Genomic DNA, 144,179 nt, shown 5'->3' on the forward strand with positions numbered 1-144,179 from the left:
CAACAAATTAAGCCAAGTTCACACTTCAGTTATTTCCATCAGTTATTGTGAGCCCAAACCAGGTCAAAAACACAGAACAGGAGGAAATCTGTCCATTATACCTTATTTCTGAGTAGGCTTCACTACTGGTTTTGACTGGGGATGAGCGAATCGAATTCGGATGAAACATCCAAAGTCGATTCGCATAAAACTTGGTTCTAATACTGTACGGAGCAGGAGCAGGAGCTTCGTACAGTATTAGAATGTATTGAGCCGAAGTTATTGCTTCGCAAAGTCTCGCGGGACTTCACACAATAACTTCATAAATAAATTTTTACTGTAAAGGAAACAGTTCCCGAACTCGGGTTCGGTTCCGGCAGCAGATCGTTGCGTCTAATAGTGATCTTCCACTGGAAAGCACTATACAATATGGAGGCGAGCGATAACATAGCGAGGAGATGCATCTATTCTACTTTCACACTCGCGTTTGTGATACGTCATGGATCAGCACAAACGCATCCGTTCTGATAATACAAGCAAGCAGCATTTTGGTGTCCGCCTCCAAAGCGGAATGGAGGCGGATCGGAGGCAAACTGATGCATTCTGAGCGGATCCTTATCCATTCAGAATGCATTAGGGCCCTGAACGGATCTCACAAACAGAAACCAAAACGCCAGTGTGAGTGCTCTATCGGCCTGTGTAATACAGACTTTAAAGGGAGTCTGTAACCTAATCGGAGCCTTTTAGACCGCTCAGATCAGGTAATAGACTCCTGTGCCCTCATTACAATGGTACCTTTATTTGTGCCGACCCTCGCCGAGATCTTCCAAAAAAGACTTTTAAAACGTATGCTAATGAGGTTCGGCAAGTGCCCAGGGGCGGCGTTACTGCAGCAAGTGCCCAGGCCCCTCGGCAATCTATCCAGAAAACCACACCTCTTTAGCCCTTCTGGCCCGCCCTCCTTTGCTATTATGACCCCATCCTCTCACTCACAAATCTCGCGCCTGCTAGAGTAAAGACCCTGCCGCAACGACCCTCCCCTTCTTTGGCTTCACTGCAGTCCTCTACAGCGGCTGGTTACCGGCGCATAAGCAGTCCAACTCCCTGTTCCTCTGCCCATAATGGGCACAGCAGTACGCAGGTGCAGGACAAGTGTGGAGCGGCGCAGGAGCGAGATTTGTGAGGGAGAGGAGGATAATAATAGGAAAGGAAGGCGGGCCAGAGGGGTGAAATAGATGTAGTTTTCTGGACACATTGCCGAGGGGCCTGGGCACTTGCTGCAGTAACGCCGCCCCTGGGCACTTGCCGAACCTCATTAGCATAAGTTTTAAAATAATTTTTTGGGGACGATTTCAGCGAGGGACACACAAATAAAGGTACCATTGTAATGAGGGCACAGGAGTCTATAACTTGATCTGAGCGGTCTAAAAGGCTCCGATTAGGTGACAGATTCCCTTTAAAGGGTTTCTACCACTTCGGTTTCACATATTTAGCTGTCAGACACTAGCGATCCGCTAGTGTCTGCTCTGCCCAACCATCCTAATATAATTGCTTTTGGGGCAGCCGTTTTGCTAAAAAAAAGAACTTTTATTAATATGCTAATGAGCCTCTAGGTGCTATGGGGGCGTCAGTAGCACCTAGAGGCTCCGTCTACCTTCAGAAACTGCCGCCGCCCAGCGCGTCCCTCTAGCCCGCCCATCTCCTCCTGAATGCGATCCTCCTTGTGAGCGCCTGTATTCGGCGCATGCGCAGTGAATGTCTGACAGCTTCCCTGCTCAGACATCTCCACTGCGCCTGTTCCTCGGAGCACTATGGCGTCATCGCGCAGTGGAGATGTCTGAGCAAGGAAGTGGTCAGACATTCACTGCGCATGCGCAGAATACATACGCTCACAAGGAGGATCGCATTCAGGAGGAGATGGGCGGGCTGGAGGGACGCGCTGGGCGGCGGCAGTTTCTGAAGGTAGACGGAGCCTCTAGGTGCTACTGACGCCCCCATAGCACCTAGAGGCTCATTAGCATATTAATAAAAGTTCTTTTTTTAGCAAAACGGCTGCCCCAAAAGCAATTATATTAGGATGGTTGGGCAGAGCAGACACTAGCGGATCGCTAGTGTCTGACAGCTAAATATGTGCAGCGAAGTGGTAGAAACCCTTTAACATAAAGCCAGAAGACCATCAATGATCTAGACCAGACTTTCAATTGCTTTTTTATCTTCTTTATACTGGTCCTCCGCTTTCCACGGTTATATGTCTATCTACCTAGGCACAACTGTCCTCCATGCACTGGTATGGAAGCTTTCAGACTATATTACTCATTCAGACTGAAAATCCAGTAACATGTTACTCATTATTTCTGTCTCATTGGGCTGCAATTCTTAACAAATCTCAGTCGGAGCTCCACCTTGACATGCATCTCACCTCTTTTGTATTGTGAAATAAGAATCCTATGTATCCTCCTAGTCCTTCCCTTTGTCTGTTTCACATGGGGACACTCTGAGTTGTAACATGGATGGCCTCTCGATTTAGTAGACCTCAGCCTGAGGCTAGCCTAGTTGATAGGTGGATTCACCACACATGACAAATTTTCTTTCATCAGCAAAAAAATGAACTAAGTCAATAAGGAAAATGAACATTTTAGGTGAGAACTGTAGATGAGTAATGAGCTGAGTGGGTGAAGTTGGCTTAGGGTGAATAATATTGCTGAGATGCTGATGTAGTGTCTTGGTATAGGACATACTACTCTACAGAAATGTGCAGAAGGATCCGGAAATAAGCAGAGGCTTCCTTCTTCTGAAGCCCCATAGCAGCTACAGATGCTACATCAATGGTACATTTATCCTCGGCTTCTGTCTGATCAGGGATTTTTTTTCCATAGCGTACGGCGCCAACATATTCCATAGTGCTGTACACAGACTGCAATTCTATCAGTGCCTGCTGCTTTATATGTTGTTATACACACATATACTGGTGCTAATTTAATTTAAATTAAATGGACCTAACATTATGTAACCTGAGAAAGCACAAGAACATACAATACAGTGAACCTGGTGGGATTTAACCCCAGGCCAACCACTGAGCCACAATATGCTCCTGGAAGATCAGGCACGTCTCCTGCACAAACAGTCAGATAAACGTCATCTTTGAATCTGATAACTTGGAGAAGAGGAAATGACCACTCATCATCATCTCATATACCATTGTACAGTCGTGGCCAAAAGTTTTGAGAATTACATAAATATTGGAAATTGGAAAAGTTGCTGCTTAAGTTTTTATAATAGCATTTTGCATATACTCCAGAATGTTATGAAGAGTGATCAGATGAATTGCATAGTCCTTCTTTGCCATGAAAATTAACTTAATCCCCCCAAAAACTTTCCACTGCATTTCATTGCTGTCATTAAAGGACCTGCTGAGATCATTTCAGTAATCGTCTTGTTAACTCAGGTGAGAATGTTGACGAGCACAAGGCTGGAGATCATTATGTCAGGCTGATTGGGTTAAAATGGCAGACTTGACCTGTTAAAAGGAGGGTGATGCTTGAAATCATTGTTCTTCCATTGTTAACCATGGTGGCCTGCAAAGAAACGCGTGCAGCCATCATTGCGTTGCATAAAAATGGCTTCACAGGCAAGGATAAACTGTGTTTATGTACTGTGATGTGTTCAATTGTGGTAATGATTTGATGCATCCTATATTGTGCTGCTGTTCAACTGCTCTTGTCCCAGGGGTTGTGGAGGGGGGAGGGGGGGGGGGGGGACAGTGTTCTGTCTTTGTTGTTCATATGAAAAATCTTTAATAAAAAGAATCTGATTTAAAAAAGATTGCACCTCAATCAACAATTTATAGGATCATCAAGAACTTCAAGGAAAGAAGTTCAATTCTTGTTAAGAAGGCTTTAGGGCTTCACTTTGTGAAAACTAATATTTGTGTCATTCTCAAAACTTTTGGCCACGACTGTATAGTGTAGAAATGTTATCATGGTACTGGCCAAAAATGATGGGGGCATGAACATGTAGTGATCAGGTTTGAGATGACCCCTAATGGTACGCTGGGTCCCATGCACACCATCAAGGTTTTATCACGCATTACTTTTCACTGGAGGGGCTGGTAAGACGTGGTGCACCCTAATGAGAAATAAGTCCTATAGTCAGGATTTGCAGTTGCAGTGCCCTGGAACAAGGGTACTTTGGAGTCTGGATGTTTGTGGACATTTGCACCTATTGTTGCTGTGCAAAGCCATCAACTCCCTACTAAATAGCACTTTAAAGTGTTATCTTGCACAATGATTTATGCCATTGGTTACACTTAGGGGAAGTTCACATCTCCCAAGAACAGAAAAAAAAAACAGGACCCTGAAAAAAAAAAAAGGAACCAGTGCATCAGTTATTCACAGAATCCATTTTGTAAAAAAAAAACTGATCATGTTGCAGATTTGGCATTCGTTTGATTCATTTCCATCTGAGATCCGATTTTTTAGACCCAAAAAAAATCCTGCATGCAGTACTTTTTTTCCCATCTAAGAAAAGGATCTCTGAAATTACTCAAATGGATGCCAAATGTGCAACAGGATCAGCTTTTTTTTACAGGATCCTGTATTATTATTTTTTTCTTCTAAAGGATCAGAAGAACGGAAAATGAAACAGATACGTATGTGAACTCTCCCTTAGGCCTCATGCACACAGCCATTGTGCTGCCGTTCCGTGCATTGGGGACCGCAATTTGCAGGCTGGAAAGTCCCAAAGTCTCTTAGTATTAGCTGCCTGTGCATTAACCCATTCCACAGCAGGTCCGCAATATGCGGGCATATTGTTTGAGGGCCACAATACGGCCACGTTGTTTAACTGAATGTTATATGTTTTCTGTGATATATACTTTCATTTGTACTGTTACTGCACAGTATTTGCAACGCTCGTGGAATGGGTTAATGCACAGGCAGCTAATATGAAAAATGAAGAAAAAAGCCCAGCTTCCAAAAAAAATTACGTTCTTTATTCCAATACACATGAAAACATTAAAAATCCAACATAGCATCCATGCTTGCTATGTTGGATTTTTTATGTTTTCGTGTGTATTGGAATAAAGAACGTCATCTTTTTTGGAAGCTGGACTTTTTTCAAGTTCCCTATATCGCTCTTGGTTCCCAACGCAGTCCGTGCTTCCACTATAAGTGATATCAGGTGAGCGCAGCCTTGGACTTTTGCACAAGCAGCTAATACTAAGAGACTTTGGGACTTTCCAGCCTGTGAACTGAGAAGATAATTCCTGACAAGTAGATCAGAGAGGAGGATGAGGCAGCTCTTTACCTCAGTGCTGTGAAGTAACTTGTCCTCCTGTGTGATTAGGACAGGTTTTTGGTGCACTAATAGGACAACGGCCATTTTGTTTCTCCTAATGATTGCTCCCCAGACAAAAAGAGCCATTATAACTAATGAAAGATATTTGGGAATATATTTATAATAAAGTAATATTTAAGTATTTTCATTTTCTTAATTCCCGGAGAACCCCTTTAACATCTCAGTGAACAGGCTGGCAATTCTTAAAGTTTCTTAGAGTGAGCTGGCTGTGCATTGACCCTTTCCACAATACAGTGCAATAACAGTGCAACTGAACAGGATATATGATATAAAATGCAAGTGCAAGCAAAAGCATAAATCACAATGAAAGTTAACCCTTCAAAGTGCCGTAGTGAGTTGATGGCTTTGTGAAGCAGCAATAGGGGAAAATGTTCACAAAACTCCAAAATACCCTTTCTCCAGGGCACTACAACCAGTTTTTGAGGGCAGGCCTAATGTATAGCTATTTTCCGGTTAAATTCTACACTGCCCCATATCTTCTTTCTGCTTAGAGTAAGTTGCTAAGAATATATCAAGTATAGAGTAGACTCCATGGACGTTGTTGGGACTGTTCTAACTTTTTTGTTTGATTGTGCACTTGTGTGAACAGTGTTTATGTGTTCTCTTTTGCCCTTGCAGGTCTGGAGTAAAGGATCCGCATCTGCTGCTTAAATAATGTCTTACACTGTTTCCTTTAACCCCTTGGTGAACTGCTCCATACATGTATGTTGGAATTCGGCACTTTAAAGATGATGCCTGCTCGCGTGTGCAGCGGCGTCATAGCCGCCGGTTTCTGCTCTTTATGCATACATTTAAACCCTCAGATTCCATGGTCAAATGTGACCACGGCATTTGAGCGGTCCCGCTGGCATGGGGGAAGCTGTTATTTTGCCGAGATAGCCCGGAGCCTCATGCAGGCTCTGATAGCGATCACTGGAATATTCCAATGTAGGCCAGCAGATGGCAGCACTGTATTGGAATACAGTGAATTCCTGTTCTGTGATGGATATATACTCACAGAACACAATTGGCAAGCTAATGATTGCCAGTTATAGTCACCTATTCCCCAAAATAAACAATAAAAAGAACATTATAGGCATTGCCGCGTCCAAAATGACTGTAACAATATTTATCCCATAAGGCGAATGGTGTAACGAAAAAAATAAATCAAAATGGACAATTCAGCATTTTTTGTCAATTAACCTCCCCAAAAATATAATAAAAGGTGATCAAAAAGTCACACACATTTCAAAATGGTACAGATTGTCCCGCAAAAAATGAGCCCTCATATAGGTCCGTACACATAACTACAAAAAAGTTATAGGAGTCAAAATATGGCGATAAAAAGAAAAAAAAATTCCAAGGTTTTTATGTATTTTTCAGTATTAAAACGTAAGAAAAATTATACAAGTGTGATATCATTATAATCATACTGACCTGGAGAATGAAGGTAACAGGTAAATTTTACCAGATACGGGACGCCATAAAAAACTCCCCACAAAGATGTTGCAGAATTGCGTTTTTTTCCAATTCCACCCCATTTGGATTTTTTCCAGTTTACCACTACATCATATGCAATATTAAATAGTGCTGTTAGAAAGTACAACTTGTCCCACAAGAAACAAGCCCTCATAAGGAAATGAATGTGAATGGAAAAATAAAAAAGTTATGGCTCTGGAAAGGTAGGGAGTAAAAAACAAAAATGGAAAATCGCATGGTCCTCTAAGGGTTAATGGTGATAGCCCTGTATGTGTCTTCTTATGTGTAAAGTGTGCCGTAATTTGTGACTTTACTACCTTTTCTTTAAAAGGCGTGTGCAGGACATGGGAAGGAGGAGCAATTTGTGGATGAGACCTAGGGGACCTAACAGATTTAGGCTACTTTCACACCTGCGTTTAGGTGCGGATCCGTCTGGTATCTGCACAGACGGATCCGCACCTATAATGCAAACGCTTGTATCCGTTCAGAACGGATCCGTTTGCATTATCATTATATTTTTTTGTTCATGATAATGCAAACGGATCCGTTTTGACTTACATTGAAAGTCAATGGGAGGCGGATCCGTTTTCAATTGCACCATATTGTGTCAGTAAAAACGGAACCATCCCTATTGACTAACATTGTACATTGTACATTGCTCAGTTTCGTCAGACAGACATCAAAAAGCTGCGAGCAGCGTTTTGGTGTCCGCCTCCAGAGCGGAATGGAGGCTGAACGGAGCCAAACTGATGCATTCTGAACAGACCCTTATCCATTCAGAATGCATTGGGGCTAAACTGATCCGTTTTGGGCCGCTTGTGAGGGCCTTGAAACGGATCTCACAGGCGGACCCAGAAACGGCAGTGTGAAAGTAGTCTTACCGATATGTCTGCCAGAAAACTGGTGTACATGACACCAGAAATTTACGTCAGCTCCTTCATTTTCTGACCTGCGCCAAGATTAGGCATACAAAACTAGATTGTAAGAGAACATTACAATATACTACACTACAGAATATGCTGCTGCTACAGACGTGGACAAAATTGTTGGTACCCTTTGGTCAATGAAAGAAAAAGTCACAATGGTCACAGAAATAACTTTAATCTGACAAAAGTAATAATAAATTAAAATTCTATAAATGTTAACCAATGAAAGTCAGACATTGTTTTTCAACCATGCTTCAACAGAATTATGTAAAAAAATAAACTCATGAAACAGGCATGGACAAAAATGATGGTACCCCTAACTTAATATTTTGTTGCGCAACCTTTTGAGGCAATCACTGCAATCAAACGCTTCCTGTAACTGTCAATGAGACATCTGCACCTCTCAGCAGGTATTTTGGCCCACTCCTCATGAGCAAACTGCTCCAGTTGTGTCCGGTTTGAAGGGTGCCTTTTCCAGACTGCATGTTTCAGCTCCTTCCAAAGATGCTCAATAGGATTGAGGTCAGGGCTCATAGAAGGCCACTTTAGAATAGTCCAATTTTTTCCTCTTAGCCATTCTTGGGTGTTTTTAGCGGTGTGTTTTGGGTCATTGTCCTGTTGCAAGACCCATGACCTGCGACTGAGACCAAGCTTTCTGACACTGGCTAGTACATTTCTCTCTAGAATTCCTTGATAGTCTTGAGATTTCATTGTACCCTGCACAGATTCAAGACACCCTGTGCCAGACGCAGCAAAGCAGCCCCAGAACATAACAGAGCCTCCTCCATGTTTCACAGTAGGGACAGTGTTCTTTTCTTGATATGCTTCATTTTTTCGTCTGTGAACATACAGCTGATGTGCCTTGGCAAAAACTTCGATTTTTGTCTCATCTGTCCACAGGACATTCTCCCAGAAGCTTTGTGGCTTGTCAACATGTAGTTTGGCATATTCCAGTCTTGCTTTTTTATGATTCGTTTTCAACAATGGTGTCCTCCTTGGTCGTCTCCCATGTAGTCCACTTTGGCTCAAACAACGACGGATGGTGCGATCTGACACTGATGTTCCTTGAGCATGAAGTTCACCTTGAATCTCTTTAGAAGTCTTTCTAGGCTCTTTTGTTACCATTCGGATTATCCGTCTCTTAGATTTGTCATCAATTTTCCTCCTGCGGCCACGTCCAGGGAGGTTGGCTACAGTCCCATGGATCTTAAACTTATGAATAATATGTGCAACTGTACTCACAGGAACATCTAGTTGCTTGGAGATGGTCTTATAGCCTTTACCTTTAACATGCTTGTCTATAATTTTCTTTCTGATCTCTTGAGACAGCTCTTTCCTTTGCTTCCTCTGGTCCATGTCGAGTGTGGTACACACCATATCACCAAACAACACAGTGATTACCTGGAGCCATATATATAGGCCCAATGGCTGATTACAAGGTTGTAGACACCTGTGATGCTAATTAGTGGACACACCTTGAATTAACATGTCCCTTTGGTCACATTATGTTCTGTGTTTTCTAGGGGTACCATCATTTTTGTCCATGCCTGTTTCATGAGTTTATTTTTTTACATAATTCTGTTGAAGCATGGTTGAAAAACAATGTCTGACTTTCATTGGTTAACATTTATAGAATTTTAATTTATTATTACTTTTGTCAGATTAAAGTTATTTCTGTGACCATTGTGACTTTTTCTTTCATTGACCAAAGGGTACCAACAATTTTGTCCACGTCTGTATATGTCTAGCGTACTGGAACACGTGTACTTTGGACCATACACATGCCCCTATTTTTACTGTGCAAAGCCATCAAGCCATCCGGCTCTATGCCGGAAGAATCCTGATCAGGATTATCCTAATGCATTCTGAATGGAGTGAAATCCGTTCAGGATGCATCAGGATGTCTTCAGTTCCGGAACAGAACGTTTTTTGGCCGGAGAAAATACCGCACCATGCTGCACTTTTTGCTCCGGCCAAAAATCCTGAAGACTTGCCACAAGGCCGGATCCGGAATGAATGCCCATTGAAAGGCATTGATCCGGATCCGGCCTTAAGCTAAACGTCGTTTCGGCGCATTGCCGGATACGACGTTTAGCTTTTTCTCAATGGTTACCATGGCTGTCGGGACGCTAAAGTCCTGGCAGCCATGGTAAAGTGTAGTGGGGGGAGCAGCATACTTACCGTCCATGCGGCTCCCGGGGCGCTCCAGAGTGACGTCAGGGCGCCCCACGCACATGGATGACGTGATCGCATGGCATGTCATCCATGCGCATGGGGCGCTCTGACGTCACTCTGGAGCGCCCCGGGAGCCGTGCGGACTGTAAGTATACCGCTCCCCCGCTCCCCGCTCCTACTATGGCAACCAGGACTTTAATAGCGTCCTGGGTGCCATAGTAAATCTGAAAGCATTTTGAAGACGGATCCGTCTTCAAATGCTTTCAATACACTTGCGTTTTGCGGCTTGTAATTCCGGCAAGTGGAGTACACGCCGGATCCGGACAACGCAAGTGTGAAATAGGCCTTAGCTAAATCTATAGCAAACTGAAATGGTAACAATGTTTGTGTTAGGCCTCTTTCACACGACAGTATGTCCATTTCAGTGTTTTGCGGTCCGTTTTTCACGGATCCGTTGTTCCGTTTTTTGCTTCCGTTGTGGTTCCGTTTCCGTTCCGTTGTTCCGTTCCGTTTTTCCGTATGGCAAATACAGTATACAGTAATTTCATATAAAAAATTGGGCTGGGCATAACATTTTCAATAGATGGTTCCGCAAAAAACGGAACGGATACGGAAGACATACGGATGCATTTCCGTATGCATTCCGTTTTTTGCGGACCCATAGACTTTAATGGAGCCACGGAACGTGATTTGCGGCCAAATATAGGACATGTTCTATCTTTAAACGGAACGGAAAAACGGAAATACGGAAACGGAATGCACACGGAGTACATTCCGTTTTTTTTGCGGAACCATTGAAATGAATGGTTCCGTATACGGACCGTATACGGACCGCAAAAAACGGCCCGCAAAACGGAAAAAAAAAACGGTCGTGTGAAAGAGGCCTTAGGCTGTGTTTCTCTATTCCACCCCTCCCTCTAGAAGGTTCTAGTTCAGCTAGAAACTGTATATAAGGAGAGAGTCAGAGCCCCTAGTGTTCTGCAGATAGGGACACGTGTTTAGTAAAAGAGCTCTACCCGCCTGCAAATAGGGACCAAGGGTCACCAGTGCTTTGACCAGAGGGCCAGCCAGACAACTGAGCCACAGACCCTGGGCCAGGGTACCAGCCTTCTGAAAAAGACAGCTAGCCCAAGACCAAATAATATTGCTGCACCATGACCATACCCATTTAGGTGCTGGTCATTAATAACCACATTTAGGCCCCAATTCAGTGACTCTTTCATTTTTTTTCTGACTTCTCCTGACCACAACTTATTCCTGCATACTTTGACACACAGAACATACATATTTAGTGCCATCTCAATTTATAATGCCCCCATAGTACCATCTCTACATATAATGCTCCTCTTAGTGCTATCTCTAAATATAATGGTAACCCTCCCATAGAGCCCCCAACAGTAACAACAACAAACAAAGAAAAACATGACTTGCATCACTCCTGCCTTCTGTGATGCTGGCCACAGACATCTTCTGCCCTGCAGTCCTGGTTGCCTGCATCCTGGCACAGGTGGTCCTGATGACATCATCATGACCTTCTCGCACCACCTGTGACCCGGTGTAAGAGGTCAAGATGATCTCATTGTGACCCCACTGCACCGTTCCACTGCCTCTGGCCTAGTGCCCTTCAACCTCTGAGGCTGAAAATCAGGGACAGGAAACATCAGTGACTGTACCTCACCATCCACTCGAGCACCCTTTGCAATTTGGTGCCCTGGGCTACCTCTGCTCTACCCAGCAACCCCAACACCCCCACTACAACAATGTGACCACATACGTTAGTACAGCTTTGTTTTTGCCTGTTATTTTATCCATTATATTAAAATGGTGTACAAAAAGGCAATTTAATATCTAATTAGCTGCCTCCACAAAGAGAGAGAAATCCAGTCAATACTGAACATGTAACAGCAGGAAAGGAGAGTCATGCCCACTACAAGTACTCAATGGAGAACAATGGTAAAGTTCTACCATAGTCTGGATACAGTTTCTGGTAAGTTTCTGTGTGCTCCCTATATTTTCACTGTACTGTCTACTGTCTGTTTGGAGATGTAATCTCATCTGGGAGAGCTATATGCTTTCCCATGCTGTTAGTCATAATGCCTAGAGGTAGAGAAGCTCTGTGATTTATGAAGCACATATACATACTATAGGAACATTTCAGTGTAGTACAATGTGTTCTAGGTGGCAGGGAAGGAAGGTGATACTAAGACCCAAAGGAACCTTAGAAAAGGACTATAGCGATAGGAAATCTACTAGTACCCATCAGACACTACATTACACTGCTCCTCATAACCCACTCAGATTTGTTTACAGCTTTTTCTTTTTTTTTTTTAGAAGAACAGTGCCACTTTTGTCCATGTACGGCATACATATTAGGACATCGTCAGACATCATCCACAACTCCATCCTCCGTCAGGCAAAACTCCATCAGCCCTCAGACATCAGACAAAACTCCGTCCTCCATCACCCAAAACTCCATCAGACATCAGACAAAACTCCATCCTCCGTCAGGCAAAACTCCATCAGACCTCAGACATCAGACAAAACTCCGTCCTCCGTCACCCAAAACTCCATCAGACCTCAGACATCAGACAAAACTCCGTCCTCCATCAGGCAAAACTCCATCAGACCTCAGACATCAGACAAAACTCCGTCCTCCGTCAGGCAAAACTCCATCAGACCTCAGACATCAGACAAAACTCCGTCCTCCGTCACCCAAAACTCCATCAGACCTCAGACATCAGACAAAACTCCGTCCTCCATCAGGCAAAACTCCATCAGACATCAGACAAAACTCCGTCCTCCGTCACCCAAAACTCCATCAGACCTCAGACATCAGACAAAACTCCGTCCTCCATCAGGCAAAACTCCATCAGACCTCAGACATCAGAGAAAACTCCGTCCTCCGTCAGGCAAAACTCCATCAGACCTCAGACATCAGACAAAACTCCGTCCTCCGTCAGGCAAAACTCCATCAGACCTCAGACATCAGCCAAAACTCCGTCCTCCATCAGGCAAAACTCCATCAGACCTCAGACATCAGACAAAACTCCGTCCTCCATCAGGCATCAGCCAAAACTCCGTCCTCCCTAACTCAAAATACGCCCTACTACACACACTCTTCACCTGACGGAGCTGCTAGCTGCTGGAGAGGCAAAGGACCTGTGATGACGTCATGACCATGTGACGAGTCACGTGTGTGAGAGGGGTCAGATGTGCACAGCAGCTGGTAGAGTGTACAGAACAGTAGCCATCAAATAGAGCTCTGTACTAGAGATGTGTGTGTAACCTGCATGTAGCAGAGCTGTGTACTGTGTTTTAGAGTTGTATGTGTAACCTGCAGGTAGCAGATCTGTATGTGTAACCTGCAGGTAGCAGAGCTGTGTACTGTGTTAGAGATGTATGTGTAACCTGCAGGTAGCAGAGCTGTGTACTGTGTTACAGAGATGTATGTGTAACCTGCATGTAGCAGAGCTGTGTACTGTGTTACAGAGATGTATGTGTAACCTGCAGGTAGCAGATCTGTATGTGTAACCTGCAGGTAGCAGAGCTGTGTACTGTGTTAGAGATGTATGTGTAACCTGCAGGTAGCAGAGCTGTGTACTGTGTTACAGAGATGTATGTGTAACCTGCATGTAGCAGAGCTGTGTACTGTGTTACAGAGATGTATGTGTAACCTGCATGTAGCAGAGCTGTGTACTGTGTTACAGAGATGTATGTGTAACCTGCAGGTAGCAGATCTGTATGTGTAACCTGCAGGTAGCAGAGCTGTGTACTGTGTTACAGAGATGTATGTGTAACCTGCAGGTAGCAGATCCGTATGTGTAACCTGCATGTAGCAGAGCTGTGTACTGTGTTACAAAGATGTATGTGTAACCTGCAGGTAGCAGATCTGTATGTGTAACCTGCAGGTAGCAGAGCTGTGTACTGTGTAGCAGATCTGTATGTGTAACCTGCAGGTAGCAGAGCTGTGTACTGTGTAGTAGATCTGTATGTGTAACCTGCATGTAGCAGAGCTGTGTACTGTGTTACAGAGATGTATGTGTAACCTGCAGGTAGCAGATCTGTATGTGTAACCTGCATGTAGCAGAGCTGTGTACTGTGTTACAGAGATGTATGTGTAACCTGCAGGTAGCAGATCTGTATGTGTAACCTGCAGGTAGCAGAGCTGTGTACTGTGTTACAGAGATGTATGTGTAACCTGCAGGTAGCAGAGCTGTGTACTGTGTAGCAGATCTGTATGTGTAACCTGCAGGTAGCAGAGCTGTGTACTGTGTAGCAGATCTGTATGTGTAACCTGCAGGTAGCAGAGCTGTGTACTGTGTAGTAGATCTGTATGTGTAACCTGCATGTAGCAGAGCTGTGTACTGTGTTACAGAGATGTATGTGTAACCTGCAGGTAGCAGATCTGTATGTGTAACCTGCATGTAGCAGAGCTGTGTACTGTGTTACAGAGATGTATGTGTAACCTGCAGGTAGCAGATCTGTATGTGTAACCTGCAGGTAGCAGAGCTGTGTACTGTGTTACAGAGATGTATGTGTAACCTGCAGGTAGCAGAGCTGTGTACTGTGTTACAGAGATGTATGTGTAACCTGCATGTAGCAGAGCTGTGTACTGTGTTACAGAGATGTATGTGTAACCTGCAGGTAGCAGAGCTGTGTACTGTGTAGCAGAACTGTATGTGTAACCTGCAGGTAGCAGAGCTGTGTACTGTTTAGCAGATCTGTATGTGTAACCTGCAGGTAGCAGAGCGGTGTACTGTGTAGTAGATCTGTATGTGTAACCTGCATGTAGCAGAGCTGTGTACTGTGTTACAGAGATGTATGTGTAACCTGCAGGTAGCAGAGCTGTGTACTGTGTAGCAGATCTGTATGTGTAACCTGCATGTAGCAGAGCTGTGTACTGTGTAGCAGAGCTGTATGTGTAACCTGCATGTAGCACAGCTGTGTACTGTGTGCCAGTGCTGTATGTGTAACCTGCATGTAGCAGTGCTGTGTACTGTGTAGCAGAGCTGTATGTGTAACCTGCATGTAGCAGAGCTGTGTACTGTGTAGCAGAGCTGTATGTGTAACCTGCATGTAGCAGTGCTGTGTACTGTGTAGCAGAGCTGTATTTGTAACCTGAATGTAGCAGAGCTGTGTACTGTGTAGCAGAGCTGTATGTGTAATCTGCATGTATCAGAGCTGTGTGCTGTGTAGCGGAGCTGTATGTGTAACCTGCATGTAGCAGGCTGTGTACTGTGTTACAGGGATGTATGTGCAACCTGCATGTAGCAGTGCTGTGTACTGTGTTACAGAGATGTGTGTGTAACCGCATGTAGCAGAGCTTTTTACTGTGTAACAGAGATGTGTGTGTAACCTGGGAACTATAAAAAAGTGTAAAATAAAACATAAAAATTCAGATCACCCCCCTTTTCCCAAAATGAAAATAAAAGAACTAAAAAAATACACATCATGGGTGTCGCAATGTGTAAAAACACCCATTGTATAAAAATATATTCCCCATACGGCAAACGGCAAAACAGAAGAAAAAAAAGAGTCCAAATGTCCGATTCGCCGTTTTTGGTCACTTCATTTGCTACAAAAATGTAAATAAAAAGTAATCAAAAAGTCTTAAACACCCCAGAATGGTATCAGTGAAAAGTTCAGATTGCCCCGCAAAAAATGAGCCCCCATCCAGCTCCGTACACATAATTACAAAAAAGTTATAGAGCTCAAAATATGACGACAAAAAAAAAAGTCACTCCGAGTTACTCAGAATTGGTAGCCCTAATTAATAAATACATGCAACATGAATGCATATATGCCGCTTCACACAGATCACAAGTGTTAGGCCTCTTGGACATGAACGTTGTTGGTCCATTCCGTGCATTGGGGACAGCAATTTGCAGTCCCCAATGCACGGGCAACGTGCGTGCAGCGGCCGGGACAGATCCAGACCCATTCAACTTGAATGGGTCCGTGAATATGTTCTACTTTTTTGCTGTGCGGAGGCACGGCCAGAAACACCACGGAACCAGCACTCTGTAGTGCTTCTGTGGGGATCCGATCTGTGTTTCTGTTCCGTTCAAGTGAATGGGTCGACATCACGGATGCGGGATGCACACGGCTGGTGCCCTGTGTATTGCGGAACCGCCGTATGTGGTCCACAATTCGACCACAGGCACACAGCGACCATGTGCAAGAGGCCTTACAAAGATGGGATTTAAGGTGCACATCCTCTTGTGCTTCCCATATTCCACAGATTTATATCACACAGCTACTTACAGTTGTGCTGATAAGTTTACATACCCTTGCAGAATTTATGATTTCTTAAAGGGGTATTCTCATCTTCCCTTTTTCATACTTACCTTCCTTGAGCGTGATGTTCACTTCCTGTATTCTTCTCCCGCGCAATGTCCTGAACGCGCACAGCGCCGCGCATGTGCCATGGTGACTTATTCCTGGCCTGTATAGTACAGAGTCGGCGTGCGCATTCGCAGCTCTGTACTATACTGGCCAGGAAGAAGTCATCATGGCGCATGTGCAGGACATTGCGCGGCCCAGCCGGGAGAGAATTTTCCGTCTTCTGCGCAAGCGTGGCCCGGCTGGATTCGACAGGAGAGGTGGCCGTGACCAGGGGAGACCAAAGACAACATCAGGTAAGAGGGGACTTATTTTCTAAAAAAGGATGGGAATTGGGTAATAAAATGTATTTAGAAAAATTATCACTGTCAAATCATTACCAGATTTACCAGTGATCATTAAGATGAGAATACCCCTTTAACCATTGTTTAGAGAATATGATTGATAACACGGACACTTCTCTCTCGCTCGTGGTTAGTTGTCGGCTGAAGCCATTTATGTCAAACAACGGTGTTTACTCTTTATAAATCATAATCACAACACAAACTCCCCAAACTCCCCAAATGACCCTGATCAGAAGTTTACACGCCCCAGTTTTTAATAACATGTATTGCCCCCTTTAACATCAATGACAGCTTGAAGTCTTTTGTGGTAGTTGTGGATGAGGCTCTTTATTTTCTCAGATGGTAAAACTGCCCATTCTTCCTGTTGAAAAAAAAAAGCAATTCCACCACAGTTTTACGTGATTTTTATTTACGACATTCGATGTGCGATAAAACTGACTGATTACTTTTATTCTACAGGTCAGATGGAATCCGGCAATACCTTATATGTATAGTTTTTCTTGCGTTTTAATAGTGATAAAAAAAAATATATATATCCGATTTTTTTTGTCGCCATATTTTGAGCCCCATAACCTTTTTGTAATTATGTGTACAGAGCTGGATGGGGGCTCATTTTTTGCGGGGCAATCTAAACTTTTTACTGATAGCATTCTGGAGTGTTTAAGACTTTTTGATCACTTTTTATTTACATTTTTGTAGCAAATGAAGTGACCAAAAACGGCGAACCGGACATTTGGACTCTTTTTTTTTTTCTGTTTTGCTGTTTGCCGTATAGGGAATATATTTTTTATACAATGGGCGTTTTTACACATTGCGACACCCATGATGTGTCTTTTATTTTAATTTTGGGAAAAGGGGGGTGATCTGAATATTTATGGGGTTTTTTTACACTTTTTTATAGTTCCCAGGTTACACACACATCTCTGTAACACAGTACACAGCTCTGCTACATGCGGTTAGACAAACTGCTCTATATACACAGTACACAGCTCTGCTACATGCAGGTTGCACATACATCCCTGTAGCACAGTACACAGCTCTGCTACATGCAGGTTACACATACAGCACCGCTACACAGCACACAGCTCTGCTACATGCAGATTACACATACAGCTCTGCTACACAGTACACAGCTCTGCTACATTCAGGTTACACATACAGCTCTGCTACACAGTACACAGCACTGCTACATGCAGGTTACACACACATCTCTGTAACACAGTACACAGCTCTGCTACATGCGGTTAGACAAACTGCTCTATATACACAGTACACAGCTCTGCTACATGCAGGTTGCACATACATCCCTGTAACACAGTACACAGCCTGCTACATGCAGGTTACACATACATCTCTGTAACACAGTACACAGCTCTGCTACATGCAGGTTACACATACATCTCTGTAACACAGTACACAGCTCTGCTACATGCAGGTTACACATACATCTCTAACACAGTACACAGCTCTGCTACATGCAGGTTACACACACATCTCTAGTACAGAGCTCTATTTGATGGCTACTGTTCTGTACACTCTACCAGCTGCTGTGCACATCTGACCCCTCCCACACACGTGACTCGTCACATGGTCATGACGTCATCACAGGTCCTTTGCCTCTCCAGCAGCTAGCAGCTCCGTCAGGTGAAGAGTGTGTGTAGTAGGGCGTATTTTGAGTTAGGGAGGACGGAGTTTTGTCTGATGTCTGAGGTCTGACGGAGTTTTAGCTGATGTCTGAGGTCTGATGGAGTTTTGCCTGACGGAGGACGGAGTTTTGTCTGATGTCTGAGGTCTGATGGAGTTTTGCCTGACGGAGGACGGAGTTTTGTCTGATGTCTGAGGTCTGATGGAGTTTTGCCTGACGGAGGACGGAGTTTTGTCTGATGTCTGAGGTCTGATGGAGTTTTGGGTGACGGAGGACAGAGTTTTGTCTGATGTCTGAGGTCTGATGGAGTTTTGGGTGATGGAGGACAGAGTTTTGTCTGATGTCTGAGGTCTGATGGAGTTTTGGGGGACGGAGGACGGAATTTTGTCTGATGTCTGAGGTCTGATGGAGTTTTGCCTGACGGAGGACGGAGTTTTGTCTGATGTCTGATGGAGTTTTGCCTGACGGAGGACGGAGTTTTGTCTGATGTCTGAGGTCTGATGGAGTTTTGCCTGACGGAGGACGGAGTTTTGTCTGATGTCTGAGGTCTGATGGAGTTTTGGGTGACGGAGGACGGAGTTTTGTCTGATGTCTGAGGTCTGATGGAGTTTTGCCTGATGGAGGACGGAGTTTTGTCTGATGTCTGAGGGAGTTTTGGGTGACGGAGGACGGAGTTTTGTCTGATGTCTGAGGTCTGATGGAGTTTTGCCTGATGGAGGACGGAGTTTTGTCTGATGTCTGAGGTCTGATGGAGTTTTGGGTGACGGAGGACGGAGTTTTGTCTGATGTCTGAGGGCTGATGGAGTTTTGTCTGACGGAGGACGGAGTTTTGTCTGATGTCTGAGGTCTGATGGAGTTTTGCCTGATGGAGGACGGAGTTTTGTCTGATGTCTGAGGTCTGATGGAGTTTTGGGTGACGGAGGACGGAGTTTTGTCTGATGTCTGAGGGCTGATGGAGTTTTGTCTGACGGAGGACGGAGTTTTGTCTGATGTCTGATGGAGCTTTGCCTGACGGAGGACGGAGTTTTGTCTGATGTCTGAGGGCTGATGGAGTTTTGCCTGACGGAGGATGGAGTTGTGGATGATGTCTGACGATGTCCTAATATGTATGCCGTAGTCCATGGGTTGTTGCTGGTATTACAGGTCAGCTCTATTCACTTAGATGGGGCTAAGTTGCAATACCAGACCATGGACAAGAGGACACTTGGGTACATTTTAAGACAATCCTTTTAAAAGGTTAAAGAGGTTCAAGCAGCAGAATTTCATGCATCTTTGCAGTAGATCATCAAGTCGGGAAGGGTCATGTAGGTTAATCATGTGGAACACTATGGCTGCAGTGATCAGACACACATGGTAAGCAGTGATCAGACCCCAAAATGAATTCAGACCTCAGACCACATCTCAGGCTAGAACTAAACTCACCCCAGACCAGACTCCAAAAACAAATTTGACCAGTCACCCTGCATAAATCAGACTCCAGTCTAAACTCCTACATACAGTTACATACAGTATATCAGACCTCAGATCAGACCCCTTAAAAAATTCTGACTCCAGACTAGAACTCCTAACTAAATCTAACCTCAGATCAGACCTTATAGATAAATCAAATATTGGTTGGTGGACTAGTAGCCGTGTGCGTCCTACTATCCTATATTTTCATAAATCAAATCAAACTTCAAATCAAACTCCTAAAAATCAGACCCCAGACCAGATAACAGCATAATATACTTACCGTCTCTAGCTTCTTTGTCCTCCAGGTGCAACCACAACCCTACTAGTCCTGATGCTGCCCTGCTTCAGGAGTTGGATGCGGCAAACCACAATACTTTCTGGGACTTTTTGGTATCAGGACCTTGTGTGGTGGCAACAGCACCTGGAGGAGAAAGGACACATATGGACACCAGCAACAATTGTACACATTGGATTTATTAATTAATTTGCATGATGTCTATTAAAAGGAGAATCTCTATAGGCACCTGAGGGGGTTCATAAGCACTGGTTTAGTTCACAGATGTTTGCCTAGGCTGGTTACAATTTTAGCAAAATTTCAGCTGTGAGAAGTAGTAGATCTGTACTGGTTCTATGTATAAACAAAAATTGTCCCGTAAAGGTAAGGACCACGTGGTCGGTCAGGTTTTCTGCATGCAGTTTTGGAAGCCAAAATCTGGAGTGGATCATAAAAGGAGAGAGCATATACAGGACAGAAATGATACTCCTCTGTTTTGAATTCCAAAACTGCGTCTGCAAACCTGACCATGTGGACTTATCCTTAGAGATCTTGAAAATGTTGAAGAATTAAAACTCAAAGTAATATTAGAAAGCTGTAGAACTTTTCGTTGTACAACACATTACATTTTGCCTCGCCATGAGCAGTGATACTCCATTATGTATTGTGTTTGTGTCTGCCCCATTTGCTAGTACTTGTTATTGTGTGTCGGTGTGCATATCATGATGTCATAATCAATACTGATTCTGTGGTCTTTTAACGACCACGCCAAACCAAACACTGTAAAGGCTTCAGTGCAGTGCAGACAGTAGTTATCTGTGGCGTAGAGTCATTGTGTCGACAGGATAATGTGCTGCTGGCATTTCAGGCGTCCGCCCTCTGACATCAGGTTTGCCTGGTTCTCAAAGCATAATAAACGTGTTTATGTTTCACTCGCTATCCTCTTTCCTGCCGTCAGTCAGCTTCCTACAAGCCAATCACCTCCACCCACTTTACAATACATGGCCGTGATCCAGTGTATACCATAAGAAACACACCTGTAAGTTATAAAGTGACATTTCCTAAATTACCTGGATATTTAAAGGCACAGTCATTTATATGGATGAGTATTTGGATACCCCCTACTAAAAGGGGCCTGTTATAATAAGCTGAACATAAGGTGACCCACTGCTAAGAGTCTCAGACAGCAGCTGGGGTACCCAAGCAGCAAACTTACCTGCAGCACCTCCACAGGCAAAATAAAGCATTACATGATTTCCATTGATACCAGTGGGCTGTCTGTGTAATGTCCAGATGTGCTGGGTCCTGCAGACTAAAAAACAACTGTAGCCAACTCTTCTCTGGTCAATAGATGTGCACTGAATTGTGGACCCCACATATTAGCTCAGAATTCCCTGGGTTTTTAAACCAGACACTTTTGATTGTATCAAGGAGAAAAATACAATACATAGAATTGTTTACCAGCTCTTTGTCCAGGGCCTGATTGTTTATAGGCATAATGCCAATAGAGTGCCTACACTTTCAGCCAGGACCACTACAAATAGGAGACCGTTTATCATGAATGGGCACTCAGACTCACCTCTGGTCTTATTGCAGAGTAATGCCATGTTTGAGGTGGTCAAAATTGTACACGATATCACATTAGCTCTAAATGTTCAATCATAGGATCCTCCATAAAATTTTTGGGAAGCACTCCAGGGGAATATTGACCATTTTGGGCAAATGGGTAACATCCGAATGCTTTGCAGTCTCGGAGTTGCCTGTCACCCCACCTTGACAATAGGAGCCAACAGTGAACCCCCATCAGGGGTTGTAAGCTGAAAAGATTACTTTTGCTTACATGAATGTCAGTGTGATTCAGTGTTAGTGTACAGTAACTCATCATTATATACACTATAAGACTCTTACAGCTGTGGTGCAGTGGTAAATTATCGCCCTCTGGAGCAACTCAAAGGAACTGCAAAACACCATAAGCATTTTTGTATCCGTCGTCTTCCGTTTTGAAGAAGTGACACCACCTAAAATACAGATGGATCATAAAAGGAGAAAGCGTATACAGGACAGAAATGATACTCCTCTGTTTTGAATTCCAAAACTGCATCTGGAAACCTGACCGTGTGGACTTATCTTTTAGAGATCTTGAAAATGTTGAAGAATTAAAACTCAAAGTAACTAGAAAGCTGTAGAACTTTTTGTTGTGCAACACATTACATTTTGCCTCGCCATGAGCAGTGATACTCCATTATGTATTGTGATCAGACTGTGTTTGTGTCTGACCCATTTGCTAGTACTTTTTGTGTGTCGGTGTGCATATCATGATGTCATAATCAATACTGATTCTGTGGTTCTGTGGTCTTTTAACGACCACGCCAAAGCAAACACTGAAAAGACATCACTTAAAATCCAGAATTCCTTAATAATTTTATTAGATTATCCCTGATGAACAAGTGAAGCCAAATTATTTTCACATTACAGCTGTTTTTTTTCCATATAGAGTATAGCCACCATGTTATATTAGTTCATATTCGTGACAACACTCTGCTATTTTGCAGCAAACAAATTCCTGAAGTAGATGTCAACCTTTTAAAAAAATATTAGTTACAAATATATTGCAATATATGCAATCGCACTCTGCAACCAGCACTCTTCCCTGCCTCTATGCTGGATGTTGAATGAGGCATTGGTGTACACTTTGGCCAAAGCATAATAAGCCACTCACCACGTCAAGGTCGCCTCTATGACTGGTCCCTAACACTAGTTCCTACCTGTTATGGGCAATGACAATGTGCACCTGCATAAAGGGTTGTGCTGACTGAACCCCCCACATTTTTTTCTTTGTAGTATATATTGGAGGCGCGGCGATCTCCAAGCAGTCATGCACACCTGACCAGTTAGTCTGCCCTGGAGGCTGGTTTTAAAGTCAGTATAAAACTGAGTCTGCTTATATAGCGCCTACCAGTAGCCATTTGTCTCCAGAAGTATATAGTGGGCTCAGCATGCATGTTTGTACTTGCATCCCTGGATCCGATGGAAGCTGTTATGGCACCGGACGGGGTTAAAAGCAGAGTGTGCTTGGCGTGCATGCTGTACCTGCGCTCCCTGGACTTTATGTGGCTGTCATGGCCCATAAAAGGTAGGAACTAGTGTTAGGGACCACTCATAGAGGCGACCTTGACGTGGTGAGTGGCTTATTACGCTTTGGCCAAAATGTACACCAATGCCTCATTCAACATCCAGCATAAAGGCAGGGTAGAGTGCTGGTTTGCAGAGTGCCATTGCATTTGTGTTTTTACGTTTGTATGTGTATTTCGCCATAGCAATGTGCACCTGCATACAGGGTTGTGCTGACTGAACCCCCCAGATTTTTTTTATATTGCAATTTATATTCATTTCTAGTTACTGTTTCCCCTATTTTTCTATTATGAAAAAATTAATAAATTGTACATGGAAATCATTAATAAGCTGCTGTTGGCAGATCTTAGGTTCCTATGTATCCCTAATTAGTAGTTGCTGTGAATGAGCTGTCCGTTTAATTGCCTCATTAATACTCCTTTAATAAATTAATATTCACATTAAAGTTAAGTCTTTACTAAAAGTCTAACACTTTTTGAATGAGCCTATAAAGACTTTATCCAAGATTTTCATGAATATTGGAACAATAGTTCATGAGGGTTGGTCATGGTCATTAGCAATCATATAACCTCGAGCCCATCTCGAGCACACCAATCTCCTCCTGCCCCCTGACTTTAATTATTCCTCCCCCCATTGGACATAATGAAGGAGATGCTAATGTATTGAGAGTTCCAGACAAGATGGGAACACTGACACGTTTTTAGGGCCTTGTCATCAACAATCGCACTTTGAAACAAACCACAATACTTACTACAGATTGGCGTGGTATTAGAAGGCAGGAAGTGCTCAACCCCATATGCAGTGGTGCATCTATACAGGGGGGGTAGATCCTGCACTTGTGGCCCGTTGCTAATGGCAATCCCCAGCAAAAATGCATACAATGGAGGATGCCTGCAGCGGACCACAAGTACCACAATGGACATCCTACACAGGATAGCAAATGTGTGGATGTAATAAACAGTAACAATAATATAACAAAAACAGGTGCACTCTGTGGACTTACTAACCCTCTTACTGGTGAAAAATTGAGAGATTAGCCAAAATATCCTACTGTGGAGGACATGTCTGAGCCCGAGAACCACGCCAAGGTTTCTCAAGTAGCTCAGGACCTAATGCTAAACCTACCTGGGCCGTATGGGCAATACCAGGAGCCAGTGGGCAAATTACAGGAGCGCAAGGTCTGACTTACAGTCTATCTCCCAGTAACCTCCAGCATGTGACCATGCATACAATGGGAGGAGGGAGATCGCTCTGAGCCCCACCCAAGACTGGCTGATATAGCCCGGGCCTCACATGTGCACCAGAATGCTGCCTGTGGATGGAAATAAAGGCACATTCAGACTAAGAGTTTATACACCTCCAGAAAATTCTATATACAAACTACAGATTGGCGTGGTAATGAAAAGCAGGAAGTGCTTAACCCCATATGCAGTGACGCATCTATACCGGGGGGGGGGGGGGGGCAGATCCTGCACTTGTGGCCCGCTGCTAATGGCAATCCCCATATTATATTATATTATTTAAACCACAATACTTGGCTCAGCCTAGTGTAATAATACCTTTTATTTGGCAATCCGATGTTGATTCTGAATTTCTGATGAATGACAGAAGACCTATACCTTCCTTTTTTTCCTCCCTAGTCCACCTTGGCTCTTGCCAGGAAGGATCCCTCCACCCCCCAGTCTTTAGCAGTTACCTAGCTCTGTATGTGGATTTAAAGGGGTTGTCCGGGATCAAAATTATAAAAAAATAAAATAAAAAAAAGTTAAATCACTATTAATAGCTGTTTGAAGTTCCCCCCTGACCTTCAGCAGGGCTCCTACAGTCCCCCACTGATTGTTTACCTCTATGTTTATGTGTGCGGTAACTTCCTGCTGCAATGCCTTGTGGGTCCCAGCGCAGCATCGCGTTGTTGCAAGTTTCTGTCTGCTCCTCCGTGCATCCCCCCCCCCAATTCATATTGCGCTCCTGCCGCCCCATTTGCCTGCCTTTTACACTGGAGGCGTTTACTATGCTAAGTAGCATAGTGCTCTGCCTCCTTCATTGCTAAGGATGCGCCCTGCCCGGTGACATCACCGGACCAGAGAGGTGTGGCTTAGCGCAGTGTGTTGCCGCCTAGTTACCGCCCCTCCATGCACTCTGAATAATCACTGAAGCTGACGGTGACGTCACCAGGCTCCTTGCGAAGCGGAAGAAGAGGCTTCGCTCTGCAGAAAAGGACCCGGTACGCCACTGACTGTGAGAAAAACTGCACTTCCGGCTGAACATTTGTGAATTGAAAAAGGTGGATCAGAAATGTCTGGTAAGGGAAGGACAGGCATGAATGTAATATTTAGGGGACCATTGTACACATACACCAATGTCCCCAATCCCGACAACACCTAAGATAAAGCTCTTGTTAAGGAGGCTCCTTTTTATGTCATATTGTCTTTTTATATGTCCTTATATCCTCATGGTCTCCATTGAAGCACAAGTGTTATGCATCTGCCAATGATCTCCTAGTGTATATTACGCCCCTACTGTCTCCCCTCACAATCACTAGACAATCTCTGAACTCTATACCATGAATGTCTTATGCTTACTGTCTCTTTTTTACTAAAGACTAAAGTCGTCGGGTATTCTCCTGGTGGAGTGATGAATGTATTTTCTGCACTGTGAAGATGAATTAGGGAAAACTTCAGTATTATATATATTTTTTTTTTGTTAAATGTTTCAAAATCAATAATTAAAATATATCGGAAAAATATTAATTATCACTTACCCTACACATATAACAAAAAAAGAAACGGCAGTTATGCTTTAAACTTACTAATTATCACTACAATAGCTGAGAGATTAGCAAATCAAGACGATAATTGGTAAATGTGAATGTGCCTTTTATAGGGGCGTATTCAGGCTTAGTGCTTAGGGCAGCATTACCAATAAATACTGCCCTGCTTACCTGGTCCATGGCGTATGCACAGACACCCCATAGCTCTGCCCATAATGCTTGGACATTGCCTCTCTTCTGTACACTAGTGTTTACAGGGATCTCATGCATAGTTGTTTGTGCTCTCAAGGTGTTTCTTGGTGGTATTGTTTTCTCTTTGTGTATATCAACATAAAATCCTTTGAATGATTACAGAAAATTAACGCTTGAGACTACCAGTTGATGCTATTATACATAAGAGAATAACAGTGCCCCCTTGTGGTTGCTTTGCATTAACCCGTGACAATTTCTTTACTCACAGGTGCTTTCCCATCTTATAAATTGATGACATATTGCTAAGATATTCCACTACTTTATGATAATCGGACCCCCATTGGTCTTGAGAATAATTTATTTTTGTGTCCCCTCTGTGGTTTTCTTGTGGAGCAGAAAACTACTCCACTGTGCATGGAACATCACAATTTCAGCCCTGTGGCCCCTTTATTCTTGGGATCAGTAGGGTACCCAGGGGATAGTCCCCCACCGATATGCATTCACTTTTAGACAGGTATAGATTTTCCCACAAAAAAACAAATTTTGTGGATAGGTGATAGATGTTAGATTGGAGGGGGGTCTTCTCTTCTTAAAGCTCCTCAGACACTGGTACTGCTCCTCTACTGGACACTCTCTATAGAGGAAAGCGTTTCCTGTCGGGTCCAGACTGAACAATCAGATTACATCTTGCGCCAAACAGCATACTGGAAGACTCAGGTAAGACATTAATCAAACTTTGGAGGGGGCCTCACGATAGTTAAAAGTAGAGTGTAACATTATTATACACGGTCAATCACAAGGCTCCAACTTCACTTCTGCTCAAGTTCATGGCCATAGTACTCTTACCTGCAACTAGTCTGTAAAAGACCTAAAATATTTCTGTGGACGTGACATTCATAGGTGAATTCCAGTCAAAACCTGAAATAATGTGTGACTGTGGCATAAATAGAATAAAATATAGGGGGCCCCAAAGCCCAAATAAAACTGGACCCTGTTATGCATACTTAACTGCCAATGTTGTAGATGGTAAATTTGGTGCATGTAAGCCCCGCTCCAGGAATGCCACAAACCCACCAGTAAATGTCCACATATGATAGGAGCTTTGCTCGTGTTCTTAATTACAATGTGTGCCACTGCCGGGACCCCAGAGATCAGTCATTACATGGAATTCCTCTGCAGCGTCACGACAGGGAAAATGAGGCATTAATTAAAGCCCATTACAATGTAAGTCTGTCCATGTAATGCATACCCTTTGAAGTCACAGAGGCTTTGTAGGTGTCTTCCACTCTGGTTAGTTGATTAAGTTCATGAGGTAAGGACCCCCCATTAATTAATTCACAATGTCCTAGTGTACCTCCCAACTTTTAAAAAGCCCAAGAAGGTACAACAGCAAATTTTTTACACTAAGCCAACCCCTATTTTCACGCAATACCTATTTATGCCCAACGAATCCAGCCCAGTCCCCAGACAATAGTTATGCCCCCTTAGTACCCCCCCACAGTTGTTATTCTCCCTCACATTGCCACACACAGTAGTAATTCCACCTTAGTGCCCCCCACACAGTAGTTGTGCCCCGCTAATACTAGTTATGCCTTAATGCACTCTGACAGTAACACAGCCCTGTACCCCCACAGTTATATCCCCTTAGGGTCACCGCACACTACAATGCCCCTTTAGTGCCCCCTCCACAGTAGGTATGTCCCGTTAGTGCACCCACACATACAATAATATTGTTCCCTTAGTTTGTTGATAAAATAAAGTAATACTCACCTAGCCCGTTTCCTCGATGAATGGTGAACATCGTGCTTTCCTCAGTAACAGGCGCAATGCAGTGATGTCATCCTGCTGATCTGAGCAGTAGAGAGAGCACAGGCCAGTGAATGGTGCAGCAGGGAGCTGGCAGCTCCCTGCTTTACCATTGCATTCAACTGTATCTGAGTCCTCAGGCTGCAGATACAGTTGAAATCGGGACATGCCACAGCCCTAGTAGGGCATTTAAAAATGGGTTTTCTACACCAGATAGCCCCTCCATTTACACTCTCACAGTGAAACCATCTACATCATCCAGTCTACTGTTCAAGTTACAGTAAGTATCATCAGCAGTAGCTGTAATAAACCAATGCCATGTTCAAATAGGCTTTGCTCACCTGAACCCAATCCTGTATATGTTTTTTATGTCAATGCCAACGTTGTGCTTAATTTAGATTTTTTTTTAAATATCCAAATTGGCTATTCCATGCACCGAGAACATTCCCGCTGCCCTTGTTGCAGAAAAGATCCCCTCCTTCAGCATCCTGGCCACTTCCTCTGAGGTTTGAGGGACAGGTCCAGGCATTAGCTATGTCATCTTGGTTGGCTGGCTCCAACTTTTTGAGCAAGCACCATGAGAGTAGATATCTGCGTAGTAGAGCCCAGTGTCTCTGCCACGATAAAAAAAACTAGACTACTGCACATGTGCCGATGTCTAATGCTTGTGAAAGAAGATAGGGGCAATTTGCATATTTTAATATGGTTAAAGTTCAGCACAACAGAGGCATGGAAATGTAAAGTATATACAGGGTTAGATTCGGGTGAGCAAAGCCTATTTGAGCATGGCCTTGATTTATTACATCTGATCATGACAGGCTCCCTTTAGGATGGAAGGTTCTTGGCAGAATACCATGATGTCTACCAATATTCCAAGCAGCAAGGAGCATGGACAATCCTTACAAATAACACAGTCAGAGAGCACTGACAGTAGTACTTTATTGTAAGTACAGACATTACAGCAGCATTCAGAATTCTCCACTACAAGTTGTACAATATGTTCCCAGAGACTGCCTTATAATAGTCTCTCCTAAATTCTCAACAGTTACAGGTAGTAGAAAGGTTCCAGAATGACATCACTAAGTTGACAGTTCATAGCCATTATGGATAAAGGAAGAACCTGGCATGGATATTTGGCCTGCCAAACATATATTTGCAGTGCCCACTGTGGTGAGAGAGGGTACGACAGTATACAAGAACATCAAAAACACACAGGCAAGATATTGTGCTCTTTCTATAGGTGTACACGTCCAGTCTACTTGACTGTCCACATGTACTAGATATAACATGCTTCAACTTGGAAGTTTCACAGTGGAATGAAGGCACCACACAGTACATACCTAGATATGAGGATCTCCTGCAGTACATCACACACATACACACTCACTACTACTACTCTCATCCTCTAACCAAACCAAAGTGCAGTTTTTGCCTGGAGACAGAACCTTCTCCGAATTCCTCAACCATCACACAACTGGAATTTTGTTCTGCTTGGTTTTCCTCTGGCCAGCTATCTCCACAGTAAAACTACTGAGCACCACTATAATGGACATAAGCAAATCTATCAGAGTAGTAGGCATTCAAGAAGCTATGGGGCTTAGCTGCAGAGGGGAGCCAAAACCTGCTAAATGAGCCTCAGAGATGATGGATAGTTAGTGAATGGAGGAAGAGGTAGCTGAAAATGGAATACAGCAGATTGTACAGAACAATGACCATGATCATCACAACCTTTTCATTTTATGATGGCAGTCCTAATAGGGTTTTAAGACTCCATTCCAAACTTTACTCTGATGTCCAATGGCTAAATGGTACACTATAATCATGGGACACCCAAAACAACACAAGATTCCCCATGCGGCTCAATAATCATGCTCTGGAGGTAACTGGGTATGGAGATCCGGTAGGACAGGGCAACCAGTAGGGATATGTTCCCACCTGCGGACAAAACCACAGCAGAAATAATTAGCAGAGTGGTAAATTAGATTTTTATAGCCACATTCATACTTGTTTTTGGTTACAACTGAATCCAACCAAAGGGAATGGGAATTTAATGTCTTTTCCTGAGGTGTCCCCAGTGCCAGACAGATATGAACACAATCTAAACCTAGTACAGTGACTGGAAGTGGGTGTCCATTAGCTCTTCTCAATGTTTCCAGTTCACATGACGCTGATCACATTTCCTGTTCAATTTCCCCCGAGTGCCACTTGATGATAGCTCTAGGGATGGGGTTATATAGACTGTCCTATAATATCTACATAATGTTTCCCTGCAGAAAGTGTAGGCCCCTTATGGAAAGTTCACACCAGTCACCTCTGTGGCACTAAAATGAGTGAGCAAGTCTCCATAAAGTAATGCATAATAAATTATCCAGTGCAATAATTACAATGTCTCAAACTATTTAAAAATTGTGGTAGACGTTTGTTACTCACATTCATTGGAAGTGGCTGTATTCATGCCATGTTCATAAGAAACGGAATTTCTACAAAGTAGATGTTGTTGCCCAACATTTGGAAAATGTCCAGTTCTTGTGAGCCAAATCAGATGATTCATTTTTTTATCCTCTTGCTTACAATTCACAACCCTTTTATCACATGCCCCTTTAGGCCATGTTTAGAGGGGATCAAAGTCACTCAGATCTTAGTTAAAAGCAGAAGCTACAGGCACCATAACTACTGGTGCTGGGCACTGGTGGTAATTAATGGATACCAAGGGCCCCAATTACTAATGTTCTGTAAGTTACAGGTTAGGTTAACTTGCTTTCTATATTCTCTCAATCTCAGCTTGAAACATACGGCACATACTTTCATTTTATCATACAATCTTATAAAATAAAATATACACATAAAAATATAACTATACCATAAATAGTTCACTAAATACATTGAAACTTCACCTTGGGTTATGTGTAGAAAAAAGATTGTGCATCTCTATAATATATCTTCAGTACAACTTTTTCTGATTTGACAATATTTTACTCTGTGCAATATAGAAAAAGCTATTGCTATGTGGAAACCATCATCATGCAGGCTAGCGGCTGTTTACAGGCTGTGTCTGATGCTTTTTAATAAATGGGCATCTAAATAGTTTTATTTATGTATAAATACTAATTGTTTGCATTGGATATTTGTGTGTATTAAAGTGCAGGATATTGTAATAGGGATGATGGATCTCCCAACTGCAAATTGCTGATTGTTTCCAGCAATCAACAGAATATTAAACTGGTGCAGAGTAAAAAGTAAGTGTAACCAGAATAAAAAGGTAAACATAGCGCCCAGAGTATACATAGAGACATTGATAACCAGCACCACACTGATGCGTTGCAGCACTGGGGACCTGGGTTCGAATCAGACTAAGGACAACATCTTCATAGAATCTGTATGTCCTCTGTGTGTGTGCAAGGGTTAGCTCTGGGTTCTTTAGTTTCCTCCCAAAGAATACTGATAAGGAATTTAGTGAATCTATAAAGTGCCATGGAATATGTTGGTGCTATATAAACAAGACGCTGGAGCTTCTTATTAACCTATTCATGTTCACTAAAGCTCAGCCAATCAGATACTGGCTTTGTGTTCACTAATAATTGAACTGTGCTTCATATTAGTAATTTATTCCAATGTACAATCCACACAAAAGCTTTCTGCCCCCATACTAGGTCCATACAGTACCCAAGTAACTGTGCCACAAGAATATCACTACCATTTAAGGGAGAAAGTTTAGAGCAGGCTTCTTGGAACTATAATATGTGGAACTGCCCCTTTGAGTCCTCAAGAAAAGAAGTTTAATGATATATTTATTTCCGCTGCCACTAGGGGGAGCTCAGTGGATATGGATTTATCAGAGTCCAAAAAGAGATGTATACCTATCTATGCAGTGAGCTCCCCCTACAGGTGGCTACAGGCAAACAGAATTTTATTTTGAAACAATGCATACATACTGTATAAGGAAGCTGGAGATTTGGAGCTCTGTATTAGAAAAACAGAATTCTGCCCCTACAAAGAATGTAGGTATTTAGATTAAACAGAATCACCGGTCAATCATGGGTCAATCTTCATGCCCTAAACCACCTCCATTAACCTATGCACCATCCCAAACCACTGGGAGTATTATGTACTATACCAGAGTTAACAACCTTCCATAAGTTATTGAACCAACTGTATAATGGGGGGTTTTACATTAGAACAATGGGCACCCATGTGTATAGAAACCGCCCTTTAAATAACATTTTTGCCCCTGATATAGGATTTTGACCCTGATGAAATGAAACAGGGCTTTTTTCCTGTATTACCGCCCTAGTACTCAAATGAGCAGGATGAGTTGAGCTGCTCCCTGCACCCCTGCCTTCTGGTTGGGGGAGTTGTTGGCACCCACTTGCATTGTGTACAGTATAATCAGTACTTTTCAATAATTACAACTAGGATTTTTTTGTGTAAACTCCACTGAATCAGTTTTTCTATAATTGCTTAAAATGGTAAAGAGAGCAACAGAAATGTGTTGCAGACAAGATCATATCCCCTGCCGAGCATGCGGGTCACGTGATTAATTCCAATCACTCTCTACAATAACTAGTATGTTAATAGGAGCCTCAGAGATCCCCTCCTTTATTATTCGCTATAAATGGCTGATTATTGTGTTTGTGGCTAGGAAACCACTGATTGCATCTGCATGTATAGAGATGAATAATAATCCTATTCACATAATTATCCACACAATGGGAGGATCACGGCACACACACAGCAATATCTCTGCATGGTACAATAATGTGCCGCTGCTGCTTACTGCGCTATCAGGACAAAGAAGCAAAATCTTTTCCCCAAATCACAGTCTTCCCATAGAAATATGCTACAATTTCCACTCATTCATCAGATAACACCAAGGATATTCTGAATGGAGTCCTAGGCTGTAACAGAGCACTAAGCTTTCCTATTTCGTTATGGTGAGGGGGAGGACGTAGAGGTCACATCCAGATCCTGGAGCCTGAGGGGGCCTAAGGGTTCCTCTGTCAAATAAGAAGATACCAGTATTATAAACGGCATATGGTAGATGGGGCCCTACTACAGATTTCATATTTGGGCTCTGGAGCATCAAGCTATACCTCAACTATTCAGAATTTGTTATAAAGAATCTGCTGGCTCATGTACATCCATGCTTTGTGAGTGGGTTGTCATTTAAGAGCTGTGTGGTATGTTCTGGCCAATCATATGTCTCCCCTGCTGCTCTTCCTCCCCTCTCACAGCAAACAGTCTCATACAAACACAACAACCCCCCTCCTCTCAGTTTTCTATTTACTGGTTTACAATAGACTGATTTGGAAACTGAGGATGTTCTTAAACATCCTCAGGTAAGCAGGGAAGCACAATTATGGGCTGCTTGGTACTGTATATTGAAGAGTTTTGTGTATTCAAGTGCAACATCTGATTTATACAATTAAACATTTTAACGAGACCTATCACCAAGATCAAGCTGCCATAAGCCCAGAAAACATAGCTGTGACATCACTCAATGCTATCCCTCATCTGCAAGAGTTCCCCAAAGGGCAATTGCCCCCCTTCCTCCCTTGCAAGCAATCCTAGCAGTCACCAATCCTAGCAGCGCTATGCACAACATCACCATTGCAGCCCAGCGTAGGGGACCAAGTGACAGTGTTTTTTTGTCCCTGCAGTAATCACATTAAAATATACAGAAAACCCTTTTAACTGTATTTTGAAGGGATTCTCTGAGACAGGAAACACCTTATAATATGGTCAGGTACGCTGAAGTGATAACAGAAAGACTGTCCTCTTACTGGCGTTCTGGTTCCTATGCCAAATTCCCTTCTTCTGTGCTTCCAGTTCCCCTTAGGCACGGAGTATGATGTGCCATCCACACATGTCACCACTGCAGGCCAATTAATTACCTCAGCAGTGCCAGTGGTCAAGAGCTGTGTCTGACAACATCACCGCTAAAGTTATTGATTGGCCAGGAGTGTTGGCTTGTGTATAGATGGTGTGTCACGCTTCGAGTCTAGTGGAGGCCAGAAGTGGTGGAGAACGGAGCTTGGTGCTTGAACCGGACCACTGGTTAAAGAGTCTTTTTTTCAATCCTTCCACCCTGCCTGGCAATATCAAAAGGGGTTCCCAGTATCCGATAACTGGGAGAGAAGTGGCTATGGTAACCATGGATCAAATATTGTTCATAATGTGAGCCCCAGTTCAATTTTCTGACCAATCATTGGTCAGATGGCCGATTACATACACAGATCTTTTGCCATACACACCAACTACTGGTCTGATTGGACAGAAATTGGTCAGATAATCTGTTGGTGTAATACAGCCCTTACTCTTAGATGATAATGCTCCCTGTCTCCATCAATAACCATATGTTTACCACAGGGTTGCAATGGCAATATTGATTAGTCTTCAGATACAGGCTTGCCTTTACTCATTAGAAAAAAACACAAAAATACAAAGGTCCTTAAAACATGGTAGCTATCATCTGAACTGTCCGTTCTGTTTTCTCCCCAGGCTCCTCACAACATCCTCTGCACACCATCACGTGCCTTTGGGACTCTCTCATACAAACACAACTGGAATAAATACTGTACACGGGTGAGAGATGAGTTGTGTCAGTAAATACATAGTGGAGGTTCCATAGCTCTGGAATGCTCTGGAATGTATATAAGAATGGACGATTACCCTCGAGACTCAAGAGACCTGAAAGAAAAGAAGAGATGTTGGTCAGCAAGAACAAAAAACATCTTACTATGACAGAAAGAGCTATTAGTACACACAAACACCCTACTAGACGCGACTAAAAGCTTAAAGTGGCACTATATTTTGGGAATAATTTTGATTTGTCATAGCGACAAATGAAAAGTTTTGATCGGTGAGGGTCTGAGTGCTGAGACCCCCACGATTGCTAGAATGAGGAGAGAGAAGCACTCACTCCTCGCTGCAGGACTCAATAGAAAGTCTATGAGCCCGTCTTGATTCAGTCTCCTGCACCGAGGTGAGAGAGCACGGTATGTGCGCTCTTCTCTCTCCTCGTCCTAGAGATCAGCAGGGGTCTCAGTGCTCAGATCTTTAAGAATGGAGTTCAGTGGGAACTGTATACATATTGTGAGAGCTCCTCTCAGGCAGAATTTTATCATTTAACCCTAGGGGTAAATTCACACATAGCGGAAATGTTATGGGTTATACATGTAGATTTGCACAGGTAAAATCCTCAGTGAATTATACACTACTAGGCTAGTGGATGAGAATAGAATTAATCTCAACTATGTGCTGTGTAAATAAGGAGGCTCGCCTCCTCAGCACTCCCTCAGTGCGCCTGCGCCGATGACGTCACCAAAAGAGAAGACGTCATCGGCGCAGGCGCACTGAAGGAGTGCTGAGGAGGCGAGCCTCCTTCTCTCAGAGCGCCTGCGCCAAATCAACACAGGCGTGCAATTTTTGAAATGCTGACAGGGTCGGCTGGAGGAGGAGATCGCGGCTGGCCCTGTCAATCATCGGAGGGGGCGGTTTTCTGCGGCTGCTACCAGCAAGTAGACGCCCTACTTGCTGGTAGAAAGGTAATTAGCATATCATAAAAGTAAGTTTTTGGCTACATCTACTGAACGAAAATTATTAATGACATAATGTATGGCAATATGGCAGGATAGGGATTATAAGTATACAAAAAAAAATATGCGCTTAGTGGGGTGACAGAAGCCGTTTAACTGAAGAACCAGCTGTAGCAACTTCAAGCTGAGAACACAATCCAGGAAGAAGTATAAACCGCAAAGTGAGGCAGTATGGGAGGAGATATATAGGGAGGCAATCACTGCTAATAGATGACAGCTGGGAGAGGGAGGAGAGATGTCAAAGCAAAAGCAAAACAAAAGAAGATCATGCAGGAGGTACTGAAAAACGTCTGTCAGAACTTCTCAGGGATCTGGCGGTGACAGTCAGACAGAGAAGTGACAGACCCTGCATAGGGGAGGAGCAGAGGCCTATATGTTTCTGGCGCAGGCACAGGATGCAGCAGAATAAGGGGGCGTGGCAGCAGGGGTCACTTCCAGAGGCCTGAGCTCCTGGTGTCATCTAACGGTCGTGTCTTGACCAGCAACCCAGCGGTTTTTGAATGGTTGTCTTGGTCATCCACTTCGTCCCAAATGACATCAGACACCGCCAGCCAAGAATCGGTGGGTTTGTTAGACACAACCCTTAGTTGGCATGGCCCAGGAGCAGGCCCTGTGCCCTCACCTGTCCTCAACCTGCCTCTTTTCTGTTCCCTCAGCCAAACAAGTATTATATTCTGTGGGCTCAGCTCCACTATACTGCGAGGATGAGCTACTAGAGGACAGTCAGCAGCAGCTATGGCCTAGCCAAGATCTGGAGGAGACATCCGCTGCTTCCTCCGGTAGGCGGGCAAGTAGTGATGAAGAGAGTGGTGTGGGAGCTGGTGTTGCGAGCGGTCAGGCTCCTGGCTCAGAGACCGTTGAGGAGGACATCTGTGACGTGCAGACAGTACTCGATGATTATGTAGCCGATTGAAATTGGGAGCCGGGTGACGAAGGGGCTTCATCATCATCGGGAGAAGAGGGTGGCAGCTGGTGCGTGAGGCAGCGGTGGAGCCAGCAAGTCACTAGCGTGGCCGGGATTCAGCAGGGTGGCACCAGTGGGAGGTCAGGAGCCAAACGTGCCTGGGGTACACCACCCACTTTGCAGGAGCCTACCGGCCTGGAAAGTAGTGGTGCAGGGGTTCACAGAGATAGTGGCGGTAGCAATCAGTCAGTGCAAAGTGTTGGGGGTAAAATCAGCTACTCTGCCGTGTGGCAGTTTTTTGTTAAGCCGCCGGGGGAGGTAATCATGGCTATTTGTTGAATCTGTGGGCAGAAGGTGAAGCGTGGCCATGGTGCCAATGTTGGCACCACGGCCCTGCATCAACATATGCAGCGACACCATAACGTGGCCTGGGAGAACTGTGGCTCTAGTGTGGTGGTCCGGCCTGCCGCAGCAACCGCTGCATCACCCATTCCGTCAGCAATCGATCACCGAAGCGATTGCCAAAAGACAACAGTATGCATGCACTCATCCAACGGCGCAGAAGCTGAACGTGCTCCTGGCCAAGTTGCTGGTACTGCAGTCCCTCCCTTTCCAAGCGGTGGCTCTGCACCTTTCAGAGAACTGATGGCTTGTGCCGAACCGAGGTGGAGAGTCCCAAGCCATCATTTCTTTGCCAAAAAGGCAGTACCAGCCCTGCACACATACTGTATGCAGAACAGAAGGTGGGCCAGTCCTTGAGCCTGTCGGTGTCTGCCAAAGTGCACGGCAGCGCCGACGTGCGGAGCTGTAACTATGGTCAAGGACAATATATGTCCTTTACGGCCCACTGGGTAAATGTGGTTCCTGCCCAGCCAAATTAGCAACTTGGCTAGGTGACCCGCTTCCGCCTCCATGTTCTCCTGCGGTTGGTCCTGTGACAATGTCCACCTCTGCCTCCTCATCCTCCACCTTGTCCTCAGCCTCCATTGCAGGGACAATTCACAGTGCCCCGCGATAATACCACATGTGCAGGGCACGGCGGTGTCACGCTGTTCTGCACCTAGTTTGCCTGGGCGAACAAAGTCACACAGGATGAGAAACTGCTCCGCGTCCTTCATCAAGAAATCGAATCCTGGCTTTCTCCATGACAACTCAAAATCGGAACCATGGTGACTGACAACAGGAAGAACATGGTGTTGGCGTTACATCAAGGAGGGCTGAGCCATGCACCCTGCATGGCGCACGTGTTCAATCTGGTTGTCAAGCATTTCCTGAAGTCTTCTACCCATCTGCAAGACATCCTAAAAATGGCCGGGAAACTGCATGCACTTCAGCCTCTTGTACACTGCCAAGCACACCCCAACATAGGCTGATATGCGACTTTCTCACCCGTTGGAATTCCACCCTCCATATGTTGGACGGATTGTACGAACAGAGAAGGGCCATAAACGATTTCTGCTCATGCGTGAAATCTGCCGTTTGCAGGTGCCCTTTGAGGAGGCCACTTTATTTGTCAGTCGCCAGGACTATGGGATCAACAACGTCATTCCACTGATTCATATCCTGGAATAAATGCTGAAAAATCGAGCTGGTCAGGGGACTGGAGACGTAGCACCTACATCTCATGGCCACATGAGCCCTGTGGGGGCTGAACTGGAGGAGGAGGAGGACATTGAGTGTTTTTTCTACACAGGTGACAGGAGAGGAGGAACAGGCGCAGCCGGAGGAGCAAGAGTGAGATGAGGAAGTCGAGGCAGATGACCCAGACACACAGTGGCATTGTGCAGTGGAGATGGAGGCAGGGAGTCCCTCCGAGTCACTTGCGGAAATGGCCCGATGCATGTTCACTTGCTTGTGTAGTGACAGCTGAATTGTCACCATTCGGCAGAGGGATGACTACTGGCTCTACACCATGTTAGACCCTCGCTACCAGTCCAAAATGGGGGGCTTTTTTTACCCGCTGAGAGGGAGGACAAACTGAACTACTATAGAGACATCTTATGTAGTTAGTTGTCCGCTGCCTATCTGCGCCATCGTCCATCCTCTCGCAGGTCTGACCAGGGGGGCCCTCAGCGCTCACCGTTCCACTGCCATGTCTGCAATACCATTGACATAATTATTTATTTGACCCTTCTTCTGATCTGTCAGAAGGAAGGAAAAATGAGACACACAATGGATCCTGTCTGTGTAGCAGCTGTAAGGCCTGTATTAGAATTTGCTTATGATTTGGTAGCCAAAAGTAGGAGTGGGTACAAAACACAGAAGACATGCAAATATTCCATTTACATGTCATCTGTTTTGGATCCACGCCTGTTTTTTTTTTGGGGCATGAGCAATACTGATGGATTACTGACCAAATGCTGACCGAGTGAAAGCGAATGCTCAACAGACAGGATCCGTTTTTTGGGGGTCATTGTTCTGAAGGATCAGAGGAAGGGCAAAATAATCAGTGACGTCAACACAAACTTACTGCTGATACCCTCTCCACTCTGTCTGGGGGCTCTACTTGTATAAGCGTTTAATAGAACAGGTTCTGTAGACATCTATGTGGAATCAGCTGACGACAGTGTAAAAGAAGTGCGCTCTTTCATGCTATAGTAGGATCTCTGCACGGTTCTTTATACCTGACGCTAACATCGACCTGTAAGGCTGAGTTCACACTTGAGTTATTTGGTCAGTTTTGGCCCTGTAACTGCCCAAAAAAGTGAAGTGTGCAGTGTTCACTACCACAGCAGACTCATACAGCTCTGAACCCGGACAACCCCTTTAATGTTGATAAATATAAAGTAATGCACCTAGGCCACTTTAGTAGTATGTCTGCATACACATTAAATGTAATAGAACTAGGGACAACAGAACATGGAAAAGGACATGGGTAATTTGGCAAAAAACAGCTAAGTAGCAGTACTCAATGTCAGGTAGCAGCTGCAAAAGCAAATAAGATTTTAGAAAACGATAAAAACCTGTGATCCTAATGTAATATTACCCCTTTAAAATCGCTGATAAGGTCACATCTTGAATATGGAATTCAGTTTTGGGCTCCTTATACTATAAGGCAGGCATCCTCAAACTGCGGCCCTCCAGCTGTTGTAAAACTACAACTCCCACAATGCCCTGCTGTAGACTGATAGCTGTAGGCTGTTCGGCCATGCTGGGAGTTGTAGTTTTGCAACAGCTGGAGGGCCGCAGTTTGAGGATGCCTGCTATAAAGGATATAGGAGAGCTAGAAAGGGTTCAGATGGTATGTCTCTCTTACCACAAGAAGCTTAAAAATTGGTCTTGTTCAGTTTGGAAAAAAGACTCCTTAGAGGTGATCTCATTTGCATGCACAAATATGTATATGGTGAATGCAAAGAACTGGCACATGATTTAATTACAAAAGACTAGGGGACATTCATTTCATGTGGAGGAAAGACGATCCAGACATCAATTCAGGAAAGGATTCTTTACAGTTAGACCTCCATGACTACTATAACACAGAATACAGAACTGTTCATGATGCCCTTCACCTGCATCATTTACTTGGATCACGTATTTTTTATAATTACCCGGAGGATTCTAAATGTGTTCATGAGCAGGAATATAAACTGTGCGGAAGGAAAGGTAAATGGCGTGGAAGTGAAGTGGTTTTACAGGACGCCGCAGTCATTTCTCCACGAGGTGGATGACAGAAATACATTGTATTATACGTGGACTATTAAATGAACAGCTACAATTTAGATGTATACAAAACAGAAAGGGAAATGAGCCATGAGGGAGGTAACAATACAATTGAATTGGTTTAATAACTGCAGACATGGGAATTCAGATGCAATAAAAGGTGCATGAAATAGTGCAATCCATATACAGTTCTAATCTACATAAAACGGAATAAATGCATTGCATTTCATGTACTAGTCCTAAGCCTGTATATTACTCCGGAGCTGTATTCAGTCTTCTTTCAGTCGTTATTGGAAACAGTCACCTTTTCCTACATGGATAAATACATTTATTCTAAAGATGACACTTCCAAGACTGCAAATCACTAGATCAAGTTCTGTGCAGACACTGAACAAGCAGAAAGTGGCTAAGGGGTGCCTGTCTACATCTCATCGCCTGCATTACTCATATATTGTGGCATATAGGATATACGGTATTTCAGTGAGTCAATTATGCCTGCACATTGCCATGTACTGGGGCAATGTGTATGCGTACAATTTAAGTAGTCATGAGCAGATTTTTTTAGGCTACGAGTAGAAACATAATCAGCAGTCTTCAAAACAAATGTAATGTCTTATGTAGATATATCGTCCACTGCACAAAGGGTATGCAACGTTATATTATACTTGTGGCAAATATGCGTAGACAAGCATTTCATACACCAGACTTAGGCTACTTTCACACTAGCGTTTTCGTTTTCCAGTATTGAGATCTGTCATAGGGTGTCAGTATCGGAAAAAAAAACGCTTCCGTTTTGTCTCCATTTATTGTCAATGGGGACAAAACTGAACTGAACAGAACGGAATGCTCCAAAATACATTCAGTTCCGTTGAGTTGCGTTCCCATACCGGAGAGCAAACCGCAACATGTTGTAGTTTGCTTTCCGTCCTGCGATGCAGAGCATGACCCCCAATGTAAGTCAACGGGGACGGATCCGTTTTCTCTGCCACAATCTGCCGCAATAGAAAACGGATCCGTCCCCCATTGACTTTCAATGGCGTTCATGCCGGATCCGTCTTGGCTATGTTAAAGCTAATACAACCGGATCCGTTCATAACGGATGCAGGCGGTTGTATTATCAGTAACGGAAGCGTTTTTGCTGAACCCTGCCAGATCCAGCAAAAACGCTAGTGTGAAAGTAGCCTTAGGGGTACATTTATTAAGACCGGCGTTTTAGACGCCAGGTTTTAATAGTCCCGTAAACTGGTGGTGGATCCACTGGAGTTATGACGAAGCGTCGGCCTCTTCATAACTCCGGCGGATCCTCCACCAGTTGTAAATGTAAGACAGCTTCCTAGCTGTCTTAACATTTAGACCTTTTTCTACGCTTAAAACCGTAGAAAATGATGCACCTGAAATATGCCTAATTTTAGGCATATTTCAAATTAATAAATGACCCCCTTAGTCTAAAGTCTGTTGAAGTAAGATGTAAAATAATGTGGTGCATCTTCTGGCAGTTCATGTACCAGAATCTACACCAACTATGAGCTTTAACCTAAATCAGGCCAGTTATTGGGTAGGAGCACTCCTAAGAACATTCATTCCTTATAACTGCCCTGTGTAGAGGTGCCGCCAATCACCCGATGATCACGCAAATGGTTATTCTTTGGCTGAAAGCATTGCTGATATAGTCACCTAAATCATTGTTTCTATGCAGCAGACCGAAACAATGATTCTCTATGGGGACCAAAGACTGAGAGGCAATCCCTGTTTCCCATACAAAGGAGATGAATGCTGCAGGTAAATACAGTTCGCACTTTCTGTAATGAGCAGGCAATTATCGAGAAGAAACACCGTTCCCAATAATTGCCTGCTGTGTCAACCCATTTACAGTAAATGGCCATTACAAGTAGATTATAGTAAATCTGTTGGGCTGCGACTGGCCCTGCTACGCCTTGCACATTTTTCTCACCATTTTTGCAAAGTGGCAAACAGTGTGAAAAGTTGCAAATTATAGCACCAATATGGAACCATTAAAGCGGTGTAAACTGTAAACCAATGATAAATCTGGATTTTAAATTGGGATTTATTAGACTGTATGGACATAGTTAAGTGCTATTAGTCTGGAGTCTAGGTTATTAAAGAAACTTCTGATGCTTTTGCGTTTCTATTCAATGTCAGGAAGCAGGGATCCTAAAAATAGACTTTTCATTATACAATGAAAAATATTTAATCCCAAATACAGGACTTTCAGCCAGTGATAGGTGACCTGCTGCCTCCTGCAGCTAATAAATAGAAGGTAAATGCACTTCTCTTACGTGTAGCTATTGTGCTGCTGCCGACGTCGAGCCGTCCTCATTTTTTCGAACCTGGCCTCCATTTCCTCCAGCACTTTTGGTGTATAGCGTACAACCAGCTTGACTGTTCCCTGTGCTGCCTTCAGAAGCTCCACCGCCTTCTCATGCTGCTCTCCCTCCACACTCTGCAGAGCAACAAACATCAACGATCTTATAATTGTATCCCGATAATGTGGCATCTCTACAGTTATGATAAAGAGTGTTAGGCCATGCCAACATGGAAGCACATTTACATAGAGATGCTACAAGAGCATAACTACTGGTGTAGCAGGCATGGTCTCTGCTTGAGCTCTGCAGCCAGGTGTTGGATATAGGGGGAGAATAAGACACAGATACCCATGGACGTTCACCACCTACAATTCTTCTGCACCTGGCCTCCTCTAGTACATTTTCTCTAATTTGCTGCATCCATGTGTGGTACATTTTTATTTTATTTTTTAAGACCCATAGAAATGAATGGGTCCATGTGCAATTCGCAAAAGACACAGAGCAGACATAGATGCAAAACATGGTCATGTACATGAGGCCTTATACAGAAGATTATCATCAAATGATAAAGGGTGCTAATAACCATACAAGGTAAGCTAGTAAATACAGGGGGACCCTTACCACTCCATTGACAGATAGAAGCTGATCCCCACGTTTCAGTCCTCCATGGCGATCTGCCACACCACCAGGAATAATACGTGAAATGTAAATAGGGGAGTTTTGTTCTTTGCCTCCCATGATATTAAATCCTAGGCCTTCATCTGTTTTTGGAAGTTCCACAACTCTTGGGTGAGCATGACCTTCACTGGCAGCAAATGCAGCAACAGTCGCCTAAATGGGAAAGAAAAAGATATTTGCTTAGCTTTCTTTTTCCGGTGGTGACCGTTTCCCTGTGGTTCTCCTCATCCTGGTTCCTCTTGACACACAGTAAATTCTTGCTCAACCAATCACTCGGTGTATTAAAAACATGCCTCAGCCATTGATTGGCTAACCAGTCATTTCCTGAATGACAACACTGGAGCAGGAAGTGGAGACTGGTAGGGACCAGGTAAGCATGGGACAGGATTTGTGGGAGAACGGTAAAGTGAATATTCCTTATTTTATACTGGAACAGGAACCAAGAGATGAATATTGGTGTCGTGTATATATCCATATTTGACAAATTCTGTGCTGGTGCGCACTGGTGTACGTTTTATGGGGGACTAGCTATACCCCCTTTATCTAAGCCACATCCACTTTCTTCTAGATCACACCCCTTAAGGTGCAGTGACACCTCCCCTTCCTGTGTACTTGGCCGCCGCGGCTGAGTCTGATGATCTGAGATTCCTCAGCACCTGGGAGATTTGCCAACTCTTCTAGGAGGTTTCATCTTTTTCTAGGAACCTCCTAGACATTCAAGGAGAGTTGGCAAGTATGTAAATATTAGATCTTTGGGTTGAGGAAAACCAACATAAAATTCTCAGAAAGCTACCACAAAAAGGAATGATGTTCCGTACTTGAGGGGACCTCATCAGCATCGGCTATGGCTGCTACAGCAATCACTTGATACTCTTGCAGACAAACATGGTTTACATGCAGTACACTACACAGAAAATTCTGTGTTCTGCTAAATACTATTTGGGAAATTCATCATTCCCCCTCTGTGTCTTTTCCAATGCCATTGCGACCTTTTAAGTCGCAAATGGCATTTTATGCTGCCCTTGCTATCATGAGTAACTTGAAACTGCTAGGCCTTGATGCAAACTTTGCATAAAAGCTCAACTTTTACTTACAATTTTGAATACTACCGTCAGAAGCTGAAACAGGGGTATCTAAACAAATACCATTTATACCATGGCTGAGCAAGATGCTGGCATTTCTCAGCTCTGCTGTCCTGTTTCTGCAATGGGTCTCCCTCATAGGCCAGCATTATTAAATCATGAAAACATGGCAGCTGGCACAGGGATCCCATGCTGGCATCCCACAGGCTGCAGACCTGAAGACAGACAATGAGCAGGTATTTTTGTTGGGAGGTATTAATTTTGTATCATTTAGTTCTGGCACCATTCCTGTGTGTAGGGTGGGTAAAGGGGGCACCATAACAGGCTGACACAGAGGAGGCACCATTACTTGGTGTGGGACACTAGAGGTGCACCATTACTGAGAGGAGAGCACTCAGTGGACATTACTCAGTGTAGGGCACCAAGGGGGCACCATAATTAACTGTCAGCACTAAGTGGCACAATTACTGATTGGGTGCTGTAAGGGGCAACGTTAGAGATTGGAAGGGTACAAAGGGGCCACCAATACTGAGTGAGGCACCATTACTGAATAGGGGGCACTCAGGAGTGACCAGTACAGAGTGAGGAAACTAAAAATGTGCAATTATATTGTGGAGGGTACTAAGCTGGCATTACAACTGAGTGGGTTATTGTTACTGTGGAATAACTAAGGGTACACCGTTACTGTTTGAGGGCAATATGACTTCTTGGACTACTACTATAGGGGGCCATTTTTACAGTGTTGTGCACTATTATTGTGTGGGTGGCACTGTTGCTGTTTGGGACACAAATAGGGGTACTACTACTATGGGGGTATTAAGAACCCATTATAGTGTGTGGTGCCTTATTGCTATGTGGTGCACTAAGAGGGTCAGCAAACTATGCAGTTTGAGGCAGTAAGACAGCATACTGTATCTAAGCCTATCATTTTAAAAGTTATTCTATAGCTATGCTATCTTCAATGTAATTTTGGAGCCTCAGGGCTGAGGCCCCTAATCTTGTTGGATCCTAGCCTGGATTGCAGGATTATCTTCCATCCATATACACACGTGTACAAAATTGTTGGTACCCTTCCATTCAAGAAAGAAAAACTGACAATGGTCACTGAAATAACTGACAAATGGAATAATAAATACAAATTTACTGAAAATCAACTAATAAAAAACAGACATTGGTTTTGAATTGAAAAACTAACTAATGAAACTGGTCTGGACAAAAATAATGGCACCCCTAGAAAAGATTTGACCATAGGAACATGTTAAACTAAGGTGTCCTGTATTTAGCATCACAAGTGTCTTTCAAACTTGTAATCAGTCAGTCCGTCTAATGAAAATTAGTGAAAATTAGTGAAAATTAGTCACTGTGCTGTTTGGTATCATGGTGGGTACCACACTGAACATGGACCAAAGAAAGCTAAGGAGAGAGTTGTCTCAGGAGATTAGAAAGAAAATTATAGACACACATGTTAAAGGTAAAGTAAATAAGACAGCTTGATGTTCCTGTTACTACAGTTGAACATATAATTCAGAAGTCTAAGGTCTATGGGACCGTAGCTAACCTCCCTGGAAGTGGCCACAAGAGTAAAATTGATGACAAATTGAAGAGACGATAATACAAATGGTAACCAAAGAGCTCAGAATAACTTCTAAAGAGATTAGAGGTCAAGGTACATCAGTGTCAGATTGCACCAGCCATCACTGTTTTAGCCAAAGTGGACAACCAAGGAGAAAACCACTGTTGAAAGCAAATACTTCAGACTGGAATTTTCCCAAATACATATTGACACAAAGATTATTGGACACAAAGATTATGGGAAAATGTCCGTTGGACAGAGGAGACAGCAATGGAGCTTTTTGGCAAGTTTCACATCATCTGAACTTAGGGGCACATTTATTAAGTGTAAAGGGGAAATATTAATTATTAATATTTTGTTAATATTAATATTCATAAATAGGCATGAGTCGTCTATTAATACCTCCGCCTATTTATACTTTAAATACTAACTAACTTCCTTGTTGCTATGCCTTTCCTGAACTACACGCAATGTTACGGCAGCGACTACAAATGACCATAAACTGTATTTTAAACAATAAAACAATTTTTTTTAACAAATACACGTCTACAGTCTATAAATTCCACTATATCTATATATATTTATATCAATGGTTATAAATATATATACGTATAGACATACACCACTATACAGTAACAACGCTACAATACACCTAAACTACACTAACACAACACACTTCCAACTACAAGTCCACCCCACAAACTATCTAAATAACACACTATCTAAAAAACAAGGGGTTAAACACAATCAAGGGTAATGGTGGCACTGCATGGGTTAATGCAGGCCAGGAATCTGGGGTAAATTGGTAGCAGTGGGAATGGCACTGCAGGGGAGCACTGAAGGGGTTAATACAATATTGCAGGGGTTACAGGGATAATGATATTATGGCAAGGGTTATTGGTGGTTCAGGGGTTAATATTGCTCTCCCTATCACAGCTCAGGAGGCAGTAGCGGCCTTCTGAGCATGTGCGGCCTTCACATTGAGCAGGACAAACAAATAAGAAAAAAACAGGTGGCTCTATGCAGATACATGTTATTGAATAACTCAGTGGCTATACAGAATTTTTTATTACATGCAATTCCAAAGAATTGAGATCCAGGTGGTATGAAAACTGTAGAATATTTTTCATCTGACAACCCTTTTAATATATGGATGCAAATGGCAGCTGTCTTAGTATACCTACTGATATAGAGACAGCTGGTAACCACTGAGAGGACTCACTTGTGCCGCAGAATTTCATTAATTAATGACAGGTTTTCCCTGTACAAAATGTAAGGAGTCAGTAACACATTGTTAACAAATGCGTGTAGGGCAACTTTCATAATTGTTGCCAGAAAAGAGAAGATTAGAAATATGAGATGGCATAATACTAAATGGCACATCACAACTTACCTTGGCAGTGGCATGTGCCCGTATTTCAGCATTACCTGTGATATCTAGGGTATCATATAACTGCTCATACACCTGCATGGAGTGAATACAGAAAGAAGAACAAGTTATACATTCTAGAAAGTCAAAATGCATCTGCAACTATTGAATTGTACGTATCATATGCACACATAATGATGTAAATGTCAACATACCGTACAGCAAATACATAGTAACATAGTACATGAGGCCGAAAAAAGACATTTGTCCATCCAGTTCGGCCTGTTATCCTGCAAGTTGATCCAGAGGAAGGCAAAAAAAAGTGAGGTAGAAGCCAATTTTCCCCACTTAAGGGGAAGAAAATTCCTTCCCGACTCCAATCAGGCAATCAGAATAACTCCCTGGATCAACAACCCGTCTCTAGTAGCTATAGCCTGTAATATTATTACACTCCAGAAATACATCCAGGCCCCTCTTGAACTCTTTTAGTAAACTCACTATCACCACCTCCTCAGGCAGAGAGTTCCATAGTCTCACTGCTCTTACCGTAAAGAATCCTTTTCTATGTTTGTGTACAAACCTTCTTTCCTCCAGATGCAGAGGATGTCCCCTTGTCACAGTTACAGTCCTGGGGATAAATACTGTAGGTGATGGGAGAGATCGCTGTACTGACCCCTGATATATTTATACATAGTAATTAGATCTCCCCTCAGTCATCTTTTTTCTAAAGTGAATAACCCTAATGCTGATAATCTTTCAGGGTACTGTAGTTGCCCCATTCCAGTTTCTTACTTTAGTTGCCCTCCTCTGTACCCTCTCCAGCTCTGCTATGTCTGCCTTGTTCACAGGAGCCCAGAACTGTACACAGTAGTCCATGTGTTGTCTGACTAGCGATTTGTAAAGTGGTAGGACTATGTTCTCATCACGGGCATCTATGCCCCTTTTGATGCAACCCATTATCTTATTGGCCTTGGCAGCAGCTGCCTCCCAGTCCTACTGCCAGTTTCTGGAAGACACCTTCTTCAAGCAGTGGTACAGGAAGAAGTCTGCATCCTTCAAGAAAAACATGATTTTCATGCAGGACAATGCTCCATCACACGCGTCCAAGTACTCCACAGCGTGGCTGGCAAGAAAGGGTATAAAAGAAGAAAATCTAATGACATGGCCTCCTTGTTCATCTGATCTGAACCCCATTGAGAACCTGTGGTCCATCATCAAATGTGAGATTTACAAGGAGGGAAAACAGTGCACCTCTCTGAACAGTGTCTGGGAGGCTGTGGTTGCTGCTGCACGCAATGTTGATGGTGAACAGATCAAAACACTGACAGAATCCATGGATGGCAGACTTTTGAGTGTCCTTGCAAAGAAAGGTGGCTATATTGGTCACTGATTTGTTTTTGTTTTGTTTTTGAATGTCAGAAATGTATATTTGTGAATGTTGAGATGTTATATTGGTTTCACTGGTAAAACTAAATAATTGAAATGGGTATATATTTGGTTTTTTGTTAAGTTGCCTAATAATTATGCGCAGTAATAGTCACCTGCACACACAGATATCCCGCTAAAATAGCTAAAACTAAAAACAAACTAAAAACTACTTCCAAAAATATTCAGCTTTGATATTAATGAGTTTTTTGGGTTCATTGAGAACATGGTTGTTGTTCAATAATAAAATTAATCCTCAAAAATACAACTTGCCTAATAATTCTGCACTCCCTGTACAACATCCATTGATTCGCCGGTGTCAAGTCTAGAACTTACCTCCTGATAGAAACTGATTAAATTAGTTTGACATGACCGATCCCTCAAAAGGCCATGCTGATATGGTGGTATTTGCTTATTTTCATTGAGGTACTCCAAGATAACATCTCTTAGAAAACCTTCAAACAGTTTACCCATGACAGATGTTAAACTTACCGGCCTATAGTTTCTGGGCTCTGTTTTTGGACCCTTTTTGAATATTGGCACTACATTTGTAGTGTGCCAATCCTGTGGAACACTCCCTGTCAGTATAGAGTCCTAAATATCAGAAATAAAGGTCTGGCTATGACATTACTTAATTCTCTTAGGATATGGGGGTGTATGCCATCTGGGTCCTGGCGATTTGTCTATTTTAATCGTTTTAAGACGCCGCTGTACTTCTTCCTGGGTCAGACAGGGCACTTTTAATGGGGAATTAACTTTTACATTCTGCATTTCATTTGACAGTTTATTTTCTTCAGGGAATACAGTGGAGAAAAAAAACATTTAATAGCTTTGCTTTCTCCTCATCTCTCTCTGCAACTCCTCCCTCATTACTCTGTAGAGGGCAGACACCCTCAGATTTATAGTTTTTACCATTTATATAATTGAAAAACATTTTAGGGTTAGTTTTGCTCTCTTTGGCAATTAATCTCTAGTTTGGCTGCTTTTATTTGTTTTTTTACAAATTCTATTTTTTTCCTTATCGTTTAGTGCTTCCTCGCTACCCTCCTGTTTTATTGATTTAAATGCTTTATTTTTGTCATTTATTGCTTTCTTTACAGTTCTATTTATCCACATTGTTTTTTTCTTGTTCCTTAACCTTTTATTCCCATAAGGTATGTACCTCTCACAATTAGATTTTAGTATGCTTTTAAAAATATCCCATTTTGTGGCTGTATTTTTATTTTTGAGGACTTTGTCCCAGATAGTTAGGCCTATCTTAGGCCTCTTAGTTGGCTAAATTTAGCTTTTTTGAAGTTTGCTATTTTTGTTTCTCCCTGAAGAAACACTCTTTTGAATAATAATTGGAAGGTTATTACTTTATGGTCACTATTTCCCAGGTGTCCCCCAACCTGCACATCTGTTGTTCTGTCAGGTCTATTGGTTAATACTAAGTCCAGTATGGCCGTCCCTCTAGTCGGGTCCTGAACCAGTTGGGAAAGGTAATTTTCTTTGGTTATTGCCAAGAACCGGTTTCCTTTATGAGATATATAACTTGAAATAAAGGGTAACCTTAAAACTATACTTTTAATAGTCACTCCTAATATAGTAGACCCATAGCATATAAACAAGTTAAAACATGCATGCATCAGTAACCACACATAAACCGAATGGTGAAAGTATAAGCAAGTGTGCAGTTATACAGTAATGCTCCGAGGGCGAGTTAGAAAAATAGGGATATAAATTGAGAGGGAGACAGATACTGGGTCTCTTCCCCTATAATTCCCTATATCTAACTCTCATTTCAACCCTCTCTGCATGTCCCTGGGTGTCCCTTTTTAATTCGGCGATGACTGCCCAGTGTCGTCAGGGAAAACACACAGCAAGGGTACATGCATGTGATTCCAAAGGCTTGTCCCGACGCGTTTCAATGGCCAAATCATCAGGGGACAGATATATCCATCGTCTTCTTTCTTCTTCTTTGAGGACCTGCAAAAGGACCTTTGATGACGTAATCCAGCTCACCATGTGGTGAGCATGGTGATGTCAGCGCAGATCCTGCTGAATGAACATAGAGGATCCTTCTATCTTCATTCAGCAGGACCTGCGCTGACGTCACCACGTTCACCACGTGGTGAGTGCGATTATGTCATCAAAGGTCTTTTTGCAGGTCCTCAAAGAAGAAGAAAGAAGATGATGCCATCTGTGCGATCACGTGGATGAGGTGAGTTAATAGTTTTTATTTTTTAACCCCTCAAGCAACATTTTACTAAGCATTCTGTATTAAGAATGCTATTATTTTCCTTTATAACCATGTTATAATGGAAAATAATACAGTAAATTGACTAGTCAATTTACTAACATCATCTCTTAGCACTTGCTTGCGGATGCTATGCGATTTTCATGCAGCCCCTTTCATTTCTATGGGGCCTGCGTTGCGTGAAAAACGCAGAATATAGAACATTCTGCGATTTTAACAAAACACAAAAGAGATGCGTAAAAATCGCCACTCATCTGCACAACCCCATTGAAGTGAATGCGTCTGGATTCAGTGCGGGTGCTATGCGTTCACCTCACGCATTGCACCCGCGCAGAATTCTCGCCCGCGTGAAAGGGGCCTATTAGTAATTTATTATTGTTTTTGCCGCCATGTATCTCTACCCACAGTGAGTCCACATGTTCATGTCCCTCACTTATATCTTTCCGGAGTGTGGGCTTTAGACAGGTCTTTCCAACCCCAATCCCTCCTTTCTGTTGTTTTACCAATTGTCTTATAGAGAAATACATTTCTGTATGGTTCCAATACCTTGAGAGTGCCCAGTTCTTTTATTACATTTCTCAGTTCATTTTGAGTGTGAGTCCACTTTGAGGGTGAGTCCACTTCACTGAGTGCACCTCTGTTTGGTCAGTGTGGGATCCTGTGCGCCACATTTATACTATTTACAGGTCTTTACATATGATTTACATAAAACAGCACAAAAATAATAGAATCTCATTTGAACTAGAACTAGCCTGTAATCTGCAATTTAAAGGGTTGTGTCACTTCAGCAAATGGCATTTATCATGTAGAAAAAGGTAATACAAGGCACATCCTAATATATTGTTATTATCTATATTGCTTCCTTTGCTGGCTTGATACATATTTCCATTACATTATACACTTCTCATTTCCATGGTTACGACCACCCTGCAATCCATCAGCAGTGGCCGTGCTTGAATACTACAGAAAAAAGCCCTGGCCTCTCTGGTGGCCGGGAACATAAGAGCGTACACAGGCCGGTGTTTTTTCCTATAGTGTGCAAGCACGGCCACCAATGCTGGATTGCAGGGTGGTCGTAACCATGGAAATGAGAAGAGTGTAATATGATGGAAAAATTAGTCTAGCCAGCAAAGGAAGAAATATGAATAATACCAATACATTAGTAAGTGCCTTATATTCACTTTCTCTACATGATAAATGCCATTTGCTGAAGTGACAACAAGCCATTTATCTAATAGTACTCTTATTTTCAGACGAAAACAGAACAAGACACATTAATTCAGAATCTTTGAAGGACATGATGGGGCAGTTAGATGGAGTACAGCTTTACACCTCCATTATTACTTGCAGAACACTTGCCTTATCCTAGGCTCACATATGTGTTGAAATTCTGGTTTTCTGTTCCAGCATAGGAACAGAAACCCGGAATTGAGTAGCCCAATGGACTTTGGCCAGCCAGAGTTCCCCAATAGACAGAGACCATCCAGAGTGCTCCTAAAGAAAGTCAACAGCTAGAATGACCCAGTAGACACTGACCAGTCAGAGTGCCCCCTCTGTTACAGAGATGAGCAGGACGAAGGCGTTAAATGTATTTATTTTTCTCACTTATATATAGCGCTGACATATTCTGCAGTGCTTTACAGACATCATCATCACTCACTGTTCGCAATGGAGCTCACAATGTAAGTTCCCTATCAGTATGTCTTTGAAGTATAAGAGAAAAACTGAGCAAATCCACGCAAACACAGGGAGAACATACAAACTCCATGCTTGGTCAGAATCAACCCTAGGACTCCAGTGCTGCTAGGCACCAGTGCTAACCAATGAGACATCTTGTTACTCATCAGGCATAGTTTCTGGCTACACAGGAGATTTGCCTCTTCTACAGGAGAAGGACTCTGCTTATTTCGGGAGATTCCAAGACAAATTGGGAAATTATGCAAATATAATATATTGTGGGATTTTGCTGTTCCAAATACAAGAAGGTCAAAATTCAACGAGTAAAAAAAACGTTATGGGGGGAAGGGGAGCGAAAGAGTTGAACAGGTACAAACTACTGATGAGCAGCCCCTCACACATCTACCATCCATGAGGTGGTGACTGAGGTGGTCACATCTGTGTATTCCTTTTTGGTTTCTGAGATCCGTCAGAGGATCTCAAAACCGCAGGGAAACGCTTCAGTTTTGTCCCCATTCGTTGTCAATGGGGACACAACAGAACAAACCAAAACGAAGTGCACCAGTATGCATTCCATTCCATTTTGCAGCGTTCCCATGCCGGGCAAGCAACGTTTTTGTGTGCATCATGGGAAACTGAACATGCCGGATACAGCGCCCATTGACTTACAATGGTATTTGATGCCTGAATCGGCATGACCATTTTAAATCTAATACAACCGGATCCATTCTGAATGGATGCGGCTGGTTGTAGTATTCAAACGGATGCGTTTTCCTTCTGGTTTGAGATAATCTGATGGATCACAAAACCAGAAAGGAAGATGCAGATGTGAACGTAGCCTAAGGCTTCTAGAGAGTGCTTGTCGCACAGTTACGTGTAGTTTACAGCCTTTTTGTTCCGCCCATACTTTTAGGACAGACAGGCTGTCTCACACCATCTTACATAAAGATCTAACACCTCATTCTCCCCAATATCACAAGGCCAGACTGCATCCTGTAAAAATAACAAAAACTAGTTGATATTTCAGCCAGAATGCACAAGCTTTGCTTTTCTACATGCTACTTATCTACCCTTGAATCAGTATAGCTTTTTTTCTGTGATTTTAAGCAGATTTGATCCCATAGTCTGTGACCTGTATGCAATTTTAGTGTTGGGACTGACCTCTCGTATGGCAGAACAGAACTTGCTCTGCAGAACACGTTGCAGGGCTTGTAGTTTCTGTGATGGAACTTCTCCACTGCGTTGCAGTCTCTCCAGCAGCTCAATTGCACGGGATACATCTAAAAGACATAAAAAGATCAGTGAAAATCTCAAAAATACAAGCAGCAGTACAGCAGAAAATGTCTACCACTACTTCACTACAAAAATACAGCTTTGCTGTGACTGGTGGATGTGGTTTACTTAAAGGGAACCTGTCATCAACTTTATGCTGTCCTCACTGAGGGCATTATAAGGTAGTGACAAGCATGCTGATTTCAGCAGTTTGTCCTTCATAAACTAAATGTAAGTGGTTGCCGAGAACCAGCCTCATAATAATGGCATCCCACTCCTGGAAAAGACCATGGCTGCCTGACTCTTATTTGTGAGATCCTGCTGTCCCCGCCCACCTACTGATAATTGGCTTCTTAGTTTCCTCCCTAGGTGTCACGGATGGTGTAACAGAAAACAAGAAGTTACAAATAAGGATCTGACTGGCTTGATCCGAAACTAAGGAACAAAAGGGTGACCCCTATTTAAGCCCTGAAACTCTCCCTGTCTTCTCAGCCCATGCAAAGATCTTTATGATAGAAAATTGCATGCCCTCGTGCCTCGACTGTATGACACCTGAACACCCTATAATAGTGAGGGGACACGACCACCGGCTCCCTACACTTAATACGGAAGGAGTCAGTGTCACCTAGGATCAAGGCAACAGGAAAACACAAATAAATTAACAGACTTATCAGTAGAAGCATCAGTTGCAGTTTGCAGCATGAGCACACTCCAGGAAGTTGTATAAACCGCAAGGTGAGGCAGTATGGGGAGGAGATATATAGGGAGGCAATCACTGCTAATAGATGACAGCTGGGAGAGGGAGGAGAGATGTCAAAACGAAAGCAAAACAAAATAAGATCATGCAGGAGGTACTGAAGAGCGTCTATCAGAACTTCTTAAAGATCTGGTGGTGACACTAGGAGAGGACTGCCAATCATCAGCAGGTAGGCGGGAGGTCAGGAGGACCTGACTGGTTACTTTTAGCTCATGAATAACACATCGCTGAAATCAGCATGTCAGTCACTACCTTATGAAGCCCTCAGTGAGGGCAGCAATAAGAAAAATTGATGACAGGTTCCATTGACAGGTCCCTAGCAAAGAACTAGATCTTCAGTAGAAAATACATAATGCTGCAATGCAATCAACATCCTTGTCTTCTGATTAACCCTGTCATGTGTATGGCTTCAGGTTGTTCTGTATTTGTGGCTTGGCCGGAAAATAGAAATTTAGACATTTAGAAATTGTAACTTTGTAAATTTGAGAATTTTAGTGCAATCTCTTTACAGTAAAGCAGTGGCATAAAATAAAAAAATCATCTCTAGAAATATTGTGGGACAGTTTAATACATTTGTCATATACAATAGCAACATTGCCTCTAGCAAAACTGACATAAAAAATACCACTGTATCCATTCAGCCCCCACACGTTGTACCTCACACTACAGTACATTTACAAAACTGAGATCTAGGCAATAATTCAGTTCCATTAAAAAGGTTTTCCGAGTCTTCTATATGATTGGCCTATCATCAGGATAGGTCATCAATATAGGATCGGGCCTACTCCCAGCACCCCTGACGATCACCTGTTTGAAGAGGCTGAAGTCACTGGTCATGTGGCCTAGGCGCAGCTCAGTCCTATTCAAATGTTCAAAATTAAAGAGGACCTTTCACCGATTATGACCCTGTGAACTAAGAATACAGACATGGAGAGCGGCGCCCGGGGATCTCACTGCACTTACTATTATCCCCGGGCGCCGCTCCGTTCTCCTGCTATACCCTCCGGTATCTCCGGCCACTAAGTTATAGTAGGCGGAGATTTCAGTCACTAAGTTATGGTAGGCGGAGTCTGCCCTTGTTCTTTATTTTCTCCCAGGCTGTGAGCTCTGCAATGCGATTGGCCAGCGCTACAGGAGAACAAGGGCAGACTCCGCCTACCATAACTTTGTGACCGGAGATACCGGAGGGCATAGCAGGAGAACGGAGCGGCGCCCGGGGATAATAGTAAGTGCAGTGAGATCCCCGGGCGCCGCTCTCCATGTCTGTATTCTTAGTTCACATTGTAATAATCGGTGAAAGGTCCTCTTTAAACTCCAATATAAGCCCTTTAATAACTACATGAAGTGAACAAGTCTCCTTAGAGAAAAAATAAGGAGTTAATCAGCTCTGTTCTGCCAAGATTATAACAACAATGGAAAAAGACCTTAGGAGTTCTGCTGAAACACGAGGACATGGCCCACTGATCACAGGAACCGGGTGTCGGTATTTCTGATGAAGAATGGAGGGCACAGAACAAAGCATAACAGACACCTATGAAAACTGAGCCATTTAAAGGAAATCTGTCACCAGGATAATCGCTATTGAAGTAAAGCCATGGCCTAATAGCACTTAGTACCTTATTTCTAGATCTGCCTTTGTTCCAGCAATAGATGTTTTCTATCTTCTGAAAATCCAGTTTAATTTATATGCAAATGAGCCAGTAAGGTGCCCAAGCCACCCTCATGCTGGGAGCAGGGAAAAGGGGGGCAGAGTTATGGCTTGAATGTGATGTAGGAGGGGTGGGTGGACACATTGTGGCAGGAGGCGTGCCTGGGCTCCTTCCTGCAAAAGTGACGCCCCTCTGGGCACCTCACGGGCTCATTTGCATATCAAATAGACTGGATATTCAGAGGATAAAAACATCTGTTGCTGAAACATAGGGACATCTGGAAATAAGGTACTAAGTGCTATTAGGCTAAGGCTTTACTTCAATTGCGATTATCCCGGTGACAGATTTCCTATAATTATGAAATGGAAAAAAAACTGAGAAAGTACAAAAAGACTGATGAAAATCTCCATTATAGCATTATACGCTTCAAATATTTCATTTATCACGTGTGCCGTGTCCTAGATACTTCAAAAGCTGTGTCAGCATGTTCCAGTAGAAGGCCTCTATAGACCTAATAACTAGAAAACCTCTTATACCACCTAGGAATTGAAGAAAGGCCCAAATATTACACATCTGGGTGATAGAGATCGATAGATACCGTAGATCAGGGATGCACAACCTGCGGCCCTTCAGCTGTTGTAAAACTACAACTCCCACAATGCCCTTCTGTAGACTGACAGCTGTAGGCTGTCCAGGCATGCTGGGAGTTGTAGTTTTACTACATCTGGAGGGCCACAGGTCTGGCATCTCTGCCGTAGATAGATAGATCCTCCATAGATACATAGTAGATACATAGAGAGAGCCTCCATACACATTATAAGGCTACTTTCACACTGGCATTTTGGCTTTCCGTTTGTGAGATCCGTTCAGGGCTCTCACAAGCGGTCCAAAACGGATCAGTTTTGCCCAAATGCATTTTGAATGGATGCAGATCTGCTCAGAATGCATCAGTTTGCCTCCGATCAGTCACCATTACGTTCTGGAAGCGGACACCAAAACACTGCCTGCAGCGTTTTGCTGTCCCTTGACGAAACTTAGACAAACGGATCAATGTAAGTCTATAGGGACGGATCCGTTTTCTCTGACACAATAGAAAACGGATCCGTCTCCCATTGACTTTCAATAGAGTTCATGACGGATCCGTCTTGGCTATGTTACAGATTATACAAACGGATCCGTTTATGACGGATGCATTCGGTTGTATTATTGTAACGGATCCGTTTTTGCTTATCCATAACGGATCCGCCCAAAACGCGAGTGTGAAAGTAGCCTCAGATGAAAGTCCTGATTTCGATGAGGCTGGCCTACCATCTTGAACATGCTTACCCTTTTATTTTGAGTGGAGATACAGTACACAACTGTCTGAGGAGTCTGGCAACGCCTTTCCCCATGGAAAACACCTGCATGCTTTTCTAGTCAAGAGAAATAGGTGTTGGCCGAGCAACTATCTAAGGCTACTTTCACACAACCATATGTGTTTTGTGGTCTGCAAATTGCGGATCTGCGAAAAAAACGGATGATGTTCCGTATGGCATCCATTTTTTTTGTTTGCGGATCCATTGAAACAATGCCTATCCTGTCAGCAAAACGGACAAGAATAGGACATGTTCTATATTTTTTTGCAGGGCTATGGAACGGACATATGGATGTGGATAACATACGGTGTTCTGTCTGCATTTTTTGCGGACCGATTGAAATGAATAGGTCTGCATCCTATCCGCAAAAAAAAATAAAAACGGTACGGACACGGAAACAAAATACGTTTGTGTGAATGTAGCCTAAAGTGTATGGACAGCTTTAGAAAGTAGACAGAGACATGAAACGAACGGGGGCAGGTGAGTATTTGTTATAAAATATTACACATGTTAAAGGGGTACCCTAAAAACATTTTTGTATAATGAAAAGTAATAGGATTTCCAGCACATTTCCTGTATCAGTTTCTTGCGGTTTGCAAGACCTCTGGTTGCTGTTATTCAGTTGGAACTTTCACCATTTACTCCCTGGGTATGGAAATCTGTCCATGGTCTTGTGGTGGACACACGCTGGAGGGCTGGTTACAGTACAGTTATCGGAACGGTTTTATACCGAGCCGCGCACTTGTGAACTCGTGATTTTATCATTTCATTTTGCACAATTGGATTGTCACCACAGAATCCAACTACAGTCCCTCGAAGGTGACCTGTCTGTTCTGTGTTTTTATGGAGCAGGAGAACTGACCATTGCAATTCAAGGAAAGGTGACTGCAGAAGACTTACTTCATTGGGGTAAGTGATGGGCTCCAAATACTATTGGTAAAGAGGATCTCTCATGGATTTCTCAATACAAATGTTCTGAAATCGATTTTAGACCTCATGAGGCTGGTGTGCTTAGGCTACTTTCACATTTGCATTTTTGCTGCATCCGGCAGGGATCAGCGAAAACGCTTCCGTTACTGATAATACAACCATCTGCATCCGTTATGAACGGATCCAGTTGTATTATCTTTAACATACCCAAGACGGATCCGTCTATTGCGTCTATTCATTCCATGACGGAAAGAAAACCGCAGCTTGCAGCGTTATTCTGTCCACGATGAGAACACAACCAAACTAAACAGAATGCATTTTGGAGCACTCCGTTCTGTTCAGTTCCGTTTTGTCCCCATTGACAATGAATGAGGACAAAACGAAAGTGATCCCCCCCCCCATACCCCCTATTGAGATCCTGTGACGGATCTCAATACCGGAAAATAGAAACGCTAGTGTGAAAGTAGCCTTACTTTGAAAATCTCTGTCATAATGACTGTAATACTTTTTGAAAGTTTTTCCACCTGAATGAGTGGATGAATCCTGTGTATCCATGAGCAAAACGCAATATGCACCCACCGAGCCTACTTGACAAGTTCCTTTCAGTGTATCTCCTCTCCTGCTGCTGCTGAAATGTCACATTGCTCAGCTGGATCGGAGAGACAGCCCGTCTTTCAGCAGCAGTTTCAGTGTGGAATTACAGCTTCTAACTCCATCTAGTGTTTTTTATGAAGCAAGAAGTACTGTGCAGCGTTGAGCAGTTCAACAGCAGCAGGGCTGGTGCTACCATAAGGCAGACCAAGCGGCTGCCTTAGGGCACACCCTGGGTGAGGGCGGAAAAATTAACCTTTTTTTTTTATCACTTACGCCGCCGCCCGCCCACCCCAGCCTGCGTGCACCATGTGGCCCCGGCCCTCACTCACAGAGCGGCACGGGCCCGGTAGCATGGCAACACGGCCACGGGGTCAGGCCAGGTGGGTGTGACTGGCGAGTGCCGCAGTGGAGGCGGGCAGCAGCAGGGACTGGAGCTGACTGTGTCTGTGAGTCTGAGACACAGAGCCAGATTGCCGTAGCAGCAGGACAGGTGGGTAGGAGATGAGCGCACTACACGGCATAAATGTGTTTTAAACAAATTATTACACAAACAACAATCATAAATGGAGGGGGGATGGTGACCGTGACATGATGGGAGGGGGGACAATGTCTGTCGTCTGTGACATGGGGATGGGGTCAGATGATGTACCATGGGGGGGGGGGGGCGGCGAGAAATGTAACACAATAGGGGGTAATGATGTAATCTTAATGTTACCCAAAGGGGGTGATGTGACATGGTTTGGAGGGGGAGAAATGTGACATGGATGGAGGGGAAGAAATGTGACATGAAGGGGTGATGGGACATAGGTGATTTGACATGGAGGGGAAAAATGTGACTTTGAGGCCTTGAGGGGGAGACATGTGACATTGAGGGGGAGAAATGTGACATTGAGGGGGTGAAATGTGACATTGAGGGGGTGAATTGTGACATTGAGGGGGAGAAATCTGACATTGAGGGGGTGAAATGTGACATGGAGGGGGAGAAATCTGACATGGGGGGTGATGTGACAGAGGGGATTATGTAAAAAGGAGGGGGAGAAATGTGACATGGAGGGGGGGGGGAATGTAGCTTCCCTTGTGTTGGCAAAAATCCTTGCACCGGCCCTGAACAGCAGCCGGGGGTGAGATACATCAAAAGTAGGTCGGTCGTTGATTAAGCTGTAGGTGAGCAGAGACTCATGGCTCTCTCTGAACTCATAAAATACTAATTTTAAGGGCTCATTCAGACATTCATTCCTTAGGAACCTTAAAGGGGCAGTCTAGAATTGTACTATTGAAAGCCTATTGATAGACCCTCTATATCTAATCGGGGGGCAGCCGTTTCAGAGTAGCTCTGGCACCAGAACTACACAGCTCCATCCATTGTGCAACACTGGTAACTGCATCGCTGCTCCCATGCGGTGAAGTCACTCTGAAACTCCTGATTGGCAGGGGTGCAGGGTTTCGGAACCCCACTGATCGGATATTTATGGCCTTTTCTGAGGAAAGGCCCTCAACAGTAAAATCCTGGAATACCCCTTTAAAAGAACATTGAGGAAGGAATTAGCTAACAGTGTTGCACACCAACCTAAGTCAGTTCAGTTTTGGCATCTTGAAGAACTTATTTGGCGCTGGACACAAAAATCTCATAATAGGATTCAATAAACAATTTAGAGGACAGATTATTTAAAGGATCCGCCTTGGTTTCTAGAAATGATTGTCCATGGGCAGTGTTTGGAATTGTAGTTCAGCTCCATTCACTTGAATAGGAATGAGCTCCAATACTAGACACAATCAATTGTTAAGTTGGCGGTCCGTGCCCACTGCTGTCCCATTTCGCCAGGTGAGCATGGTTCCCGCTCCACTCACCCCGCTGGTCCGGACCTGCTGCCCTCCCGCAGTGGGCCCAGACGCTGGAATCCCATGTGCTGCTCCCTCATGCATGCCGCGGCCTGTGCTTCCTGGCCCCTCCTCTCCCTATTCAAGAGGTAGTAGCCTGGTGGCTCGCCTGCAGCAAAAAACAGATACCTGTATAGGGGTTAAATGGGTTGTGCAGACAATATACAGTATACTGATAACTTATCTTCAGTATAGGTCAATATCTGAGACAACAGGCAGTGTAATGTGATCAGTGTCGCACCTCTGCTGGTCAGATATTGATGACCTTTCCTGACAATAGGTCATCAATATAAATCCCTGCACAACCTCGTTGAAGGGTGAGAAAAACCAGTGAACTGCAAGATAATGCCCTTAGGATTAACAGAAAGTCAAACCAGTTGGTTGACAAAGTGTTTCCCACTGCCCGAAACACTGATCAACAATCCTGGGCTGCTCCTTCATTACTGTATACACAGACAGCAGTCATATTGTCTGCCCAGATTTTCACCCATGACCTTAGTGTTGCGAAGTAACAATGCTACAGAGCTACTGTGCTGCTCTATCTAATCCATCTACAGTCAGTGTCAGACTGGGGTCCCTAGGGGCCCACCCTAAAGCCACCAAAAATAAATATTACTTCATTTTTCGGGCTCATGCACATGAATATTTGCAGTTTAGCACACAATACAATGTGCAAAACAGAACGGTATTGTGCACTGCTCTATATCAAATGGTTTCTCATTAAGCAGCTCATTGTAGTTGATAACCTAATCTGTTAAGGTCCCTTTACACAGGGTGACAGAGCAGGAGATTGTTGGGAAGGAAGCGTTCCTTCCTGAAAATTGCCTGCTCTTCAACAGAGGAGTGCGCTGTATTTACATGCAGTGATCTCCATTGTATGGGAGCAGTGATCACTACTGTCGTTGTTCTTCCCCATACTGACTAGTCGTTTGCCGGCAGCAGATCGTGATTACACAGCACAATCTACTGCCAGTAAATAATAATTTTTATGTGCACACGAACGATCGAATTACGGTACCCGATGAATGAGCGTTTCGTTAGTTCATCAGGTAACCAGCCTACAAGGCATCCACCGCAGCCATTACGCCCAAGAGCTACTAAAGCGTGCAGCAAGGTAACCCGTGTCACAGTGAACTAGACTGACAATATTTCTATTTTTTTTTTTATTTTACATAATAAAGCATTTTTTATTTTTTTAATCATGTTTCCATTTCTGAAAGCCATATCTTTATTTTTCTGCCAATGATCTTGTGTAGGGGCTTCTTTTTTGCAGGAAGAGTTGACATATTTATTGTTACGCTGGCTCGGCTATTTCCATCGGGCCCATAGAAGTGAATGGGAGCGGTGGCTGGTGTGCTCCCATTCACTTCTATAGGTAGACCGCTTGGTGGTGGCCGGACCGGAGTCCTCCAGCCACCACCTTCTGGGGCTCCGGACAAGGTCATATGCCTCCATTTTCTGAGATAAGACAATCCCTTTAAGTTTTACACAGTGAAAAACATATTTTTGTTACCATTTTCTGAAAGCCATACTATTTTAATTTTTGGGGCGATTGTCTTAGGCCGAAAGCACACGGCCGTTTTTCACGGCCTGGATTCCTGCTGAGGGCAGGAGCGCACGGTGTCATAGCAACCAATGATGCCGTGCGCTCCTGCTCTCAGCAGGAATCCAGGCCGCGGTTCCACGGACCGCTCACAGCCGTGAAAAACGGCTGTGGGCATTCGGCCTTATGTAGGAGCTTGTTTTTTGCAGGATGAGGTGACCGTTTGATTGGTACCATTTTGGAGTACATACAATTTTTAGATTGCTTGGCATTAGACTTTGTTTTGGCACAATTTTTATATATTTTTTTTATTCAGGGGATAGATCGTGTCATATTTTTATAGAGCAGATTGTTACAGACGTAGCAAAACCTAAAATATGTCAGTTTTTTCTGGTATTCAGAATTTTATATGACTTTATTAAGGCCTCATGCACACGACCGGTGTTGTGTTCCGTTCCGCAAAATTATGTTCCGTTGTTCCGTGATTGGTTTCCGTTTTTGCTTCCGTGTGTCTTCCTTTATTTTTGGAGGATCACCAGACATGAAGGAAAGTAAAAAAAAAGTCTAAGTCAAGTTTGCCATGCAAATGATAGGAAAAAAACGGACACGGGTGACAATCTTGTGTGCCTCCCCGTTTTCCGTGAAAAAAATAGGACAGGTTATATTTTTTGGACGGACTGGAACCATGGATCACGGACGCGGATGACAAACGGTGCATTAGCAGAGTTTTCAACTGACCCATTGAAAGTCAATGGGTCCGCAGAAAATCACGAAAAACGGACACGGAATGAAACAACGGTCGTGTGCATGAGGCCTTAGGGAAAGCTGCGTTTTTGTTTAACTTGAAATACAAAAAAAAACCAACAACTAAAGCACAAAATGAAACAAAAAATAGTGTATTTTTTCACATTTACGTCTACGGAGCTGTGTGAGGACTCATTTTTTTGTGTGGCCGATCTGTACTATATTTATACCGTATGTTGGAGTGTGTATGACATTTTAGCAATATTTATTCAAATTTCTGTAGCATGCAATCATAATTGTGATATAAAATTCCAGCATGTTGCAGGAAAACTACAACTCCCAGCAGGTCCTAAAGGTTTCCACCTCACAGGGCATACTGAGAGCTGTAATTTCCAGAGGGGAATGCAGTAAAATCTGAAATTATATTTTTATTAAACTATAGATTTACCTATATTTTATACTGTCTTTGGGGGACTAGCGGCAGCCTGTGATGTCCACCACTGAGTCACAGGCAACTTCTGTTTCATGGGGGACACAGCAGCACCACCAGCACGTCTGCACACTCAGGAGCACAGTAAGCACATGGGCATGGTTCTCACCTAAAAGGGTTTCACAGCGCGTACGAACGCTCTGTAAAACGCCCTAAGCCCCAAGAAGTACAGGAGCTCCTTTGGGGCGTATTGTCGCGTGTAACACCTCTGTTTTTCATTGCGGTCAATAGCAATAGCAAAATACAAAAACACCCTAAAATACGCCTCAAAAACGCCCGTAAACAGCGCTTATCGAATGCGCTCAGGTGTGAACCCAGCCCCCACCGCCGTACTCTGCAGACTCTGGAATATAGGCGGGCGGCAGGGCTCTGTGAGGGAATGAGAAGGAAGCGCAGGCACCGCACCACATGTATCAAGAGGCGCGTCCTGACGCCCACTGAAAGATCACTGCAGGGCAAGTTAAGTGGCGAGATGATCAAGATCATCTCGCCACCTTCCATATGTCTGTGTAGCTCTGCTCTTCCTATTGAAGTGGCAGGCAGTGGTGCTTGCCAGCAGAAAGCTGGGGCTGCCTCCCGCTGCAGATTAATATGTAGACTGTGACTAGGCAGGGGCCCACCGAGGATTTCCCCTGCTCCCCCCTGGGCCAGTCCGAACCTGTCTACAGTATCTATCTATCTATCTCATATCTAACTATCTATGTATCTCATATCTATCTATCTATCTCTCATATCTGTCTATCTATCTCATATCTATCTATCTAGCTCTATCTCATAGCTATTTATCTATCTATCTATCTATCTATCTAATCATCTAATCAATCTAGCCATGAATTCATCGATCTATTATCATATCTATGGTGAGTCAAAGGTCAAGAACCACCCATCCCTTTCCATGACACTTGTTAGATGTATCACCTCATTACAGAAATGCTGTACTCCATACAGTGTGCTACCATCTTACTTTACCCTTTACCATCTTGAACATAATTTAGAAAATGAAACATTGACAGTACAATTAGCTGCCCCAGTCCTGTATCCCAAGCCAAGGCAGAACTGGTGGTCGGAGCCCCTTGGCACATAGCATCTGCCCCGCCATGAATATGTGAAGGACTGAAGCCTACAATGTACACGAGTAAGGTAATTACTAAATACTCAGTGAGTATTATAAGGCCACATTTACTACACGTTCTGCCTCACAGCAGCGTAAGAAGCAGCAATGCAGCAATAGGAAGACAGGGAAGGTAAATGCAAGGTTATTCTGCAAATCAGCCACTTCCCTGACTGTTAGGAAAAAGGTAAATCTACGCCATTCATCTCGCCCCCTCCCCCTGTCTACACGCATCTACTCCAGGCAAAGTCCCAGCCCCTGCAATGCAACATGCTTTGTGTCTGTTACCTCTCTCCAGACCTAAGGGTTCAGACAGAGCTGCCATCTTCACTCCAGCAGTCACATGCCCAGGAGTTCCCCACTGTGGAGGAGGAGGAGGCAGCTGCTCAGCCCACAAGCCTTGGAGATGCTGTGTGCATCCTGACAGCCATTGCATCCTCCTCCTCTACACATGCACTGACTGTAGCGTCACAGCCATAAGCTACCCAGGCTACATAGCTTTCTAGTACCATTTGATGTGGTCGCAGTATAGCCCGTGTGCAAGGCAACTCGTGCCAGTCACTGCAGTCTGCTATTGTTAATTTGTAAGTGCACCCAATGTAACCTTTCACTTAAATAGAGGAATCTCCAGTTGTGGTAAAACTACAACTCCCAATATTCTCTGACAACCTACAGCAAGTTGCTTGTGAGGCGCCTTGAAGATCTGATGACCTAGCACCTTATATATACAGTAGGTGCATAACAGTACATATACCGTGTATATACTATATATATATATATATATATATATATATATATACACACACACACACACACACGGTATATATACATATATAAAGTACAGACCAAAAGTTTGGACACACCTTCTCATTCAAAGAGTTTTCTTTATGAAAATTGTAGATTCACACTGAAGGCATCAAAACTATGAATTATCACATATGGAATTATATACATAACAAAAAAGTGTGAAACAACTGAAAATATGTCATATTCTAGGTTCTTCAAAGTAGCCACCTTTTGCTTTGATTACTGCTTTGCACACTCTTGGAATTCTCTTGATGAGCTTCAAGAGGTAGTCACCTGAAATGGTTTTCACTTCACAGGTGTGCCCCGTCAGGTTTAATAAGTGGGATTTCTTGCCTTATAAATGGGGTTGGGACCATCAGTTGCGTTGTGGAGAAGTCAGGTGGATACACAGCTGATAGTCCTACTGAATAGACTGTTAGAATTTGTATTATGGCAAGAAAAAAGCAGCTAAGTAAAGAAAAACGAGTGGCCATCATTACTTTAAGAAATTAAGGTCAGTCAGTCCGAAAAATTGGGAAAACTTTGAAAGTGTCCCCAAGTGCAGTCACAAAAACCATCAAGCGCTACAAAGAAACTGGCTCACATGCGTACCGCCCCAGGAAAGGAAGACCAAGAGTCACCTCTGCTGCGGAGGATAAGTTCATCCGAGTCACCAGCCTCAGAAATCGCAGGTTAACAGCAGCTCAGATTAGAGACCAGGTCAATGCCACACAGAGTTCGAGCAGCAGACACATCTCTAGAACAACTGTTAAGAGGAGACTGTGTGAATCAGGCCTTCATGGTAGAATATCTGCTAGGAAACCACTGCTAAGGACAGGCAACAAGCACAAGAGACTTGTTTGGGCTAAAGAACACAAGGAATGGACATTAGACCATGTGCTTTGGTCTGATGAGTAAAAATTTGAGATCTTTGGTTCCAACCACTGTGTCTTTGTGCGACGCAGAAAAGGTGAACGGATGGACTCTACATGCCTGGTTCCCACCGTGAAGCATGGAGGAGGAGGTGTGATGGTGTGGGAGTGCTTTGCTGGTGACACTGTTGGGGATTTATTCAAAATTGAAGGCATACTGAATCAGCATGGCTACCACAGCATCTTGCAGCGGCATGCTATTCCATCCGGTTTGCGTTTAGTTGGACCATCATTTATTTTTCAACAGGACAATGACCCCAAACACACCCCCAGGCTGTGTAAGGGCTATTTGACCATGAAGGAGAGTGATGGGGTGCTGCGCCAGATGACCTGGCCTCCACAGTCACCGGACCTGAACCCAATCGAGATGGTTTGGGGTGAGCTGGACCGCAGAGTGAAGGCAAAAGGGCCAACAAGTGCTAAGCATCTCTGGGAACTCCTTCAAGACTGTTGGAAGACCATTTCAGGTGACTACCTCTTGAAGCGCATCAAGAGAATGACAAGAGTGTGCAAAGCAGTAATCAAAGCAAAAGGTGGCTACTTTGAAGAACCTAGAATATGACATATTTTCAGTTGTTTCACACTTTTTTGTTATGTATATAATTCCACATGTGTTAATTCATAGTTTTCAGTCTTCAGTGTGAATCTACAATTTTCATAGTCATGAAAATAAAGAAAACTCTTTGAATGAGAAGGTGTGTCCAAACTTTTGGTCTGTACTGTATATATATATATATATATATATATATATATATAAATAAAAAGCAGCAAAATGAAGGAAGCACTCCGGTCTTCGAGTGAAAAAGGTGGATTTTATTACACTCAACAGCAATGCAGCATTTCAGCTCTCTCAATGGAGCATTTGTCAAGCTAGTGAACATAGTGCCCCCAACATATTTAAATCAGGTAAACCTCATCAGTGTTACATAATGGATCATAAATAAATAAACATAATTATACTGTGTAAAGCTTGATCTTAAATATTATTTCAATATAGTAAATGTACATAAAATACAACGCTATTATACAGTGACCGTGATAACAATAAATGATTTTATTTTGTCCATAATTGTGTTAAATTCATAATTACAAATAATCTACACACAAAGTGCACCTGTGCTGATGTTAATCAGAAAAGTTAAAAAGAAGACAAACCCACGTCCTGATTCCTTGCATGTGCCGAACAGCTTCAGTGTCCCATGTTGGAGACTGCGCAACACTTTTTTGTTATGTATATAATTCCACGTGTTAATTCATAGTTTTGATGCCTTCGACCGCGAGAATTCCTCACATCCCGCGCATGCGCACCACGTAAACTTTGTCTGCCCACACTGAACATGTCAGTCCGTGTGGTAAGTAGAGACAGCGCATGACCAGCGGACCAGGTTGCGGTGTTGTCAGGTGACCATGGCAACAGATATCACATGTAGTAAAGGAGTAATACGTACGGAACCAGAGGATGTCTATAACGGGGCATGCACCAAGTGTCAACTCAGGTGCATATAAGCCCCATCGTGATAAGGGATCAGGGGCAAGTTATTGTCCCCGTCCCTAGGCACTACACCCCCGATACCACACAGATTTTACTAGGGAATAGTGCAGGATCGCAGATCCTCTACACAGGTGCGCCCCTCCCATGCTTACCAGAACGTGCGCCTCTATGCAGAACAGAGGAGAAGGACATCGAAAACGCATCCCCTGCTCCCTCATCCGCCAACCACTACCTCATTTCCTCATTGAAGGTGATCGATTGCCACTCCATATCACTGTTTATACAAGTAAAAGGAATATATATTATTATTTCTTCAAACCACCCCTATCCGTCTGGTCAAAATAAAAAAAAAGGAAAGAGAAAAAAGGAGGAAAAAAAAAACTCCACATGGAGGTTTCATGTCGGGTGATGTCTTCACATTCATGACAATGATTTCTATCCAGATATACTGAAACGTAAAAGAGAAAAAATTAGTTTAGAATACCAATCTATACATACAGGCACAGGGCAAGGACCCCGCAAGTACATGATCAAACCACCCTAAATTCAACATTTAATCCATTAGGCTTTAAAGTCTGCAAGTGATAAATCCAGTAGAGTTCATGTTGTTTTAGTAAACTTTACCTGTCACCCCCCCCGTCGTGGCATGGCAACCTGGTCAATGATTCTAAAACGTAAGTCCCTCTCAGTATGTTTAGCTTCCGTAAAATGTTTAGACACTGGTAGATCCAATTCCTTTTCCCTAATCGTGTACCTATGTTGATTCAACCTTGTTTTAACGTCCCATGTGGTCTCACCTACATAGAGGAGGTGGCATGGGCATTTAAGTAAGTACACAACATATGTGGAGTCCCAAGTCAAATAATGTTTGATTACACACTCATCACCTGTCTGTGGATGCGCAAAAGTAGCACCTTTTAACATCTAAGGGCAATTTTCAGACCCATGAAAGGGGTAAGATTCCTTTCTTGATGCACCAAAATATGATCTAAACGAGACCTTTTTTGTGCCAATATCCGCTCGTACCAGCTGGTCCTTGATGTTACGTGTACGTCTATAAGACATCAATGGAGGGTGAACAAACTCTGGGACGTGTTTAAAATTACTGCCCAAAATAGGCCAATGTTTCCTCAAAATTTCACTGATTTTATTGCTCAGCGGTGAAAACCATGTAATAAAGGGAATGCGCTTTGCACCATCCACCCGTGTCCCCTCTTTTTCCAATAGAGACCTTCTGGAATGCATTTGGACCCTAGATGTATGTTGTTGTATGTTTCCTAGGATAACCTCTCCTGATAAACCTTGTCCCCATCTCTGTCAATCTATCCACAACAACCTCTTCGTTCCGTACTATCCTCTTGACCCTAAGCAGCTGACTGAACGGTAATGACCTAATCATGCTCCTAGGGTGATAACTATCATATCTAGTAAAAAGATCTGTATATAAGTAATCATCTGATCTCCTTATTGTCACATCCAAAAACTGGATTTCCATCTCCGAAGCAACAAGTGTGAAACTAACTTCTGGGTTAATACTATTGAGAAAATCTTCAAACTGCTGCAATTCTACCATAGTGCCTGTCCATAGGAGGAAAATGTCATCTATGTAGCGCCACCACCCCAGAACAAGTCTGAAGTGGTGGCTAACATAGATGTATTTCTCCTCCAGATGTTTCATAAAAATGTTAGCGTAATTTGGCGCCACATTTGAGCCCATTGCGGTCCCGCCTAATTGGATGAAAAATTCATCCTGAAACATTAAGTAATTACAAGTGAGCACAATCTGTAGGAGTGAAATCAAAAACTCCCTGCATTGTGTGGAAAAAGGTGAATCAAGTAGACACACTCTCACCGTGTCAATACCTCTGAAATGAGAGATCGATGTATATAAACTGACTACATCCAAAAAAACTAGAATCACCAGCCCTGGAAGGTGTTTTCTATTAATCTCATTAAGAAAGTGTGTGGTGTCACGTATATATATGACCTTGCTCTCTGTACGTAAGTTGACAAAATACCATCCCAAAAAATGGCGATCTGAGAAAAGAGGGAACCAACGCCCGGCACTATAGGGCGGCCTGGCGGTATATAAGTGACTTATGTATTTTCGGCAATATATATATGTTACTGGAGTTCTAGGACGATCCACATAAAGAAAAGAGTACAATTTGTCATCAATTATACCCTCTACTTTAGCAGAATCAAGTATCGTCCGAATTTTTCTCAGGAATTTAAATTTGGGATCACTTGTTAGTTTACGATATACATTCCCATCATTTAATTGGCGGTTGATTTCGCTTACGTAGTCAGTCGTATCCATGACGACCACTGCCCCGCCCTTGTCCACCGGTTTAATGGTCAGACATGGGTTGTTGGAAAGTTCCTTCAGGTCATTGGTCTCACTGGATGTCACATTCCTCTTAAAACACATCCTGTCATACTCAGCTGTTTTCAAAGTTTCCAAATCCGATCTAACAGCATTCATAAAAGTATCAAGAGCAACATGATTAATAGATGGTGAACAATCACTCCTCAAATGTAGCTGAACACTATCAAGTGTGAGCTCAGAGTCACACACAGGTACTGCGGAAATAGCTGCAGTGCTCTGTTTATCAAACCACAGTTTTAATCTTATTGCTCTATAAAACGTATGCAAATCAAGCTCAAGCTGGAATTAATCAATGATCCTAGACGGACAAAATGACAGCCCTTTTTCAAGGACGGACAGTTGCACAGGGGTTAATATAGTGGATGAGATATTTACCACTATTGTCTCTTCCGCATGGTTCTCTGTGGTTTCATCTGCTTTTCTCTTCTGCCCTTTCTGCTGCTTCCTGCCTCCTCGTCTGGTCCGGTGGGGTCCGGATCCTGACCTAAAAAACGGGTTGTGGGAGTAGAGGTATTATTATTATTGGAGGATATAACCACATCCGGAGAAATACCCGTAGCTGGTATCGCCGAACTGTCCCTCTGGTTGGATTGTCCTACTCCTTTATTCCTAAAGGGGATTCGTTAAATTTTCCTAAGACCCTTTTTAATATTCTTCTGTTCTCCCTGCCAGCAATACACAAATCTAGTAGTATAGTCCTCCATATCCCTCTGCCACTTTTTCCTTTTGGTTGATTGTAGATCACACAAAACGGTTGTTACAATTGGTAAGGTACTTCTCCATTTCTTCTTGTGTTAACAATGACTTGAGCTCCCTTCTGTTTGTTCTAGGCTCAATTTTAAATTACAGATCTCTTTCTGCAAATATTCCACATTCAATAGGATGATATCCAATGAATGCTTATTCGATATCTGAGCAAACCGCACACAAATATATATATATATATATATATATATATATATATATATATATAGATTTATAATAAGTTGTGATTCTGTCTAATAGTCTAAACGAGATGGTTGATTTTTACCCTCTGTTCCAAAGAAATTGGGTGCATATAATAGTCCAGTGGCATGCCTAAAGTAATTGCACCCCCCCCCACCCCATACTTTAAAATATTATGTCCCCTCATAGTAGTTATGCCATCATTGCTCTCCTTCACAATAGTTATGCCTACATTGTGCCCCCCTCACAGTAGTTTTGCCCTCTCTGCAGGGCCTTCTTTAATATTGATTGGACCCTGGGCCAAGAATATACTTGGGCCCCCTGGATCCCGCCTTCCCACACCCTAGCATGCAATCACGCCCTCCACCAGAACACACACACAAAAAAATAATCCACACACCTCGTAGACTAGTAAACTTTAATAATGATGAGTGGCCACTAGAGGTGTTCCTTGGCAGTAATGTAAATGCTGCCTTTTTTTCTGAAAAGGCAGTGTTTACAATAAAAAGCTTGCAGAGACATGCTATAGACACCAGAACTACTACGTTTAGCTGTTGTGGTTCTGGTGACTATAGTGTCCCTTAATATAGAGGGGGGGGGGGGGGGGGAAGAATCAGCACAAAAGTTGTAAATAAAATGGCTGTATCATTATTCTAAAAATTAAAAAAGCACAACTTCTGACACAAGTATATAGTATTTTGCAGATTATTATTATTATTTTTTTTACAATGTGCAGATAGTAATGTACTACTAACCCCTCCATCCAGGGTAATACAGCGCCACATACCTCTTTGATGTAGACGTTCTCTTTCCTCATCTTCTCCTTTCAGACCTTCTCCCTTCAGACCTTCACCATTTTTCTGCCATTTCTCTTCTCTGCAGTTTGACAAACAAAATCTTAGTTTACTACTTTTCCATCATCCTCCCATCTTCTGGACAAATCATCCTATCACCCCCAATACTGTGCTGCTGTGCTCCCCAATACTATACTGCATAACCAGATAAATCCCATGATTAACAGTAGTACCATGCAGATAGTGCCCTTCAATAATTATTGGCAAACAGTGCCATAAAATAACTGCACCCAGCAAATAGAGCCCCTGACACTAATAGTGTAAACATGACGTCCCCCAAAAATAATTGTGGTAAGCGGATACTGTGCCAAGGTGCACCCAGAGTAATAGTGCTCCCAAAAGTCCCACCAATAGGAATAATTCTCTGCTAGAGCACACATGGTACTAATAGTGCTCCTACAGTGCCCCCAACATGTCCCCACTGTGTCCCAGAAGTAATAATGCTCCCATAGTGCCCATACTAGTAATCATGCTCTCCATAGACCCCCAGTAGTAATAAAGCCCATCATAATGCCCCCCAGTAGTAATAATTCTCCTTATAATGTGCCAGTGCAAAAAATACCCCCTTGTAATGCCCCCATAATGTGCCAGTATAAAATACCACTATATAGTACCCCCAGTAAATGCCCCCATAGTGCTCTTCTCACTTCTTCCTCGTGCCCCCCATAATGTACCAGTATAAAATGCCCCATATATAGTGCCCCAGTAGATGCCCTCAGTGTCCCCCATAGATAAGCCCATAGTACTCCTCTCTCCCCTTCCCAATAGTAACCACCATAATGTGCCCCAGTATAGAATGCCCCTATACAGAGCCCCCCATATAAAATACCCATTCTTTGTGGCCTCAGTAGAAGCCCCCATAGTGTTCCTCTCTCCCCCTTCGACCATATAAAATACCCCTTCTTTGTGGCCTTAGTAGATGCTCCCAATAATGTGCCAGTAAGAAGCACCCCCATAGAGCCACCCAATAATGTGCCAGTAAGTCCCCCCATAGATGCCCCAATAATGTGCCTGCAAGATGTGCCCCCATAAATGCCTCCCAATAATGTGCCAGTAACAAGTGCCCCCATAGATGCCCCCAATCATGTGCTAGTAACAAGTGCCCCCATAGATGCCCCCCAATCACGTGCCAGTAATAAGCAGCCCCATAGTTGCCCCCCAATCATGTGCCAGTAACAAGTACCCCCATAGTTGCCTCAATCATGTGCCAGTAACAAGTACCCCCATAGATGCCCCCCAATCATGTGCCAGTAACAAATACCCCCATAAATGCCCCCCAATCATGTGCCAGTAACAGGTGCCCCCTCACAGTAGTTATGCCCTCATTGTGCCCCCTCACAGTAGTTATACCCTCTCTGTGTCCCTTCACAGGAGTTATGCTCTCATTGTGCCTTACTCACAGTAGTTATGACCTCTCTGCGCCCCTTTTGGAGTAGATATGCTGCCACTGTGCCCCCTTCACAGTAGAAATGGCAGCTGTGCACCCGTCTCACAGTAGTTATGCCTCATTGTGCTCCACTCACAATAGTTATGCCATCTCTGTGCCCCCTCCACAGTAATTATGCCCTCATTGTGCCCCACTCACAGTAGTTATGCCCTCTCTGTGGCCTTTTCAGAGTAGGTATGCTGTCAATGTGCCCCCTTCACAGGAGTTATGCCCTCATTGTGCCTGTCTCACAGTAGTTATGGCCTCTCTGTACCCCCCCTCCCAGTAGTTATGCCCTCTATGTGACCCCCACTCACAGTAGACATGCCCTGCCTGTGCCCCCCCAGCAGACATGTCCTGTGTGTGCCCCCAATAAGTTATAACCCTTCACAGTAGTAATGCCCTCTCTGTGACCCCTTCACAGTAGTAATGCCCTCTCAGTGCCCCCAGCTTTAATTAAAAAAGAAAACAACAACTACTCCCCTTATCCCGTTCCTGATGATCAGATCACGCTGCAGCACTGTGTGGGAGGAGCACAGGCAGATTCCCAGGCCTGCAGGTTCCTCCTACACAGGTCGGCAGCCTGCAGGGCTGAATGGTGAAGTAAGCAGCAGATGGCTGGGAGGAAGCTGAGCGGTTAGTAAGTGAAAGGACAGCCAGCTCCCTGGTGCTCAGGCAATGAGCGCTTCCATCTGTACTGATGGAAGCACTCACTGCAGCATCAGTCACCCCCCTGACAGATGGCACTCAGGGCGGTCCCACCTTGGCACACCACTGTAAAAGCCCCCAAAAATGCTTGTTATAATTCTGCTGATTTCCATACTATGGCACTGCAGGTCCTCCAGAGTGATAGCTTTCTGCTGTGGCTGATAGAGAGAGGTCCTAAATGAAGGACTCCCTTTATCAAGTCCATATGCAAAGTTGGCAACAATGCAGTTTTTCTGCAGGACTGGTCCCAGAAAGGGGGTATAAAATTAGGCATTTCCTTGTGGTATAATGGTATTTCTAGGTGGGGATTAAAGAGATCTGTTCACTGCTCCTAACATATCTGTTTTAGTAAATACTTGTATTTCCCGTAAAATGACAATTCTGGTGCTCTGTTATTCCTCATGGAAATATATGAATAACCTGACAACTGGACGTTAACCTCTAGTAAGTGGGGGGTGCACTTACCTAGCTTGACTTTGTCCAATGCAGTTATGCCTTGGACAGATAGATTGTAAGTAGGGATGAGCGAACTCGAACTGTATAGTTCGGGTTCGTACCGAATTTTGGGGTGTCCGTGACACGGACCCGAACCCGGACATTTTCGTAAAAGTCCGGGTTCGGGTTCGGTGTTCGTCGCTTTCTTGGCGCTTTTGTGACGCTTTCTTGGCGCTTTTTGAAAGGCTGCAAAGCAGCCAATCAACAAGCGTCATGCTACTTGCCCCAAGAGGCCGTCACAGCCATGCCTACTATTGGCATGGCTGTGATTGGCCAGAGCACCATGTGACCCAGCCTCTATTTAAGCTGGAGTCACATAGCACCGCCCGTCACTCTGCTCTGATTAGCGTAGGGAGAGGTTGCGGCTGCGACAGTAGGGCGAGATTAGGCAGATTAACTCCTCCAAAGGACTTGATTAATCGATCGATCTGCAGCTGTGCATCATTGAGCTGCTGAAATTCAATTGCTCACTGTTTTTAGGCTGCCCAGACCGTTTGTCAGTCACTTTTTTCTGGGGTGATCGGCGGCCATTTTCTGTCTTGTGGTGCGCCAGCACAAGCTGCGACCAAGTGCATTTAACCCTCAATGGTGTTGTTTTTTGGCTAAAGCCTACATCAGGGTGAAGCTGTCACACCAAGTGCATTTAACCAGCAATAGTCTGTTTATTTTTTGGCCATATACTACATCAGGGGCAAGCTGCGCCCGTCACCAAGTGCATTTAACCCTCAGTAGTGTGGTTGGTCAAGCTGTCACACCAAGTGCATTTAACCAGCAATAGTCTGTTCATTTTTTGGCCATATACTACATCAGGGGCAAGCTGCGCCCGTCACCAAGTGCATTTAACCCTCAGTAGTGTGGTTGGTCAAGCTGTCACACCAAGTGCATTTAACCAGCAATAGTCTGTTCATTTTTTGGCCATATACTACATCAGGGGCAAGCTGCGCCCGTCGCCAAGTGCATTTAACCCTCAGTAGTGTGGTTGGTCAAGCTGTCACACCAAGTGCATTTAACCAGCAATAGTCTGTTCATTTTTTGGCCATATACTACATCAGGGGCAAGCTGCGCCCGTCACCAAGTGCATTTAAGCCTCAGTAGTGTGGTTGGTCAAGCTGTCACACCAAGTGCATTTAACCAGCAATAGTCTGTTCATTTTTTAGACCATATACTACATCAGGGGCAAGCTGCGCCCGTCACCAAGTGCATTTAAGCCTCAGTAGTGTGGTTGGTCAAGCTGTCACACCAAGTGCATTTAACCAGCAATAGTCTGTTCATTTTTTGGCCATATACTACATCAGGGGCAAGCTGCGCCCGTCACCAAGTGCATTTAACCCTCAGTAGTGTGGTTGGTCAAGCTGTCACACCAAGTGCATTTAACCAGCAATAGTGTGGTTATTTTTTGGCCATATCCCAGTCTAATTCTGTCAGTAAATCCATACCGGTCACCCAGCGCCTAAATACTAGGCCTCAAATTTATATCCCGCTAAATCTGTCGTTACCGCTGTACTGTTGTGGCTGGGCAAGTTATTTAGTGTCCGTCAAAGCACATTTTTTGTTCTGGGTTGAAATACAATTCCCAATTTAGCAATTTCCTAATTTAGTGGTTTCTGCTGTATCAGAGCTATTTGAAATCTATCCCTAAAAGGGTATATAATATTCAAGGTGCACATAGGGTCATTCAGAATAACTTCACACACACGCTACTGTGCATTTCCAAGTCTAATTCTGTCAGTAAATCCATACCAGTCACCCAGCGCCTAAATACTAGGCCTCAAATTTATATCCCGCTAAATCTGTCGTTACCGCTGTACTGTTCTGGCTGGGCAAGTTATTTAGTGTCCGTCAAAGCACATTTTTTGTTCTGGGTTGAAATACAATTCCCAATTTAGCAATTTCCTAATTTTGTGGTTTCTGCTGTATCAGAGCTATTTGAAATCTATCCCTAAAAGGGTATATAATATTCAAGGTGCACATAGGGTCATTCAGAATAACTTCACACACACGCTACTGTGCATTTCCAAGTCTAATTCTGTCAGTAAATCCATACCGGTCACCCAGCTTCTAAATACTAGGCCTCAAATTTATATCCCTCTAAATCTGTCGTTACCGCTGTACTGTTCTGGCTGGGCAAGTTATTTAGTGTCCGTCAAAGCACATTTTTTGTTCTGGGTTGAAATACAATTCCCAATTTAGCAATTTCATAATTTAGTGGTTTCTGCTATATCAGAGCTATTTGAAATCTATCCCTAAAATGGTATATAATATTCAAGGTGCACAAAGGGTCATTCAGAATAACTTCACACACACGCTACTGTGCATTTCCAAGTCTAATTCTGTCAGTAAATCCATACCGGTCACCCAGCGCCTAAATACTAGGCCTCAAATTTATATTCAGCTGAATTTGAATACAATACATTGGGCCAAATAATATTTTTGTTGTTGTGGTGAACGATAACAATTAGGAAAACATCTAGTAAGGGACGCGGACGTGGACATGGTCGTGGTGGTGTTAGTGGACCCTCTGGTGCTGGGAGAGGACGTGGCCATTCTGCCACATCCACACGTCCTAGTGTACCAACTACCTCAGGTCCCAGTAGCCGCCAGAATTTACAGCGATATATGGTGGGGCCCAATGCCGTACTAAGGATGGTAAGGCCTGAGCAGGTACAGGCATTAGTCAATTGGGTGTCCGACAGTGGATCCAGCACGTTCACATTATCTCCCACCCAGTCTTCTGCAGAAAGCGCACAGATGGCGCCTGAAAACCAACCCCATCAGTCTGTCACATCACCCCCATGCATACCAGGGAAACTGTCTGAGCCTCAAGTTATGCAGCAGTCTCTTATGCTGTTTGAAGACTCCGCTGGCAGGGTTTCCCAAGGGCATCCACCTAGCCCTTCCCCAGCGGTGAAAGACATAGAATGCACTGACGCACAACCACTTATGTTTCCTGATGATGAGGACATGGGAATACCACCTCAGCATGTCTCTGATGATGACGAAACACAGGTGCCAACTGCTGCGTCTTTCTGCAGTGTGCAGACTGAACAGGAGGTCAGGGATCAAGACTGGGTGGAAGACGATGCAGGGGATGATGAGGTCCTAGACCCCACATGGAATGAAGGTCGTGCCACTGACTTTCACAGTTCGGAGGAAGAGGCAGTGGTGAGACCGAGCCAACAGCGTAGCAAAAGAGGGAGCAGTGGGCAAAAGCAGAACACCCGCCGCCAAGAGACTCCGCCTGCTACTGACCGCCGCCATCTGGGACCGAGCACCCCAAAGGCAGCTTCAAGGAGTTCCCTGGCATGGCACTTCTTCAAACAATGTGCTGACGACAAGACCCGAGTGGTTTGCACACTGTGCCATCAGAGCCTGAAGCGAGGCATTAACGTTCTGAACCTTAGCACAACCTGCATGACCAGGCACCTGCATGCAAAGCATGAACTGCAGTGGAGTAAACACCTTAAAAACTAGGAAGTCGCTCAGGCTCCCCCTGCTACCTCTTCTGCTGCTGCCGCCTCGGCCTCTTCCTCCGCCTCTGGAGGAACGTTGGCACCTGCTGCCCAGCAAACAGGGGATGTACCACCAACACCACCACCACCTCCGTCACCAAGCGTCTCAACCATGTCACACGAAAGCGTTCAGCTCTCCATCTCACAAACATTTGAGAGAAAGCATAAATTCCCACCTAGCCACCCTCGATCACTGGCCTTGAATGCCAGCATTTCTAAACTACTGGCCTATGAAATGCTGTCATTTAGGCTGGTGGACACAGACAGCTTCAAACAGCTCATGTCGCTTGCTGTCCCACAGTATGTTGTTCCCAGCCGGCACTACTTCTCCAAGAGAGCCGTGCCTTCCCTGCACAACCAAGTATCCGATAAAATCAAGTGTGCACTGCGCAACGCCATCTGTGGCAAGGTCCACCTAACCACAGATACGTGGACCAGTAAGCACGGCCAGGGATGCTATATCTCCCTAACTGCACACTGGGTAAATGTAGTGGCAGCTGGGCCCCAGGCGGAGAGCTGTTTGGCGCACGTCCTTCCGCTGCCAAGGATCGCAGGGCAACATTCTTTGCCTCCTGTTGCCACCTCCTCCTACTCGACTTCCTCCTCCTCTTCTTCCACCTGCTCATCTAGTCAGCCACACACCTTCACCACCAACTTCAGCACAGCCCGGAGTAGACGTCAGCAGGCCATTCTGAAACTCATATGTTTGGGGGACAGGCCCCACACCGCACAGGAGTTGTGGCAGGGTATAGAACAACAGACCGACGAGTGGTTGCTGCCGGTGAGCCTCAAGCCCGGCCTGGTGGTGTGTGATAATGGGAGAAATCTCGTTGCAGCTCTGGGACCAGCCAGTTTGACGCACATCCCTTGCTTGGCGCATGTGCTGAATTTGGTGGTGCAGAAGTTCATTCACAACTACCCCGACATGTCAGAGCTGCTGCATAAAGTGCGGGCCGTCTGTTCGCGCTTCCGGCGTTCACATCCTGCTGCTGCTCGCCTGTCTGCGCTACAGCGTAACTTCGGCCTTCCCGCTCACCGCCTCATATGCGACGTGCCCACCAGGTGGAACTCCACCTTGCACATGCTGGACAGACTGTGCGAGCAGCAGCAGGCCATAGTGGAGTTTCAGCTGCAGCACGCACGGGTCAGTCGCACTGCGGAACAGCACCACTTCACCACCAATGACTGGGCCTCCATGCGAGACCTGTGTGCCCTGTTGCGCTGTTTCGAGTACTCCACCAACATGGCCAGTGGCGATGACGCCGTTATCAGCGTTACAATACCACTTCTATGTCTCCTTGAGAAAACACTTAGGGCAATGATGGAAGAGGAGGTGGCCCAGGAGGAGGAGGAGGAGGAGGAAGAGGGGTCATTTTTAGCACTTTCAGGCCAGTCTCTTCGAAGTGACTCAGAGGGAGGTTTTTGGCAACAGCAGAGGCCAGGTACAAATGTGGACAGCCAGGGCCCACTACTGGAGGACGAGGAGGACGAGGATGAGGAGGAGGTGGAGGAGGATGAGGATGAAGCATGGTCACAGCGGGGTGGCACCCAACGCAGCTCGGGTCCATCACTGGTGCGTGGCTGGGGGGAAAGGCAGGACGATGACGATACGCCTCCCACAGAGGACAGCTTGTCCTTACCCCTGGGCAGCCTGGCACACATGAGCGACTACATGCTGCAGTGCCTGCGCAACGACAGCAGAGTTGCCCACATTTTAACGTGTGCGGACTACTGGGTTGCCACCCTGCTGGATCCACGCTACAAAGACAATGTGCCCACCTTACTTCCTGCACTGGAGCGTGATAGGAAGATGCGCGAGTACAAGCGCACGTTGGTAGACACGCTACTGAGAGAATTCCCAAATGTCACAGGGGAACAAGTGGAAGCCCAAGGCCAAGGCAGAGGAGGAGCAAGAGGTCGCCAAGGCAGCTGTGTCACGGCCAGCTCCTCTGAGGGCAGGGTTAGCATGGCAGAGATGTGGAAAAGTTTTGTCAACACGCCACAGCTAATTGCACCACCACCTGATACGCAACGTGTTAGCAGGAGGCAACATTTCACTAACATGGTGGAACAGTACGTGTGCACACCCCTCCACGTACTGACTGATGGTTCGGCCCCATTCAACTACTGGGTCTCTAAATTGTCCACGTGGCCAGAGCTAGCCTTTTATGCCTTGGAGGTGCTGGCCTGCCCGGCGGCCAGCGTTTTGTCTGAACGTGTATTCAGCACAGCAGGGGGTGTCATTACAGACAAACGCAGCCGCCTGTCTACAGCCAATGTGGACAAGCTGACGTTCATAAAAATGAACCAGGCATGGATCCCACAGGACCTGTCCGTCCCTTGTCCAGATTAGACATTAACTACCTCCCCTTAACCATATATTATTGTACTCCAGGGCACTTCCTCATTCAATCCTATTTTTATTTTCATTTTACCATTATATTGCGAGGCTACCCAAATTTGAATGAACCTCTCCTCTGTCTGGGTGCCGGGGCCTAAATATATGCCAATGGACTGTTCCAATGTTGGGTGACGTGAAGCCTGATTCTCTGCTATGATATGAAGACTGATTCTCTGCTGACATGAAGCCAGATTGTCTGTTACGGGACCTCTCTCCTCTGCCTGGGTGCTGGGCCTAAATTTATGAAAATGGACTCTTACAGTGGTGGGTGACGTGAAGCCTGATTCTCTGCTATGATATGAAGACTGATTCTCTGCTGACATGAAGCCAGATTGTCTGTTACGGGACCTCTCTCCTCTGCCTGGGTGCTGGGCCTAAATTTATGAAAATGGACTCTTACAGTGGTGGGTGACGTGAAGCCTGATTCTCTGCTATGACATGCAGACTGATTCTCTGCTGACATGAAGCCAGATTCTCTGTTAAGGGACCTCTCTCCTCTGCCTGGGTGCTGGGCCTAAATATATGCCAATGGACTGTTGCACTGGTGGCTGACGTGAAGCCAGATTGTCTGTTACGGGACCTCTCTCCTCTGCCTGGGTGCTTGGCCTAAATTTATGACAATGGACTGTTGCATTGGTGGCTGACGTGAAGCCTGATTCTCTGCTATGACATGAAGACTGATTCTCTGCTGACATGAAGCCAGATTCTCTGTTAAGGGACCTCTCTCCTCTGCCTGGGTGCTGGGCCTAAATACATGCCAATGGACTGTTGCACTGGTGGCTGACGTGAAGCCTGATTGTCTGTTACGGGACCTCTCTCCTCTGCCTGGGTGCTGGGCCTAAATATCTGAGAATGGACTGTCGCATTGGTGGCTGATGTGAAGCCTGATTCTCTGCTATGATATGAAGACTGATTCTCTGCTGACATGAAGCCAGATTGTCTGTTACGGGACCTCTCTCCTCTGCCTGGGTGCTTGGCCTAAATTTATGACAATGGACTGTTGCATTGGTGGCTGACGTGAAGCCTGATTCTCTGCTATGACATGAAGACTGATTCTCTGCTGACATGAAGCCAGATTGTCTGTTACGGGACCTCTCTCCTCTGCCTGGGTGCTGGGCCTAAATTTATGAAAATGGACTCTTACAGTGGTGGGTGACGTGAAGCCTGATTCTCTGCTATGATATGAAGACTGATTCTCTGCTGACATGAAGCCAGATTGTCTGTTACGGGACCTCTCTCCTCTGCCTGGGTGCTGGGCCTAAATTTATGAAAATGGACTGTTGCAGTGGTGGCTGACGTGAAGCCTGATTCTCTGCTATGACATGAAGACTGATTCTCTGCTGACATGAAGCCAGATTGTCTGTTACGGGACCTCTCTCCTCTGCCTGGGTGCTGGGCCTAAATTTATGAAAATGGACTCTTACAGTGGTGGGTGACGTGAAGCCTGATTCTCTGCTATGACATGCAGACTGATTCTCTGCTGACATGAAGCCAGATTCTCTGTTAAGGGACCTCTCTCCTCTGCCTGGGTGCTGGGCCTAAATATATGCCAATGGACTGTTGCACTGGTGGCTGACGTGAAGCCAGATTGTCTGTTACGGGACCTCTCTCCTCTGCCTGGGTGCTTGGCCTAAATTTATGACAATGGACTGTTGCATTGGTGGCTGACGTGAAGCCTGATTCTCTGCTATGACATGAAGACTGATTCTCTGCTGACATGAAGCCAGATTGTCTGTTACGGGACCTCTCTCCTCTGCCTGGGTGCTTGGCCTAAATATCTGAGAATGGACTGTCGCATTGGTGGCTGATGTGAAGCCTGATTCTCTGCTATGATATGAAGACTGATTCTCTGCTGACATGAAGCCAGATTGTCTGTTACGGGACCTCTCTCCTCTGCCTGGGTGCTTGGCCTAAATTTATGAAAATGGACTGTTACAGTGGTGGGTGACGTGAAGCCTGATTCTCTGCTATGACATGAAGCCAGATTGTCTGTTACGGGACCTCTCTCCTCTGCCTGGGTGCTGGGCCTAAATTTATGACAATGGACTGTTGCAGTGGTGGCTGACGTGAAGCCTGATTCTCTGCTATGACATGCAGACTGATTCTCTGCTATGACATGCATACTGATTCTCTGTTACGGGACCTCTCTCCTCTGCCTGGGTGCCGGGGCCTAAATATCTGAGAATGGACTGTTCCAGTGGTGGGTGACGTGAAGCCAGATTCTCTGCTATGGGACCTCTCTCCAATTGATTTTGGTTAATTTTTATTTAAATTCATTTCCCTATCCACATTTGTTTGCAGGGGATTTACCTACATGTTGCTGCCTTTTGCAGCCCTCTAGCCCTTTCCTGGGCTGTTTTACAGCCTTTTTAGTACCGAAAAGTTCGGGTCCCCATTGACTTCAATGGGGTTCGGGACGAAGTTCGGATCGGGTTCGGATCCAGAACCCGAACATTTCCGGGAAGTTCGGCCGAACTTCTCGAACCCGAACATCCAGGTGTTCGCTCAACTCTAATTGTAAGCTCTGCTGGCCACAGTGAATGATGTCAGTATACAGCACTGAGTGATTTCTCTGTGGAAAAGTAGCAGAGAACATTTATGTGTTACTTGCATGACAAACCTATGACATGAAGCAACCCCCTGAGGAACCAGGGTAGAAGATAGGAGTAGTAGTGGCACTGATGAAGTGTTGCGTCTGCTTGCCACTACATTGGATTTTAAATGAAACAACTGTGATGAAATTGAAGAAGTGTAGACTGTCAGGTTTAATTCAAGAGGTTGAACCAAAATATCCTGTGAAACGCTTAGGAATTGCAACCATTTTTGTACCAAGCCTTCTCATTTCAGGGGTCTAAAAGTAATCATTTTTAATATGTTGTAGAGAAGCATTTGCAGGCAATGACTGCTTGATGTCTAGAACCCATGGACATCACCAATTGCTGGGTTTCCTCCTTTGTGATGCTTTGCCAGGTCTTTACTGCAGCTGTTTTCTTACTGGACCTATGAATAATGCCATACTCCCACTTCACTGGTCCTTCAGTCTGTCTCTGGATGGTACATGGTCGTATGCACTGCTGGAGCCAATCACTGGTCTCCGTGAAAACATGCCCCTAAGGGCTCATGCACACAAACGTATTTTCTTTCAGTGTCTGTTTTTTTACTCCGCGCTCACTCCGTTTCCATATGCCTCAAAAAAATAGAACATGTCCTGTTGTTGTCCACATAATGGACAAGGATAGTACTGTTCTATTAGGGGCCAGCTGTTCCGTTCCGCAAAATAGGGAATGCACATGGACGTCATTTGTATTTTTTGCAGAACGCAAAATAAATACAGTCGTGTGCTTGAGCCCTATGTACTATTTAGGGACATGTCAACGTTAAAACAAGTCATTTGCTGCAGAGGCACATGTGACCTTGTCCACCCAGTTTTCAAGATGGGGACCAGAAGGGAGAAAGTACGGTAACTATGCTTTTTAAACAGGTACAAAGGCTGGAGTTGTATTTAAAAAATAAATAAAAGCTAGATATTTTTTCAGACATTTTCTCTTATTACCATTTACATATATTTCAGCCTAATAAAAATTTTGGTAGATTTTTAAAACATTTGCTTTAAAAAAAAAAAAATTCTACAACTGCAATGTTTCACACAATAAAGCAGCTGCAGAAAGCAGTCCTGTGATAAATCTGTCAAAGCAGCTAAACTAAGGCCTTATTAACATCTCTGTCAAGGAGAGCTGGGTGCCTGATCCAGCGCAAATGCCAGTTGTTGGCAGGACAAAAAAAAAGTTGCATGCAATGGTTTTCGTCTGGCCAAAACACAGCATTTATGCCGAAAGTGGCTGGATCACCGTCGGACCTCATTGAAGTCAATAGGGATCTGGCAACATTGGATCCTGTAAGATCAGGAATTTTTGGGGGAAATTTGACATGTGTCACTATCTTTGGAACGCTACTTATCCAAGCCATTCAGAGATGTTTTCTCGGGACACACGATAGTGGTAAATTTAAGCCAATATATTTATTTCTTATTTATTAAAAAATCCCCAAAATTTACAAGACATTTGGAAAAAATTTGCATATTTCCTAATTTAAATTCCTCTGCTTTTAAAACAGAGTGATATTTTATGTTTGGATCACTTTGTAAATTTCATTTTAATTTTTTTGTTTTGGATGTTAGAAGGCTTAGAATTTTAGAATCAAACCTTAAATTTTTTACAGCAATTTCCAAAACTCACTTTAAGGGACCAGTTATAAAGTCACTGTTGGACTTACATAATAGAAACCACCCACAAATGGCCATTTTAGAAACTACACCCCTCAAGGTATTCAAAACTGATTTTACAAACTTTGTTAACCCTTTAGGTGTACCACAAGAATTATCGGAAAATGTAGAAGAAATTTCAGAATTTTCATTTTAATCAATTTTTTCCTGTAACACAGAAAGGGTTAAGAGCCAAACAATATCTATTACCCCAATTCTGTAGTTTACAAACACCCCATATGTGGTTGTAAACTGCTGTATGGGCACACGACCGAGCACACATATGAAGAAGCAATATGTGGTTTTTGGAGGGCAGATTTCACTGGGATAACGATTGCTCTATATTATGCTTTTTGTGAGGTAAGGTAACAAAAAACAACCAAAAAAAAAAAAAGGGCTGTTCTGGCTCAGTTTATTTTTTTCCCAATGTTCACCTGAAAGGTTAGATCATGTGTTATTTTTATGGAGCAGATTTATACAGACGCAAAAATACCAAATACTACTATTTTTTATGTTTCCGTTTTACATAATAAAGCTTTTTTGAGCAATTTTTTTTTATTTTTCTGCTGATCATCTTGTGCAGGGGCGTTTTTTTTTCCAGGAAGAGTTGTAATTTTTATTGGTACCATTTTTGGGTACATATGATTTTTTGATAATTCAATATTAAACTTTTTGGAGTAAGGTGACCAAAAAAAAAAAAAAAAAAAAAAAAAAAAAAAGTTGTTTTGGCAGTTTTTTTATTTTATTTACGCCATTCACCTTAGGGGGTAGATTGTGATATTTTTATAGAGCAGGTCGTTACAGATGCAGCAATACCCAATATGTATTTTTCTTTCTTTATTTAGTTTTACACAATAAAAGCATTTTTGAAAAAAGGAAAAATCATGTTTTAGGGTCTCCATATTCTGAAAGCTATATATTTTTTTCCCAGGTGATTGTCTTATCTAGGGGCTAAATTTTTGCAGGATGATGTGACAGTTTGATTGGTACTATTTTGGGGAACATATGACTATTTGATTACTTAGTATTACACTGTGACAAAAAGTAACAAAAATTGTTGTTTTGGCACGTTTTTTACGGTGTTCAGGTGAGGGGGTGGATCATGCGATATTTTTATAGTCGGTCGTTACAAACACGGCAATACCCACCCGATTAGCAAGCTGTAGCAGTACAGCACTGGTCCTTAAGTCATGGCTTCCAGTGCCGTATGTATACGGCAGAGGTCCTCTATGGGTTAAATGAGAGTTTGACGTTATATCGTCATTAGGGATGGGAGAATCAACTTTGGATAAAACATCCAAAGTCGATTCGCATAAAACTTCATTCTAATACTGTATGGAGCAGGAGCGCCATACGGTATTAGAATGTATTGGCTCAGATTTTAAATAAAGACCAACTGCAAAAATAATTTTTAAGCTCAAAGCAAGAATGCAATAAAATAACAACAACAAAAAAAAAAACAAAAAAAAAAAAACAACTGCCATGAAGCTGTTCATAGCCTTTAAGCTACTATGCAGTTTGCATCTACAGTCGTGGCCATGAGTTTTGAGAATGACACAAATATTAGCTTTCACAAAGTTTGCTGCTAAACTGCTTTTAGATCTTTGTTTCAGTTGTTTCTGTGATGTAGTGAAATATAATTACACGCACTTCATACGTTTCAAAGGCTTTTATCGACAATTACATGACATTTATGCAAAGAGTCAGTATTTGCAGTGTTGGCCCTTCTTTTTCAGGACCTCTGCAATTCGACTGGGCATGCTCTCAACCAACTTCTGGGCCAATTCCTGACTGATAGCAACCCATTCTTTCATAATCACTTCTTGGAGTTTGTCAGAATTAGTGGGTTTTTGTTTGTCCACCCACCTCTTGAGGATTGACCACAAGTTCTCAATGGGATTAAGATCTGGGGAGTTTCCAGGCCATGGACCCAAAATGTCAATGTTTTGGTCCCCGAGCCACTTAGTTATAACTTATAGCGCGGTGCTCCATCGTGCTGGAAAATGCATTGTTCTTCACCAAACTGTTGTTGGATTGTTGGAAGTTGCTGTTGGAGGGTGTTTTTGTACCATTCTTTATTCATGGCTGTGTTTTTGGGCAAAATTGTGAGTGAGCCCACTCCCTTGGATGAGAAGCACCCCATACATGAATGGTCTGGCATGAATTACTGTTGGCATGACACAGGACTGATGGTAGTGCTCAACTTTTCTTCTCCGGACAAGCCTTTTTCCTGATGCCCCAAACAATCGGAAAGAGGCTTCATCAGAGAATATGACTTTGCCCCAGTCCTCAGTAGTCCATTCACCATATTTTCTGCAGAAGATCAATCTGTCCCTGATGTGTTTTTTTGGAGAGAAGTGGCTTCTTTGCTGCCCTTCTTGACACCAGGCTATCTTCCAAAAGTCTTTGCCTCACTGTGCGTGCAGATGCGCTCACACCTGCCTGCTGCCATTCCTGAGTAAGATCTGCACTGGTGGCACTCCGATCCCGCGGCTGAATCCTCTTTAGGAGACGATCCTGGCGCTTGCTGGACTTTCTTGGACACCCTGAAGCCTTAACAAGAATTGAACCTTTTCCTTGAAGTTCTTGATGATCCTATAAATTGTTGATTGAGGTGCAATCTTAGTAGCCACAATATCCTTGCCTGTGAAGCCATTTTTATGCAACACAATGATGGCTGCACGCGTTTCTTTGCAGGTCACCATGGTTAACAATGGTGAACAATGATTTCAAGCATCACCCTCCTTTTAACAGGTCAAGTCTGCCATTTTAACCCAATCAGCCTGACATAATGATCTCCAGCCTTGTGCTCGTCAACCTTCTCACCTGAGTTAACAAGACAATTACTTAAATGATCTTAGCAGGTCCTTTAATGACAGCAATGAAATGCAGTGGAAAGGTTATTTTTGGGATTAAGTTAATTTTCATGGCAAAGAAGGACTATGCAATTCATCTAATCACTCTTCATAACATTCTGGAGAATATGCAAATTGCTATTATAAAAACTTAAGCAGCAACTTTTCCAATATTTATGTAATTCTCAAAACTTTTGGCCACGACTGTAGATTTAAAAGCGTTATCCAGGTGGCGCATAGCTGCCTAATATACTAGCTCCTATACCACAGCGGCTACAAATCTACCTTACAGCACTTTGTCTACATTGATTTGGTTGCCTTCTCTCAAGAACAAGCCATTCATGATGACTAGAAGGAAGCGCAGCAGGTTGCAACAAGTGAAGCTGGAGTTTCACGTCGATAGAGGGGGGAGTTATTTGAGAATGACGTTGATCCTTCTCCTGCATCAGAGTCTAATGCCCTTACCTTCGGCTTCTACAAATCCTCAACTAACCCAGGAAGGCAATGAAGCTCACCACAGGTCTCCGGTTCATTCATCTTTACCTCTGAGAACACTGAGGAAAGGTAAACAGCTGGCAATACTGCTAATGAGGTGCCAGGCCTTGCCACGCAGCAGGCGCCATCTTCCATCACTACTTGCAGCCTGGTAAAGCAAAGCTTCAAGATAGCCCCTAAAGCAACCAGGAAGAAGTCTCCAGCCAGGCAACAGCCCAGACCTTGCAATCAGCATCTGGCTTAGATTATTTTCATACCTCAGACCAACCTGCCTCAGGTAGATTGCTGAAAGAAATGCTTCTAGCTGTGAGCACCTTATTACATGTTGACTTGCATAACCTGATCTCCCCTATACAGGAGTCTGTACAAGACTGTCTCAAGAGTTAACCACATTGAACACAAAAGGGACTTTGCCTCTTCCCATAACACAAATATATAAAATGGGCCATACAACAAAAAAAAAATACAATGAAAAACTGTTCCATGTCAAATGCCCTCAAAAGACAAGGGGGCACCGCTTGTCAAAACTTCTTTACTGTAAGAACTGTGAATCCGTAGAATAGACTTCCTCAGGACATGGTCACTGCAGGAACACTGGACATTTTTAAAAAGGGTTTACATAAATTCCTAAAAGTAAGTGCTCCAGACTAAAAAAAAATACCTGGTAGCCATTGGCTCCTGAACTGAAAAATTTAGGAGCCAAATCTAATTTTTAGTCGCCAAATCGAAACGAATCAAAATTTTGGCATCGTGACAACGCTACTCCGATCAGATCGGCATAGGGTTGTTTTGATACCAAAATTTTGATTCGCTTTCGTCACCATAAAGTATTGCGATACTCAATACCGCGCAAAAAAAAAAAAAAAAAAAAAAAGCCGCGTGCATTTCGCATATTATGAAATGTTCGGCCCATAATGGAACAGTCCTATCCTATTTTTTGGGGTGACAAGGTGACTAAAAAATGGTGAATGCTCACCGCATAGATATTTTTTAATAATTTAATAGTTTGGACAGCGCTGTGTAATGTTTATTTATTCTTCATATATTTTATATGTTAAATTGGGAAAGGGGGGATTTAAACTTAATATTTTAGGGTACTTTCACACTAGTGTTTTTCTTTTCCGGCATAGAGTTCCATCCTAGGGGCTCAATATCGGAAAAGAACTGATCAGGCATATCACCATGCATTCTGAATGGAGAGCAATCCGTTCAGGATGCATCAGGATGTCTTCAGTTCAGTCATTTTGACTGATCAGGCAAAAGATAAAACTGCAGCATGCTACGGTTATATCTCTGGCGAAAAAAAACCTGAAGATTTGCCTGAATGCCGGATCCAGCATTTTTCCCCATAGGAATGTATTAGTGCCGGATCTGGCATTCAAAATACCGGAATGCACCCGCACTAAATCCGGACCCATTCACTTCTATGGGGCTGTGCACATGAGCGGTGATTTTCACACATCACTTGTGCGTTGCGTGAAAAACACACAACATAGAGCATGCTGCGATTTTCACGTAACGCAGGCCCCATAGAAGCTAATGGGGCTGCGTGAAAATCGCAAGCAAGTGCGGATGCTGTGCGATTTTCACTCATGATTGCTAGGATGAAAGTCTATTCACTATTATTTTCCCTGATAACATGGTTCTAAGGGAAAATAATAGCATTCTTTAATACAGAATGCTTAGTAGAAGGTCAATATAATAAACATTGGTGGCACACTGCACCCCCCCCCCCCCCCAATATAATAAACATTGGTGGTGCAGTGTGCCCCCCCTCAATATAATGAACATTGGTGGCGCAGTGGGCAGTGCCATTGAGGGTAAAAAAAAAAAATAATTAACTCACCTCCTCCAATTGATCGTCTCCTGTTCTTTCTTCAGGACCTGTGGCGCTCATCACATGATTCATCACCATGGTAATGGACCATGTGATGAGCTCAGTGACATCACCACAGGTCCTGAAGAAAGAACAGGAGACCAGCAGCTACGCGATCAACTGGAGGAGGGGAGTTAATTTTTTTTTTTAACCCTCATTGGCACTTCCCACTGTGCCACCAATGTTTCTTATACTGGGGCGGGGGGGGCACACTGTGCCACCAATGTTTCTTATACTGGGGTGTTGGGGGGCACACTGTGCCACCAATGTTTCTTATACTGGTGTGTTGGGGGGGCACACTGTGCCACCAATGTTTCTTATACTGGGGGGCACACTGTGCCACCAATGTTTCTTATACTGGGGCGGGGGGGGCACACTGTGCCACCAATGTTTCCTATACTGGGCTGTTGGGGGGGCACACTGCCACCAATGTTTCTTATACTGGGGTGTTGGGGGGGCACACTGTGCCACCAATGTTTCTTATACTGGGGTGTTGGGGGGCACACTGTGCCACCAATGTTTCTTATACTGGGGTGTTGGGGGGGGGGGGCACACTGTGCCACCAATGTTTCTTATACTGGGGTGTTGGGGGGGGCACACTGTACAGGGAGTCTAAGAAAGAATCGAATGAGTCACTAAGTCAGATCTTTAGTTCTTTTCACCTGTGACTCATTCGATTCTTTCTCCCTGTACTTGTCAGTGACTCAGAGCTGCTAGTGCTCGCCTTGCCTTAGCTCTGATTGGTTGGTGGGTGGGCGGGGAGGGGCTGGCAGAAGCAGCTTCCACTCTAGGATCAGATTACACTCCTCCCAGCCCCTCCCCTCCCTGCTGCCAGCGTCTGTGTGCTGTGACCGAGCTGACAGACTGAGAACATCGGCGGCGGCGGGGCAGAGAACTATCAGCTCCTGTGCCCGCCGCTGTTCTACTGCAGAGCTGCCACGGAGGGTCTAGTCGCAAATGGCGACAAGACTAAAAAGTCTTGTCGCCATTTCTAAATTCTAAGTCGCATTGGCGACCATTTTGGTCGCCATCTGGAGCCCTGTTAATGCTTATGAAAATGTGTAGAGTCTCACTTCCTTCTGGGATTCGAGTCCCCACCTATCTGTATACTATTAGAATGTATTGGCTGCAATGAGCCAAAGTTATTACTTCCCGAAGTCGCGCAAGACAGTGTAATAACGCTGGTTCGGTTCCAAGTTTTTTTTTACAGTAATAATTCATAGTTATTACAAAGTCTTGCGCGTCTTCACAAAGTAATAACTTTGGCTCATTGCTCCCGCTCCGTACAGTATTACAATGAAGTTTCATGTGAATCGACTTCGGAAGAAGCATCCGAAGTAGATTCGCTCATCCCTAGAAATAAGTTTAGGGGATCTCTGAAGATATACCCAACACCAATCTAAAGCAGCATCTATGCTCAGTATTTAAAGTTCTACCACCACCATTCTCGGTACATGATAAAACCATTGATAGGGCACAGAGTGCTGCAAGCAAGCCACCTACCAGATACTACTCCATGGTATGTCCTGGCAAGGATACGTTTTTTCCGTATAATAGAACTAATGTTGGAGATAGGCAGCGATCACCCTTCTTCCTTGACATTTTTAAAACACCAAACTATTTGCAGATCTCTCTGCAGCTATGCTCAAGCAATACAAAATATTGGCACCAATAACCTCTGCTTTGAGGGATCATAAAATCCCTTACCGTTGGGGGTTTCCTGTCGCGATTCTTAGAAATGGAGCCCATCATGCCTTACATTCCATAGGGTATAAAGTGATGACACTTGCACTCCAAGTATGGTCGTTGGTGCCAGCGGAAGGCATTTTCTTACTGTATGTTGACAATTGGCTGTCTAACTTAACTGCCTAATTTTCTCTTGCAGTAGTGCAAGATATACAAGTAACCCTTAGTGGGTCTATATGCTATGCAATATGAAACCACCACTTTTCTAGGGACTGGAACTGTATTAGCATATGAGTCTTTCACATGGAAACAGACTTTTTTGTTAAATATTGAAAACTAATAAAGACTTACAAGTAAAAGTATTATCCAGCCTTTAAAGGCTATGCACACCTTCATAGGCAATTTTTTCTTATTGCATGTTACTCATTTTTGGCTAAAAATAATTTTTTTCTATTAGCCGTTCTTAAAAATATTGATCTGTTATGTCATAAAGGGTTAACTGTTTCTCTAGCAGTGTGACTGGTACTTTCACTTTGTGCTGGTCATCTAATAAACCTTATCTCTAAATGACTAAGAGGTCATAGAAACTTATTTAAGCCACAGTCTTATCAGTAAGAACTGAGCTATAACGCATTTTTATAAGGTCAGAGAGCAGAGATAAGGAGACCGTCAGCTCCTGGTCTGATGCAAAAGCAAAAAAAATCCAAAGGGTGCTACTAGAGCAGCTCTGTACAGACAAAAAAAGAAAAAAAAAAAAAAAAACACACAACCCATATTTTTAATAAAGACCAACTTAAAACAGTATTTTAAGCTCATAGTGAGTACAATGCAATAATAAAAAAATAAAAAATTGGCCCCCAAAGGTGTACATAGCCTTAAAGACCTGCCCTCTCGTTAGGCCATCAATAGCAGATTAGTGGGGGGGGGGGGGGGGGGGTCTGACACACTGCCAATCTGCTGTTCTTCAATGGCAGCCATGCTGCGATAACAGGCGTTGTCCTTTACAATGGTGACTGTGCAGTGTAGTTCTGATGTTAGAGCTACACCCAAACAGCTGACCGGCAGGGATGTGGAGTTTTGGACCACTACTAATCAGCTATTCATGGCCTATGCTGAGACTAGGCCATTAAAAAAAAAAAAAAAAAAAAAAACAACACAACCCCTTTAATTCATTTAGAAAAACATTTACAGTTTCTGTGAAGTTCATGAGAGAAACCAGTCAATGCTAGCTAGAGAAATGAAAGCACACGTCACAACCAAAACAGAAAAAAATAACATTAAAATGATTTTATTTTCGAGGGGCCATAAAAAAGCAAATAAAATAAATGCAACTTTACACAAGTTCAGGGATGATCTTGTTACATAAACAAGTAAGACATACCCACCTACGAGACAAAAAAAATATTCCAATGGTGTTTGTCTGAAACTCATGGTGAACAGCATTACTTAGTTTAGTAACTGCACATTTAAATCGTGGTTGAGGGTATCCAAGCTGTATTCACAAGTGAGAACAGTGGCTGTGGATCTTGAATGTACACTAAGAAATCTGGCTATGGAAGAGAAGTTCATTTGAGGATGGAGAGTTCTTCAGATTAAACAAGGTCACTCCATAGGAGGCTCCATCACATAGCCGTTCTCCGTGGATAAATAGCCGTCTCCAGATTGCATGGATTCTTGGTCTAAATACATATCTTGGCTGGTCTCCTCAACTGGCTCCGGAATCATACCGTTATCTGGAACTCGCTCCTCCCTCTTCTCGCTGCGGTCACCACGGTCTCTATCCCGTTTGTGTTCCCTGTCCCGGTCTCTATCTCTGTCCCTTCTGCGATCTCTATCTCTATCCCGGTCCTTATCTCTCTCTCTATCTCTGTCTCTATGACTGCGTCTCCTGTTGTCTCGATCACGGTCTCTATCCCTGTCCTTTTCTCTGTCCCTATCACGATCCCTAATCTTCTCTTCTTGCTCAGGCTTCAGCTCAATACCATCCAAGCCTGTATCATCTGTTTGTAAATCTTCAGCAGTAACCTCTGCAGCTTCTTGAGAATCCCCTTCAACGCGTTCTTCTTTCTTCTCCCTGTCACGGTCTCTATCTCGTTTCCGGTCCCTACTACGACTCCTACGCTTGCGGTCTCTCTCCTTATCCTTATCTTTGTCCTTGTCCTTATCCTTATCCTTATCCCTACTCTTTTCTCTGCTACGTTTCCTTTCATCCTTTTCACGGCTGCGGGTCCTCCTCCGACGTTCCCTGGAACGACTTCTACGTCTCTCACGATCTTTATCGTGGTCTCTGCTTCTGTCTCGACGGTCTCTTTCCCTTTCTCGGTCACGATCCCTGTTGGAAGCAGAAGAGCCTTTCATCAGTATATAAATAAAAATGGAAATTGACGTTCAAAAGAAAACATTTAGAAAATACAGTATCTCCCTGAATTTACAGTGTGTGGAACGGGAAGGGGTTTTGACATTTAATCTTAACATAGCCCACTTTAACTCCTTGAAGATGGGTGTGCTTGGTAGAATTAGCAGAGATTATAGATTCAGAGATTGAGGAAGATTTATTTTTTTTCCCTAAAAGGATTTTATTTAAAATATTACGTAATTTGGCTTCTGTTTCCTAATGCATAGCACCTGCAGAAAACTATTCTGTGGTAAATCAGTCAGCGACCTCACCTGAATCAATGTTCCCGACCTCTCCAAAACAGATTTCTTTACAAATGATAACTGTGGTCTCTAGTTTCCCTGTGTGTCTCTGGTTGGGGGCCTGTAGCAATCAGCACTGACCGTAAATGTATTATGTTCCTGTATACATACTGGTCAGCACAGATTGCTACAGCCCCACTACTTTCACTATTTTCCCAGCGCTAACCAGAGAGGAGAGCACTGCTGCCAGCAATCAGGGCTGACAGCAGAAGAAATACAGTGTGAAGTGTGCGTCATTTGCTTTTTAAGTAAAAGATTAGAAATGCAAGCCAGCCACAGGGAGAACAGAGGCAAACTGAGAAGCTTGCCACTTAATCTTACCAAGTACCAGTCTTCATTCAGCTCAGTAGATATAAAACTGAATTTTCTTTGCAGCAGTCACTAAAGAAGCAGTTTACTAATACAATGTATAAATAAAATAATAAAGTATCTTAGAAAAACACTTGATATCATTGCCCCCACGTGTTAAAAAATAAAAATTTGAATGACAATTCTACTTTACAAGTATGGGAACTTGTGGATCATCAACAACGATATGCTGACTACAGATGCTAACCAAACGTTCATGTTATTTGTGGAATATCCTAGCCAATGTTTGAATTCTTCATGTTAACGCAGTCTAACTTTAGTAATACTTCAGTCCTCTACAGGTCCTGTAATACTGACAAGGCACAAAATCTATGGTGGGTCAGGTTCAGTTGAGCAGAACCATGCAGTGGTCTGTCTTGTGGTCATAATATAGTTTGAAAATTGTGGTAACAATTATTGGCATTTAAAATAAAAGGCCCAAAACATTAATTTCCCAAATCAGTTGCACCATTGCAGACAGCATTTTTATCAATATACCAATTGGGGCATCACTGCACTGTGCTCAGCCAATGAGGTTTCCTGACTTAGCCATGCCTCGTTCGCTTGAATGATTGGGTAACCTCATTGTGCTCCTGGTGGACCCTGTAATCCCACACGTCACTGATCTTATAAAAACGGCACATGCACCGAATATAGGGCCAGGCAATTGCACAATGAGACATGGTTAAGTTAAGAAAATTAGGGAGCTGAAGAACATCAAGGGTCTGCCAGTCGGTGAACTGAAGCCCTAACCAACACCGATGAAAGCTAAGCTTTCTCTGGGATGGCACAAACCGATTTGGACGATTCAGGTATTGTTTTGATCGGCAAGATCAACAATACATGGCCGTATGCCTGGTTGTATAGAAATGATCCTACTGAAAGGTCCTTCTTTAACTCCTCTACTTACAAAAGTCAAATTTGCTATGGCGACAATACTCACCTCTCATCATATCTAGATGTATCATCTCTGCCCGAGTGCCGTATGTTGACATCTGCTCCCCCACGTCTGGTGCCACCAAGACCACCACCTAAGATATTAAAGGACTGCATGTAACATTTCATTGTCACTTATGTCTTCTGTGCACCATGGCTTAATATTGATAGCAAACAATCTTGGTGGGTGAAATGATATTTAAAGGGTGCTAACTGCTTCACAGTTGCCAGACAATCTACAGGCTTCTGATGGACTAGCAGAGCAGCCATTTTCAATTACTAGGGAACTGAACAATTTGGGAAATAATGGGGCAGGTTTCCCGATTCTGTCTAATATTTAGACAACACCATACACATTAGATGAATATCAGCCGAATGAGCAAATTTAGGCGCAACTGTCCAAATTAATGTATGGAGGGGACCTCCCAACTCTCCCCCAGTCACAGATATCAGGGGAGAAAAGGGTCAAGCAGCTGGATTTAAACTGCCCTAGCCTTTCGTTCTAAAAGGAGATAAGCCAAAGAAAGGGGTATCTTACAGAGGCTTTCCACCCTTTATCAAAGTGGGACGTGCTAAATGGTATCTGGAACATCTTTAGACAATTTTGTTTACACCAGCAATGGGTTACTGTGTTTAAAATTTTGGAGCATCTTAAAACCCAGTCCTGTGCATCTAAACTATGCTCCCTTGTCAAGTGAGAAGCAAAGTGTCTAAAACATATGATCGTGTTTTCGTGCAAATAATTCTGCAGAGTTGTAAGAAAAAAAAAATTGAATTTGTACAAATTTAAGTATTTGACTTTTTTTTCACATCACATCTGATGTCAGGTATTAAAATCTGTAGCTCCATCAAGGGACCAGGCAGTGACTGACAACAATTTTCTTACCAAGCCTGCGTGGGCGCCAGCCTTTCACAGTACGTCCTCTCTCAACATCAACCAAAACACGCCTTCCATCAATTTTCTTCCCATCTGCATGTTTGTACGCCGCTGTAACACATCATTTCCAGAAGGGCAGAACAATAGAAATTAGCTCAGGTGCACAACACATACCCCCCTCCCAGTACCTTAAACTTGACAAACTTAAAATAGAAAAAAAGAATACTAATAGAAAAAAAATAAAGAATTCTAAAAATGCAGGACATCAAGCAGTTGCTTTTCCACGCTCATCCAGGAAAAATCTGACTTCGGCAATACCACCCCTCTGGTAATCAAATTATATATTTCCTCACCATCAGTCTGCACACCTCAGCAACGGCTTCCTGCCAAGTGCTAGCTGAAATGCCCATTTTATATACAAGACGCACTGCACACTGGGCTTATTCCCAACATTCATTATGCACGAGTCTGGGTTTTCAAGGGAATTTAAAGGGGTTGATTGAAATTTGGAGAGAGAAAAAAAAAAAAAAAAAGAGGAAAAAACATGACTTCTTGGAGAAATTGCACCACTCCTGTCCACATTCAACTGGATGGAGGCTAGCTACAGTATTATACATAAACCCATGAGAGGAGTGCCAATATCTGCAAGTCATGTTGACCTAATCTCAAACAACCTCTTGATCCAGTGTGTAGAGTGTTTTGCATTTCATAGTAAAACATCCCATTCATCAGTGAATAAAGTGAATTTAAATAGCATTTCAAAGACTTATCTATATTCACTTCCTAAATTCTACATCCATTATAACATGCCCACCACTTGCATGACCCCAGCTGAAAAGGAGAGAGTACAGGTTAAAAAAATAAAAATAAAAAATTGAAGGTTTCCTATTTACTTAAATTAAAAATAAACTGTAAGGTGATGTGTAAATGCCCCCCTATTGTATGCACTTTTGTTTGCACCCTATTCCACCCTATTAGGAAAACAAAAAAACGATACAAGGGTCAGTATGTGTAAAGCATCTAGAGATGTACCTTCCGTGTTCACAAGTCTCTAAAGAATTACACACGCACACTGGTAGTGAAAAGCTACAACCATATACAGCAAGAAGCACTAGACAAAACCACTAAAGTAATAAAAAAAAAATTTGTTACCTGGTGAAACTACTTACAAAAACTTTCAAATTACCGCCTCAAATTCAACGAATTTCATGACGATATCTTGGAAAAGGAGGAGTGGATCTTGGAAGGTCCTTTTTATTCTATTTTTTTGTGATCTGATGTTCAGTTAAAGCTGTGAAAAGCTTACCTGTCTGAGCTGCTCTACTTAACTCCGGTATAATCAAGTTATCAGTAAATGGTCAGCAGTTGAGAGCTGCAGAACAGGATCCACACCCAACAGCTAATCGAGGCTCCATTAAAGTCTTTATGGCCTTTCGTGCTTCGAAAACTGGCAATATCTGCCATCTCACAGTATAAGCGTCCATATTAAATGTCCTTTGCTTGGACTGAACCACCCAAATAGCATATGGAGCAATTTCAGCCGGATGAATATTGTTTGGCAGGAATGAACGTACATACTAGCCAAACATAGTGCTTTCCATTCAGAGGAGGCCAATCTAAAATTTGCATATATTGACAACACCAAAATTTCTTATGGACGTAATGCTTACATACAGCAGCAGCTTGTGAACTTCTACCAAGATTACCAAACTTGGTAGAGGAGAACATCAGAGGCTGGACACCCTTCCCTGTGTTTTTGATCACCATACCGTATAGTTACTCCAGAATGCTAACCTAGGAGGCCGGTTTAAATCTTTAATATTTCAAAAGATGGCACACAAACTTTTGCCATGGAAGACCTACCGTATTCGAAATGTTGTGAAATAAAAAAAAAAACATTTGTTTATATCAGGGAACTGTATTATGAGCAATTCCTTGAAATATCAGGATGATTCCCTTTTCAAACTTGGAGCAAATTCAGGTGGTAAGGGACAGTAACAGAGGGCAAATTAAATGGATTTTCTCTTGAAGGGCAGCTCTGGCAGACAGCCTCTCAAAGGGTTGTCCAAGATTCAAACTGATAACTTATCAGGATAGGTCGTCAGTACCAGATCAGTGGGGGTCTGACTGACAGCACACCCAATCAGAGGTTAGCCCAAAGCCCGTGCTTGGTAATGCAGTTCCACCCCACTCACTTAAATAGGTCAGAACTACAGAAAGGTCATTTGATCAATGGATGTGACGTCACAGGCCAAAAAGACTGCAACCCCTTCGAACTGATCTGCAGGGGTGCCATGAGTCAAACCACCACCATCTTAAGGATAGGTAATCAATATTCAGTTCTGGAACGCCCTTTAAGGGCATTTTACATGTGGTAGAGGATGTGCTTGCAAAAATATTACCTGTATGGGGTCTTTGGGGGAAGGGAGGAAGATTATTTTATACAAACCTCACAATGAATTGCAATATGAAAGTAAAGAAAACAATCAACCTGTTATATCATCAATAGGCACAAGTAGTCTATCTGCCTGTGTTTAAAGGACCCTTACACTTAGGATATGAGGTACTACATTTCCCCCATAGCTTCTCTCACATGGTAAAGGCATCATGAGAGAAGCTATGGGGAAAGTCCATTCGCTCACTGCTACTCTCCGCTTACTACCCAAACAGCCCCTGCTTGTACAGAGAATTACTCGGGTAACTGGAGAATAGGGAATTTGCTCATATTGCATTCCCCTAACATACAAATTTACTAAAGATGACTGTTCACCTTAAGATATTTTGTAATCCAAGATGGCTCTTAGGAAACAAACCCAAAGTTTGAGAAGAGTAACTGTTCAAGGGATGAAAAGCAACACTGGTGACAGACTACTTTTCATATCAAAAGGTGGGAAAAAAGAGGGAAAGTGAATGCAGGTGAAAAGGGAGGGAAATGTGCACTGGTAAAACTTGAATCCAAGGTCAAGGATGGGATAAAGGCCCAGAAAGTGACAAACCGAGTACCAAAAACCAGACCAGGTCATGGCAACTAACATCAAAATGAGCTTCGACAAGGCCTCAACATTGACACAAACCTACTTCCCACACCTACCCCTTTCCATCCAAGCAGTCTTCAGCTTCATCCTTTAAAGAAAGTGAAGATTTACCATTGCTGGTTGGCTGCCGATTCTTTATTGCCTCTATTTGATTGAAGCATCATGCGCCATAGAGAAGGCGAAAGGATGACTCCATCCACTTGCCGTGGCTTACCTGGGCCCTACACCTTACTCAGACTACTCTTATCTATGCATGCATTACTGCAGCCATAACCTATCTCAAGGTCTACTTCCAAGTGCAGTGTCATGCAACTTAAATCTTAAGTAACATGGAAGGGCATGGAAGACAAACTGCAACAACCATCCAGAAGGGCTGCACCATTATGCAACTGCTGCTGAGATTTGGTTGTCACTGCCAGAGTCACTCCCTAAACGTCCCACAAAGACAATGGAAACCGTGTGAAACCACAATGATGGCACACAGATTTCACTGCCAGGCTGGGACACTGGAAAGCTGCAAGCCAAGTTATAATTAATCGTGCTACCGTAACCTAAGCTAGAACCTCACCCTTTACATGTACTGATAAAAAGAAAAGCTAATCTAAGAAATGCTCAGATTTTCCTTTACCAACTACAACTGGATAGAAGCATAAAAAGGGGCAGATTACTATCACAACTAAAGATTAACTTTTTTTTTTTTTAAACTAATTCCTCATCCTCACAAATATATTTAGAATCCATCTCACACAGATCCCAAATAAGTTAGCAACGCATTTTAGCTACGCGTGCATGCATTATTTGATACGGCAATAGGTGCAGTTTTTTATGTGGAGTCTCAGGACATTCCACTGGATGCCGTATTTTGAACCATATTCTGCCACAGAAGCATTGTTTCAGTGCTTCATATTGGGGCAAAAATGTTTAAGGGGCAGCACAGGGTTAAACTTAAAATCCTTACCTTTCCAAGTAGTACTGATGGTTAATACTGATCAAAAATTATGGGTTAAGGCCCATTTTACATTGGTCAAGAGAAAGGGCTGAATGATTGTTATGATCACTTGTCCCCATACAGTTTCCTTGTTTGTCGGCAGCACATCTGTTGGCAAATGGCAATGTGCTGCTGATGAACAAGGATATCATGCACTCCATGAACGAGCAAACAAAAGACTGGTGGCCCCTCTATAGGGGCAAGTGTTCATAGTAATGCTCATGCCCAATAACTGTCCCAATCCTTGGCCCATATAAAAGGGTCTTAGTTACCCAGGACAGACAAACCAGAAATTTGAGTAGAAGAAAATTGACCAAATCAAAAGTCTGAAACAATTGAGTTCTATAATAATGTACCCACCTTTAAAGGGGTTGTCTGGGATTTGAAGAAATTAATCTCCACCTGTTAATTTCTCCAAATCTCATAAAACCCCTTTAAAGGGGTTAAAATTTAGAAAAGGCATGGACTGCTGTAAAAAATAAAGTTTGATTTTAAGCTAACCTCACCAAACTGCTGCTCCGACTCAAACCCTTCCCCACCAGTCTACACTTCCTGGTGCCTCTCGAGAGACTGGCTGAGGGGTGACTTCCTGTTGGTCAAGAGGCACTAGGAAGTAGAGACTGGCGGGGAACTGGGAAGTGTTGGAATGGAGACTGGTGAGGTATGTTTTTTTTTTTTTTTTTTTTACAGCATCTTAATTTAACTATTGTGGTCATTTAAGCAATTAAAGAAGATTCAATGGAGATTATGTAGATGTACCTCAATAGCTGATCTGTAACTTGTGTGTCTACAAAAACACATTAGAAGAACTTGCACTACAACTACTAGTCTATGGGATGTCAAAGGGCTCGGAGGAAGCCCTACCCCGATTACATGGTACTTTTCCCAGCTAAAAACATTAGCAAATCTGTCAGGTCTCCTATTCTGTATCAGAAAGTGGAATAGGATAGAACTCCTGCACTGGATTCAGTATTTAACATACTCAATCTTCTGCTTTCTGCCCACACACAGTGATTGACAGCTGTCCTCGAATACAAACCCATAAGCTGTCACTCCGTGAGGGTGGGAGGTGCAAGAAGAATGGGAGTCCTGGGGGGGCTTCTCCATAACATTACTGGGGGTAGGATAGGAGAATTGACAGAGAAGCTTTAAGTAAGCTTTCCCACAATTAACATTTATCCGCAGTAAAATTTATATAAAACGTGTAAAAACTGGGTGGGAGCCCCACCACTGGTCCTGGGCTCCCTGTGACTCCTCAGAGGAGCGGTTTGAATGGAGCGATTTACTGTTTCTTACTCAGTCAGTCCTACAGATCTTGAAGAAAGTAGCACCACTTTGACTCGATAGCTGCTCAATTCAAAACGTCTCAATCTGGTTTTTCAGAGAGGATGAACAAAGGGCTTGAGAGCCCCGTTTGTGCAAACATTCCTGCAGATCTCTGTCAGTTGTGGGATAACCCCTTTAAAAGGGTAATTCCACCCAAAGAACTGTACTATCACATGAAGCTGAGCCTAAACTAAGAAACAGAGCTGTTAACTTGCTTATGTTCACCCACTCCTAGCTTGCCAAACAAATAAATGTGTGTGTGGTGAAGTGGTATCTACACTGTAGCTATGTCAACACAAAAAACTAAAGTGTCTGCCCAAATAACCCCACTATAACCAGAATATGTAACGAGTGAACCATCGTTTGGGTGGAGTTACCCTTGAACAATGCAAGATGCACTGTATTGTATTCTGTACCACGAATGCCTGAAATTCTAAAGATTCAGTAGTGTGCATTACCGATGAGTCTACCTCCACACTCCCTACTAGACTGCCGATAGTGTTTATGACTCTTGACTCTAGGCTGATGTTTAAGCTGCTGCCCTGTGTCTTGTGTGTAAATGCTGCAAAGTCTTACCCATCATACAAACCCTTATACCAACCATACAATGAGATGTTGTAAAGGGGAGCATTAGCATCAGCTGCAAGCCAGCAGTGGCAATTGCCATCACAATGGTGGCTGCAGTGGCAATAAGAACACAAAATTAATACACCCCACTCACAAATTACTTTGTACAGATAGTTTTTGCATAAAACATTTTATAGTACAAAGATGGGCAACAGCTACTGTAAGAAATCTTAATTCTATGGTCAAAGGGAGTTAGAAAAAGGGGGCCAAACATAGGCTACTGTGAACTGCAGCCTGTCCATTAAGAGTCAATGCCACGAGGAACAGAATGTATAAACTATGTGGATTTATGGCTCTGAAAAGTAGATTAATTCATGGCATTGATGACTAGAATATTGTTGCCCATCATATTCTCAGTTTACATAGTAGGACCCGTGTTACAGTAATCCCAAATTCAATGACATTTCCACCGGCTTTCGTTTATTAGAAGCCAACCATGCTTTACAACTGTACTTTAGAGGGACAAGATCAGGCATGTCCAAACTGCGGCCCTCCAGCTGTTGCAAAACTACAACTCCCAGCATGCCTGGATAGCTTACAGCTATTAGGGCATGCTGGGAGTTGTAGTTTTGCAACAGCTGGAGGGCCGCAGTTTGGACATGCCTGGACAAGATGAATGACTTGTGTGAAGCGTATACTCCGTGTGACCTCTCAACGTATGGGAAAATCTGTTGTAATACACAATGAATAAGACAAGCTCCCTAACTTGGAACTAGCAAGTTACAATATCTTGCCTCACGTGTTGAGTGTAGCAGTGGGATTAGTGGAATTCGGGTACCCACACAACACAATTACTTACCTTCTGGAAACAGCCCTTAAAATTAAGGGCATTTTACATAGTTACACTGACAAACATATTAGAGAAATAATTATTAGAAGAAACTTACAGTGCATGTCTCGTTCATGCTCATACTCTATAAAGGCATATCCACGGGGCTTTCCTGATCGTTTGTTGTAAACCATGTGAATCTAATTTTGAAAGCAAAAAAGAGCCATGTCATATTAGAAAACTGTAAAGACCAGGCAATATCTAAAACTTAAACTGCCAACAAGGCTAAAAACAAAATACTGTACAATAATAAAATCAATGTGGACTCCAGAACAAGTTTCAGAGTGTTTCCAACTTGTGAGGATAAGGTTTTTTTCACATCACATTCAGTCTACAGATCAGAGGTATTCCATGACATACCACTATATAGCCATACGGTGGCCACAATGGAAAAGCAAGCAAGGCTTATGTGACCACCCTGAGTGAATGGCGGTGTATGGCACATAGGTGAAAACATTCTCGGCCTAGAACGGGCGTTTCCTCCCCCACAGTAAATAACTTCTTACTTGTCACAAGTGTAACTGGTGGGAGGTCTGAGTTTTGAGAGCCCAGCTATTCCAAACAAACAGAGGATTCGAGTTAATTCTTGGTACAGAGGTCCCATTTACTTCAACATAGGCTGACTGTGCATTAATAACCTCAGCACCAAAAGTGGGGAACATGATGTACCTGTCCTAAGATAGTCTCAAAGGCAATATGAACATTACAGACAGCAGATCCTAACTCTTTAGGAGCATTCTGGTGTACTCAAAGCAGCCATTATTAAAACGTCATTTTAAGGACAAAATATTTACTGGCATTACCCTTGTCCCCCCACCCAGAAAGTTGTCTTGGTGATCTATCCTATTTGATAATACCATAAGTTAATTACTGGTGCCTTCAAGCCCCAGACAACTTCTGCTTTTTGTTAAAGTTTCTGAAACGCCTTAGTGACCAGCCTGTTTTGGGCCTAACTGACCAAGCGGTTTGCTTCCTTTTTTCATCGTCTCATTCCAAGAGCTATAACTTCTTTATTTTTCTGTCTATATAGCTTTTGAGGGCTTGTTTTTTGCAGGACAAGTTGTAGTCTTTAATGCCGCCATTTCAATGTACACAACTTTATGATTAACTTTTATTTAATCTTTCTGGGAGGGAGGGGGGAAAAACAGCAATACTGTGTTTTTACATTCGAAATTTTAAGGCGTTCATTTTTCGATATACATAACAAAATATTTATTCTCTGGGTCAGAAAGTTTTTGCATCGCTGCTTCCCAAAACCCATAACTCTTATTTTTCTTTCTATGCGAGAGCCGGGGACCCATGCAGCGATTAGACTGGGCCTGAAATGACGGCATGTGTTTCCAGGTCCGTACGTCTGCATAGCAAAAAAATAAAACATGTCCTATACATGTCCGCATTACGGACAAGAATAGGACTGTTCCCACAAAAAGCAGAACGCACGTGCAAATTTGCGGACTGCAAAAAACAACGGTCGTGAGCAAGAGCCCAAGATAAACCGTTTTCCTGATCTGAGTGGGGAAGCCATGGTCACAATTCACTGTGAGGAGTTAAACGCCTGCAAACACTGTAGACACCCAGCGGCTTTGGAGATGGTTGTGAAGGGGTTAAAAATATATCCCTTGTAAAAGTTAAGACACTAATAACCATTGGAATTACAGAAACCAGAAGATGAGTTGTTAATTCATCAAGATACTAAGGCAAGAGGGGGAAAAAAATTTATTAGACAAAATCATACCCGTTTGATGGGTCCATATACTTCAAACTCTCTTCGCAGTTTTGATTCTGTTGTGTCATAATTCTGAAACACAATTCCACAGGAAATTAAGTGGGCAAGTAACCACCATCAACATTCAGAAATGAATCAGCTATTCAATAATACAATACTTACAACATCAAAAGGAAACTCAAATAAAGTTTTTCACCTATTTTAACCTCTTCTCCTAGAATGCATTTTAGATCTTAATGCCCAAGTAAAAAAAAAAAATCTTCATTTTTTGTTTGTTGCATTCCAAAAGCTATAATATAAGCTATTTTCCAATGATGTAGTCGTATGAGGGCTTGTTTTTTGTGGGGCAAGTTGTATTTTTTAATGGCACCATTTTGGGGTACACATAACTTACTAGTTAATTTTTGTTAACTCTCTCTCTGGGGGAATGGCAAAAAAACTGCAATACTGCCACTGAGTTTTTTTGGGACAAGTATTGGGACATTCATTTTGCCGCATAATTAACAGAACACCATTACTCTGGGTCAGTACAATTACAGCAATACCAAATACATCTTTTTTCTTTTAAGTACTTTTACACAATTTTATTTTTTAAATAGTTTTGTGTCATTGCATCCCAAAACCCATATTTTTTTTCGCCTTCATTTGATAGAAATGTGTAAGGTCTTGAACTATGCGGGACAACTAGTTGGTATCAATTTGTGGTACATGACACTTTGATCGCTTTTAAGGTAGCAAATACGCAAAAACAAAGCAATTCAGGCAACCTTTTTTTATATCGTCCACAAGGTGGGATAGATTACATGTTAACTGTATAGTGAGTTGTTACAGATGCAGCAATACCAAATATGCAGAGGTTGGTTTATTTCTTTAGCTGAAAAGGTGTATTTTTTATATAAACTTTAACTACATTTTTTTTTTTTTACCACAGTCTCACAATGGGGCTTGGCCATGCAAACCTTTGATTTTTCACATAGTACAGTGTACTACATATGAAGTACAGTGTACTATATCCTGTCAGTACAATACAGTCAGGCACAGTGCTGATGCCTGACAGACGGAGCCCACTGCTATGGGCTGTGGCATCTAAAAGGTTAAACTGCCTAGACTGGCGCCTCTGCCGATCTAGGACTTTCGCGAAGGAGCCAGGCTGTCATGAGAGCTGAGCTTCTGCTCCTCACTGCACAGAAAACCCATGCAGTACTTAAAGGGCACCCATCACCAGTTTTATGGTGTCCTAACTAAGGGCAACATAAATAAGTGACTGATTCTCTTAGCAAAATGCTGGGTGACTTCTTTAATTGACCCAGTTAATCTGCCAACATCTTGTTTTGAAAAGCTCCAGCTGATAATGATGAGTCATGAATATTCATGAGCTCCTGACTCTCCCTGCTGCTGATTGACAGTTTTTTCCCATATGAATCAGCAGTAGGTGGGCAGGGGAGCGGCTATAGATGTTAATTAAATAAACGCTGGACTCAATGACATCACGCTGGACTCAAATCAGCTCATTAGCATGCGGCATCTTTGTGTGTATATTTTGAGGTAACCATCTGTCACACCAGTAAGTGAATACATCTAAGGTACTTTTTAGTAGTTAATGATTGTATATAATTAGTTAGATTATAATCAAATATCCACATGACAGTTTCCCTTTAATCTAGGCTGCCAAAATGCATATCGGTAGTCATTAAAGGGTATAGTTCATTGGATGGGCTTTTTATAACTATACAAAGTCAAAGTTTCAAGAAGAAGAACCCCAAAATTAAAAGAATAATAAAAAGAAAAAAGATTAAATTATCACATGAATATAGATCAGGGACACAAACATGGAAACCTACCACTCTGGCGACAAACAGTGTTTTGAAGGCATCTCCTTGCGCGTTCGGATCATTGTGAGGATCCCCTATTTGCAATAAGACAAGAAAAACAATGATCAGTTTTAATGCTGCAGGTCAACATAGAATTTAGACTTGCAGTTACAGTACAAAACATCTGAGTAAAACACAGATCAGCAAGGCCACACATAACACTTACAGACTTTCAGCTCATTCTCCACATCCTGTTGTCTTCTTTCAATCTTCTCTCTCCTCTGTGCAGGGAAAAACAGTTTGAAATATATAGAAAGCCTTATATTTACAAAAGGGCAAACTGCACATAAGTGAAGACTGGTCTGGAGAAGACCACACTTTATCTAGAACAAATTTTCTGCATCAGATGATCATGTCAAGTAGAGATGAGCGACTTTCCGCTTATGAAATTCATTCACGCTTTGTTTGTTGGTAAAAGGTGAATTACGTTACAGATTCCGTTAACACAGACCAAAATGCAATTCTATGACGGAATGCCTTTAGAGGCATTCCGTTCTCCTCATACAGCTGATGGGCGGCAGGGCCAGTTGTTGGACGCCTGCCGATCTGACCTTGATGATCTATCCTGAGGACAACCCATTTAAAAATAAAGATTCTTTGCAACGTTGCATCCCAGAACCCCAGTATTAAAATATAAAAATATTTATCTCATACTAGGCCTGCACAATATATCGCCAAAGCAATTAATCACCATATCGCAATCGCCAATTGGCCGACCCAAAAATGCTGCAATTATATTACCATTTTTTTCGCTTTATAAGACAAACTCCCCCCCCCCCCCCCAAAAGTGGGGGAAAAAAATGGCAGTGCGCCTTATAAAGCGATGGTTGACACGGATGCATCGCCAGCCGCTATGCTGCACAGCGCGGCCGGCGATACATCAGTTACAGTATGGAGAGGGAGGAGAGGCTGGAGGCAAGTTGTTATTTTAATGAACAAATGTTCTTTTATTTATTCTATTTTATTTATTTGTTCTGTGCAGTGCTATTAAGGAAATGGTAAGTTTTGTATTTTGTACTTTTGCAGTAATGCAAATATGTTATTTAATTTAGTAAAAGATGTTTTATTTTGAAAAACACTGTGCATTTCAGTTCTTGAGTTAAGCATAACTACATTTCAGCATTTTCAGTAATTTGTGTGTGCTTTTGCCTTGATAATCCAAGCAAATAGACCTCTAGCACAATTCCCTTAAAATATCGCATACCGTTATCGCAATTTTTAGGGCCCTAATCGCACAAAATTCCCATATCGTGCAGCCCTATCTCATACAGTGAACAGGAAAAAATAAAATAAAAAATTAAATATATATATATACACACAGGTCCTTCTCAAAAAATTAGCATATTGTGATAAAGTTCATTATTTTCTGTAATGTACTGATAAACATTAGACTTTCATATATTTTAGATTCATTACACACCAACTGAAGTAGTTCAAGCCTTTTATTGTTTTAATATTGATGATTTTGGCTTACAGCTCATGAAAACCCAAATTTCCTATCTCAAAAAATTAGCATATCATGAAAAGGTTCTCTAAACGAGCAATTAACCTAATCATCTGAATCAACTAATTAACTCTAAACACCTGCAAAAGATTCCTGAGGCTTTTAAAAACTCCCAGCCTGGTTCATTACTCAAAACCGCAATCATGGGTAAGACTGCCGACCTGACTGCTGTCCAGAAGGCCATCATTGACACCCTCAAGCAAGAGGGTAAGACACAGAAAGAAATTTCTGAACGAATAGGCTGTTCCCAGAGTGCTGTATCAAGGCACCTCAGTGGGAAGTCTGTGGGAAGGAAAAAGTGTGGCAGAAAACGCTGCACAACGAGAAGAGGTGACCGGACCCTGAGGAAGATTGTGGAGAAGGACTGATTCCAGACCTTGGGGGACCTGCGGAAGCAGTGGACTGAGTCTGGAGTAGAAACATCCAGAGCCACCGTGTACAGACGTGTGCAGGAAATGGGCTACAGGTGCCGCATTCCCCAGGTCAAGCCACTTTTGAACCAGAAACAGCGGCAGAAGCGACTGACCTGGGCTACAGAGAAGCAGCACTGGACTGTTGCATGTCATTCGGAAATCAAGGTGCCAGAGTCTGGAGGAAGACTGGGGAGAGGGAAATGCCAAAATGCCTGAAGTCCAGTGTCAAGTCCCCACAGTCAGTGATGGTCTGGGGGCCATGTCAGCTGCTGGTGTTGGTCCACTGTGTTTTATCGAGGGCAGGGTCAATGCAGCTAGCTATCAGGAGATTTTGGAGCACTTCATGCTTCCATCTGCTGAAAAGCTTTATGGAGATGAAGATTTCATTTTTCAGCACGACCTGGCACCTGCTCACAGTGCCAAAACCACTGGTAAATGGTTTACTGACCATGGTATTACTGTGCTCAATTGGCCTGCCAACTCTCCTGACCTGAACCCCATAGAGAATCTGTGGGATATTGGGAAGAGAAAGTTGAGAGACGCAAGACCCAACTCTCTGGATGAGCTTAAGGCCGCTATCGAAGCATCCTGGGCCTCCATAACACCTCAGCAGTGCCACAGGCTGATTGCCTCCATGCCACGCCGCATTGAAGCAGTCATTTCTGCAAAAGGATTCCCGACCAAGTATTGAGTGCATAACTGAACAGAATTATTTGAAGGTTGACTTTTTTTGTATTAAAAACACTTTTCTTTTATTGGTCGGATGAAATATGCTAATTTTTTGAGATAGGAAATTTGGGTTTTCATGAGCTGTATGCCTAAATCATCAATATTAAAACAATAAAAGGCTTGAACTACTTCAGTTGGTGTGTAATGAATCTAAAATATATGAAAGTCTAATGTTTATCAGTACATTACAGAAAATAATGAACTTTATCACAATATGCTAATTTTTTTAGAAGGACCTGTATATATATATATATATATATATATATATATATATATATATATATATATATATATATATTCAAAATGGCTGATTTGCCATTCTTTCGTTGAATAAAGTGATAAAAAAACCACCAAATCACACAAACACCAAATATGGCATCTATAAAACTACAGATCATCCTTACAGCTCTGTGAATGCAAACATGAAGTTTTGCTCATCTAAAAGGTTTTACTATATTTTTAACAAACTCAAGCACTCACTCATCCACAGAGCAACAAAATCCTAAATGATGGAAAACTGATCAAAGAGGGAGTGTCACAAGTGAACAGTAAACATTGCCAACTTTATTTAAAGTGACATCCATCATTCAGAACAGCTCAATATTCATAGGGAACAACTTAATTTTAGAATATTTGGTTGTTTTTATTTTTCATTTCTATGCCACTGAAAAACAAAATGTTATCCTTCTGCACCAGTCAGCAGAAATAACCACTTCTATCTACATGGGTAATTCATTATCAGTCTAGTGGAGCTGTGAGGGAAAGATCTCATCCGAGGAGCAATCCTCATAATAGGAATAGAATTGGGATAACAGTGTCGGCTATATGGTAATGACAGGCCTAGATGAAGATGCTCACAGCAGAACATTGCATTTATTAATGTAATGTGCGATGCTCTGAAGGGATGGAGGGTCACAGTGATGGCCTGACAGTTAAATGGGTAATTTTATCGGGGACATTTGTGGCTTATCAACAGGACGTGTCATAAATGTCTAATGGGTGCAGTTCCCATCTCTGACATCCACACCTGTCTCAAGTATGGAGCCCCAGAGTGAAGGAAGAGCGAGCAGCGCATCCATCGCTCTATTCACCACTATGGGACTTCAGGAAATAGCAGAACGCTGACTCGACTACTTTCGGAACTCCAGTAGCAGGGAATGAAGAGGTGGCCACACGTGTGACTTGCTCTCCATTCACTGGTATGAAACTTCCAAAAACAGCCGAGAGCACTCAGTCAACTACTTTCAGAAAGATTAGAGTAATGAATGGAGAGGACATCCCACACAGAAATAAACTGCGAATGACTGCAATGTCGACCCAATACAGATTGACATAAGGCCTTTACCTTTCTTTCCATCCGCTCATCGCGAGTCTCTGCTCTTGTTGGTGGTGGGGCATCTCTGGGGTCCTGTGTACAAAGGGAAAATACAGAATTTTAAATAAAAATAAAAACTAAACCAAATAAATCACGTGTCAAAAGCCTGATTACTCTTACCTCAAATTCTCTAATATAAGGAGCTATTCCACAGTATGGCTGGTTGTGGTGCTTTTCATGAGGTAGTTTCTCCAACGGTGGCAAATATGGAACTGGGTCTCTGGGAGCAAACAGCGCAAGCAAGTTCGGGGGCAAAAACTGCGTCATTTTGAAGACCTGATGAGAGAAGCGATGAGATGTGCACAATGAATAATGCATCTTTATACAAAATCTACTGCTGGGTTCTCAGGGTAAAGCCACACATTCAGGTTTTTTCAATCAGGAGAAGTTCACAAAAGTAGAAAGTAATAAGATCTGGGTACTTTTTTTTCAATCTACTGCTGGTTTTGGCTTCAAAAACTTCATTCACAAACCCTGAACGTGGCAGCACACTCAGGGTACGACCACACAGCACAGTTGTCCTCATGTAGGGTTGTTTCCATACCAAAATTTGGATTCGGTTTTGATACCATAAAAAAGTATTGCGATACTCGATACCATGCGGAAAAAATAAACGCCAAAAAAAGCTGCGTGCATTCCGCAATTTATGGAACGTCCGGCCCATAATAGAACAGTCCGATCCTATTTTGGGGGGCGATAAGGTGAATAAAAAAAAGGCGAATTGCGCCGTTTTTCTTCTCTCTCTTTTACAGTGTTCACCATATGAAAATATGAGAGATTTTTTGAGACTTTTCGGACATGGCGATATGTAATATTTTATTGTTTATATATTTTAAATGTAAAATTAGGAAAGGGGGTGATTTATACTATTTTGGTGTATTTTTTTTTTTTACAGTTTATTTATAACCATTTGCCCCCTTAGAGGTAGAACGTGGGATCTTTTAATCCCTTGTCCTATTAACCCTAATAGATCTATATTTGGGTTAATAGGATCCCACACTCTCCCTGCTGTCATGTGCATAGTGCAAACAGCAGCAGGGAGCCGAATATGGCAGCCAGGGCTTCAGTAGTGCCCTGGCTGCAACTGCCATGGTAACTGGTCAGAGCCCAAGGCTTACACAGCTGGGGCTCCGATCAGAACTGCCACCAATGAGAGGAGGTGAAGGGACTCTGTGGCCACTGCTTCCAACGATTTTAATACAATGATAATAAACGTTTAATTGCCGCGGATCACTCACAGCACCTGGCTGTATTTGCAATGTATTAAACATTTGTCATCATTGGTGGAGCAGTGGCCACAGCCAGTCCCCTCTCATTGGTGGCAGTACAGGGGGAGGGAGAGACTGCTTCCTTCTCCCCGTGCAGCTGAGAGAACATGGCCGTGCTGAGAGCCGCGCGGCATGTTCTCAGATACTGGGCTGTGCATGGTTTAGTTGGTTTGTATTGTTAACGGCCACATGGCCATTACCAATGCAGAACGACTAAACAGCATGGTGCTGATCAGTTCAACTAGGGCCAATTGCAGCCTGTAAGTCCAAGCGGTACTTCACCACACCATCCACAACGAGAGCTACTGAAACAGCAAGCGCCAGCGCGCTCCACAGTTTCCCAGCCGGCTGGTGGTCGGGACAGTGGTCTCCTGAGACAACCCCTTTAAATCGAGCCAGATTTGTCACAGTGGCTGATAAATCTGTAACATCTTTAAGCCTCCTGCACACTAACGTGTGGGGCCCGCAATGCACTAACACCTATCGTGGGGCAGCCGCAGCGGATCGCGGACCCGTTTACTTTAATAGGTCCGCGATCTGACTGTTCTGCAAAAAGATAGGACATGTTCTATCTTTTTGCAGAACAGAAGTACAGGACAAAACCCACTCCGTAGTGCTTCCGTTCCGCATCTCAGGATTTGCGGACCCACTGAAGTGAATGGGTCCGCATCCGGCACCTGGGTATTTCGGATCCGCAAATGCAGTCCGCAATACGGCCACAGGGCGCACACGTACGTGTGCAGGAGGCCTTACAGTGCTTTATTCTAACTTTACACCACCTACAAGTTGGCTTAGTTTTACTCCAAAACTGTGCCAACATTTTGGTAAATTCTTTTTCCAGACAAGGCAAAAAAGTTTAAAAGAAAGTTCTTAAAAACACTTAATAAATGTGATGCAAAGCAAGTACGCAGATATATCTATAGATATTTTTTTTTTTAACAAAACACCTCTGGCAGCTGCCCAAATAGCTGTTTGGTAGGTGTGCAGAGTGTCGGACCCCTACACACCTATTCTGAGGATAGGCCACCAATATCGAAATACTGGAACACCTCTAAAGGGCCCTTTACATGGGACGATTCACGACCAGATGATTGCTAACAAGCGTTCATAGCCATGCTCGTTAACGATTACCTGGTGGCGTAAAGGTGGTGCCGATTACCCGATGAATGAGGAACACACTCGCTCAGCATTCAAGCGGTCACATAAATCACCAGATCGGCGATTTCGCTGTGTAATCACGTTCTGCTGCCACAAGACAACGAGTCAGTATGGGGACAAGCGATTGCATTAGTGATCACTACTCCCCATACTGTGGAGGAGATCGCTGCATGTAATAGAAGTCTCCTTCACCAACGAGCAAGCGATTCTCAGGAAAGAACACCTACAAAAAAAAAAATTGGCCTGTATAAAGGGGTCTTGAAACTGGGTGGGAGATTATGCCTCCACAACCCCTTTATCAAAAAAATAAATAATGAAAAGCTCAAGATGAATTGCTCCAATCATGTGGGTCTCCACATTTCTATACAATTCTATCATTTAAGGGAAAAAAATGGCATGTAGCGCCACTACTTCATTAAAATGACCGACAACTGTGGGACCTGACTGACCCCAGGATAAATCTATGGGGTCCATAGGGTTCTGCTGGCATCCACCACGACAGGCCCAGCACAGATTTGTAGCTTCCACTACAGTCAGAAGACAACACAGATATGAAGACCTGGAAGGAGACCCAACATGAAGGAAAAAGTGATGACCAAGTAAAACCAAATCTACAAGTGTGTAAAGAGTTGAAGAAAACCAAGGAAAGTCTGAAGAAACTGTTTAAGGCTACTTTCACACTTGCGTTCAGAGCGGATCCGCTCATATAATGCAGACGGTGGCTCCGTTTAGTACGGATCCGTCTGCATTATAATGTTAAAAAATTTCTAAGTGTGAAAGTAGCCTCAGACGGATCCGTCCAGACTTTCAATGTAAAGTCAATGGGGGACGGATCCGTTTGAAGATTGAGCCATAGTGTGTCATCTTCAAACGGATCCGTCCCCATTGACTTACACTGTAAGTCTGGACGGATCCGCACGCCTCCGCACGGCCAGGCGGACACCCGAACGCTGCCAGACTGATGCATTCTGAGCGGATCCGCATCCATCCACTCAGAATGCATTAGGGCAGTACGGATGCGTTCGGGTCCGCTTGTGAGCCCCTTTAAACGGAGCTCACAAGCGGACACCCGAACGGTAGTGTGAAAGTAGCCTAAGACGGGTTCAGCTCAAATTTATTTTCAGCAGTTCTGAACAGAAGGGAACCATTTCAGCACTCTAACATCAAGATGCTGTCCTTGCGCTGGGGTACAAAGTCCTCGGGTGGCAGACAGACGCTCTTTATTCACAGGAAATACCAGGGCTTGAGTCCGCTCAGGTATGTGTTCTAATCTAGGACCTGACAATGTGTCATTCACTGCAATTAGACTGACATACAGACCGCAGCATGATATCAAAATGCAACTTAGGCCTCATGCACACGTTGTGCTTTAGTTCCGTGCATTGGGGACCGCAATTTGTGGTCCCCAATGCACTGACAACTTCCGTGTGGCGGGCGGATCAAGACCCATTCAACGTTAATAGGTCCGTGATCCGTGCGCACTGCAAAAATAAATAAAAAAGTTCTATGTTTTTGCGGCGCGGAGGCACGGATATAAACACCACGAAAACCACTCTAGTGCTACCGTTCCATATCTCCGCGATTGCAGAACCATTCAAGTGAATGGGTCCGCAACCATGATGCGGAGTGCACATGAGCCGGTGCATTGCGGACCAGTCATATGCGGGCTGCAATACGGCCACACAACATTCCTGTGTCTTAAAGCGGTACTCCCATCCTAGACAATTGGGGTATATCACTAGGATATGCCCCCATTGTCTGATAGGTGTGCAGAGTTACTGTGCCCCTGTGATTACTCACACCTTTTCCTTCTGCAGCGTGCACACATAGTAAGTGCCCATTCACACGAACGTAAGGGCTCCGTGCCAGTATTGCGGACTGCAAACGGTGGGTCCTCACTATACGGGGACCTGCCGTGTGCACTCCGTGCTGCAGACCAATTGACTTGAATAGGTCCACGATCCACAAAATTCAATAAGAGATGGGACACGTCCCATCTTTTGTGGAGCGGATGCACAGGTCGGAAGCCCGCGGAAACACTTCCATGGGCTTTTGGGTCCAAATGAAAAGAAATGACCGAATTTTATTTTTTCTACATATTTTGAGGATCAAGTCAATGGGTTTTCAGCGCATTATGGAATTCACACAGTCGGTGCCCATGCATTGCGGACCGCTACTTGCAGTCCGCAACATGGGCACAGAGCCCTTACGGTCGTGTGAATGATCCCTAAATCCCACTTTCTAATATGGGTATGTCATTATTTAACACAGCAAATTTTCAACACTGGTTCATCGCTGAACTTGACCTAGAAGGGTGGTTGTTCACAACGAGGGGCTGTCCCATATCACCATTTCCATGGCGAGATGGGAATTAGCGCCAGTCCCTGATGGCTGGTCATACGGAAATAGAGTGGGCCGCTGCTCCGCTGTCTAGAACTCCCATTGTAGTGAGTGGGAGCTACACATGTAGCAGAGCAGAAGCAGCTACAAGCATAGCTTGTTCTGCCATCCGGGGTGCATAGCAGTAACAAGCTCCCCCATGCTGTAGGTCTGCTTGTTAGTGAGGCTGCAGGGAATGAAAACTTGTACATTTCATTTCAATGGGGCTGTGTACAAGCTGTTTCTTTTTCACGCATCAGTTCTGCGTTGCGTTACAATCTCGGCATGTTCTATATTCTGCATTTTTGACGCAGCCCTGGCCCCGCACTTGTTTCCATCCGGAAACAAGTGCGGGTGCGATGCCTTTTCACAGATGGTTGCTAAGAGATGTTGTTTGTAAACCTTCAGTTTTTTAATCACGCGCGTTAAAAATGCATTAAAAAAAAACACATGAAAAACTGACAACTTGCTTGCAAAATGGGGCGAGTTTCACTGAATGCACCCGGAGCCAATCCGTCACACTCATGTGAAAGAGGCCTAACACTCACACTCCACAAACTTCTCCTCGCTCCAGTAACGCTGTGAGAGGGATGGGGGGCTCAGGACTCCTGTCCTAATGCTCCCTGGGGTCTCAGAAATCAAACATTTATCAGCTATCCTGTGTACAGATGTCCTATTATGGGACAAGATAAGCATACACCATGAATGGCAAGTCAGGGTCATACCGCTCTGCGGTTCCTGGAGATGCCCAGAGCCCCTGATCCAGTGTCTTGTGGAGTATAACTCCTATCAAGAGCATACTGGAGGTCCAGAGTCAGGATCAGACATGTCCCCTGTGATGCCCAGAGTCCCTGAACCAGCGTCTTGTGGAGTATAACTCCCATCAAGAGCATACTCGAGGTCCAGAGTCAGGATCAGACCGCTCTGCGGTTCCCTGTGATGCCCAGAGCCCCTGATCCAGTGTCTTCAGGAGTATAACTCCCATCAGGAGCATACTGGAGGTCCAGAGTCAGGATCAGACCTGTCCCCGAAGGGACCTCCATTACTGCACAGTAATAACCCCTGATCCAGTGCCTTGCGAAGTATAACTCCCATCAGCAACATACAGCTCCTCTAGGACACATGCAGGGCACATGCCCAGGTGTGGAGTGATTCGAGGCAAACAATACCGCCGCAGCTCTAACGGAATTACAAGGCCCCGCGTGTTCGCCTGGGTAAAGCCTACGGCACAGCTCCATTATAAGCGGCGTAGGCCTCAACCCTCACTCCAGCCTAGACAATCGCTGCAGGATCCCACCATATGCTCCCGCCCAACACCGAGGACAGCGGCCTACTACCCGCCGCCGCCGCCAGGAGCCCACCGGTACCACACCAGAGCCCAGTGTCCCCTCACACACAACCTTACCGAGGCGCTGTCCGCTGTGCAGCCGCTACAGCTCCGCTCTCCTCAGCTTTCTCCCGCTCTCCGCTCCCGTCTGGCAGTACTGCTAGGCCGCACGGCGTGTGCATAGGCCTCAAGATGTCATGCGCGCGAATCCATCCGCAAACAAAACAGCCCATAGAACAAAGCCACGCCCCTCACGGAACTACAGTCAGAGTCTCAATGTATTCCTCCGCTGAATAAAAACAGTCCGCGTTCTAGAGCAGAGAATATGTGGCGCTGACAAGAGAAAACGTGTTTCTGGAATCTTATTTTTCATTTAATTTTTTTAATTCTACTCCGCTTCTTTATAGTGGAAGAATATTATTATTTGGTGGCTACTAACATTGCCTTAGTTGTGCCTCTATCAAGGGTTGTCACCCAGGTTTACAAATGGAAATGTGCCTAGTCATTGAAGTATTGCCATGTTGAAAGACAGTATATCTTATCATGATGATTACATTTATTCTACTCATATGGCACTGACATATTCCACAGCGTTTTGGGCAGGAGCGGACTCGGAACTTAAAGTGGCCCTGGAAAAAATACTACATTTTGTAGTCAGGTCCAAATTGATGGAAGGCAGGGCCAGCAATACCATATTGTGGCACATTATACCGCCCCAACAGAGCCAAATACCACAGTCCATCACAAGATACCGCCAGCAGCACAAAATACATCCCCAAAAACTTCCACTTCCCTGAGGAGGTCTCAGGCGGCCCCCTGGGCATCGGCCCGCTGGGAGGTTTCCCTGTAAGGTCTATGGCCAATCTGCCCCTGGTTTTGGGGCTCACAATCTAAGGTCCCTATCATATGTCTTTGGAGTGTGGGAGGAAACCTACACAAATACGTGATGATAATATCTGCAAAACGTTGCGGAATATAGTAGCGCTATATAAGTGCGTTACATACATACATTCAGTGGCCCTGATTTATCATACCATACATAACTCCAGAATTCTGCTGTTGCAAAAATAGGGCGATTGCGCATTTTTTTTTTACTTCTTGCAGAATTTTGTGGCTTTTTGCATTTTTACACCACTCTCTCCAGTTTTGTAATGCGAGTGGAAAAGTGGGTGTGGTTCGCTATGTTAATGAGTTTCACTCCAGATTTACCATCAGTTTCATTCCAGATTTATCATCAAGTTGCAATCTCACTCCAGGAGGAGGGTGGAGTAGGAGAACTGGAGGGGCTTTTCTAGATAAAAATGTCAGGTCTAAGGGCTCGTTCGTGTGCTGCCTGTTACCGCATTTGCGGATCCGCAATACACGGGCACCGTTCCGTGTGCATTCCGCATCATGGATGCGGACCCATTCACTTCAATGGGGTCGCAAATCCGGAGATGCGGAACAATATAGAAGCACTACGGAGTGCTTCCTGGGGTTCCGTTCCGTGCCTCCGCATCGCAAAAAGATAGAACATGCTGTACCTTTTTGCGGAACGGATGGATCGCAGACCCATTCAAGTGATTCCCATGTGGCTGGGCCACGATCGGTGCCCGTGCATTGTGGACGGGCTTCACCATGGTGATGGATTATGTGACGGACCATGTGATGAGTGCAGTAACATCACCACAGGTCCTTTTCCTCCTGCACAGCAAAGAAGAAGAAAGAAGAGAAGCCGGGCTGCGCGAACAAGTGGATTAAGGCGAGTTAAATTATTGGTGCGGTCCGCTGAGTATACTGGCCGGAAAGTTGGGGTTATGTGCATTTATGGAGACTTGAAAGACTACCCCACTGCTCTGGTGACTCTAACCATGGTGGCTGGCAGGTGGACCCACAAAGTGGCAGTCGCCACAAATCTCCACTATGAACTCATAATAGGGAGAGACTTTCCAGGTTTCCCTGCTCTATGGCCGGTTGTGAGAGTTAAGGATACCCCTGAGACAGGAATAAGCCCAGGAGATTGGCCTTGTTCAGGGGGATGGCCCGAACCCTAGGAACCTGAGGCCGAAGGGCCAGCAGTAGGGGTGACCACCACTTCGGTGGAAGAGGGGGGAGACAACCCCGTGTAGGGTAATGGTGGGAGACGTGGAGGAGTTGCCACCGGGTCCTGGATTGGCAGACCTCAAAGTCTCCGGGGAGAATTTCGGTACAGCCCAACGCCGAGACCCAACCCTATCCCGGGCCTGGGAGAATGTGGTAATACTTGATGGTGTACCCTTACAACCTGGGGCCAAGTCTATGATTCCCCGTTTTGTGGTTCACCAGAATATACTATATCGGGTAAGGCTCCTTTCACACTAGCGTTCGTCGGTCCGCTCGTGAGCTCCGTTTGAAGGAGCTCACGAGCGGACCCGAACACCTCCGTCCAGCCCTGATGCAGTCTGAATGGAGCGGATCCGCTCAGACTGCATCAGTCTGGCGGCGTTCAGCCTCCGCTCCGCTCGCCTCCGCACGGACAGGCGGACAGCTGAACGCTGCTTGCAGCGTTCAGCTGTCCGCCTGGCCGTGCGGAGGCGAGCGGATCTGTTCAGACTTACAATGTAAGTCAATGGGAACGGATCCGCTTGAAGATGTCACCATATGGCTAAATCTTCAAGCGGATCCGTCCCCCATTGACTTTACATTGAAAGTCTGAACGGATCCGCTCAGGCTGCTTTCACACTTAGATTTTTTTCTAAGTTATTAATGCAGACGGATCCGTACTGAACGGAGCATCCGTCTGCATTAATATGATCGGATCCGTTCAGAACGGATCCGATCAAACGCAAGTGTGAAAGTAGCCTAAACCAGCTGCGGGGCGAACCTGTTGGTGGTGCCCGGGGCCTATCGAAAACCCGTGTTAGAGTTAGCCCACCAACATGTTCTTGGGGGTCATCTGGGACTGCAGAAGACACAGGACCGGATACTACAACGGTTTTACTGGCCCAGTGTCTTTAGAGAGGTGAATGACTTTTGTAAGTCTTGCCCAACCTGCCAAACCACTAGCCCCCAGCACCTGTTCCGCAGTTCCTTAGTGCCCCTCACGATTATCGAGGTACCATTTGAGAGAATCGCTATGGATCTTGTAGGCCCAGTACCGAAATCCGCTAGGGGGCACCAACACATCTTGGTCGTCCTGGACTACCCCACTCGGTACCCGGAGGCGGTGCCACTGCGTCATACATCGGCCAAACTCATAGCAAAAGAGTTAATGGAGATGTTTTCCTGAGTGGGGATACTCAAGGCCGTTCTGACTGACCAGGGGACTCCTTTTATGTCCAAGGTCATGCGGGAGCTCTGTAAGTTGCTGAATATCAAACAGATGCGGACATCCATCTATCACATGCAAACTGACGGCCTAGTAGAAAGGTTTAATCAAACGTTAAAAAACAATGTTAAAACGAGTAGTAGCTAAGGATGGAAAGGACTAGGACCTCCTTCTGCCCTATCTTATATTCACAGTGCAAGAAGTGCCCCCAGGCCTCTACTGAGTTTTTGCCCTTCGAACTACCATATGGCAGACATACAGGTGGTTTATTGGACATAGCCAAAGAGGGAGGGAGCAACAACCCACACCATATAAAAGTGTTGTTGAATACATCACCCAGATGCAAGAATGTGTGGAAACGGTGTTGCTACTAGTAAAGGAACATATGGAGGCAGCTCTGTGAGCTCAAAGTTGGGTGTATAATCGGCAGACTCTGGTCCGGATCTTTAACACGGGAGATCAGGTTTTGGTTCTGGTACCGACAGTGGACAGTAAGTTACTGGCTAGGTGGCAGGGACCGTACGAAGCACTCGAAAAGGTTGGATAATTAAACTACAAGGTACACCAGCCAGGTGTACCATGTGAATTTACTCAAATCGTGGAAGGATAGGGAGACCAGTACTGACGATAGCCCGCAGCCGAGTTTTCTAGGGGGAGAGGTTCCGGCCCCTAAGTCTGATGTAAGGGAAGCGGTTGCCACAGTAAAGATTGCTGACAGCCTCTTCTTTAAACAGACTCAGGAGACCAGGGAGTTCGTCAGCAGGAACACGGATGTGTTCTCAGACCTCCCTGGACACACTTCCATAATCCAGCATGACATTATCACTGAGCTTCAGGCCAAAATCCGGTTGAAACCATACCGGGTACCCAAGGCTCGGTGACAGGCCATCTCTGAAGAAGTACAACTAATGCTGCAACTAGACGTCATCAAGGAGTCTAGAAGTGAGTGGGCCAGCCCTATAGTACTGATACCCAAACCGGACGGGCTGTTGTAACGATTTTCTAAAAATTAAACAAAGTATCTAAGTTCGATGCGTATCCCATGCCCTGGGTAGACGAGCTGATTGAGAGGTTAGGACAAGCCCAGTATATTCCTGTTTTGAACCTCACCAAATGGTACTGGCAGGTACCCTTAATGCAGGCTCCAAAGAGAAAATGGCCTTCATCACACCGGAGGGGCTGTACTAGTATAAGGTGTTACCCTTTGGTCTGCATGGCGGCCCAGCCACTTTCCAAAGGCTAATGGACATTGTGCTGCGACCACATTGTCAGTACTAATGGACATTGTGCTGCGACCACATCGTCGGTACGCTTCAGCTTACCTGGAGGATATTGTCATCCACAGTACCGACTGGGAAAGTCACCTGCACAAAGTGCACGCTGTAGTAGACTTCCTTCGAAAAGCTGGAGTAACTGCTAACCCAAAAAAAATGCGTGATAGGGTTAGAGGAGACAAAATACCTTGGGTATGTCATTGAGTGCGGAGTGATCAAACTCCCAAGTAAACAAAATAGAGGCAATAAGAAATTGGCCCCGACCTGTCACCACTAAACAAGTAAAGGCGTCCCTAGGAATGATAGGCTATTACATGAGATTTGTTCCCCACTATAGCCGCGCCCTTGACAGGATGGGATGGGATCCCAGGAAGGGATGAGCGGGCGGAAGAGGCTTTTTCCACTTTGAAGTCGGCCCTATGCGGGTCACTGGTTTTGGTGACGCCCGACTTCAATAGGGAGTTCGTGGTACAGACAGATACCTCCGAAGTAGGCCTCGGTGCTGTACTCTCTCAGGAAGTCAACGGGGAGAAGCATCCTGTTGTCTTTTTAAGCCGCAAGCTCACCCCAGCCAAAATCAGGTATTGTATAGTGGTGAGAGTGTGCCTGGCTATCAAGTGGGCCTTCGAGTCTCTCTGCTATTTGTTGGGGAGAAAGTTCCGCCTGGTAACTGACCACTCCCCTCTCAAGTGGATGAGCCAGGCCAAAGAGAGAAATGCCTGAGTCACCAGGTGGTTCCTGTCCTTACAGAACTTTAAGTTATCCGTGGAACACAGGGCAGGCCAGTTTCAGGGAAACGCGGATGCCCTGTCCCAGGTATACTGTATGGCAGGTGTTCACTCTCTCAGGATTGAACAAAAGGGGGGGGGGATGTAAGAAGGTACCTGGAATCATCGTGGATGGAAGGTATGTGTCACCGAGGTTCCTGGCCTCGGCGAAGTAAGAGCCAGTATTTTATGTGTCAGCAGCAGCTATTGCTAACTGACACCTTGAGAGTTAGCATGGCTGTCATAGCTGATCCAGGACGGCTCTTACTGGGACTAGTCAAAGTGCTGGATGGGTGACTACTCCCCATGTTCCAGGCCGGGTTTTGCCAGGCATAAAAACCAGCCAGCACTGCCAGGTCTGGTTGATTTACCTCCCTCTGACAGTGGAGCTCAGGAGTCCGTGTGCTGTGAACTGAGGGCTGTGCTGAGATTTGAGGTTTGAGTCAGGCTGGAGAAATCAGGCCCCTCTAAAGGCAAACAAGCTGCCCATGGACTTGATGAGGCTGAACTGCTAACAGGGTGTGAATTAACACCCAGGAGAAAAGGCGACTTTTATTGTTTATGGACTTTCCTTGTGTGTGAACAAACACCAAGCCACCTGTGTTTTGTGATACACCTTATGTCACAAGGGTGTCAAGAACCACGCCTGACTCCGTTATACCCGGGGTCAGGAAGTCGCAGCGGTTGGCTGCGCGCTCTATGTAAGATAGGGCTGTTTCCTTATGGTAGCTTTCTGGGTTTGCTTTGCAACCCTTTTTGGCTCACTCAGGGATCCGTAGCTCCTTCTCCTCAGCTGTTCCTTGTCCAGCACTCCCAACCTCCTTATATTCCCCTCTCACACTTCTCTGGTTGCCAGATATAGAGCTTCCTGCCTGGACTTCTATACTGACCCACTGGACCCTGATCGAGTCGCACTGGCTGAATCAAGATTACGCAGACTCCTACAAGGAGAGCGGCCGGTAGAGGAGTATTGCTCTGACTTTCGTAGGTGGGCTACGGATACCCAATGGAACGACCCGGCTCTCAGGAGTCAGTTCTGCTCTGGGTTATCCGAAAGGGTTAAGGGTGCGCTTGCATTATATGAGACCCCCTTTTCCCTTGATGCGGTTATGTCCCTTTCTATCCGAATAGATAGACGCCTTAGGGACAGGTTGAAAAAACCGGAGCAATTGGTAACCCCTCCCAAGCAGCAGTTAGTCTGTACGGACTTAGACGAGCCTATGCAGCTAGGAGGAACCACTCGTCAGGTCTGTCCTCCTGAGGTTCGCTGTAGGCGTTTTTTTTTTTTTTTTGTGGGGAGAGGGGTTATTTCATTAATGTCTGTCCTTCTTTCCTCAGAAACAAAAGACTGTCGGAAAACTACTAACCCCAGGCTGTGTGGAGGATGTCAGCCGGGGGGTATATGTTTCCTCCATACGTACATCGCAATTTGTGTTGCCAGCGGTTATTGTTTTTGGTGTTAAGACGGAGACTATTTCTTTCTTTCTAGACAGTGGAGCAGGGGTAAATTTGATAGATGCCCATTTTGCCCGCACTATGGGTTTGTCTCTCTGTACACTACAGAGACCTATTCCCATATTCGCTATTGATTCTGCTCCTCTGTCTCAGAGAAACCTCACCCACATTGTTCATAATTTACACCTTCGGGTAGGGGACCACCATCACGAGATGCTTTCATGTTATGTTCTGGAGGGGCTTCCCACTCCGGTAGTGCTGGGCCTTCCCTGGTTGGTAGCGCACAATACAGTGGTGGATTGGCAGGCCAGGGAGATATCGGAGTGGAGTGAGCATTGCAGAGAAAATTGCTTAAATAGCAATTGCTTAGTCGCATCCATAACTACCCTACCTACATTTATTTCGGATTTTGAGGAAGTTTTTTCTGAAAAGGGTTGTCAGAAGTTACCACCTCACCGTCCTTATGATTGCCCGGTTAACCTTATTCCTGGCGCAAAATTACCCAAGACCAGGTTATATAATCTTTCGGGTCCAGAGAGACAAGCCATGAAAGATTATATCTCCGAGAGCTTGGCTAAGGGACACATCAGACCCTCTTCTTTACCCGTGGCTGCAGGGTTTTTCTTCGTTAAAAAGAAAGATGGGGGTCTGCGTCCTTGCCTAGATTTTTGTGAATTAAATCGGATAACCATCCGAGACCCATACCCTCGTCCTCTCATTCCTGACCTGTTTAACCAGATTGCGGGTGCTAGGTGGTTCTCCAAACTTGATCTTAGGCTGAGTTCACACGAGCGTGACAGATTTGGTCCGGATGCGTTCAGGGTGCGTTCAGTTAAACTCGCACCATTTTGCAAGCAAGTTCAGTCAGTTTTGGCTGCAATTGCGTTTAGTTGTTCAGTTTTTTCCGCGCGGGTGCAATGCGTTTTGATGCGTTTTTCACGCGCGTGATAAAAAACTGAAGGTTTACAAACAACATCTCCTAGCAACCATCAGTGAAAAACGCATCGCCCCCGCACTTGCTTGCAGATGCAATGCGTTATTAACGCAGCCCCATTCACTTCTATGGAGCCAGGGCTGCGTGAAAAACGCAGAATATAGAACATGCTGCGATTTTAAAGCATTGCAGAAGTGATGCATGAAAAAAAACGCTCATGTGCACAGCCCCATAGAAATGAATGGGTCAGGATTCAGTGCGGGTGCAATACGTTCACCTACTGCATTGCACCCGCGCGGAAATCTCGCCCGTGTGAACTCAGCCTTAGGGGGGCTCCAAACTTGATCTTAGGGGGGCCTACAATCTGATTCGTATCAAGGAGGGGGATGAGTGGAAGACAGCTTTTAACACCCCTGAGGGGCATTATGAAAATCTAGTTATGCCTTTCGGTCTGACCAATGCTCCTGCCGTCTTTCAACATTTCGTTAATGACATTTTTAGTCATCTAATCGGCAGGTTTGTGGTAATATACCTAGATGATATTTTAATTTATTCGTCTGATCTGAGAACACGAGGTGCATGTCAGACAAGTACTGCAGGTCCTACGGACGAATAAATTATATGCTAAAATTGAAAAATGTGTCTTCGCCGTTCAGGAGATACAATTCCTAGGTTATTTTTTATCTGCTTCAGGTTTCCGTATGGATCCTAGGAAGGTCCAGGCAATTTTAGATTGGGATCTTCCTGAGAACCTCAAAGCACTGCAACAGTTCTTGGGCTTCGCGAATTTCTATAGGAAATTCATTAAAAATTATTCAGTTATTGTAAAACCCCTTACTGATATGACTAGGAAGGGGACTGATTTTTCTAAATGGTCTGACGCCGCTAAAGTTGCTTTTTCCTCTCTAAAAGAGAGGTTTACCTTGGCACCTGTACTAGTCCAACCTGATGTCTCTCAGCCTTTTATTGTTGAAGTCGATGCGTCAGAGGTGAGAGTGGGGGCGGTGCTGTCTCAGGGTCCGTCTCCTGGCTAATGGCGTCCTTGCGCTTTCTTTTCTAAAAAAAACTATCTGCAGCAGAAAAGAACTACGATATTGGCAATAGGGAACTATTAGCTATTAAACTAGCGTTTGAAGAATGGCGTCACTTTTTAGAGGGGGCAGTCCACCCCGTCACTGTGATTACGGACCACAAAAATCTTCTGTACCTCGAATCAGCTAAGCGTCTCACTCCTAGACAAGCTAGGTGGTCGCTATTTTTTTTACCAGGTTTAACTTTGTTATTACCTATCGTCCTGGGGCAAAAAATACCAAGGCTGATGCATCTCGTTGTTTCCCTGGAGGGGGTAATGTGTGTGATCCGGTACCCATTCCTCAAAGAGGAGTGGTTGTTTCTGCGGTACACTCTGCTCTGGAGGGGAAGGTGTTAGAGGCCCAGGGGGATGCCCCGGTCTCTTGCCCCTCAGAGAAATAGTTTGTACCGTTGAACCTGCGTTTCGAATTATTAAAGGAACATCATAATTCGGCACTGGGCACCCGGGTAGTAAAGCAACCTTGGAGCTATTGTCTCGTCGTTTTTGGTGGCCAAGGTTGCGTCAGGATGTATTGGATTTTGTGTCTTCTTGTTCTACCTGTGCGCGCGCAAAAGTTTCGCATACACGTCCTGCAGGGTCTCTATTACCACTCGTCATTCCCAATAGACCATGGACACATCTGTCAATGGATTTTATAACTGACTTACCTTTGTCTGCGGGTAAAACAGTTATTTTGGTAGTAGTGGACAGGTTTAGCAAAATGGTACACTTCATTGCGTTACCCGCACTACCTAATGCTAAGACTCTTGCTCAGGTATTCATCAGTGAAATCGTGAAGCTTTACGGGGTCCCTTCCGATGTTTCGAATCGGGGTACCCAGTTTATTTCTAAATTTTGGAAAGCTTTTTGTTCCCGTTTGGGGGTAAACTTGTCGTTTTCCTCAGCCTTCCATCCTCAGTCGAATGGACAGACTGAGCGTACCAACCAAAACCTTGAGACATATCTAAGATGTTTTGTGTCTGAAAACCAAGAGTTGTGGTCATCATATTTACCGTTTGCTGAGTTTGCCATAAATAATCGTCATCAGGAATCCACTGGCAAGTCACCATTTCTTGGTGCATATGGTTTTCCTCCCCAATTCTGTACTTTCAAAGAGGGGGGGGGGGGGTCTTCTGGGGTTCCCGGAGAGGAACGGTTTTCGTCATCTCTTTCATCGGTATGGCAGAAGGTGCAAGCTAACTTGAAAAATATGGGAGGTAAATACAAATGCATGGCTGATAAGAGACGGTCGCCAGGTCCGGACCTAGGAGTGAATGACTGTGTGGTTGTCTACTAGGAATATATAATTAAAGCTTCCCTCTTGGAAACTGGGTCCTAGGTTCATTGGCCCTTACAAAATTGTAGCCATCATCAACCCCGTGGCTTTTCGCCTGGAGCTACCTCAGACTTTTAAAATCCATAACGTCTTTCATAAGTCGTTACTCAAAAAATATGTTCCACCTCTAGAACAGTCACCGCTGCCATCCCCTCCTGTTGTTGTGGATGGTAATCTAGAGTTTCAGATATCCAAAATTATTAATTCTCGTCGGGTCCGCCGCTCTCTTCAATATCTGGTGCATTGGAGAGGTTACGGTCCCGAGGAAAGAATGTGGGTTCCTGCGTCTGAGGTAAACGCCGACAGGCTAGTTTGGGCTTTTCATGCCTCTCATCCTGAGAGACCTGGTCCTGAGTGTCCGGAGGCCTCTCGTAGAGAGGGGGGTACTGTCACGAGGGTGTCAAGAACCACGCCTGACTCTGTTATACCCGGGGTCAGGAAGTCGCAGCGTTTGGCTGCGCGCTCTATGTAAGATAGGGCTGTTTCCTTATGGTAGCTTTCTGGGTTTGCTTTGCAACCCTTTTTGGCTCACTCAGGGATCCGTAGCTCCTTCTCCTCAGCTGTTCCTTGTCCAGCACTCCCAACCTCCTTATATTCCCAGATATAGAGCTTCCTGCCTGGACTTCTATACTGACCCACTGGAGCTGTGTTGCTGCGTCTCTGGTTGTTGGTCTGGAATGTTTCCCTACGGAGCCCTGTTGGACCTTTGTGGTCTGCTGTGGTCGCCCACCTGGGTTTATGTGTTTGTCTGTATTGTCTGTCCTCTCCCTGGTGTTTCCCTCTTAGTGTCAGTGGTGCGGACTAGCAATCCCACTGGCCCGTTCACTATCTAGGGCTCATTTTAGGGAAAGCCAGGGTTTAGGCACGTGATCGCCGCACGGGTGAGGAACCCGTCTAGGGACGTCAGGGCAGTCAGGTGCCAGCCGCAAGGTGAGTCAGGGGTCATCACCTTTCCCTCTCCCTTGGGCAGGGCTTTCCCTTTTCCCTCCCTGTGCGTGACGCCGGTCATTACACCTTATCTGCATTTTGTTATACACCAATGTGTGAATAAACACTGCTGTTTGATTCAAGAACTGTGTGCATTGCCTCTATACTGCATCCGCCACTAGTCCTAACTACCAGAGCGAATCCTCACAATATACAGTATATACTGCTTAACCCTTTAAGGACCAGCATCATATATGTACGGCGCAAGGTCCCTCGGGTGCTGTGGGGGAATCGGGGCACCATGGCTGCCCTTACCGGCAGGCCTCCATGCCGTGTAAGGGCAGCATGGTGTGTTTTCGCCCCCTGCAGCTCCAAGCACTGCGATTGGCCAGTCAATGAAGACTGGAGCAGAAGGGAACTGCGGGGGGTGTCATGGGGAGGTGAACGGTGCTGCACCGGTCTCCTCCGAGGTCAGGTAGGGGACTCTAGTGTTTGGCATCCCCTGCCAGCCAATGGCAGCGCTACAGCAGCACAGGAAAGGGCTGTACCTGTCTGCAGGCAGCCATTCTAGTAGGTGACTGCGTGCAGAGAGGTTCTGTGCTGCTTGTTAGCTTGCTGGGACTTGTGGTGCACCACCACTGCTTACTGGTACCTGTGAAAAGAAGAACATCCAGATCCCTGTCCCTATCCCTCCTCTCCCCGGCCTATTTTGCCTACGGTGAACAAATTGTGACCTTTTTTTGTCACTTTTATCTGGCTTTTGTTTTTTCCTGCTCTGCACCACTTTTTTTTTGCTTGCGAGCTGTGAAAGCCAATCGCTGATCCGCCCCCGTACTCCACTGTTCAGCACCTGGGATAATTTTTTTGGTGCAGATAAATATTTTTTTTTAGAAGTAATAGATAGAATCATATATACAGTACAGACCAAAAGTTTGGACGCACCTTCTCATTCAAAGATTATGACTATGAAAATTGTAGATTCACACTGAAGGCATCAAAACTATGAATTAACACATGTGGAATTATATACATAACAAAAAAATGTGAAACAACTGAAAATATGTCATATTCTAGGTTCTTCAAAGTAGCTTTGATTACTCCTTTGCACACTCTTGGCATTCTCTTGACTGTGTGAATCAGGCCTTCATGGTAGAATATCTGCTAGGAAACCACTGCTAAGGACAGGCAACAAGCAGAAGAGACTTGTTTGGGCTAAAGAACACAAGGAATGGACATTAGACCAGTGGAAATCTGTGCTTTGGTCTGATGAGTCCAAATTTGAGATCTTTGGTTCCAACCGTGTCTTTGTGCGACGCAGAAAAGGTGATTGGATGGACTCTACATGCCTGGTTCCCACCGTGAAGCATGGAGGAGGAGGTGTGATGGTGTTGGGGGTGCTTTGCTGGTGATACTGTTGGGGATTTATTCAAAATTGAAGGCATACTGAACAAGCATGGCTACCACAGCATCTTGCAGCGGCATGCTATTCCATCCGGTTTGCACTTAGTTGGACCATCATTTATTTTTCAACAGGACAATGACCCCAAACACACCTCCAGGCTGTGTAAGGGCTATTTGAACATGAAGGAGAGTGATGGGGTGCTGCGCCAGATGACCTGGCCTCCACAGTCACTGGACCTGAACCCAATCGAGATGGTTTGGGGTGAGCTGGACCGCAAAGTGAAGGCAAAAGGGCCAACAAGTGCTAAGCATCTCTGGGAACTCCTTCAAGACTGTTGGAAGACCATTTCAGGTGACTACCTCTTGAAGCTCACCAAGAGAGTGCCAAGAGTGTGCAAAGCAGTAATCAAAGCAAAAGGTGGCTACTTTGAAGAACCTAGATTATGACATATTTTCAGTTGTTTCACACTTTTTTGTTATGTATATAATTCCACATGTGTTAATTCATAGTTTTGATGCCTTCAGTGTGAATGTCCAATTGTCATAGTCATGAAAATAAAGAAAACTCTTTGAAAAACTCTTTGAATGAGAAGGTGTGTCCAAACTTTTGATCTTTACTGTATATCTATATATATATATATATAGATATTATTTTTTTGTATCTGCAGTAAATTTTTATACTGCAGTGTCTGCACAGACGCACCAAACGTCAGCTTGTGTGCGTTCTGCAGCCCTGAGCACCAATAAGTAATTTTTTTTTTTTTACTGGTCGCTTTTGTACTCAGTTTTCATTTTTTTGTGTAGAAAATACATTGTGTTAAATAGAAATCAATTTTAGGTAGTGTTAGTGTAGATTCTTGCACGCACATAATATCTGTGTGCATGCGTGCATCCTGCAACTGCTGAGCGCTGATCACAAACATCCATTTTTCTGACCGGTCTGCTCAGTTTACTGTGCAGATTATATATATATTTTTTTTTTTTCTTATAGTTAGTTAGGATCTATCTATCTAAATCTCCATATACATATATAGAGAGAGTTTAATTTTATTTAGGTAGTGTTAGTGAATATTTTTGTGCGTGCATCCTGCAATATTTTTTTTCACTTTTTTTCTACTCCTTTTCTCTATATTTCAAATTTATTACAAGCCCCTTCACTTGTGAAAGCACAACATACACACCCCTCACACTAAAATAAAGGTTTACACATTTCACATGTCACAGCCCAATAAAATAAAAATGGCCTGTCAGTCCAAACAACTATATGAGGGACCCTCTAGAAGGCGCCCCAGAACAACATCTGAGGCAGCGCCGCAGAGTAAGCCCATTTGGACCCCACCCCCTGACGATTATCAGCCCCAAATTCCGGATTTTCAGAATACAGATAGACAGTACGGGCTTCACTGAACTAGATTTTTTCATAATCTTCTTCTCTGAAGATTTTGTAAAAATTTTTTGTGGCCCAAACCAATTTATACACTCAATAATTCATTGCTCAGAACCCTACATTGGTATACGCTAAACCCCTAGGTTGGGCCCCAGTAAGTGCAGCAGAGATCATGAAGTTTTGGGAACTCGTGCTGCATATGGGCATTGTAAAGAAGCCAAACGTTAGACCAGGGGCGGCCAACCCACAGCTCCTTGCACCTTTATTTGCGGCTTGCAGAGGAGCGCGCTCTCCTCTACATATGCGGCTCGCAGGGGAGCGGGCCAGCTATTCCTGTACTAGGGATGTCACAGGTATCAAAATATCAGCAGCACAGGGGAGAAGAAAGCAGCCCCCCCTCTCCCCTGTGCTGCTGCTGCCACCAATGAGAACATAGGGGAAGAGGAGGGGAGGGGCTGTGAGGGGGTTAACTGCCGGGGATCGCAGCGCCGTCATAGAGGCCAGGTGTCGACTATGCAATTCTGCCGCCACTCGCCTCCTGTATTAAAAGTTAATTGTCATTGGTGGCGCAGTGCACCTTCCCTTTAATACGCGGAGGCCCGCGCTCTGACCTGATGCTGTGCACGTCAGGTCACTGTGGAGAGGGCGCCACAGTCCCCAGAGCAGCGGCAGCAGAGGTAGGATAAGCCTCCTACACAGTTTTATTTTATTTAAGTACTGATCATGGGGGTCTTATCTGACTTGGGGGTAGTATGAGCTCAGATAAGGCCACCAAATCCTCATCAGACCCACAAAATAAGCCTCCCCAGTGCTCACATAAGACACCAAAAATCAGACACCCCATGCTCACATATCCCCTATGTCAAATCACCCCCTACACATGATCTCCGAATGGGGGGGGGTCATCTGAGCATGGGGCGGTCATCTGAATATAGTGAAGTCATCTGAACCTAGGGCAGTGATCTGAGCATGTGCGGTCATCTGAGCATATGGCGGTCATCTGAGCATATGGCGGTCATCTGAGCATATGGCGGTCATCTGAGCATGGGCAGTCATCTGAGCATATGGTGGTCATCTGAGCATATGGTGGTCATCTGAGCATGGGCAGTCATCTGAACCTAGGAGGGCAGTCATCTGAACATGGGCGGTCATCTGAGCATGGGGCGGTGATCTGAGCATAGGGCATGGGGTGTCATCTGAGAAATCTTGAAACACATTGTTAAAAAACAAAGATTGCCAGAAGTCTCACTAATGCTGTCTACATTACAGGTAGGAAAGGTGGTTTGAATGCACTTTTAAATGTTTGATAACTCAATTGCAGTAATACTGTCGTGTGCACACATATTTGTGTAAAAATGTATAGCTTGTATACGCCAGATTTTAGACCAAAAATATTTGAGTATCCGTGATAAAGTCAAGTATTGCTTTTACGAATACAGAGATAAAAGTGGCAAGTGGTTGGCGAGGGCACTACACCGCTAGACCGCCCTTACACATGTACCTTCATTAAATACGACCTCCAAAGGCTCAGTGCACTCTCCCACGGAGATAACATCCGAATTTCAGAAATACTATGCTAACCTATATGACCTGAAAGCTAAGGGGGAGGCAAGTAACAGTCCTGATTCGGAAGAATTGAGGTGCTATCTTAGCCAATATGGCCCTACTCGTATATCGGACGAATCATCCTCTAACATGGAGGAAGACTTTAGTGCTTCTGTGCTGCTGTTCATCATTAAAACTTTCAAGAATGGGAAGAGTCCTGGCTCTGATGGTCTAACTCCCTGCTTTTATAAAAACCTTTGGGGACTAGCTCTCCCCGATACTATTAACGGCGTTTAATTCAATCTTGCAAAATTGCCCTTTCCCACGCCAGACCTTACAAGCGCACATCACAGTAATCCCTTAACCAGGCAAGGATGCTTCCTCTTGCGCCAGCTATTGGCCCATCTTCCTACTAAATGTACAAACCGGATTCCAAAAAAGTTGGGACACTATACAAATCGTGAATAAAAACTGAATGCAATGATGTGGAGGTGCCAACTTCTAATATTTTATTCAGAATAGAACATAAATCACTGAACAAAAGTTTAAACTGAGAAAATGTACCATTTTAAGGGAAAAATATGTTGAATCAGAATTTCATGGTGTCAACAAATCCCCAAAAAGTTGGGACAAGGCCATTTTCACCACTGTGTGGCATCTCCTTCTTCTTACAACACTCAACAGACGTCTGGGGACCGAGGAGACCAGTTTCTCAAGTTTAGAAATAGGAATGCTCTCCCATTCTTGTCTAATACAGGCCTCTAACTGTTCAATCGTCTTGGGCCTTCTTTGTTGCACCTTCCTCTTTATGATGCGCCAAATGTTCTCTATACGTGAAAAATCTGGACTGCAGACTGGCCATTTCAGTACCCGGATCCTTCTCCTACGCCGCCATGATGTTGTGATTGATGCAGAATGTGGTCTGGCATTATCTTGTTGAAAAATGCAGGGTCTTCCCTGAAAGAGATGACGTCTGGATGGGAGCATATGTTGTTCTAGAACCTGAATATATTTTTCTGCATTGATGGTGCCTTTCCAGACATGCAAGCTGCCCATGCCACACGCACTCATGCAACCCCATACCATCAGAGATGCAGGCTTCTGAACTGAGCGTTGATAACAACTTGGGTTGTCCTTGTCCTCTTTGGTCCGGATGACATGGCGTCCCAGATTTCCAAAAAGAACTTCGAATCGTGACTCGTCTGACCACAGAACAGTCTTCCATTTTGCCACACTCCATTTTAAATGATCCCTGGCCCAGTGAAAACGCCTGAGCTTGTGGATCTTGCTTAGAAATGGCTTCTTCTTTGCACTGTAGAGTTTCAGCTGGCAACGGCGGATGGCACGGTGGATTGTGTTCACTGACAATGGTTTCTGGAAGTATTCCTGAGCCCATTCTGTGATTTCCTTTACAGTAGCATTCCTGTTTGTGGTGCAGTGTCGTTTAAGGGCCCGGAGATCATGGGCATCCAGTATGGTTTTACGGCCTTGACCCTTACGCACAGAGATTGTTCCAGATTCTCTGAATCTTCGGATGATGTTATGCACAGTTGATGATGATAGATGCAAAGTCTTTGCAATTTTTCGCTGGGTAACACCTTTCTGATATTGCTCCACTATCTTTCTGCGCAACATTGTGGGAATTGGTGATCCTCTACCCATCTTGGCTTCTGAGAGACACTGCCACTCTGAGAAGCTCTTTTTATACCCAATCATGATGCCAATTGACCTAATTAGTGTTAATTGGTCTTCCAGCTCTTCATTATGCTCAAATTTACTTTTTCCAGCCTCTTATTGCTACTTGTCCCAACTTTTTTTGGGATTTGTTGACACCGTGAAAATTTGAATCAATGTATTTTTCCTTTTGACTCATATTGGTCTAGGAGTCAAAATGCTAGATAGGATTATGGCACTCTATTCCTCCCCCTCAGCTCATGTCCGAGTTAACGGTTTACTTTCGGATGACTTTACTATACATAATGGGACACGACAGGGATTTCCTCTCCCCCCCCCCCTTTCTGTATAGCCTAGTTATGGAATCCCTGGCGAACGCCCTAAGAACGAATCACTCCTTTAAAGGCATTCAAATAGGCAACTCTGAACATAAACTATCTTTATTTGCTGATGATCTTCTTATATATCTGACTTCTCCCAGACTAGGTCTACCTTCGGTTCTTAGAGAGTTCAAGACATTTGGGCGTCTTAGTAATTTCAAAGTAAATATCCAAAAATCTGAATTATTTAACATCACCCTCCCACAACATGAAGTCACCATACTTAGGCTCCATTCACACGTCCGCATTTTTTTTCTGCATCCTTTCCGCAAAAATGCGGAAAAGATGCGGAATATATGCGGACCCATTCATTTCAATGGGTCTGCAAAAGATGCGGACAGCATTCAGTATGCTGTCCGCATCCGCAATTCCGTACCGTTCCGCAATGCGGATCCATCAAATAAGTACCGCATGTCCTACTTTTGTCCGCAAATTGAAACGGATGACATGCGGAAAGATGTCAAATGTCATCCGCAATTGTCGATCCTGAATTGCGGATCTGCAGGAAATAGAAAAATAATCCTGCCCCATGTGACCTTGATCTCCAGGGAGACAGGTGGCAGGAAGAGAGGATTCATCTTCAGAGCCGACCAGCACATATATCTGCCGACAATATGTGCAATTTTGAAGTTGAAAAACTGATAGTCCTGATACAAGAGAGGCCAGCCCTGTGGGACTCCAGGACTGAAATATACCACGAACGGACCATCAAGGATCGTTCATGGAATGAAGTGTGTGTACAGTTGCTGTCCACTGCATGGACCTCCGCATCAAAAGAAAAGTAAATTAAAATGCGTGAGTAAATACTTTACTTTAAAGTTATGTGTCTTTAATATTGTTTAATACACACATTCATGTTGCATGGTGTGTGTATCCGCAGTCTGCCAGTACGCACATTCATGTTGCATGGTGTGTGTATACGCAGCCTGCCAGTACGCACATTCATGTTGCATGGTGTGTGTATACGCAGCCTGCCAGTACGCACATTCATGTTGCATGGTGTGTGTATACGCAGCCTGCCAGTACACACATTCATGTTGCATGGTGTGTGTATACGCAGCCTGCCAGTACACACATTCATGTTGCATGGTGTGTGTATACGCAGCCTGCCAGTACGCACATTCATGTTGCATGGTGTGTGTATACGCAGCCTGCCAGTACACACATTCATGTTGCATGGTGTGTGTATCCGCAGCCTGCCAGTACGCACATTCATGTTGCATGGTGTGTGTATCCGCAGCCTGCCAGTACACACATTCATGTTGCATGGTGTGTGTATACGCAGCCTGCCAGTACGCACATTCATGTTGCATGGTGTGTGTATCCGCAGCCTGCCAGTACGCACATTCATGTTGCATGGTGTGTGTATACGCAGCCTGCCAGTACGCACATTCATGTTGCATGGTGTGTGTATACGCAGCCTGCCAGTACGCACATTCATGTTGCATGGTGTGTGTATACGCAGCCTGCCAGTACGCACATTCATGTTGCATGGTGTGTGTATCCGCAGCCTGCCATGCACTAGCGTGCAGGAGTGCATAGCGACATTGCTTGCTATGATGCCATGTGCTCCTGTACTTCAGAGCATGGCAGGCTGGGTATACATGTACCGTGCTCCATAGATGTGTGTGTAGCAACTTGTTCCATGAGTGCGTCATATGTTCAAGAAAAACACAGATTGTGTGTACATGTGATAAATGTCCATTTCATTTTGTTTTGGCACAATTTTATGAATACATATATATTTTTTTATTACAGTTGACCAAATAAAGAAAAGGTGGTACACATGCCGGGATCAGTTCCGGAGAGAACTCAATAGTTCCCAAAAGAGCGGTGATGGAGCCAAACGCAAGAAGCCATATATGTTTACAAGGCAGCTCCAATTTCTCAAGCAAATAATGAAGTTAAGACCGTAAGTAGTTTTTAAGTTATATATTTTTTGGGTGCACCTTTCACCAGTTTGTACTCATTAAAATGTGGTACGTTACACAGTAGCACATGTCCCCTACATGTCATGTAGTAAGGAATCTTAATTCTATCCTCTGTTGCGGTGCAGTAGTCCCCATTATATTTATGTGCCCTGTATGTAAATACCTAGCATGGGAACAGGGAGGAGGAGACATCTGCTTTTCTCACAGGGTGATTCTTCTATCTGGCATTTAGGGTACATGTGCTACAGTGTAAGGTACCACATTTAAAGATTTTTTACTCTAGAACGGTACAATATGTATATTTTCTGTAATTTGTAATGTATATTTTTTTATTTTTTATTATAGAGCGGTAGACAACTTAAGTGAAAATTCAGGTTCGCAGACCCCATCGGTAGAAGTGGCTGAGAGGCCACAGACTTCAACAATGGTGGAGGACCAACCACTGGTGATCGAACAACCAGAAGACACAGAAGAAGCCTCATGTTCTCAGCTTCTGAGCACAGCAGAGCAAACGTCCGAAAATGTTGAAGTTCCTGAAATCCCTCCGAGCAACGAAGCTGCAGAGGAACCTGTTTGCCGTTCTTCTGGCAGACGAGCTAGAAGAGTCAATACCGATTCCGGTGTAGATCTCCGCCAACGAGTAGATATGATGGTGATGGAGTATCTAAACCGGAATCGGTCTGACGGGAAGGAAGAAATTACATTAAAAGGGCTGGCTCCTTGCTTCCGCCGTGTGCCCGAAGAACGGCAAACACGTTGCGTTTCGGCTATTGCAATGCTAATGGACCTTTTTTCCGGCCCCCAGGAGCCACATCATCTGATGGATTATATGATGAACGCCCGAAATGCCATGCTTCAGGTCAATCCTCATTCAAGTCACCGTCCTGATCCCCCTATGGTCCATCCTCCAGGCCCTTTCATGAGGGATTTATATGACCATTAAATTTTTTTTTTGGTTTGTTTTGTTTTGTTATAAAAAAAAAAGTTTACCTCTATGTAAATGTTTACCTCTATGTTATTTTTCACTATAAAGTTTTATTTTAATTCATTTTATTATTGATGACCTATTATAAATTTCGGTCATTTGTATTAAAAATGGGCTCATGCACACCAAACTTGATGCTTCTGTTCCATGCATTTGGTACCGCATTTTGTGGTCCCCAATACACAGAGAACTGAAGTTCAGCAGTCGGGACTGATACAGACCCATTCTACTTGAATGAGTCTGTGATTTGTCCGTTCTGCATCACTGAGATTGAACTCAATACTATTTGGATCCATATTTTCATCCATGCTCAACCTGCGTGAGCAACAGAGGTTTTTAATGCTCAAATATTCTCCATTACTCTTTGCTTGTTAGTGCATGGAAAAGACTATTTTAAAAATTTAACAGTTTATGTAGATGCTTCTGGCAAGCAGTGTTTTTGATGATGCCACTAGCTCAAATGGGCTGGCACTCGCACAGCCCTAGCCTTTTAACAGACCAGGTCAGCGCAGAAGTCCGCATATTAGTGCTATTGACATCACCAAACACAGTGCTTGGTCGAAGCATCTGCCCATCAGTGGCAATGTATTGGCCAAATAAAGAACCCATTGCCATGCCTGATAAAGTGATGTGCAAATTAGAGCATTGGAGTATGAAATACTCCAATTCTCACATCGCAGTGTCTACATGGATGAAATCATGATGTAATATACCTACCTTTTCTGCATAGAAGGATTTTATCTGTGGATTGCGGCCCTGATTACGTCTGTTGTTGTCCTTGGTCAAAGCTGAATGCATACATATACCATTTTATTAATAAAAATGGAATATGTTCGTGTTCAGCTGTGAGGACATGAACTAATCTAAACGTTGGTTCCAAAAATTTAATAGACGTAATTAGAAATGAGGTATTAGAAGGTATTTACACCATTTTTTCTAAAAAATTTCAGATATGGCACAATACCTCAGCCCCCAAGCCCACATCAAGGGTCCTCATTATCTTGCGAGTCCCTAATTTAAACTAACAACAGGGGATCTAACTAAACTAAGGAATTTCAAATTTTCAAAAATTTAAACCAGATTCCAGCTGAAATCAGCGTCTTCTACAGATGGCATCCAACTGCCACGACAATGCCCCCTCAGGGCTGCAGAAGTAGTCGGCATAGAGTTCCAGAACAGCGAGTCCAGCTGTTCCAGGGCGTCCAGGCCGGCTCAGGTCTAAACTGACTGAAGATGTCATATTTAGGCCCAATTCTGCATCTGTTGAGGCATCGTGGATCCTGGTGAAGTTGTGTAGCAGTACACAAGCCTGTATCACCAGGGTGGCATTGTCCGGATTCATCTGTATGGATGACATGAATACTCTCCACTTTGTGGACAGTATTCCGAAAGCGCACTCCACATACCGACGGGCGCGAGTCAATCGATAGTTGAAGATGCGCTTCCTGTCATCCAGATCGCGTCTAGGGAAGGGCCGCATCAGGTGTGGTGCCAATGCAAATCCTTCGTCTGCCACGATCACAAATGGAGCCGGCGGACCTGCAGATCCGGGAAGTCTACTGGGCTCTGGCAGGGCAAGCTGGTTTGTCTGAAGCCGTTCACACATTCTGGAAGCACTAAAGATGCGGCTGTCTGAAGTGCTCCCATAGGCCCCGATATTTACAATTACAAACCTGTAGTTACTGTCAACAAGGGCCATCAGAACTACAGAAAAATACTGCTTGTAATTGAAGTACCAGGACCCTGAGTGAGGCGGCTTCTTCACACGGATATGCTTACCGTCCAGTGCCCCAATGCAGTTAGGAAACTGCGCAGATTGGTAAAATCCCTCGGTGATACGTAGCCAATCTTCCGCCTTGGGGGTGGGCATCACCGCTTCTCTGAGACGCTGCCATATAACTGTACAGGTATGACAGACGATCCCAGAGATTGTAGAGATTCCAAGCAGAAACTCAAAATGCAACGAGGCGAAAGAATTTCCAGTAGCAAGGAATCTGAAAAATACAAAAAAGGAAAGAAACCTAAGTGCAAACTTTCATTAGAATATATTTATATTGAATTATATAGCAGTGGTAGCGAACCTATTGCATGGGTGCCAGAGGCGGCACTCGGAGCCCTCTATGTGGGCACCCACACCCTGGAAAAAGTATGAGTGTACCAATATGACCTTTCCTGCCATTCATCAGCGCAGGACGCACCATAAACAGCACAGGCAGCGCACTGAATGTAGACAGGCTATTTTAGCTACTACATGAGAAAGTACATGAAAGATTTACTATATTGGACTGTAAGATTCAGGTTAACATGCCACGTTGGCACTTTACGATAAATAAGCGGGTTTTGGGGTTGCGGTTTTGGGCACTCAATCTCTAAAAGGGTCGCCATCACTGATATATAGTATTTAAAATGACACATTCACTTACCTCAGGGTGACAAGCAACCGTTGTTCAGCAGATATGCAGCGCCTCATGCTGGTGTCCAGGAAATTAAAGGTCAGGATGTAGAGAGACCAGCAGATGATCAAATGCTTCCATGGACATCCGGCAATAGCTTTTGAACTTTATAGGGTCACGTCGCAGATCGTTGTATAACTTGTGAAATTGTCCTTTCTGAAGGCACTGAGCAACAATGGGATGGACCCACTGCCGTCTCCTCTTCCTCCCCGGTTCTTCATCCAGCATAGATGACTGCCGTCTGAATCGCCCAGAGAGAATCCAGTTAAATAGTACGGTATCCATGTCTTCTGCCATGATGATCGCTGAGAAATCGGTAGAAAACTATGCCAGCCAAGCAGAGGTTTCTTACACAGCTCTGAACGACACCAAAAGCACAATAAAATGGCGACTGTACTAGCACCATGTGCTCAGTTTTATATCCCTAGCAACATCTTTTCCGCCTTCTTTTTCTGATTTTTGCGGAAACACGGAAGCACGGAATAGATGCGGATGCACTTTTGAAAAAAAAACGGAACACGGATCCGCAAAAAAACGGAACACTGATCCGCAAAAAAACGGAACGTAAATCTGGAAAGAAAATATACTGATGTGTGAATGTGGCCTTAGAGAGGCCTTTTCCTTCAGGTGGGCCTCACACTCCATTAAATTCCGCTGGTATTTTTCGTCCATCTCAGGAGGCTTGCTGCACGATTCATATGGGGGGGGGGGGCTCGTGAGCTAGACTTAGCTATAGCCTGCTAACTTGATCGAAAGTGGCCGGGGGCTGGGCTACCCAACTTTCCCTTATACTACAAAGCGGCAATCGCGAATTGTGTCCTTGATCTTCAGCATAATCAGCATACACAACTGTGGGTTGAGATAGAACATGAATTAGCACCACATTTGGCTATGGGTATTTTTTGGGCTCCCACTGATGACTCAGACACATCTACTTGATTCTCCAAACGTCTCCATTCCTTCTCTCTTTGGCGAATATATAGGGAGGATTCGTGTCAAAACATGGCCTAGTGACATCACCAGGATCCCTCACTATTTTAGCAGGACATCCTGGTTTACCCCCAGGCCTCAAAGCCGTCCTAGGTTTTGGAACACAGGCCATCTGCCCGGGTAGGCTTAGAGATTTATTTAACACCAATGGCTTCTATACACTCAATGAACTGTCCCATCTTATACCACACACTTCTGGGTGTTGGTTTCTTTATTTTCAATTGCGTAACTTCATCAAGTCTCTGATACCTGGATTGGAGGGGTTAAAAAATTATAAAAAATAATTTAACTTACCTTATTGCACTTGTTCGCGCAGCCCAGCCTCTCTTCTGTCTTCTTCTTTGTTGTGCACAGGAAAAGGACCTGTGGTGACGTCACTGCGCTAATCACATGGTCCGTCACATGATCCATCACCATGGTAAAAGATCATGTGATGGACCATGTGATGAGTGCAGTGACGTCATCAAAGGTCCTATTCCTCAAAGAAGAAGACAGAGAGAAGCCGGGCTGCGCGAACAAGTGGATTAAGGCGAGTCAAATTATTTTACATTTTTTTTAACCCCTCCAGCCCTATTGTACTATGAATTCTGTATTAAGAATGCTATTATTTTCCCTTATAACCATGTTATAAGGGAAAATAATACAATCTACACAACACCTAACCCAAACCCGAACTTCTGTGAAGAAGTTCAGGTCTGGGAACCAAACATGCCGATTTTTCTCACGCGCGTGCAAAACGCATTACAATGTTTTGCACTCGCGCTGAAAAATTGCGCATTTTCCTCCGACGCACCCGCATCTTATTCGGGCCAAAAACATGACGCCTGTGTGAAAGAGGACTTAGGGATCACTCTCTCATCAGCGCAGTGGAAGAAATCCCTTCTGCTTACTCACAAATTATCAACCTCTTGTAGATTACAAGAACTTAATTACAAAATACTAATGAGGTGGTATAGGACTCCTGTAAAGCTCCACCAGTTTTATTCCCTTGTGTCAGACACCTGTTGGCGATGCTCGACAGGAATTGGCACAATGGTTCATATTTGGTGGGAATGCCCAGGAGTCGCTCCCTTGTGGAGAGAAGTTATCACTCTATACAATTCTCTTTACCGGTCTACTATACACCTCACACCCTCAATGACGCTGATATCGGTCTTTCCAGGAAGGCCTCAGCAAATTAAAAAAAGATACTTTAAAGAGGACCTTTCACCAAATAAAAATAATTAAACTAAAGACATAGCGTTACTTACATGCCCCGTTTTTTTCCGCGCTGCCCCCGGAATATTTCCCGCCTTGTATGCTAATGAGCTCGGCTCAACTGGGCTGGCGTTAAAAGTTCTCCCGGGCCTGCCATCATTCTTCTCCCTGGCACGGAGCGCATCCAATCAGCGCGCTCCGCTCTTAGCCAGGGAGAAGACGTTCCAGTTCTCGCGAGATTCTCGAGAACTGGAGCGATTTCATCTATCGGGAGCCTGAGAATCTCGCGAGAACTGGAACGTCTTCTCCCTGGCTAAGAGCGGAGCGCGCTGATTGGATGCGCTCCGTGCCAGGGAGAAGATTGACACGCCCGCCATTGACACGCCCGCCAGTGGAGCCGAATGGCTCATTAGCATAAAAGGCGGGTAATATTCCGGGGGCAGCGTGGACAAACGGGGGCACAGAAAGAAAAATGAATTCATGATTAAGCAATACCGGGGGCATGTAAGTAACGCTATGTCTTTAGTTTTTTGGTGAAAGGTCCTCTTTAAGATTTTTTATTATGGCAATGAGGCAAATAATCCCCCGCAGCTGGAGATCGACTGAGACTGAGAAAGTGACTTGGGCAACTTCATTGGCTGTCTTAACCCGCATAGAGGAATTGGGGGCTGAAGAAGGAGGCACGATATCTGCCTACATAAAAATGTGGGAACCATGGATTTGGTTCCGTAACTCTTCCCAATTCTTGTTCTGAAATACCTCAAGATTCACAATTGTTTGTATTGGGTTATTACTACCATATTTAATTACTTCAATAAACACAGATTGAACCATAAAATGTATAGCTTGTGGCTCCTGGCAGTCATCCGTTTTTTTATTCTGGCTCTTTGTGTCTGTAAGTTTGGTCACCCCTGCGTTAGACAATATTGGAGTTTGGACATTTTCTACCAGACTCCAATTTACAGTAAGACCATGACACGGAAGCGATTTGAGTCAATTCGGAAATTCTTACACTACAACGACAATGCACAGTGCCCACCCCAAAATGACCCGACATTTGACAGTCTGTTCAAGGTTAGGCCTGTCATTGACCACTTTAACACCATGTTTGCTGAGGTGTAGAACCCTGTGTAAGGGGTATCTCTCTTTCACTGAGGTCGCAACCACACACTTCTTCATAGACACCGGGATTTAGGGCCCAAACTGTGCTTTATTGTGGCACATGGCATAACGAAAAATATACAAAGCCAAAATAAAACACCATGCCCGTCTGGGCTCTACCTAAACACATAGGTTTCCCTGACTCACCTCTAAGTACCGCTTAGGGTCAGGGTCTCAGGGGAGACATCAGGCTTCGCATAGCCTTGTGGCCCCCTCAGTCCTCCTGACTGAGACCACATACAGAGCCTCTGCTCCAGGTTCACAGACACTTCCCCCAGACTGACACACCGAGGGTGGATTTATGCTAGCCTGATTAGGGTAGGCTTCCCCTGCGATCACCTTCCTGCTAGGGAAAAACCTGCCCCGGACGGTGGGGGTGGGGGGGGGGGGTGGATTGGGAGGTCCCACTGCCAAAACCTACTATCCCAATCCAAGTAAAATCCAGCCCGGAATAAATAAAGAAAATAGCTCCAGCAACTATATTTACTGAAGCCAGCATCATTCTGGATTTCACCCACCTCAGTCAGTTAAGGAACCTGGGAGAGATATACCCCTCTTCCAGGATTTTCCCAGTTCACATCGCCACACCTGATAAAAATGTCTGTGTAGATGAGTCCCTATTACTTTTCAAAGGGGGGATTAGATTCCGCCGGTACCTGACTATGCCATACCTTGCCCGTTTGGTAAAGATTTACAAATTTTGTGAGTGGCTCCCAGTACACCCACAAGTTCTGCATTTATGAAGGGAAAGATTCCCTGATAGAACCCCCAGAATGCCCCTCCTCCCCGTCCTAGGAGTTGG

General features: G+C 44.0%; 2 protein-coding genes across 2 annotated transcripts; both read right to left on the minus strand.

Moving 5' to 3' along the window:
- Positions 1–32,676: 32,676 nt before the first annotated feature.
- Positions 32,677–65,053, minus strand: LIN7B (lin-7 homolog B, crumbs cell polarity complex component). Its single transcript, XM_044278153.1, has 6 exons — positions 64,988–65,053; positions 53,538–53,656; positions 47,060–47,131; positions 42,955–43,164; positions 42,307–42,470; positions 32,677–34,537 (listed from the first exon to the last, which is right to left on the minus strand). The coding sequence occupies exons 1-6, from the start codon at positions 65,022–65,024 to the stop codon at positions 34,516–34,518; spliced, it is 624 nt and encodes a 207-aa protein (XP_044134088.1). The 5' UTR covers positions 65,025–65,053; the 3' UTR covers positions 32,677–34,515.
- Positions 65,054–93,081: 28,028 nt separating this feature from the next.
- SNRNP70 (small nuclear ribonucleoprotein U1 subunit 70) lies at positions 93,082–117,456 on the minus strand. Its single transcript, XM_044281620.1, has 10 exons — positions 117,301–117,456; positions 111,211–111,366; positions 111,061–111,123; positions 107,236–107,290; positions 107,040–107,104; positions 105,208–105,270; positions 103,531–103,612; positions 96,677–96,778; positions 95,798–95,885; positions 93,082–94,141 (listed from the first exon to the last, which is right to left on the minus strand). The coding sequence occupies exons 2-10, from the start codon at positions 111,355–111,357 to the stop codon at positions 93,412–93,414; spliced, it is 1,395 nt and encodes a 464-aa protein (XP_044137555.1). The 5' UTR covers positions 111,358–111,366; positions 117,301–117,456; the 3' UTR covers positions 93,082–93,411.
- Positions 117,457–144,179: the final 26,723 nt, after the last annotated feature.

Source organism: Bufo gargarizans, chromosome 2, assembly GCF_014858855.1.
Source record: "Bufo gargarizans isolate SCDJY-AF-19 chromosome 2, ASM1485885v1, whole genome shotgun sequence".
NCBI classification, from domain to species: Eukaryota; Metazoa; Chordata; class Amphibia; order Anura; family Bufonidae; genus Bufo; species Bufo gargarizans.

What these genes read in the sequence shown, in the direction of transcription:
- LIN7B (XM_044278153.1), bottom strand. Translation starts at nt 65,024, where the DNA reads ATGGCAGCTCTGTCTGAACCCTTAGGTCTGGAGAGAG. An exon ending in ACCCTTAGGTCTGGAGAGAG is followed by an intron (nt 53,657 to 64,987) that starts GTAACAGACACA and finishes TATGTCTTTTAG; the next exon opens with ATGTATCCCGTGCAATTGAG. An exon ending in TCTGTTCTGCCATACGAGAG is followed by an intron (nt 47,132 to 53,537) that starts GTCAGTCCCAAC and finishes CACTCCATGCAG; the next exon opens with GTGTATGAGCAGTTATATGA.
- SNRNP70 (XM_044281620.1), bottom strand. Translation starts at nt 111,357, where the DNA reads ATGACGCAGTTTTTGCCCCCGAACTTGCTTGCGCTGTTTGCTCCCAGA. An exon ending in TATATGGACCCATCAAACGG is followed by an intron (nt 103,613 to 105,207) that starts GTATGATTTTGT and finishes TTTCAAAATTAG; the next exon opens with ATTCACATGGTTTACAACAA. An exon ending in CTGGCGCCCACGCAGGCTTG is followed by an intron (nt 95,886 to 96,676) that starts GTAAGAAAATTG and finishes TTAATATCTTAG; the next exon opens with GTGGTGGTCTTGGTGGCACC.